This window comes from Vulpes vulpes, chromosome 10 (assembly GCF_048418805.1).
Source record: "Vulpes vulpes isolate BD-2025 chromosome 10, VulVul3, whole genome shotgun sequence".
NCBI classification, from domain to species: Eukaryota; Metazoa; Chordata; class Mammalia; order Carnivora; family Canidae; genus Vulpes; species Vulpes vulpes.
This window is the reverse complement of record NC_132789.1, coordinates 17004774-17111492: the sequence shown is the minus strand read 5'-3', so window position 1 is coordinate 17111492 and position 106719 is coordinate 17004774. Positions and strand designations below refer to the sequence as shown.

The 106719-nt window shown below is 43.1% G+C and overlaps 2 protein-coding genes, 1 long non-coding RNA gene and 1 pseudogene across 5 annotated transcripts; 2 read left to right on the top strand and 2 right to left on the bottom strand.

The window, feature by feature from the left end:
• The first annotated feature begins 3663 nt into the window (after positions 1-3663).
• Positions 3664-78908, top strand: LOC140594279 (small G protein signaling modulator 1-like). Its single transcript, XM_072725188.1, has 7 exons — positions 3664-3909; positions 4014-4057; positions 25070-25145; positions 25728-25787; positions 28186-28348; positions 30208-30360; positions 73469-78908. The coding sequence occupies exons 1-6, from the start codon at positions 3891-3893 to the stop codon at positions 30209-30211; spliced, it is 366 nt and encodes a 121-aa protein (XP_072581289.1). The 5' UTR covers positions 3664-3890; the 3' UTR covers positions 30212-30360; positions 73469-78908.
• On the bottom strand, positions 9857-16690 carry LOC140594283 (uncharacterized). Its single transcript, XR_011995032.1, has 2 exons — positions 14477-16690; positions 9857-12708 (listed from the first exon to the last, which is right to left on the bottom strand). It is a non-coding gene; the product is annotated as an uncharacterized lncRNA (long non-coding RNA).
• LOC140594276 (phosphoglycerate kinase 1 pseudogene) lies at positions 38465-41272 on the bottom strand (annotated as a pseudogene).
• Positions 78909-89001: 10093 nt separating the features above from the next.
• Positions 89002-104966, top strand: LOC112932874 (2'-5'-oligoadenylate synthase-like protein 2). 3 transcript variants are annotated; one of them, XM_072725171.1, is made up of 7 exons: positions 89057-89448; positions 96898-97186; positions 97989-98164; positions 98891-99132; positions 99788-99929; positions 104427-104540; positions 104823-104966. In XM_072725171.1, the coding sequence occupies exons 1-7, from the start codon at positions 89251-89253 to the stop codon at positions 104949-104951; spliced, it is 1290 nt and encodes a 429-aa protein (XP_072581272.1). In that variant the 5' UTR covers positions 89057-89250; the 3' UTR covers positions 104952-104966. The 3 variants fall into 3 exon arrangements, with proteins under 3 accessions (XP_025871624.2, XP_072581272.1, XP_072581271.1); XM_026015839.2 differs by lacking the exons at positions 104427-104540; positions 104823-104966 and adding an exon at positions 102049-103309 and having other exon boundaries at positions 89002-89448; XM_072725170.1 differs by lacking the exons at positions 104427-104540; positions 104823-104966 and adding an exon at positions 102049-103309 and having other exon boundaries at positions 89057-89424.
• Positions 104967-106719: the final 1753 nt, after the last annotated feature.

Genomic DNA, 106719 nt, shown 5'->3' with positions numbered 1-106719 from the left:
TGCCGGGGCCGGGGCTGCCGGGTCGGGGCTGCGGGGCCGAGGCTGCCGGGGCGGGGGCTGCCCGGGCGCCGGCAGCGGCCAGGCGGCGGCGGCGACGGTGAAGATGGCGGTTGGGCTGGGTAAGAGCGCGCTGCCCGCGGCGTGGCGGCGGAGGGGGCGGGGCCGAGGGGCGGGGCCGAGGGTCGGGGCCTCGGAGGGGCGGGTCCCGTGGGCGGGGCCTCGGAGGGGCGGGGCCGCGGGAGGAGCCCGGAGCAGCGGGTGGCCCAGCCCAGGCAGCCTCCCAGGAGCGCTGAGTCAAGGCAGGAGGTCGCCCCACCGGGCCAGTGCGGACGAGGAGCGGGAAGAGCGAGGCGCTGGCGACCCCACCACGGGAGTCGCTCCCTTCCACGCACGGGGCCCGCTTCTGAGATGAGCTCTGCGTGTTATGCCGTATGTTGGCAAATTGAGCTCCAATAAAAGTAAAAGAAATTAGATTCTTTGTACCTGAACCTAGAATATAATATTTCAACCTGTAGCTTCTTTGTTTATTCTTCTTTCCAATCTTCTAGAATTCTCATAAAAAGAACATGGGTCTAGAACACAATGAAGAAAAATGAAACTCGTGTGTGTGTGTGTGTGGAGGGGGTTAATAATTCTGGGGAGTTCTTAAAGTAAGGTAATATTACTCATTTAATATATGTTGATAGCATCAGTCTACACCCTGGTCACTGGTGGACATGTTCCTTAACAAGTGTTGAAATTCCCAAAATGTTTTAACTAGAGTAACCAGTTATTACGTAGCACTTTATAAGTTTTTTTTTTTTACTTTATAAGTATTAATACAAATGAATCATTGAGTTTTAGGGAAAATCAGTAATACCTGAAAATCATCTATATTTACTTTGAATTTCTTTAAAGAAATAGAGTGTGGACTCTACATACTGATTTATTGAAGATGACACTAGTAGGTAAGGAACTAAAAAACATCAGTGGCCAGCACCCTTGAGTTTATTGTTGCTTTGCATTTCTGTGTCAGAGGTAATGCAATCACAGTTGGACTAGGGACTTCAGGGACTCCTGGCTTTCTGAGAGCGATGATCCCATGGTAGTCTCCGGCTTCACTCAAAAGGCAGCCAAAATTAACTAAAGAAAATCTCTTTAGAAAGAAATGTGAAACAGTGTATGTTTTAATCAGTATCTGTTCTAGGGACATTTCAGTGGAGATTTTCTTCCATGTGACTGGAATTTCCAAAGAACAAGACCAATCAAAGCCTCTAGCTCTAGTAACACAGTATATTTTAATGACCTAGAATTTCTAACATATTTATCTAATTCAGCATCTTTACTGATCCAAATTTTCTATTTTTCTTTTTTCTTTCTTTCTTCTTCTTTTTTTTCCCTCCCAGCTAAATATCTTTTCCATTCCCCTTCTTCTTCTGCATTTTGACCAGGTCCTAAGAATTACATCCACAAAATATGGAAATCCTTCCATATAAAACAGATAACTTAGTAACTGGATAACCAATTGATTGAGAACTAAGAAGGAAGATCTTATTGAAAACTTTGGAACTTTTGTTTTGATTCCAGAGATGCTGGCATGAGTACAGAAAGGGAGTCATCTCAGATAAAAATGATTTATAGATTTTTCTTAACAGAAGTTTTTTGAGGTCCTTTCATATGCAAATTTATTCAAATAGCACTTACATTTAGCCATCTACCTCTCTATATTTGACCATTTAATTCTCAGAGAGCATCTATTTTCTTTTCTTTTTTAAGATTTTATTTATTTATTCCTGAGAATACCCAGAGAGGAGAGGGAGAGAGAGAGAGAGAGAGAGAGAGAGAGAGAGGCAGAGACAAAGGCAGAGGGAGAAGCAGGCTCCGTGCAGGGATCCTGACGTCCTCCGGGATCACGCCCTGGGCTGTAGGCGGCGCTAAACCGCTGAGCCACCGGGGCTGCGCGAGAGCATCTATCTTCTGTGAAAGGACCCGGGTGTTGGAATGCAGGAACAGAAGACTAAGTGAGCTATCATTCCAATATTGTGATTATACGATTTGTTAGAAAATAAGAATTTATTTATTTATTAAAGATGTATTTATTTATTTATGATAGACAGAGAGAGAGAGAGAGAGGCAGAGACACAGGAGGAGGGAGAAGCAGGCTCCATGCTGGGAGCCCGACGTGGGACTCAATCCCGGGACTCCAGGATGGGGCCCTGGGCCAAAGGCAGGCGCTAAATCCCTGAGCCACCCAGGGATCCCCAAGAAGAATAATTTAAATATGTATTATTGCCTTCTCTGTATATCTGTACTAAGCAGGTGGTAGGAGTAAGCCTATGCAGCTATCTCTGCATTTACTTGTAGAACCAATTATAGAAATAATTATGAAAGCGAATGCAAATAGGTATTCACTTGGCATAGAAAATTATTTTAGCAATGAAATTCTTGAGTTTCCATAATACCACTGAAATATATACGCGCATATATAATACATACATACCATGTATGTATATGGTATGTATATGGTATGTATACCAAGCACACACACACACACACACACACACACATATACATATATACAAATATATGTTTAAGTGGTCAGAGGGATTCTCCTCTTTTCTAATTTTATCAGCTTTCTTTCTTTTGGCATTTCCTTTTCTTTATTCAAAAACTCCAGCTTTCATTTCAGTCATGAGCAAGTCTAGGAGTTGAGCTAAAGTGGCAGGAGATGAGTGATAGTAATAGGGAGAGAAATCAAGAATGAAAGGGAATTGGTATGACTAAGCCTCACCCATAAACGGCCCCTGCACCAAAGTCCAGAATAGTCTCGTGAGTGTGTGTATGTGTAAAGAAAGAAAGAAAGGATAAACATTAGGTCCAACATTATTAGTACAAACGTGAGATAAACATAAATCAGAGAAATACATTAAGCAAATCTTCAGTGGCCAAAATGAGGGGAAAAAGTGGAGTCACTCATCTTTTGGGTACTCTGGGACACGTAAGAATCTCTGCCAAAAGACTCGGTATTTCAAGGACAAGAGATTGAAGAGCCTAACGTGAAAATCTCTTACGTAGGTCTGGGGGTTGAAGTTAAACTATTGATAAGAACAGAGAAATTCCACAGAAAGAATTTAACCAAACAACCGATTTCTGGTTTCGTACCTTCACATTCAGGGTCCAGAGTTCTCTAGAAAGGCACACCCCCAACAAAAGATTTAGAGAGTCTGAATATAAAGCCTTGCTAAGCAGTTATTCAAATCATACTTATCAAACAAATGAATAAATCTCGAGTGAGAGTCAACAGAAAGCCAAAGAACAAGATTCTCAATAATAACAATAATACTAATGATTAATAATAATAGAGCAGCTATCTCGTAATATCGCAGGGTCACGCCCCCAGCGGAAGGCAGGTGCCAAACCGCCGAGCAACCCGGGCGTCCCATATTCTGTCCATTTTAGAGATGAGAACACTGAGGCCCAGAGAGCGTCAGGAACAGTCCCACCGGCTCCCGCGGCCACCTCCAGCCTGGCACCGAGCGGACGTCCAGGAAGGGACGCAGCCCCGCCCCGCCCCGCCCCGCCCCGCCCCGCCCCGCCCCGCCCCGCAGGGGGTGGGACTGCGGCGCCGCGCGTGGTGGGCGGGGCTGCCCGCGGGGGCGGGGCGGGGCCGGGCGAGGCCTGGGGCGTGCGCGCGGCCCGGAGGACCCTCCCGCTGGGCGCCCGGCCGCGCGGCGGCGGCTCGGGAGGGGCGGGGCGGGGCGGGGCGGGGCGGGGCGGCCGCGCGGGGGGCCCTGACGTCACCGGGCCCTCGGCCCCGCCCCGCCGCGGCTGCTGCAGCCGAGCCCGCGAGCGAGCGCCGCCGCCGCCGCCGCCGCCGCCGCCGCCCGGTCGGGAACGCAGCGCGCGCGGCCATGGCCTCGGGCCCCGCGGGTAAGCGGGTGAGCGGGCGCGGGGCGCGGGGGCGGCGGGAGGGCGGCCCGTGCCCCCGCCCCCAGCGCTCGGCTGACCCGCCGTCCCCCCGTCTCGTCCCACAGAGGCGGACACGCGGCAGAGGCTGCTGCGCACTGTCAAGAAGGAGGTAGGTGCCGGGGGTGGGGTGGCCGGGGGCGCGACCCTGCGGAGGGAGCCGCCGGAGCTCCCCCGGGGGAAGGGTCTCCAAAGGGGTGGGGGCCCGTGGCAGCGGGGCGGCCACCTGAGCTGTGGGGCTCACCTGGTAGGACTGGAGGCGGGTGAGTTGGGGGTGGGGGCCTCAGGTACGGGGTCGATGCTTGGCTGCTGTGTGTAGGGGCGGACGCAGCGGGAGGGCCGCCCCCGATGGGGCACACCCGGGCGTGTCTGGGTAGGACCCCCTCTTGTGGAGGAGCAGGTGGGTGGGTCTCATTAAGGGGAGGCAAGCACCTGGGGGCTGACTGGACTTACTGGGAGGTGAGGGGCTGGGTAGGGCTGCAGAAGGAGGACCAGACTTCGGGAAAAGGGAACGGTTCACTTTGGGTAACACCCCCCATCTCCCCTTCCCCACAAGTCTCAGTCCTTAGAGCCGCCCCCAGGAGCTTGGGGACTCCCTCCCCGAAAGTCCCTGGTCATTGGGTTGCACCATCTGTGGGCCTGTGCCAGGGCGTCTTGGCAGGCGAGTTCCCCTCGCCCACCCCTGCCCACCCCTGCCCACCCCCCCACCCCCGACACGCAGTAGGGTGCGAATCAGGCAGGGTTCACCTGCCCCTCCGCCCCCTTCACTCTCCTTGGGGCCAGCTGGGAGCCCAGTCTAGCCTTTAGCGAATAGCCCTCGACTTCCCGGAGAGGGGCGAACCTGCAGTGGTGGGTTCCTGGGAAGCATGTAGATGCCCGGACTGTGTGTGGAGCACGCTCACTCCTGTGTGGGCGCCGACATGTGCTGTGAGTGTGTGTCTGAGGCTGTCTGTGCATCTGCCTGGAGGTAACCAAGTGTGTCTCCGTATTGCGTGTACATGTGTCTGTGTGTGGATCTGTTTTTGTGAGTATGGTGTGTGACCGTGTGATGCGTAAGTCTCTGCGTGCGTGAGTGAGGCTGCGACCAGGTATGTGTGACTGTATGTGTGTGTGCTGCCCTCCTTATGCTGCCTCACATCCCTCACCTGGGACCCGATCGCTGTTGAGCGGCATCACCTCTGTACCTTGAGTCCTCAGCCCGAGATCACAGAGGGCTGTAGACCTTGGGGCTGGCCTGATTGCGTGTGTGTGTGTGTGTGTGTGTACGCATGCGTGTGCACACACGAGGAGGGTGTCAGCCTGGTGTCAGCACTGAGCACCCAGAAGCCCCTCCCTGCATGGTGGCAGTCAGCCATCAAAGACAGCCTGGAAGAGGGGACCTGTGGCTGCCCCTCCCTCCTCAGAAAGCATGGGCGCATGTTGTGCGTAGGTCTCTGTGTGGCATGTCTCGTGTTGTTCAAAGAATCAGCTCTAGAGCTAGTTGTATATTCTGGCATTTCTGAATAAGGATCCGTAATGAGGGATGTGGAGTTCCTCAGAAAGGCCCAGAACTTTTCAGTTTGGCCCTCTTAGAGGCATTGTGGGACCTGAAGAAAGCTCTATCTAGATAGACCATCTTTCCAACAAAACCTGCACACCTGCAATTTTCTGATGACTGAGTTGGTGGAGGGTGTCTTATAGAAACTCTCTCAAAAGCCTTCAGGTTAAAAGCCTGTAGTCTCTTTGTTCATTGTTTAAACCTAGATGTAATTTGTACTCCCCGGAGATTGTCACATGGAATGGCTGTGTTTTCTTTTCTTTTGAAGCGTTTAGTTATTATTCATGAGAGATACACAGAGAGAAGCAGAGACACAGGCAGAGGGAGAAGCAGGCTCCCTGTGCGGAGCCTGACGCGGGACTCGATCCCAGGACCCCGGGATCAAGCCCTGAGCCAAAGGCAGACACTCAGCCACTGAGCCACCCAGGCATCCCCGGAATGGCTGTTTCTCAGGAAATGGCTTGCTGGTTCAATGGAAGGGGTCTACGGGTAGAAGAGCCTGGGAGCAAGGCGTCAGGGAGGGCAGTGCCTCTCGGTATCTGCTTCTGGGCAGGGCTTCAGCTGGGCCTCTGGCCTGGTTCTGCCAGGAGCTCCCTTGGTGCCCTGGACAAGTCCTTTCCTCTCTCAAGGACTCAGTTTCCACAGCTGGAGAAAGAGGCATTGGTGCAATGCTCCTGGAGGTCCTACCCATGTCAGTCTAGTTTGGAATATCGGCAAGCTGTGGAGGACACGTTGCCTCCAGTGACCAGAGTTGTCAGCTTGCATCCTCTGTCCTGGGAGCAGCCGAGTTTGGGGCTTAGAATGAGCTTTCTGCCTGGCCTAAGGCTGAGGCCATCACTTGATCAGAGGGACCCCTTGGCATCCTGCTTGGTGCCTGAAGGGGTCAGGGACAGAACCTCGCAAGTTTGGGCAAAGGTCCTTGACCCTGGATCTGCAGTCAGAAGGCAGGTTTATAGCCACAAGTTGGTGGCTGATTCTAAATTCTGCATTTCTCAGGGCACATCATTTCAGTAATCAGAGTTTCCATAGAGTGGGTACTATTCTGTGCCATATCCTGTGTACACGGTGACTTTATGAGGTGACTGAGGCTGCCCCCATTTCATGGACAAGGAAACCAAGCCTGGAGACGAGGTGTGGATTGCTCAAGAGAACACAGCCAAGAAGGTGCAAAGCCGGGGACTTAACCCCCCAGATCTGTCTGACATCAGAGCCAGGCTCTTACCTCTGTATCCTAAACGTGCTCATCCGTGTCTCCACGGCACCACAGTCTCAGCTGTGGATGGAATGATTTCCATCTTACAGAGGTGAAAAATGGCCCAGATGGGATAAGTGATTTCTCAAGGGCACAGAAGCAGTCAAGGGAAGACAAGTTCAAGTCTTCTATGAACCCCTTGTTCAGCATGGGTGCCCCTAAGGGCGTGGCGATGAGTCCATGCCCCACCAAAGCAGACCTCCTCTCTCCTTGCCTTCCTCTGCCCACCTCTTGGGAGAGCATCTTGTCCCAGTATCAGAGAGCCAGTCTTCAATGGAATGGTGGAGGCAAACTCTTTGCCTAGAAATCTGGGAGTCAAGTCTGCTCTTCCTTCTCTTCCTCTTTTGGGTTCAGAGAAGTCACATCCCTGCCTGTCACAGCCTCATCCAAAGGTACCTCCCGTCATTCTTCCTGGAAAGGGTGGCTTAACAGTCAGTTTCTTTCGACAAGGTTTGCAAGCTTGGGCTGAGCCACAGAAGCCAGAAAAGCCAGCAGCGGCTATGGGGCTGGAAGCTCTGTCCTGTGCTGACTCTGGGAGCCAGTAGGACTCAGAACCATGAAGCAGGTCAAGAAGGAGCATTGGGCTCACCCAGAGCTGGGTTCAAATTCTGACATGTTTATTTACTGAAGGGTGTCTGTGTGCCAGACACAGGACTGGGCTCTGCGGATGCAGCAGTGAATAAGAGAAGTCCTGCCCTCATAGGGCTGACATTCCCATTTTGGTACACAGATCCTGATAGACATTCTGAGTGTAATTCAGAGGATTATGATAGCCTTTGCACCAAGGTATGAAGGAGAGGTACTCGGCACCACAAGAACATACAACAAGGTTAAGGTGGCCCAGGAAGGCGCCCTGGAGGAAGTGATGTTAAGAAGATACGTGAAGGATGAGCACACCTTTAAGATGAAGGCAGGAGGTGGGAAGACAGAGGGGAACCATTCCTGGCAGAGGGAACTGCATATACAAAGACTTTGTGGCTGGAGGGAGCACGGTGAACTTGAGTGATGAGAGGACTCTGAAGTGGCTGGAGGACAGAGAGGAAGGAGCATGGTGCCAAATGCAGAGGGGCAGAGCAGGAGGTCCTATCCTAAAAGCACAGGGAAAAAGGATGGGGAGGACAGGAGCTAGGTGGAGGAAGAGGGCGGAGCTAAACTTGATGGCTTGTAATTGCACAGCCTTAGAGGGGCATCTGTCTGTACCTTCACAAGGGTCTGAGTTTCAGTTTATTCCCAGTGAGGATGAAGATCACTTGTCAGGATAAGCGATGTGAAAACACCCACCACATTAGCCTGAGCTGCCTCTGGGCAGGCATCTTATTTTTTCTGTCTCCCCAGTGTCGCCCAGGAGATAGGGTGGCCTGGGTGAGATTTCCTGCAGTTAAACCCAATCAGCTCTATTCTGGCTCCACCCTGGCTCGCTTTGCCCTCCCCTCCTTTCTCCTCCCAGCCTCCAACCCTTAATTTTGTTTTGGTTCCCAGAGTGGCAGCTGCGGGGACCGGCTTCTTGTTGCCATGACGACTGCCATTAAAGGAGCCAGCCACTTGAGCCAGGTTGATAACGGAAGCCAAGTGACTAACTGCCTTGTTTTCTTGCCTTGGGCTAGGCCTGGGAGGCCTCTTAATTGGAAGAGACAAAAGCAGGTGCTTGAGGGCAGGAGGACAGACCCCCGGGGGAAGGAGGCAGGGGGATGAGGCCAGTGCTGGAGAGGAGGCTCTTGTGGACCTCTGCAAACTGGAGCTGGTATGAGAGCTGCCATGGGGAGCCCTTGCCACAGCGGCTGAGCTGGGCGCGTTTGGGGAGCTGTGCCTTCCAGCCTTGGGACAGGGTAGGGGTGTGACGGGATGGTGGAGGAGGGTTTCACATCCTAAGAAGATTGGAGGAAGTGAGAGAATCAACTGATGTTTCTACTGAGATCCCTGTGGTGCTTCCACTTGGATCTACTTCTTCTCAATAAAAGAGGGGCAACAGTTTTGCCCCCCAGGTGAGGTTGCTGGACAACGTATAGGTCATCGAGTTAAATTCGAATTCCAGATAAACAGAAGTAAAGTGCCTAGTGCTAAATCTGGCAGCCCTAGCCCAGGGGACATTTGGTAATGTCTGGAGCCATTTCTCGTCAAAAACGAGGGTGTGACTGACATCTAGTGGGTAGAGTCCAGAGATGCTGCTCAACCTCCTGCGATGCAGAGGACAGCCCCCCTCCCCCCCCCCCCCCCCCCCCCCCACCAAGAAGTGTCAGCCCAGACTGGCACTGTGGTTGAGACGGAGAAACCTCTGTGCTGGAAAACTCCTTCACTTCTTCATGACGGCCCAAGGAGGGAGGGTACTTGTCTCCTTCGCTCCATAAAGGAGGAGCTGGAGGCACAGAGGGGTTAAGCAGCTCACTTTAAGGTCACACAGCCAGTCTGTGGAGAAGCCAGGATTCAAATCCTGCTTTGTCAGCTCTGAAGGGTGGCCTCACAGAGGTCCAGCAGAGTCCCCGGAGACATGGCTTGAGGTCAGGCGTATGTAGGGGAAGAGATGGGGCAGCAAAGGCCCGCTAGATGCACCCTGCTTGGGGCTTTGCTCCATTAGATGGCAGGGAGCTGTAGAAAATTTATGAGCAAGGAGGGTCTTGCTTGGACTTGGACTTCAGAAAGTATCAGCTGGTAACAGGTCCAAGATGGAGCTTTTTGCCACTTTTAGAAGAAAGCTTCCTCCTTTCTTTCCTGCCTCCTTCCTTCCTTTCCTTCCTTTCTTCTTTCCTTCCTCTCTATCCCACCTCCTCTCCCTCCTTCCATTCCTGACGTTTTTTGCTGCCTCCTTTCTTCCAGGAATATTTATTGAACATCAACTATGTACCAGGTACAGCTCTAGGAACTGTAGAAAAGGTGCAAAGCGACATCCCTGCTCACATGCTCTCATGAAGCATAGGATCTAGTTGGGGGACAGATAGATAAACAATAAATATATGCAGGCACCCCTTGGAGATATCGTGGGTTCAGTTCCAAGCCACCAGAAGAAAGCAAATATTGTGATAAGTCAAATCAAAGGAATTTTTTGGTTTCCCAGTGCATGTAAAAGTTGTGTTTACACTATAGTGTAGTCTATTAAGTGTGTGAAAGAATTATGTCTAAAAAAATAATATAATTATTATATTTTTAATATAATCATCTTAATCTAGAAATACTGTGTTATGTCACATATTACAATTAATTTTATTTTTATTTTATTGTACATATTGTATACATGTTTTAAGGGGAGTGGGAGGTGAAGGCTTCCAAAAAAAACCATTTTACTGCTAAAAAATGCTGACCATCATGAGTTTTCATAATCACTGATCACAGATCACTATGACAAACATAATAATAATGAGAAGTTTTGCAATATTGTTAGAATTACCAAAGTGTGACACAGAGTCAGGAAGTGAGCAAATGCTATTGGGAAAATGGTGCTGATACAGACTTGCTTGATGCAAGATGGCCACAAACCTTCAATCTGTAAAAAGAAAAAAAAGAAAAGAAAAACAAAAGTAGTGTCTGCAAAGTACAAGAAAGCAAAGTATGCCTGTGTTAGAAGTCACAAATGCTGTGAGGAAAATAAAGCTAGAAAGTGGGTGGAGAGTATCTGGGTAGCTCAGTGTTTGAGCATCTGCCTTTGGCTCAGATCGTGATTGCGGGTTCTGGGATCAAGTCCTGTATCAGGCTTCCCGCAGGGAGCCTGCTTCTCCCCCTGCCTATGTCTCTGCCTCTCTCTGTGTGTCTCTCCTGAATAAATAAATAGAAATCTTAAAAGAAAAGAACGAAAAGAAAAAGAAAGTGAGTGGAGCGGAATGGGCAGTGCTTTCCAGAGGAGGTGGTCAGGCATGGCCTCTGATACTATGACATTTGAGCAGAGACCTAAAGGGAAGGAGGGAACCCTGCTGACCTCTGCAGGAAAGGTGTTCCTGCCAGAGGGAACAGCATAGGCAAAGGCCCTGAGTCAGGAACGATGAATAGCAAAGAGGTCAAGGAGCCTGGAGTGGAGTGAACAGAAGGGAGGAGGAGACAGGTCAGAGAGGGAGCAGGAGGCCATTCCTGCAGGGTCTTTGTGGCCCCCCCGGAAATGAGACGGGACCCGTGGGAGAATTTTGAACAAGGGGAGAAGCATGAATTCATCCACGTTGCGGACTGCTCTGGCCACAGCCGAGCAATAAATGCAGGGCACAAATCGGGGGCACAGAGTCTTTAGGCAAGAGAAGAAACTTCGCTGTTCTCTTCTGAGCTTTCAATTCTTAGGCTAGAAACCACAGCGCCTTACTCTGCCCCACTCCCCCACTGGCCAAATAGGGGTTCCAGAAATACTTGCCAGTCAAGTAGATGCAGGAATACTGGGTGTGGATATTTTGGGGTTCTCTGATGCTTATAGGGTTGACTCAGATCAGTTCACGTGTGTCGTGTTTTCAGGCTTAAGCTGGCAGAAATTCTCCTCGTGAATAATGCAGCCACATCCGTGCGGTGTGTTTTGATGCTTTTTTCAGGTCTCTGGCAATGCGGCTTCCAGGAGCTTTTGCTAGCACAGGGCCTGGTGGGCTTTAGCACCCTGGTTTGATGTGAGGAGGGTGGCAGGTGGGGCCTAGCTTTCCGGCTGGGTTATGTCTCCTGTGCAGTCTGGCTGGGTCTTCCCTGCAGTAACCTCTTGAAGGGCTCCGGGAAATGGTAGTGTAGCATTTGTTGCTGGTCGGCAGGTAGGAAATGGCATTTGTGCACCCCACTTGCTGGCTGCAGACCCCAGGATGGGAAGTGAGGACACCAAAGTCCTTGTCCCAGCGCTGCCCCTAACCACCTGTGGCCGCCCGCAGTTTCCTTCTGCCTATGCCATTCTGCTTTCCAAGTGGACGCAGTTGGACAGCTCCAGGATTCTAAGAACCTCAAACCATCAGATTTGGCCAGCATCCCTCCCCGAGAGCCAGGTCTCTCGCATTTTCTCAACAAGGAATTTGCCAAGTCTGTATTTAAGACCTATTAAAACTCGGTCACTGATAAGACCATCTGGGAATCTTCGTTCTGGTCAGGAAAAGCAAAGGCTCAACTAAAGACATTCTAACAGGATAAAGATTTTTTTATTTCTTAAACAGTATTTACTGAGCATCTTATGGTGATGGCCTCATTTAATTGTCATGAAGCCACACAAAGTGGATAAAACACTGTCCCTTAAAGGTAAGGATAGTGACACACGGAGATGGCAAATAAGTCACCAAAGGTCACCGACAGTGTCAGTGGTACAGCTTGGATTCTGGCTCTGGAACCGGGCTCCGCATCACTCCGGAGCTGAAACCAATGACCTATCACATATGGTGATGAGCTCCTCTGAGCACGTGGAGTTGGCAAAAGGTCCAGGCTTTGGAATCGGACAGCCTTGTGTTCCAAGTTTGAGTCCTGCCATTTAGTGGATGCTTGGACCTTTCCAGCTTTGGTGTCCTCGTGCATCAGGTGGCGAGGGTATCCTGTACCGCGCAGCACTGCTGCGATGCTATCACTGCCAGGTATTCACCAGTATTTATGAAGGGACCAGGCAGAGTGCTTGGCTTACCCATTTAAGAGCAAGATAGAAATCAGTCGCAGAAGGACATTGTGCTGCCCTGTCTGGTCAGTCACATGAACTTGTAGATGTTCTCAGTGTAGGATCTTGCTCTCTTTGGGTAAGCCCCAGGCTGGGGGTGCTGCTGCCACAGGAGCAGTGCCGCAGACTGGGAAGAGGGTATTTCTTGGGGTCCAAAGGAACGAGCCCTTGAGCGGGGGTGGGGAAGGCTGAGTCTTGCCTGGCTGCCTCAACATCCTGAGGTGGGCAGTTGGATCTTCCCTCTGGGTCTGCTTATTCATTGTCCTCCTGGCAATAATCCCTCAGCTGAAGAAATTCTGACGCCCTTGTGAGCTTGCGGGTCTTGTCACTTAGCCACCGCGAGGCCCTGGATGAGCAGCTAAGTGCTGAAGGCCAGGGGGAGGCAGTGTACTTTTCCTTGAGTAGTAGAGGAAGACAAGAAATAAATAGATTCTTGTGCTTTTTCATTGGACAAACTTGAAAGAACTCAGTTTTGTAAAGGACAATAACCGTTCCTTTGGCAGTGAGTCTCCTACTTAAAAATCAGAGAACGGAAGCCTCAAGACTTGAGACTTGATGATACCTGGGACCTTGACTGGATTCTTCTTTAATTTTTAATTTTTATTATTTTTAATTTTTATTATTTAATTTTTATTATTTAGTAAATTACATTTAATTAGAATTATAGCAACTATCATGCATTTGTTTCCTTCTTTTTGAGAACTAGACATCTTTACAACCACCATTTATTAAATGCTGCTCTAACTTGCTTTGTTTGATCTCATTTAGTGCTCAAAGCGAGCTTCCATAGAGCAGGTACAAATAGCGACTCTTCTTTACTGATGAGAGAAACTGAAGCTCAGAGAGGTTAAGAAACTGGACCAAGGTCACACAACTGAGATGTAGCATGGCGCGGTATTTTAGCCGGCTCCACCCATTTCAATTTGGATGATAACTTGCTAACAAAACCAGCTCAAACAATGAATAAATATATGAAGATCAAGCCAAGAGGGAAAGAGAGCCTTAAGAAATCGACGTTATGGTTTCAGGGGTTTGGGAAGTTTGGAGTGAGGCCAGCTTCAGGTACAGCTCTATCCAGGGGGTCCAATGATGTCATCAGGACCCTCTGTGTTTTCTGGTCTCTGCACTGATTTTCTCTGTGCTAGCTTTCTGCTTTGCTGGTCTCTGTGGGGAGGGAGAATGTTGCCCAGCTCTCAGGTTACAACCTGCCAGCTTGGCATCAGCAGACAGAGAGCTTCGCCTTCCCCCCCCAACCCCCCTGCTGTGGTTCTCCTGGAAGATTCAGGATTAGGTTTCATTGGACCTCCGCCCCAGTCACATATGGCTTTTGCGCCAATCACTCTGGGACTCATCGCTTAGATCTGTCAAGCTGGAGGGATGCTGTGGGGTCAGCCCGGTGAGAGGGAGGGAGGGGACCCAGAGGAAGTCCAGGTGACATGACCAGGCAGGGACATGGGAACGAACTAGGCAGACAAGACACAGATGCCTGCCTGGGCAGGGTGAGGGCCCCAGCATCTGGAGCTCAGCCCCGCGGTGCGGAAGTGACCTCCTGGGTGCTAGGTGTCTGTGGGATCTAGGGGCCTGGGCAACCCTGAAGTTATGCAGACACTTTGTACTTGTTGTAGGGAGAGAGTATCCTCAGTACGTCTCTGAGGTCCACAACCCCAAAACCCAAATGCGGTTCAGAACCGCTCAGCAAGATGCTGGAATTTGAAGATGAATACAGTTTCCCCGATCTCGGCTTGCTCAGAAATGAAATGCTCCCTAGTTTGTAACCCAGTGAGCCCTCCAAAAACAACCACCCCTAACAACAATCATAATTAGCATTTACCGGGCACCTACTGTGTTCCAGACCTGCACCATCCAATTGGAGCCACTAGTGTTACATGTTTATATTTAAAGGAAGTAAAACTCAAATAAAAAAATCCTGTTGCTCAGTTGTCCCAAGTTTCAAGTAGCCGCATGTGGCTAGGGATCCCGTTTTGGACATTTTAGGCACAGAGCATTTTCCAGAAAGTTCTGTTGTGTCCTAGACATTGTGCTAAGTGCTCTACATCCATGAACATATTTCAGTCTTAAAACAGCTCAGAGGGGTAGGTCCTATTTATTATCCCTTTTTATAGAGGGGAGTAAATTGAAGCACGAAGGAAGTGAAGTGACTTACCCAAGGCCACACAGCTGGTGAGGGAGCAGAGCCAGGGTACTCACCCAGCCCTTGGATGTGATGCTTGGCTGCTTTTCCTCCCAGTGTAGGCTAGAGGTGGCTAATGTGTTTTCTGGCTCACCCTGTGCTGTTTGAAGCAACCATCTGGAATTCGTGTTCTTATCTCCTGTAGCTGCCCAGACCCCCAGAGAGAATTGAGGCCGCTCCAGCGTCTGTGCGTGCCTTCCTGATCCACGAGGCCCGTGGGTCTGAGGAAGTGGGGCGTGTTGCCAGGGGAGCCGCCTCACACAGCAGCAGAGCACCCAGGAGAGGGCTGGCCGGTCTCCAGGGCGTGGGCTGGGAATGTGAGACACGCAGGCTGTTTTCTCCGGGAATGGAGGGGCGGGGGATTGACTGTCTTCACAGTTCCATCATCTCCCTGAGTGGCTGTGTGCGGGAGGTGTAGCTGGGGGGACCTTTTTGCCAAAATGCCCCCAGGTGAATGCCCCAGAACCAGGCACTTGCGTGACCTTCTCGTCAGGGGGTGTCTGAGCACCTGTGCAGGGCACCTGTGTGAGGGAAACCCAATCTCAGCGCCCAGAACGCCCTGCTTCCAGGTCAGGGCAGGTTGGCCAGTCCCTATACTCTGAGGGAACGATGCGTGGTGCCTATTTATAGCATCCCAGAAAAGGGTTAACTGGGGCTGTCCTAGCAGCAGCCCACTGAGAAACAGGCTTTTGCTTCCCTTGTAAGGCCCACAGCCATGTTTAGGGCAGGTGCTAAGAGGGAAGACTTTGCTAGCACTAGGACTCTGAAGATCCAGGTGCCATGGCTTCATCACCTATGTCCCCGCCCCCCCGCTCTCTCCCACAGGCACAGATGGGGCTGCAGAAGGACCGTCCTGTGTCTCTGCTTTCATTATCCATCTGTGTGGATGTGGAGGGCAGGGTGGAAGTGTGTGGGTGGGAGGGTGGGGCAGGGCTGTTCTGGAACCATGTATGAGAGAGAGCAAGAGTCCAGGAGAGGAAGCTTTGATCCGTTCACCAGCGGCTACTGGGCTCTCGCTGTGTGCCAGACGCCTTCAGACCCCTTCTCTGAGAAGGCCCCAGCCCTGTGCAGGCTGCGATGGGCTGAGGGCAGGGAGGAACCCATCTGGAAGGAGGCCCTTTGCCTATGTGCCGGAGCGTTGGGATCCCTGCTGACATCCTACAGTAGCAGCAGAGCACAGACAAGATATTTCCTTTTTTACTTTCTTCTTTTTTAATAATAGACTTTATTTTTTATAGCACGTTTAGGTTCACAATGAAACTGAACAGAAAGTACTGAGATTTCCTATACATCTCTTTATCTGCCCTAAAAATCCTCTGCGCTCTGCTGTTCATCCCTTTCTGCCCCCAACCCCTGGCAACCACTGATCTTTTTGCCGTCTCCATGGTGTTGCTCTTTCCAGAATGTCCTGCAGCTGCATTTGGACAGCATGTAGCCTTTTCAGATTCTTTGGTTTCAGTAATACGTGTTTCAGGTTGAAGGTTTCCCTCTTGCTACCATGATTCTCCATTGGAGACCTATGTGCAGAGGGGAGAGGGAGCTGGGTGGTATTGGGCACACCTGGGGAGGTCAGTGGTGAAAAGGTTTGGCAGGGCAGAGGTGGACCTGGCTGGTGTTGCAGGGCCAGGACTTCAGGAGCAGGGAGTTGGCCACCTGGGACTCCGAAGCTGGAGATGATTCAGATCCCAGCCTCTTCACGAACCAGATGGTCTCCATCCCTCCTAGCTCAGCTGCCTCATTGGGAAAATAGAGTAGTAGCAATGGCACCCACATGGCATGCTTGTTATGAATCTTTGGGGCTCATGGATGTGAAGCACCCACGTAGCTTGTGGGATGCACCAGTACGTATTGAATGAATAAATGAACCTACTGTGTGCCAGGCTCAGTGCAGGGCAGATGGTCGTGGGTTCGAGTCCCCACTCTGCCACTCAAAAGCCATGTGCACGGGCAGCCCCGGTGGCGCAGCGGTTTAGCGCCGCCTGCAGCCCAGGGCATGATCCTGGAGACCCGGGATCGAGTCCCATATCAGGCTCTCTGTGTGGTGCCTGCTTCTCCCTCTGCCTGTGTCTCTGCCTCACTCTCTCTCTCTCTCTCTGTCTCTATGAATAAATAAAATAAAATCTTTAAAAAATAAAATAAAAAAATAAACTTAAAAAAAAAAAGCCATGTGCAAAAAAAAAAAAACAAAACAAACAAACAAAAAAAGCCATGTGCTCTTGGGCAAGTATTTGACCTCACCAAGACTCAGTTTCCTCATCTGTAAAAATATGCACCCACACCCATCTCACCTAATTACCCTGAGGATTCAATAAAATAATGCCCCAAGCATGGTGCCAGGCTCAGCGAACACCTCATAAATAAGTGTATAAAGCACTTACTGTGCGGCTACCACTGTGTTAAATGCTTTTGATGTATTATCTTATGCCTGTGAGGCAAATACAGATACCCATTTTACTGATGGGAAAGATTTGCCCAAGATTCTGTGCAAGAGCTGGGGTTTGAATTCTGGAAGTTTGACTCTAGAGCCCAGTGCTCATAGCTGACCATTGGAGCTTGGAAGTGGAGGAGGAGGAGGTCCCATCAACTTTGCCTAGGGGGTGGGGGGTGGGGGTGGCTCAGGAATGAGGGCAGAGGACACCTTAGTGAGTCCCAGAAGATGCAGTGGTTTTGCCAGAGCTGGAGATGGAGGTCGGAGTGGGTGAGGATATCAGGTGCAGGGGACTGCACAAAGCACAAAGCAAAGGCAGGGGTGGGAATCCTACAGAAGGAATGGCACAAGTGACCGAGCTGGGCGTGGGAAGGGGCGGGGAGGGGACAGGATGTGGCAGGAAAGGAAGGTAGGGCCCCATGGTAGAAGCAGTCACAGCTGGCAGCCCTGTTCCAGGCCTTCCCAACTCACCTCCTGTGCGCCCCCTCCCCCATAAGAAATTAAAAAATAAAAAGCCGCCAGCTATTTCCATGTCGTGCCTTTCCCTGCCACATTGTCCTTCCATCTGTTCCTTCCTTTGAGCTCTAGGGTGGCTGGGGGGGGCGGGGGCAATTGCAGGGGCAGCATTTTCCTCCTCTGGTTTAGAGTTGGAGAAACCAGAGAGTTCAGTTCTGTTTGTACCTTAGATCTTGAGCATCACCTCCTCCAGGAAGCCCTCCCTGACCGCTAGACCTACCTCATCAGCTCAAGTTCCTTTGTTATTCTCCAAGAACTAAATTCTTTTGCTGCAGGGAACTGGCCTACTTTTTTGTTGTCATGTACCCATTTGTTGTACTTGGTTAGTATCTGTCTCTGTAGACTGCCATGTCCACAAGGGCAGGGATTCTATCTGCTCGTCATCTTGTACCAAACTCCTAGGAGGTGCTCCATAAATGTTAAGTGAATGAGGGACAGCTGTGGTTCTTGTGAAGGGAAGTGCTGGGAAGGCAGGTGTTGGCAGAACATGGAAGAGGTACATTTATCCCTGCTTGGGTATGGAGAGTCCAGGAAGGCTCCCAGAAGGAGGTGACACCTGGGCTGAAGCCTGAGTTGCACTTAGCTAGCTGCAGCATGTCGGGAGGGACCCTTGGCAGAAGGCATATGTGGGCAAAGGCACACCCACGGCTGGGTCTGAGGGCCCGCGGTCCGAGGCGGGGCTGGACATGCTGGCCTGCTAGGGCATGTGCATCTCGCCCTCAGCATCCAGGAGGCCCACCCGGGAGGCAGAGCTGACCTCTGCTCATTCCCCTCTCCTCCTCACTTTGCCCAGATGCTGCGAGCTATTTTTAAAAGTCACCCTGAAGGCGGTCCAGACACCCTAAATGAACCGGCCTTTCCACTGTGAGTTTCTCGCGGCCGGGAGAGGCAGGGGGCCTCCATCTCATTAGCTCCTGCTGGCTCAGCATTACTCACCCAGCTGCACTGCCAGGCGCCAACCACCCAGGACCCCAGCTGGGGTGAGCTGTGCTCTGAGCCAGCACCGAGGCAGCAGGACTTGGAGGAGCAGGTGGCAGCTCGGCTGGTTTTTATTTTGGCCTAATGTGAGCCACAGGCACAGTGCTGGGTGCTTTATGCCAGGGGTCCCTGTGGCCAAATCCAGCCTGTGTGTGCACTGCCCTTAAGCCAAGAATGGTTTTTACATCCTAAAAAGGGGTGTGAAAACGAGAGAGGATGGGACATAGACGGTATGTGGCCTGAAAATAGGTTTGACAGATTTAGCAAATAAAAATTCAGATCGCCTGCTGAAATTTGAATTTCAGAAAAACCAGAGAATCTTTTAGTATAAGCCTGCACAGTATCTGGTACATACTTAGACTAAAAGAAATTCCATATGTATTTGAAGTTTAGATTTCACTGGGCAGCCTGTGTTTTTATCTGGCGGTCCTGCTGTAAAACCTGAAGTGTTTGCTCTCTGACCCTTCACAGAAAACGTTTGCCCACCCTGGCCTTGAACACAGAGCAAATGAGATCAGGTGCCAGAGGGCCTTAAAGACACTGGAACCAAACCTGATGAGCATGAGCTGCTGGCGTGTGTTACTAATATAATCAGAGTGATCGATCACCCAACATAGATTGAGCACCTCCTGTTTGCCCAGCGCTGTCCTAGAGATGGACAGTACACACATAAGCGTGCAGGTGTATAGTGAAAGTCAGGCCGTGATAAATTCTAAGCAAAAGTATACAGCAGCAGAAGGGGGTAGAGAGTGACATGCATGAAGCTTTTACACTGTGTGGTTCTGAGCTCCTGCTCCCATTCTGAGCGCTGTGCATGCTTTTTTCATGAAATCTGCACATAGCAGCCCTGACAGGTGGTATATCATCTCCATTTCACAGATAAGGAAACTGAGGCCTGAGGTCATCCAGCCAATGGCAGAATTGGAATTTGACCTGAGCCTGGTGACTCCTGATCTCCTGTTCTTACTGGCTTTACTAAGGTGCCTCCCTTTATAGGATGCCAGCTGTATTATGCTGGGTCCTGTTAGAGGCCCTCTGCTGATACTTTCCATAATCCTTATGGGAGCCTTGCACGCTGGGCTGTATTATTCCGATCCAGGCATAAAAGCGGTGAGCACGGCACTGTGTGGAGAGGCAGCCGGGAGTAGTGAGTTGATCTGGAACCTAGCAGGGTTCCAGGTGGGCCACGTGAGGCTATCTGGGTATCAGTGGGCAGGTGGCAGGAATGGGGTGGGGAGAAGGCACGGCAGGCCGGGGAGCCCCCAGGAGTGCCGTCTTCCTGCTTTTCGGATTGGCCTCGGTTTCCCTGCCTGCCTTCCTCCTGAGATTGATTACTTCTCCTGTGTGCTATTGAAATATTTGCAGGTGGAGGGTGGGAGGGCGGGGCTGGTTCCTGAATTTGCAGGGTGGGGCTGACAGGGGTTGATGGTCTGAGATCCCACGAGCAGGGGTGGGGCCAGGCCACTGCCCCAGAGGCCAGTGAGGTCCTAAATAGCCCCTGGATGGGAAGCTGGGGTAAGTGCATCGAGCTGAAGGGCCCCATAGCTCACACTCATGAATATCTACTGTGGGCCGGCCCTGAACTAGGCAGTCCCTATCCTCTAAGACTGGCTCCTGTTTGTAGAATCCCTACCATGTGCCAGGCACTGTCTCCACAGGGCTCTTGCAAGGCTCCCGTTACCCAATGAGGCAGGGACACTATGATCATCCACCCTATTTGACAAGTGAGGAAGCTTGTCCAGCATCATGAGTGGTCAAGGATTCGATGTCAGGTCAGTGACTCCACATTCTGGCTCCTAGCCTCTCCACTGCCTCCTAACATCCTGTCGTTAGAGCTAACAAGCTGGTTCTGAAGGAAGTGAGCTCCCCATCACTGGGGGAATGCAAGCAGATGTTGGAGGACTCCTTAGAATGGGTGCTAGACAGGGATGAAAGCTTCCTGACCACTGTGACCTTTGAGGTCTCCCTGCCCTGAAGAGGCCCCCATAGGACATGGGTGGCAGAGTCCGGTCCGGGTGACTCAGGACTCCTGACTTGCAGTTAGTGCTTCTTTGGTCTCCATGTTGGGCGAGACCTAGGAATCCCTTTCTCATAGGTTTCTCAGCACTTTGGGATTTTAGAGGGCCTGACCCCTTTCTGGGCAGGGCTGGAGGCATTGCTGACTGTGAGACCTAAGTTCAAGAGGTCCTGACCATGCCCTTTCCTGGTTTTGTAACCTTAGGGCAAATTGCATAAACTCTTGTGAACCTCAGTTTATGCAGCTTTAAAATGGGGATGATGATGTTCCTGTGAGGATTAAACAAGGTATTCTGTACAGAGACCCCGGCACATAGTAGGTGCTCAGTAAACATACTCTCTCACTCTAAGCTGGGCAATAACAAAAGCATTTTGTTCAAAATGGCCTCCAACTTCTGCTATGAGACAAAGTATTTGTTAGAATAAAGGCCCTGGGTCTGATCGTGCCTCCTCTGCATGACCTGGGGTGGTTATCGAACAGCTCCCTGCCTCAGTTTCCCCATCTGGGAAAAGGGAATAATTCAGTAATCCACTTCATTTGGGTTGTCACGCTGTATACAGTTCCAGGAACACAGTGAGTGCTCAAAAAATAAAAAATGGCAGCAAGCTTTAGCATCATGAAACTTCTACTATGTCCTAGCCAGGCCTGCCCTTTTGCAAACAGCAGCCCATTTAACCGTCGCCCTGGACACGAGGGGTTGAGCCGGGATGCAGATGGAGGTCTGTGGGCCTCGAGTCCCAGCTACCACAGCCACTGCCTCTGTGCTGCCTGAATCACACATGATCCCAGGGCTGAAGATTAGAGAAATCACAGAGGCTGGGGAGGGGCCGGGAGGCCACCTGCCACTGCCACCATGCCCAGACCACCCCAGGTCCCTCACATCTGTCAGCTTTCACAGCCGACTGAGTCCAAGCTCATGCCTGGCGCCTGAGAAGGGAAAGGTGGTTGAACTGAATTTCAGAGGCCTTCTGTGGCCCTCTCCCTCACCCCCCCAGGTCTGGCCAGTTCCCTGGGGATGGGGCCCGCCCTCGAGGGTGTGGGTCACAGCCTCTTCCTGCAGCCCTTGCTCTCTCCTGGGAGGCTCTCAGGGTCCTTCCCAGGGAGACTTCCGCCCCACCCCGCTGCCTTTTTAATTTCCTCTTCTGGCCTCAGGCTGGCAGCCTGTTACTAACTTCTGGAGACGGGTTCTAGCCCACAGCTGGGAGCCAGCAGAAGTGGGGGGCACCTCACTTGTCAGGGCCCCTCCCCAGGCTGAGCACTACCCACTACCCACGGGTGCTGCATTTGCACCTCCACCACCCACCCCACCCCAGATCCATCCCCAGGACAAGAGTCCTGGAGCCAGCCTTCCCTGGGGATTGCCCTTCCTGAGTTTCAGAGTCCACAGCGATAAACGGACAACCTTCTCCACTCTGCAGAGTTTGGACTTGAGACAGCGCGTGTGTCCAGTCTGGGTAACGATAGGAAACAGAGGATTCCCCCAAAGGGAGTACAGTAAGGTGAATTTAATAAAGGCACTACTGACCAAGGCAGGGTGGGGTGCGCCAAGGATGCAGCACCCTGTGGTGGTAATAGTGAGGAAGCCGCAACTGTTACCTCCCCTGGTCTGACATGGGGCCCAGGAGAGGTGGCCAGAAGGGGCTGGCTGTGTGGGGAAGGTCCCAGACAGGAGCCGTGACTGCTGAATCTCTTCCTAAGGATTTTGGGACAGCTTCCTGTTTTCTATCCTCTCGCACCTCCTGCTGCCATCTGAGCTTGCGTGCGATTTCCTTGGAGAGCTTGATAAACATCCTGGAGTTGCTGATTCCATGGGTCGGAGGCCAAGCATTTGTGTCTCTACCAGGTCCCACCTGGTGCTGGTGCTGCTGGCCCTGCTGGGCAATGTCACATTTGCCCTGTGCCTGTCTTAGCTTGTCCTACCTTTTGGCTCATTGGAGTGAAAGGTCGTCCTGGGCAGGACTGTTTGACTCCATCCCTGCTGCTCTGTGCCCTCAGTGCGAGGGCCTCCTGCCGAACTGCATTCATGAGCATTTGAACTGTTTACGACGACGTCTCCCTGTTGACTGTTGCTCACATGTGTGCATGCTTTGGCTTGGCGGTACCTGAGTGGAGGCCATTGTGGAGATGGAGGTCAGCATGCAGGCTTATTTGGGTATGCCTTTGGGATTGACACCCGGGGAGCAGAGTGAAGCAAGCAGGAGAGGGCCAAAGGAGAAGATGGGCCACGGGGCTTTCATGGAAGCGCCACGGCGAGTTCCCAGGGAGCTTTGTGGCCCTTCAAAGCTGTCCCAAGCTGGGGCGAGGATGCCAAATCTTCAGGGCCCGCCTGCTCCAGTCTCTGGGTGAGGGCCACCCTGGGAAGCAGTGAGACCTTGGGGCAGGCTCTCCCTGTGGCTGAAGTAGTCCCCTGTCCTCTAAGGGACTGGCAACCCCTCTAAGGGTTCTCCAGCACCCCCCTAAGCAGCCTCCAGTCCTGAAGGGTTCTGTGGGGCACACTGTGATACCTACCATGTGATCAGCTCTTGTCCAAGGGGCCAAGGAGGGGCCAGTAGCCTTCCCTGGACTCCGTGCCCCAACCTGGAAAGCCCTTTTGCTCTCCCTCAAGCACACAGGAACCCCCCCCTCCCAAGAACTCTGCCCATGGTTTTTGCCAACAGCGGACTTCTGAATCTTAGTTTTGCTGGGCCAGGCCATCATGTAGCAGAGAGAGGCCGAAGCCCCCAGACTCCACCCCGGCTTGAGCTGAGCTGGGAAATAAGAGCACCAGTGTTGCTATGAACCACAGACAGTGGTTAGGGGGTCCTCCCGGCCTTCTGGAGAGAGGGAGAGTAAGAGGAAGGGGTTGTTTCCTCTGTTGTGTCACGGAGGGCGGTGACCCCAGTAAGTGCATCTGACCCCTGTTTCTGGAGTGGAGTGGAGTGGGCAGAGGCTCCCCTTGGAGTCAGATTGCCCAGCGTAGAAACCTCAGCAGGATGACCTTGGATGTTCTGACCTTGGCTAGGTAGTAACCGATACCTCTGCATTTCATAATTTTCTTGTGAATGAAGTGGGTGGTAGGGGCCACCTGGGAACCATGCTGTGGGGATTATGTGGGGCTGGCCGCGTGCCTCTGCTCAGACTGGCGTAGCAGAACACCACAGATAGAGTGGCCTAAACAGACCTTTATTTCTTGCAGTTTGCCAGCTGAGAAGTCCGAGGTCAAGGTGCTAGCAGATTCAGCTCCCGGTGAGGGTTCTCTTCCTGGCTTGCAGGCAACCACCGTCTCACTTTGCTCTGATTTCTTCCTCTTCTTTTAAGGACACTAGGCCCATCCTGAGGCCCTTGCCTTCAGGACTTTGTGTAACCCTGATTACCCCCCCCCCCCGAGGCCCCACCTCCAAATACCATCACACCAGGAGGGGGAGAATAGGGCTTCAGCATGTGACTCCATAATACCATGTGTGCTTACCACAGTGCTGTGCAAGTGTGTGTAAGCTAGAGCAGCATTATTATTTTCAGAGACAAGCCATTGGCTGAAGCTTCTAGAGTAGCATCAAGAGCCTGGGTTTCTGCTCCTGCCTCCTGTACACTGTGTGACCTTGGGCTGGCTGCTTAGGCTCTCTGATCTTCATTCTCATAAAAATAGGCCCACCCCGCACAGGGCTGAGGAGAGGGTACAGTGAGTTAATACAGGTAAGCCTAGAACTCATTCACTCGTTCACTTATTCCTCCTCTGGCAGAGAAGTGCTCCGCTGGGGGGATGAGGACGTGGAGCGTGATGGTGAGGATGCTGACGGTGGGTGTGTCCGTCTGCCCCGGCTGCCATGACAAGCTACCACACCCGGGGGGACCTGAATGCCAGATATTTACGTTCTCACACTTCTGGAGGCTGGAAGTCCAGTATCATGGTGTTGGCAGAATTGACTCCTTCCGACGTCTGTGAGGGAAAGCTCTGTTCTGGGTGTTCTCGTACATGGCCCTCTTCTCCCAGGATGGCGGACTCTTCCCTCTGTAGTGCTCTGTGCTCAGACTTCCTTTTATAAGGACACCAGTCGTACCAGGTGAGCGCCCACCCTAATGACCTCATTTTAACATAATTAGCTCTTGAAGACCTTGTCGACAAATAGATGACATCCTAAGGTACTCGGGGTTAAGGTTTCAGCGTATGAGTGGGGGGCAGGGATACAGTTCAGCCCCTAACATCAGGGAGGCCACAGTTTGCAGGCTCTGAGGCAGATGAGGCCCTGCCCTCAGAGCATTTATATCCCAGAGGAGGGAGACGGTACGCAAAGAAACAGGACAGGAATAGTGTAAGTACCCTGAAGGAACTGTAACGAGGAATGGATGGAGTCACGGGGAGGGCTGTCTCAGATAATGGGGTCAAGGAGGGAGATGACATTTCGTGTGACATCTGAAAAGTGCAGAGCAAGCACCCGAAAAAATGCTTCAGGAGAATGTGAAGTGTGGAGCTCTTCTAGGCCACAGGCCTCAGACTTAACAGAAGACGGGGTGAGGAGGGTATGAAAGGAAAGCAGTTATCAAAACACTGTGGACGGCCTGAGAAGCCCAGGAGGAGCGACACAGCCCTTTGGGGTGACCACACCCGGGTCGCATTTGGGTCTCCCGTCCAGCTGCCTCTGCCTTCCAGGTGAAGCAGATCATGGAGGAGGCCGTCACACGGAAGTTTGTCCACGAGGACAGCAGCCACATCATCTCCTTCTGTGGTGAGCCCGTGGCCTGTGGCCTTGAAAGTGGCTTCTTTCTCTGTGGGCTGACCTGGGGGAGTGGCATCTTTGTGCAAGCAAGGGTTCTTAACTGCTTTTTTGCTTTGTAACTCCAACGTTATTTTCAGATTTCCAAGGGGCCCCATTAGGGAATTTGGAAATACAACAATGTCTCCAGAAGACATTAAGAATGGCCCCCGTGCAACCTATGAAGGGTTAATCACTGTTGATGCCGGAGGGCCTGCTTTCCCCTCTCAGTTCACAGCCACCAACCCACACCCCTAGTGATGTGGGTCTCGCATCTGAGGAATGGCTCCATCTGAGGAATGGCTCCGTGCCCCTTCCCCCGCCCTGCCTATGGCTGTTGCTAAATAATGGGAGGGGATGGATGGGCTTTAAAAATTCAGGGAGTGAGGAACCATCACACCGTCCTGAGGGATCATGTCCAGCTGGCTCAGCACCGGAGGCAGGCCCAGGGCTCAGAGCATGACTCAGACGTCTCTCCTTGAATCAGCTTTGCTTGCAAGGCTCCAGAAATAACCATGCTGCCAGGTTCTTACTATACTTCCACCTCGGTTACAGGCTACAGACGCAGGTTTTGCGTGTCCCCGGAGTCAGGATTCTGTTTCTACGTATCAGTGTGTACGTATAAGTGGGGGAGTTTCTTTCTCCCTAAAAACCTTTATTATTTCATGACTGGCATGTGTTGGGGTGAAGGACGTGCTGTAATCCCCCTCTCGTGGCCTTGGTCTCATAGAGAGGCCCGAGCGAGGAGACCTGACTGGGCCCTCGGCTTCATCCAGATGGCTGGGCGTACCACCTGTGGGAACACACGTCATGACCTGGGAGCCTGCTGACGTCAGTTTGGGCCCTTTGCAGCCAGGCCGACCTGGGTTCACATCCCTTCTCTGCCACTTGTGTGTTGGGTGACCTTGGCAAAATTTTATGTTTTTTGAAGTGAGATCTGTTTAAGCTACATATATATGTATATTTATATACTTGCATATTTATGTATATATAGAGGAGTCTGTATGCACATAATTACATGAACGTGTATGTATATGAAAGGACACATACACACAAATGTAAATATGGGAATGTATTTACCTATATTTTTTTCTCCCGGACATCTTTATTTGCAAAGAAAATAATCGGCATGCCCATTTCAAAATGTGCTACGATACCTACCCATTAAAGACTTAGAGGAATAGAAAGTGATAAAAATCACGATAATCCTCTAACTCCAGCCACAGTTTGGGATGAGGGAAGAAATGTGATGGCACTGAGTAAGGCCTACAGGGTCTCCCTGAGGGGTCTCTGATCCACCGTTCCTTAGGATTCATTGTCAGAAAGAGTCAACCAAGCTGCCAATACCTGGATAGTTACTTAACTTCTTGAAGTATAAATGGATGAAAAGTGTTGTGTGTGTAAGCAAAAATGAAGGTGTTTAATAGATGCTTATCCAGACTATTTTAAGCCCATAAGCAAATTAGGCAATAAGTGGACATTCATTCAAAGCCAAGCAATTACTGGGGCACCTGGCTGGCACAGTTGGTAGAGCACACAACTCTTGATCTCAGGGTTATGAGCTCAAGCTCCATGGTGGATGTGGAGCCTATTTTAAAAAATTAATTAAAAAAATAAAAGCCAAGTAATTGCTAACAACAACAACAACAACCCAAGACAAGAAATTAAACCAGAACTTCTCAGTATTTGTCCTTGCACACAACATGACCTTGGCCGGGCTCTTAACCCTTGGACTGTTGGCGTTCTCCTTCTTTGGAGTGACGGCGACTAGCACACTCACTTCGTGGGCTTTTTCCACCAGGATTGAGTAAGCTAAAACTACACACTGGTCTCACTGTGTGAGATAGAAGGTAGGAAAACACTAATAGAGGCCTGCTGAAAGTACCAGAAATAAGATTGGGGTCATCAGAGTGGCCTCCACAGGGACTGTCTCCCAGCAGGGAACACTAAGTCCCAGAAATGGAAAGTGATTTGCTTGAGGTCACACAGCAAGTTAGAGGTAGAGCCCAGACTACCACCCAGGGCAGACATAGACACGGGAAATGATGAGTGAAGCCTCTCTTCAAATCCTTCATGGAGACACAGGTGTTGTGAGCACACCATGGGCTCAGGTCTGGTTTTTTTTTTTTTAAAGATTTATTTTTATTTGTTTATGATAGACATAGAGAGAGAGAGAGAGGCAGAGACACAGGCAGAGGGAGAAGCAGGCTCTATGCCGGGAGCCCGATGCGGGACTTGACCTCAGGACTCCAGGATCGTGCCCTGGGCCAAAGGCAGGCGCGAAACCACTGAGCCACCCAGGGATCCCCCTCAGGCCCAGTTTTGAATCCCAACTTGGTCACTTTTTTCCAGGTGGCCCTGGGCAATTCGGTTTGCTTCTTAGAGCCTCAGTTTTCACATCTGAAAAATGGGGATGGTTGTCCTTTCTTCCTTGGCTGTGGCAGAGGGAGAATGAGATCTGTAACGCTAGCTGTTACTGGAATCACAGTAGTGACGTTCATGTCACTTTTATCTTGAGCCCAGACAAAGCTCAACAGTCCTGTGGTCTGGTCCCTCCTCTCTCCCTGGCAGGAGCAATAGCTAATGTTCCTAAAGCACTTACTGTGTACTGGGCTCTGTGTGAAGTGCTTTCCATGCATTTTTTCCACCTCATTCTAACAGCAACCTTTTAAGATGCACATTCATGCTCTCCCCACTTCTCAGATGAAGAAACTGAGACACAAGGAGGGGAAGTAGTTGCTGGAGGTCACACGACTGCTTAGTGTCTGGGAAAGGATGTGGGCAGATAGTCTGACCTTGGGCAGCGAGCATAGGTTAACTCCTCAGCTGTCTTGCTCCCTTTCGAGGGAGTGGAAGGGAGAGAGGCATATGCGGTTTTCCCATGTGAGGCTCTCATGAATTCTGAGATGCTGGGCCCGCAGCTCTCCAAGGCGCCTCTGTGTGACTGAAGTCCTGGGCTGGGTGCATGGGAGTGTGGGCAGGGCAGGGCCTACTGACTGTCATGTCCCTACAGCGGCTGTGGAGGCCTGCGTCCTGCATGGGCTGCGGCGGCGGGCGGCTGGCTTTCTGTGCTACAACGAGATTGCAGCTCTCTTCATGAAAGTGGGCAAGAACTTCCCGCCGGCCGAGGAGCTGAGCCACAAGGTGCAGGACCTGGAGCAGCTGATTGAGAGCACGTGAGTATGGAGCATGGGGTATGGGTAGGGCACGCCCTGCAGAGGACAGTCCCCCTGACTCCACGTTCCTCCCTGAGCTCTGCAAGAACCCATGCCTCCTGCCAGTTCCTCTCTCCGGTTTCCTTTCTGCTCCCCAAACCTGCCAGATTGTTTCCTACCCCAGGGCCTTTGCACATGTTCTACCCACCACCCGGTTCCCATACTTCATTTTCTGTGGCTAGTTTCTTGTCATCTCAGGCTTTGCCCCAGTTAAGGATAAATTCCAACCCTCACCCAATTTTTCTTTTAGATCACTTATTTACTTACTTCCCTGTGGTTATCACCACCTCTAATTACTCTTTCATTTGTTTCCTTGATTCTTGTCTATCTTCCCCGCTTAACTCTGAACTCCTGGGAACAGGCAACTAACATCTGTTACTCCCCATCCCAGTGCCTGGACAGTGCCTAGAAATGTTCAAGACACGATTGTTGAATGCATAAAGTGGCTTTTGGGAGCCAGACCCCATTCTGAATGCAGGAAGACCAAAGTTTAATCAAAGCAGTATGGTCTCTGTCTGCATGGACCAGGTGTCACATTGAGGCCACCATTGAAGGGGAGCCTTGACTTCACTCACATGTCTTAAGAGCTGATTATGTTTGCTGGGGGAGGCTCATGGCCTGAGTATGTGTACCTGAGCACCTTCCACCAGAGCCTCGCCAGAGTCCTAATTGTTCAGCCAAAGCCTTGATCTGGAGCCTGGTCAGGGATGCCAAATAGGTTTCAGCTCCAGTTGTTGCTAGAGGCTGCCCAAAGGACCTTGTTGTGAAAGATTCTAGAGCTACTCTTGGGTTTCACAGGAAAGAATGCTCAGATTGATTAGATGGCACGAGACAGGAGAAAGAAGCACGCATGCCATGTTTGCCTTCTCTGCCATGGGTGTTCCTTCCACTTCACTGGATGGGCAATGGCCCTTGCCTTGCCTTTCAGGCCATACCAGCCCAGAGCTGCTGGCCAGAACTGTGTGATGGGCAGGGCTGTGGATTTTACATTGCCAACTCCCATTAGGAATCCCAAGTGACTCCTCAGCCACTTGGTTTTCAGGTGTCTTCCAGTCCATCTGCTAAATTTCCAGGTGTTTGCTGAGAACTTCTTAAAGGGGTGGATGTCCATCGGCCTTCCATGATATTGGGAGTGACTTTCTAATGGAGGAATTAGAGATACCCATGCCAGTTGGTAAGGGAGAGCCATTCCTTCATTCATGCAACCACTTATCCATGACAGGGAGAGGGGAGAGAGGGGGAGGGAAGAGAGAGAGAGAGAGAGAGAGAGAAGAGAAGAGAAGAGAAGAGAAGAGAAGAGGAGAGGAGAGGAGAAGAGAAGAGAAGAGAAGAGAAGAGAAGAGAAGAGAAGAGAAGAGAAGAGAAGAGAGAGAAGGGAAGGGAGGGGTAGGGGAAGGGAAGGGAGGGGGAGGGAAGGGTAGGGTAGGGTAGGGTAGGGTAGGGAAGGGTTTTCCCATGTGAGGCTCTCATGAATTTTGAGATGCTGGGCCCACAGCTCTCCAAGGTGCCTCTGTGTGACTGAAGTCCTGGGCTGGGAAGGGAAGGGAAGGGAAAGGGAAAGGAAGGGAAGGGAAGGGAATCACTATGAGAATCCGGCTTACCCATCAACAGTGTATGAAAGTGTATTTCCCTGCATCTTCATGCTTGTTGGGTATTATGATTCCTCCAACTCTTTGCCCACTTGCCAGGAGCAATAAGGGCTCTTTTGTTGTTTTGGTTGCCATTCCCTTCATTTCCTTGAGAGGTTGCTGTTTGCATATTGGTCCTGTTGGATTTCCTCTTTTGTGAATATTCATCCTTCTTCTTTACTGGTCTTGAAGGTGAAATCAGATCCAGGGCCTCCAGGAGAATGTGCGGAAGCTGCCGAAGCTGCCCAACCTGTCCCCACTAGCCATCAAGCACCTGTGGATCCGCACTGCCTTGTTTGAGAAGGTGCTGGACAAAATTGTGCATTACCTGGTGGAAAACAGCAGGTGAGCCAGAAAGACCAGACGCCTGGGTGTGCTCTGCCGCCACCTGCTGGCCTTCTTGGAAATTGCGCCCTGTTGCACAAAGCACCTTTCGTTTCTCCCCCTTGATATGCACTTGACTTGGAAGAAATTACATGAAGGCCATCTGGATGTTCGTCTCCGAATTAGCCTAGTTTAGGACCTTGGGACAATTCAGGTGCTTACTGGCAACGCCGGATCTCCAGATTAGGAGTGGGGTGTAGGATCCTGCAATCTTAGGCATCTTTCTTCTCCCATGAATTAAGCCTACTGTCTTCTTACTAACCATGGCCCTAGAGGAGTCATTTAGCTTCTCTGTGTCTCTCCTCTCATTTGGTAAGTGGGACAGGGATCGCTGCCATTCTGGAGAAGAGGTGAGAAGGGAAGATAGTGAGTCCACAGCATTTTGGAAATTTATAATGATACTTTCTTACATTTTTTTTTTCTAGCTCAGATCAACTTGGTGTAAATGTTTTGTAGTATGAGCCCTCTTGGCAAGCATTTATCCATCCATTCATTCTTCCAACAAATATTTAATGAGCACCTAGCAAGTGCCAGGCACTAACCTTAGATGTTGGGGATACATTGGTCTTTTTTTTTTTTTTAATTTTTATTTATTTATGATAGTCACACAGAGAGAGAGAGAGAGAGAGAGAGGCAGAGACAGAGGCAGAGGGAGAAGCAGGCTCCATGCACCGGGAGCCCGACGTGGGATTCGATCCCGGGTCTCCAGGATCGCGCCCTGGGCTAAAGGCAGGCGCCAAACTGCTGCGCCACCCAGGGATCCCGATACATTGGTCTTAACTGTCATGTTCAAAGCTTGGATGTTATGCTAAGGGATAGGGAAGCTGGGGAAGAATGTAAAATCTGAGACTCTTCACGACCAGTACTCCTTTCCAGCCAGAAGGAGAGGGAGAGAGAGAATATCAAGGAAATACATGAGAATCTCCTCATCTCTTGGTATATGAAAGTGCCTATTTAACCACATCCTCACATAAAATGGGTATTATGATTATCTTTCATTCTTTGCCTGTTTGCCTGGAAAACATATCTGAAAGTATAGAACAAATCCTTCTCTTCATGAACCTCACATCGTAGCAGGGAAAACAGGTAACTAGTAATTGGGATAATATATGATGAATATTCCAAACTAGGTGGGTGGTGTTTAATTTACTCTGGGTGGTCAGAGAAAGTGTCCTGGAATACATGGCAGTTAAGCTTCCATTTGAAGTGCCTGTAGGCATTAACTGGGTAAAGATGTAGGGGAAAGAGTGTTTCTAGCAGAGGGAAGCAGGTGCAAAGGCCAGGAGACAGGAGAGGAACTGGAAGAAATCCAGGCTCTGGAGTCCAATTACACCTTCTCGTGAATTATGACAAGTCTCTGCTCTGTGCCCTAACGTGGGTTCAGGGCCTCTGTAGTTACTGCCTTTGGTCTATGACCTTGTGTTTTCCGCTGAATAAATCAGTCAAAAGGAATTAGTGATTTATTTCAGCAATAACGCCAACCTCTTTATTTATTAAACTTCTTATTTTTTTTTTTACATTCACACAGAAGTTGTAACATTAGTACAGAGTCTCCCCTACCCTTAGTGATAACATCCTCCATAACCTGCACTGTACCTTCATAACCTATGAAGGTATGTTCTGTGTTATATGGAAGAGGTTTTGGTTCAAGAAAAATTCAGGTCTCCCCACTGGCTGTGGGGTAGGGACACTAGAAACAACACAAGTGTTTCTTTTTCAATTTAAACGTTTTTATTCCAGAGCAGAGGTTGATAAACTATAGCTCGTAGACCTAATCTAGCTTTCTTCACGTTTGGCAAACAAAATCCTATTGGACCCTAGCCTTACTGATTCATTTGCCAGTCATTTATGGCTGCTTTTGTGCTACAGTGACAAACTGAGTACTTGTGACAAAATCTTACGCTCTTCAAAACTGAAAATATTGTCTAGCCCTTTACAGAAAAAGGTTCTTGACCCTTGGTTTAGAGAAAAATCTCTTCATCACTGTCCATCACAGTCCTGGCTCTCTAATCAAGCCAGCAACATGATATACTTGACTCTGTTCTAACTACAATTAACTGTTCTTTGCTCTGATCTTTCTTCAAATAGAACCTATCCTGCCATTGCCTTTGAAGAAACTTCCCCAGATGGCCTTGTGAGTTCTTTGCCTCTCTTAGTTATTGTGGCCCATGCCAGGCATACAAAACTAAGACATTTCTTGTGGTCATGTGGAATGGTGACTACCTCAGACTTTGAACTCTAACCAGTTTAACATTTCTCTTGATTTGAAAACAGGTTTTCTTTTAAAAGAGTATTTGGTCAGAAAATCTCTCTACTAACTCAGAGATTAATATTGTAATGGAGACTAACCAGGGAGCCAGAGCTGCTAAGGTAAAAAAATTGGCTGAAGGTCTGACAGCCATTCCTGCTGCAGTGCCACCGCCTACTTCTGGCCAGTCTGACAGGCTCCTTCAGGCTTCAGAGAATCCTGTGCGTTCACATTTCAGCAGAACCTGGACACTGGCCAGCCGGTGCCACTTGTTCTTGTTCTGCCTGAGATCTATTAACTACAGCATGTGCTCCTTCTTCCCTGTCCACTTCCATATTCTTGGCAATTACCCCGTCCTGTTTATAAACCACTGTAATTCATCTACAAGCTTAGGAAATGTTTGAGAGTGGAAAGTATACTGACGAGAATTGAGTAAATGCAAGTCAAGACACACTGCACTCTATTAACTGGGTGACTTCAAATAATTTGATTTACTTTTCTAGGCCTAAACATCACCACCCTGCATTTAATAGTCATTTAACAATAACGGTTATATCTTGGCTCCATTAATCAGCAGGAAATAGGCAAGTGTTTATTTTTCTTCCTTGCAATGATTCTTTAATACTGCATGACTAAATTTTAGAGAAAAGCAAAGAATAAGTAAATAAGGCCACTCTGCTAATTACCAACAGAGCTGGGATAAATATCCACTCCTCCCAGCTTTAAAATCCCTACTCCACCACCACCACCCCGATCCATCCAGTTTATCTGTAGCAACTGACCCTAAAACAACATGATCAGAGTTCTGATATCTGAGACTGCAGGAAGGCCCCAAGTGTAGCCCTGACTCAGTCTCACTGAGACAGCAGGGAGAGAGCAAGCAAACTGGGCTCTTTACCTCTGGATTAGGTCTTTGTAAACTGAACTCTGTGTCACAAAACAGTTATAATAATTAAACGAGTTGCAAGAATATCAAGTAATAGAAATGGGAAAGGAAAATAATACATCATTTTTAAGCATGAATGTAAGTAAGCCAGTGGCAGTCTATAATTTAATTGACTGGGACTTGGTTTTTCCACTACTGGGAATACATATTTTCATATTCTACATAACCATGGCTAAATGAGGACAAAAATTGTTCCTTGATTTATGACTCCAGGTCATTTGTAGATTCCTGTCTGATTTTCTCTAATGATTAATGCTTTTCACAAGGATGGGTTCCCAGAAAGACTGTTTTTTTATGAAGTCCTAGACCCAAAAAACTAGTTCACCATTTACCTTGGTTTAGAATTTTCATTTACATGTTGTTCTTAGTTTTCCATTTGTCCTGAATTTTAGTCTTACCCAATCTATAACTAAGAGAAATTGCATAGAGAAAATACTGTAGAAAGATTAAAAGAAAGGATGTTTTTTTAATATGATTTTTTTAAAAATCCATCGACCTGTTTTTGCAAGATTGTCAACTTATTGTGCAATGCTTTTCTGACTTCAGTATCCATGAGATTCTAATTCAGTAAGTCTGGGATTGGGCCCAGGAATTTGAGTTTTTAACAAGCATCCAGATGGCAGCAGGCAGATCATTGGACCACACTGTGGAATAACCTTTAATTGATTACTGTATCGTTAATATCCTACAGGGTGGCACGGTGCTAGGTACTTAGTAATAAATTAATTGAATGGATAATCAAAAGGGCTAAGGAGAAATGAAACAATGTGAGGTGTTCCTTTATTCACTCAGTGATTCATTTTTCAGCCCTCAATGAGTGGCTATCATGTACTGAACTTTATAGTATTGTTTGTGTGTGTGCATAGATACAATACATGTATGGACACTATAACTAGAAAAGGCACTTTATGCATACTCTATGCTTCCAAAGAGCATGAGATCTAGTGAAGGTTTTGAGAAACAAAAAATGTCATCTCAAGGTAATATTTAGGTGTTATTAAGGTGATGAGTGTGCAGAGAAGTTACAACAATAAAAATAGAAAAAAATAATGTCTTACCTTTTATATAACTGTTATATTAAATGAGCTATGTGAAAATAAGCTGGTAAGTTGTGAAAGGCCATATATATGGAAATAATAAGATTTATAAATCTCTACCCCCTTTATAGAGATGGCAAGGTCTCCCCATCCCCATTGAGTGTGTTGACCAGATGCCTCAGCTTATCTTCCTTACTCCGCAGGGTAGCGAATTAGATATCTCTGTCTGAATTTCCATCAAACGAAGTATATGTTGCCTGTTTCTGAGGCTTGAAATCTGCAGGACTGAGGCTCTGTGCTAATGATGTGCAACCTGAACTTTAAAATGTTTTACAAACTATAGTAGCTATTAAATAATTACTTGAACTTCTGGAAGTAATAAAAACCCCTGTCTTGAGATTCCTGAACAGAGTTTATCTCTTTACTAAGTATGTAAAATAATACTGTGGTAGGATAATCCTTAAAAATTGCTTCACTGTATCCTTGTTATTTGAGCACTATACATATATTTTTACCAATATTCAGAAAAGAGTGTATGAACTTTTTTCCTAGATTCCTGCAAGATCCAAACTTTACATGACAGTGGACTTCAATAATATTCATGAACTTGCATGAGGTTCATGGAAAGCAGCACATTGAAAATTCTGTGATGAATTACTAGGAGTTTTGGTTGACAAATACTTTCGTACATTTTTCCCTTTGAGATGTAGTATTATTTGGTTTGTGCGATATGTGATTCAAAATAATGAGAAGTGAAAGAAAAAAGGTGAATCCTCTATGTATTAATCAAGGGGTCATCTAGACTATATATCCAACATGACGTTTCCCACACAGTGTGTCTAGTTCTTCAATTGCTACTTGATTTCTTGGTGAGTGTGTCTTCATGTGAGAAAATACAAAAAGCAGAAAAAAAAACTATTTATCTTGGCAGCAAGTACCGTGAACTATGAATTCAGTGAGTCCTAAATATATAGAATCAGAATTGAATACAGCCAACCTAATGGTCTGTTTTGAGAAACATCAGTCCTTTTGTCCCTTATCCTATACGTAAGGCACACTAAATTATTCGGTGTCTCCAAATACTTTCCATGTAGAGTCTGTATTTTGAGACACTTGATGGCTAGGAGATTTTAGGAGCCTTTAACAGGAATATGATGTAAAAATAAAACAAATTCAAGTTAGGAAAATGTTGGGAGTCTGCTCAGAACACCATCAGCATCGCATCCTGTCCTGGCAGTCCGCGTGGAGCTGCAGCTGAGTCCACTGCATGGAAAAGCTCCTCAGTCCAGGCATGCTCCACTTCCAACTTAAACTAAATGTATTAGAACAATATAATGCCTCTAAAAGCAGATTGCACCTTACAGTCTTCGTTCTCAAGGAGTTTAAACATGTCTTAAGAAAGGGTGATGCCTCTTTGGGATTTATGATTATTACTCGTGGGCTTTATTGCTCATTCTGGTTTCCCACTGAACACCCGCATCACATCCACCGCTGAGCATCCAGAGGCAGGCTCGTCGCTTCAAGTTGCTTTGACAATCATTAATCCTAGAGTCTGACTCCATTGTTCTGCATGTATTACATAGAACTTCTATGGAACATCAAACATATTTATTGATAGGAGAAAATTGTGTCTTTATGAGTGTTTCTGTAATGAAACAGGATGAGGGATGTGGAAAGTCACTGGCAGTTTCAGTCCAAGAGGCTCTCTTCAGGAAGAGAAAAATGGAAATGTTTTTATGAACGTGAAATAAAACTCTAAAAATGATGAGATGCTCTTCTAATACCCACTATTCAATAATAGATAGTCATAGTGTCCTTTGTGAATGAAGAGGGCACTGCAGATTCTTTCTGGTTGCCGCAAGTGTTAAGTGTTCACAGTTAGAAGCAATGAACATTACACACCTCTCCCCGTGTTTCCTCACAGCCTGGACAGTGACTACTCTCACAGATGTTAAGACCCTTTCTGTGGTTGTTAGAAGGATACTGATTACTGATTTAGGGAGAAGTTCTTAATCTCTTCCTGCATCCCGGTCCCTTCCCTTGACAGACATCAGTGCAAGTGAAACAGGGTCTTAAGTTTAATACCATTGACAAGATAACCCTCCCTCTCTGGAGCAGTGGCTCACCATAAGGCTATTACCTTGTTGGCCATGTACCATATCTCTTTGCTGCCTGCTAATGCTTTGCTCCTTTCTTTTCTTTTCTCTTTTAATTTGCATTTAGAAGAGCTAGCGACCTCACTTGGCAAAGCTAACTGCTGATGTAGCTAACGATAAAGCACTATGGCATCACTTGAATGTCAAAAATTAGAAGAAAATAAAGAGCTAACATGTATTACCGTATTACTTATTTTTCCAAAAGCCAGAGCCTACTTTAATTTTGCCAAAATTGTGTTGGAGAGTTACCTCAGTGTGGGCTAGGTCCTAGCATTTGAATTATATGGAAAGGTCAAATTAGAAAACTACAGGGGGTCCGAAGGAGTTGATTGAGAATAAAGACTGTCAATGCGAAATATAGGGACACTTGGAATACACCACAGCAAGAGAGGGCTTAATATTTTACTTTGCTTAGTTTAAAATCGGAAGAAATCAGTTTAGATAGACACAGCTTTTCTATAAAGGATGTTACGGAAGCCAAACCTCCCAATATACTAGGTAAGGATGAGTATGGTTATGTAAGTATCCTAATTATGTACCTGCCCAAAGTGAAAGATTAGGTTAGTTAATGGACAACAGAGTGATTTCACATAGTTCTTCCCTTTAAGGGACTTATAGTCTACTTCAATCCTTTTGTGTTCTGAAATATGTACATCCTTCTTTCTCTGCAGTAGGCCTTGCTAGTCTAAACATGTCTATGAATTCAGCAGCTTCTTCTCCCTAGAGGACTGGAGAATATGACACAGAGTAGGAATCTGAAATTCCAAAGATGACTTTATAGCTCCCAGACAAATGGAGCTTTCTACTAGAACTTTAAAATTAAGGAAAACCGGGATCCCTGGGTGGCGCAGCGGTTTGGTGCCTGCCTTTGGCCCAGGGCGCGATCCTGGAGACCCGGGATCGAGTCCCACGTTGGGCTCCCGGTGCATGGAGCCTGCTTCTCCCTCTGCCTGTGTCTCTGCCTCTCTCTCTCTGACTATCATAAATAAATAAATAAATAAAATTATAAAAAAATAAAATAAAATAAAATTAAGGAAAACCATGCAAGGCTGATGATGCTAACTCTATTTGTTGAAAACAAGCTATCTCTTCTCCTCCCCATCCCCCCTTTCTCTATGTGTATGATTCAGGTAAGATTAGTGTCAAAATCAGTGAATGTCAAAGTTGATGTAAAAATCTTTAAAACTAAGAATTATTTTAATTCACCCACCTTATATGCTCTCTATACTTCCTGCCTCCTTGAGGATTTTATCATTCATTTCCCTTCTATATCTTAAACATTAAGTTCTCAGAATGTTGCAACTTCAACATTTTCAAGTCTCTCTCATCTTATGGGAAATAACCCAAAATACCACCTTGGCCCTACATATCTTCACAGAAGTCCTCTTCTTTCCATTGTCAAGTATCTTAAAGAGTTGTTTTACTCAAAGTTTATACTTCTTTACCTTTTGTGCATTCATCTCAGTATAATATGGAATTTAGGCCCACCAATTTCACTCTTCCAACCATTGACCTCTATGTTGCTAAAGCCAAAACACACATTTTTCATCGTCCTTCTTGTTTTCTTTGTGATGTTTCGTTTCTGAAAATCTCTTAGCTTCCAGTACACTATACTTTCTTGCTTTTTTTCTACTGTTTCTTTTCCTCTGTTCTTTATTTTTTTCTCTGTTTCAGTGGATACTTTTATTGATTTAATAGATCACCAACTTTGTCTCCCTACCTGCCTACAATTGGAATTTCATCTTATTTCCATGCTGAGTAGTGAAACAATGACACAGCTGTAGTCAGAATAAGCTACTTCAAAAAGAGAAGCCAACACAGCTCATTTTCTTCTAGCAAGCAAAATATAAATATATGCACTCTAGAATGCACAATGGTTTAGTCACTAAGAAATTCAAATGGGATCCTGAAGAATGTAGGCAAATCCAGGGTGCAGTAAAGAGGAGCTGAGATGCTGTGCGCCTCTTTAAGGGTTCCTGGTACTGCATCTCTTGGCCACTAGCTGAATTTTGACATGAGGGAAGATTTTAGCTAATGCCAAGGAGAGATGCAGCAAGTGCTAGGTTGACTTAGGGGCTGTGCACAGGAACCAAAAGGCAGGAAAGTACTAAACACTGCTAAGAGCATCCACCCCAGGAAGGACTGGACCTTCCAAAAGCTCTAAACTCGCACCACCCCCAGTGCTCACATGGCTGACTTTATCCTCTGTGTTCCATTTGGCACAGCAAGTGGCAGTGTCTCCACCACCTATGATGGTGATGCAGCCCCTGGCGGTGGCTTTCACCACCTCATCCATGAGGGCTTTGGTTCCTCGGGCAAAAGCTTCCCATTCAAATATGCCCACAGGTCCATTCCCCATGGTCTGCTTAGCCTGAGCAACTGCCTCAGCATATTTCTTGCTGCTCTCAGGACCATGGTCCAAGCCCATCCAGCCAGCAGGTATGCCAGAGGCCACAGTGGCTTGGCCAGTGTTGGCATGCTCATCAAACTTTTCAGCAGTGACGAAGTCAACTGGCAAGGTAATTTTCACACCATTCTTCTCAGCTTTGGACATCAGGTCTTTGACGATCTTGGCTCCCTCTTCATCAAACAGAGGAGTCCCAATCTCCATGTTGTTGAGCACCTTCAGGAAGGTAAAAGCCATTCCACCACCAATAATCATCTCATTGACTTTGTCCAGCATATTACTGATCAGCTGGATCTTGTCTGCAACTTTAGCTCCACCCAGGATGGCCAGGATGGGTCGCTCTGGGCATTCCAAGGCCTATTTCAGCTCCTTCTTCATCGAGAAACCTCCGGCCTTCTGTGGCAGACTGACTCCCACCATGGAGCTGGGGGCTCAGTGAGCAGTGCCAAAAGCATCATTGACATAGACATCTCCTAGCTTGGAAAGTGAAGCTTGGAAGGCTTCTATTTTGACTGACTCAGCTTTAATCTTATTCCCAGAAGCATCTTTTCCCTTCCCTTCTTCCTCCACATGAAAGCAAAGGTTCTCCAGCAGGATGACAGACCCAGCAGCTGGGTCAGCACAAGCTTTCTCCACTTCTTGGCCCACACAGTCCTTTAAGAATAAAACATCCTTGCCCAGCACAGACTTAAGTTCTATAGCAGCTGGCCCCAAAGAATACTTGTCTGGCATGGGGACACCATCAGGCCGGCCCAGATGGCTCATAAGAACTGACTTGGCTCCATTGTCCAAGCAGAATTTGATACTTGGGATGGCAGCCTTGATTCTCTGGTTGGTTGTTATCTGGTTGTTCTTCATAGGAACATAGGCTCTTCATAGGTTGAAGTCCACTCTCATGACGACCCACTTGCCCTTCACGTCGAGCTTGTTCAGAGTCAGCCTGTTAGAAAGTGACATCCTGGCAATAGAAGGGCTGCGAGGCTGAGAGCTTAAACAGCGGAGAAGAAAGCAGCCTGCGTGTGCTCCAACCTCGTGCGGAATGCCGAGAGCTCCTCTGTTCTTTATTTTTTTTTTTTTAAACATTTTATTTTTTTATTTTTATTTTTTAATTTTTATTTATTTATGATAGTCACAGAGAGAGAGAGAGAGGCAGAGACACAGGCAGAGAGAGAAGCAGGCTCCATGCACCGGGAGCCCGACGTGGGACTCGATCCCGCGTCTCCAGGATCGCGCCCTGGGCCAAAGGCAGGCGCCAAACCACTGCGCCACCCAGGGATCCCTCCTCTGTTCTTTAAATGTCAGTGTTTTCCCAGGTCTTCTCCAAGCCTGTTAACTTTTTTTTTTCTTTTTTTTTTCTCCATTCTCCTTGGGTGATTCTATTTATATTCATGGCTTCAAGCATAACCTGGAAAGCTATGATATCCAAATATGTATTTTACGTTCTATCTGGATAATAAACCCATAAGATCCTATGTTATCAATCATTCAGAAAAAAATAAGATATTCGTGGACATTTTAGTTGACTTTTATGGTGTTTAGGAGTTAAGATAGTAGTGATAAGCACAATGATAGTATTGAGAGAGGACTCGTTTTAAGTCTTGAGTCAGTCATGACCTTGAGTAAATTGCTTTAATTATAAGCCTTGTATATACTTCATTTGTTTGTTTTTTTAATTTTTATTTATTTATGATAGTCACAGAGAGAGAGAGAGAGAGAGGCAGAGACATAGTCAGAGGGAGAAGCAGGCTCCATGCACTGGGAGCCTGATGTGGGATTCGATCCCGGGTCTCCAGGATCGCGCCCTGGGCCAAATGCAGGCACCAAACCACTGTGCCACCCAGGGATCCCTATATACTTCATTTGTAGAATGAAGTACGCACTTCATAAGATTTCCATGAGGATGAAGTGAGATCATAATTGTGAAGAGCCTGGCACATAGATAGTTCACAATAAGTAGTAGCCCTTATTGTAATAAAATGATCTCTTGAACAAGTTTCACTTCTAATTGTAGAAAGCCAAAGTAGCACTCTGAGCCCAATCAGGAGACAAAAACAAAACAAAACAAAACAAACAAACAAAAAAAAACATGTAGTAGGTTAAAGCAGAACAGTTTAATACAAAGAATTACTGACTCTGACAAACATAACTATAAGATATAAAGAAATTCTGTGTGGTAAAGCAGAGAAAGAGTACCTAAGAAAGGGTAAACTTGAAAAGGGTATTAACAGATACAGAGATAATCCATAAATCACAACACTGTAAAAATGTGTTCAAATACTGGAGAAAATGTAGTTTGGCTCCTAGAGAGCAGAGCTGACCACTGGAATGGCCAGGCCAGAACTGCTGTGCAAACAACAGCCACCTCCGGAGGTATAGACAAAGATAAGAAAATGACATGTGACAAGAAAATGGTTGCTGGATCTGCAGTGGGAATCCAGGTGCCAGTAGGGGTGAAAGGTTGTTAGAACTTACTCTTTGAAGGACTGACTTGGTGTGTGACCTTCTGGACACAAGTAGCTTTATGCAGGCTGTACTAGGCTTGTCAGAGGAGTCCAGGCTGTCTGTAGAAATATCATTGCCAGGATGAGGCTGAAAGGTCAAAGGACCTTCATCCTAGGCTTGTGACTGCTAAGTAGTAGTTCCTTACCAGATGTCCTTATACCCACACTGCCTATCCTCCTGGATAGTGCTGTGAATTGGAGGAAGTCTCTACCTCCTGCAAAATCTCCCCTGCTGCCCTCTACTGAGAAACTTAACAGTGTGCATTTAAAAAGAGAAATGCTTAAGCCAATTCTGTTGTTTACCATATTGGAGGTACATTTGGAAATGAAAGGCAATGAATTGATAACTGACACAACAGATAGGCTTAACAAATACAGAGATAATCTAGAAATCACAACACCATAAAAATGTGTTCAAATACTGTGTTTTGCTCTATAGTTCTTTCAGTTCCAAGCTTTTTGATATGAAAAATTGGTGTATATATGTATAACTTTCGTTCATGATTTAAATATGAATACCCATTAGCATCATGATAGCTATGCATGTGCTAGAAGATAATTTAATGAATTACAATATAGCACATCGAAGAGTTGCTATGGTCTATTGAATCAAAAATCCAGTTCTTGAAAACTGCCTAAACATAATTTACCTATCCAATGTCAGTTTAAAATTTGCATAATAAGCCACAGTGAGTTTTTAAAATCTCATACAAATAACGATCCATTTAATATGTTCCACAAAGAAATATATTTTAAACATCTTTTATACATATATACATATTTTAAACAGTCTTTTATATATCTTTTATATATTCTAAGAGAGGGCTCATTTTCCCCCCATTACCTAAAAATGTTTCTCAGAAAAAATAATATAAAAAATTACTATGTTGATCATAATTCCAGGAGAAAACTAAGAATCCTTGAAAATATAAGCTTAATTGAACTGGTAAGAATTGCTGTTATAGCAAAGTGGCATGGCATTAGAATAACTCCCATCAGTTATCAGGTTATCTTTAATTCACAATTTACAACTAACCATTTTGTAACCTCAAGAGCTGTTCCTTTTCTCTAATTTATCTCTAATCATAATTTTTATTCACAATTGACCATTTATTATACCTCAGTGATGAGTACTTTTTATTTTTTTATCACACTTCATTTTTATATTTAAATTACGTTAGCTAACGTATAGTACATTATTAGTTTCAGCTGTAGTTTTCAATAATTCATCAGTTGCATATGACACTTCTTAATACAGCAACAAGGTCTTATTTTCATCATTGCATCGATGGAGAAAGAGGAGAAATGTTGCATTACCTGTTCAAGAGAATCACTTCAGAAGCAGAAGGGCTGGGATTTGAAGATTTTTTTGTTTGTCTCAAAAGCTCCTACTGATTTTAGGCATGTTTCTAATGCCTAGGTCAAAGTGGAGACTTATATTTTATAATCAGAGGTGTTAGAATTGATGGCACTGCTTCTCAGACTTTCATGTACACATCGATTGCCTGAGGACTTTCATCAAATACAAGCTCTAATTTAGTAGGCCTGGAGTGAGACTTGAGATTCCAAAAAGCTCGTATTTGGTGCCTATGTTACTAGTTCATAAACCATACTTGGCATAGAAAAGGTAAACGGCAATGGGATTGGAACAGACCAAGATATTAGTGACATCTGGATAATCTGAAGATTTCAGTTCCTTGGCATTTATCTGAAGGACCTGAAAACTTATGCTCACACAAAAACCTGCACATAGATGTTTATAGCAGCTTTTGTTCATAGTTGCCAAGACTTGGAAGGAACCAAGAAGTTTTGCAATACGTGTATGTGATAAATACAAACAAATATTATTGAGCACTAAAATAAAAATGAGCCATCAAGCCATAGAAATACATGGAGGAAACTTCAATGCAAATTACTAAGTGAAAGAAGCCAAAGTGAGAAGGTCACATACTATATATAACTTTAACTATATGATGTTCCAGAAAAGAAAAAGAAACTGTGTTAACGATAAAAAGATGAATAGTTGAAGGGAATTTAGGGAGAAGATGAATCATTTTCCTTTGTTTGTGTTAGGGCACTGAAAATATGCTATGATATTATAATAGTGAATAGATGTTATTGTAAATTTGTCCAAACCCATAGAATGTAAATATCGAGTGGACCATAATATAATCTATGGACATTGGGTGATTACGATGTGTCACTGTAGGTTTATCCTTGGCAAAAACTGATAAAAATAATAATTTATATTTATAGTATAAGTATGTAAATAAAAATAAATATATTTTATATCCATATTAATTTAATAACAATTATTATTTTTAAAAATACCTCTTGGTGAATGACTTTGATGATGGGAGAGAAGCTATGCCTGTGTAGAGCATGATGTATATGGAAATCTCAATACTTACCTCTTAATTCTGTTGTGAGCCTAAGACTACTCTAAAACAAAGTCTAAAAGTCAAATAAGAAAAAATGTTGACATGGGCAGCGCAGGTGGCTCAGCGGTTTAGCACCGCCTTCGGCCCAGGGTGTGATCCTGGAGACCCAGGATCGAGTCCCACATCAGGCTCCCTGCATGGAGCCTGCTTCTCCCTCTGCCTGTGTCTCTGCCTCTCTCTCTCTGTCAATTGTGAGTAAATAAATAAAATCTTTTAAAAACATTTTTTTAAAATTCAGCATCAGTCAATAAATATGCACATGTTATCACATAAGGAATATATGAATGTGTCAGTGAATGTACAGTTAATACACATGTATGTGCATATGTGCATGTATTTTGAAATGTTGATTAAGATACAATGAATAATTATATAGCAAAGTCTATAATGTGTCTGTGTTTCTATATATGCTGATTAGAAGAGATCAAATATTATATACATTGGATTTCTGTTAAATTTTTAAACAATAATATTTCCATTTAAAGGTAATTTTATTGACATACACAAAAAATATATAGTGTTAACAGTTGTCAAGTAACTACAAATCAAAACAATTAGATACCATTTATTTTTCCTATAAAATTTTCAAAAATTATAATGATCAATATAAAGACTCAGTTCATGAGTCTGGTATACCAGATATTTATACTAACCAGTTTTATGTGGAAAAAATGCTTGCAGAAGCATTTTGGTGTTAGTGATAATTTGGAAACAACCTAAATATTCAACAATAGAAATTATGGCATATCTAGCCATTTAAAAAACTACATTGTTAGAACACTTAAAGACAAAAATGCTCACAATATGAACTCAAATGAAAAGACACAAAATAAAAAGTACAGGGCAGCCTGGGTGGTATAGCGGTTTAGCTCCTCCTTCAGCCCGGGGTGTGATCCTCAAGACCTGGGATCAAGTCCCACGTCGGACTCCCTGCAAGGAGCCTACTTCTCCCTCTGCCTGTGTGTGTGTGTGTGTGTGTGTGATGAATAAATAAATAAAATCTTTGTAAAAAATAAAAATAAAGCAATAGAACTCTAATTCTGAACACACATGTTCAGTCAATATCCACCAAGTGCCTACCTTTTTTTTTTGTTTTAGTAAGCACTGTGTAGGTATTTGGATATATTAGTGAGCAGAATAGAGGCTCCTGATCCATATACATCTTATGGTTTAGCAGCAAAAAGACAAGAAACAAAAGGATTGAAACTTTTATTTATTTTTTTTAAGATTTTATTTATTTATTCATGATAGACATAGAGAGAGAGAGAGAGAGGCAGAGACACAGGCAGAGGGAGAAGCAGGCTCCATGCCAGGAGCCTGACGTGGGACTTGATACCAGGACCCCAGGATCACGCCCTGGGCCAAAGGCAGGCGCCAAACCGCTGAGCCACCCAGGGATCCCCAGGATTGAAACTTTTAATAGTAAAATATTGATAGTAAGATTATAGGTGAGCTGTATTTTATTTCTTCCATTCCCCCTTTTCTAATCACCTACATGGAGAGTGAGTTACTTTTACTGGAACAAAAATGCAAATATTTAAAAATGCAAAGAATCTATCAGAAAAATTATTATACTACTTAAAATGTTGCTTAACTAGTACTTTAGTACTAGTTAGTACTTGTGCTAACTAATCCTTAGTCCTTTTCGACTATTCAACCATTCCCTCAGGACTCTAGACAATACTCATATCCTTTTTTAAAACTTTTTCTTCTCTATTCCAAAGAAGCATACTGGTCTCTCTAATTTGTTCTTTAAAAAATCAATGAAAATGTAATTAGTTGCAATTAATATATAAATATGAATCTTTGGTCCTGGAATTGGTTTGCCTGACCCAATTTAGCTCTGTAATTCTACGTGATTATCCATCCATTTAGAGTAGTGCCTTGATAGTGCACATCTCGTTTGAATTCTCCTTGTAACATAACTCAATACTAATTTACCTACGACTATATGACCTGTGATTTTGTCATTTAACCAAATCACTTTTACATTTGCATCTGATATTTTTTAAAATATCATGGTTAATGGCTGCATAATGTTATAGTTGTTCAAGTACTAAGTAGGTAATTATTCTCATTTGCACCATGACTATTATTATATTGAAATAAGCTACATTATAAAGCCTATTGATGGATTCCTAACCTACCTTTACCGGGCTTGTCAGATTGTCAGATTTTAGCACATCATCCCTTGACATCTCTACGTCAGTGGTCCCAAGCACAAATGTATATACAAAGACTAGCCCACCAACATGAATGAATGGAGAGGGTTGGGAACAAGGGGAACAAGGTCTTTGGAGAACATGGGCCTTTAGTACAAGGGACAGCCGGTATTCAGCTTCAGCTAATTTTGCCAATCAAGAGTATTAGCCTAAATTTTCTGATTTTTTTAAATGAATTAGAAAACTACTTTTATTATTTTATTTATTTTATTTTTTATTTTTATTTTTTATGGGAGTTCAGTTTGCCAACATATAGCATAACACCCAGTGCTCATCCCACCAAGTGCCCCCCTCAGTGCCCATCACCCAGTCACCCTAACCCCCCGGCCACCTCCCCTTTCATTACCCTTTGTTCGTTTCCCAGAGTTGGTGTCTCTCATGTTTTGTCACCTTCACTGATATTTTCACTCATTTTCTCTCCTTTCCCTTTATTCCCTTTCACTAATTTTTATATTCCCCAAATGAATGAGACCATATAAGGATTGTTCTTTTCCAATTGACTTATTTCACTCAGCATAATACCAGAAAACTACTTTTAAATGTAAAATTTCCCAATTACATAAAACACCAACCAAACACAACAGTCTAGCCAACTGGATTTGGTTTTCAAATTAGAAGAGTTCAAATTTATGAAACTTGTACATTGTCACTTGTTATAACCATCCTGAGATAGACTTTTTTGTTTCTGTTTCTGATTTTTGTTTTTTAAATATAGCATAGGGAAAAACTTTAAAGAAAGACATACAATTTCCTTATAAGTATATAGAAACACCCTCACCCTGAGTTGTCAGATTGTCAGATTTATTGATGTTAAATTAGATGATTCTATTTAAAGTTTATTATTTTAAGTGCATCTTGCTTTTTTAAATTGTTAGGCTTTTTAAACTTTCATTTGATAATAAATCAACATAGGTTCATAAATGCCATGGATAATCATGACAAGAATATACGGAAATTAAGTGTATGTGTACAAATCACACGTCCAGTCTCTTGCTCCTTAAGCATTGTTTACTCTTAGATCTATAATCTAATTTTTTAAAGAAAATGCAATGTATAATAAATCTTGAGTTTCGAATACTATGTGCAATCACGATGCTCTAGCATCTCAAAAGTAGACAGGGAAAATAAAGAATCAGAACAAAGGGAAACTATTTGTTTCCAAATCAAGAACAAACAATAAACCATGTCTTAGTGGCTATAAACTCAAGGCATCAAGCCATAGAACAGGGTAATTTTTACGAAATATAGAATAATCTACCATGCATCAAGCAAACTGTATTGAATCTAATAAATCTAAAACTCTTAATAAAGTGCTTGGCAGGAAATCATCGAGCAGATCCAGTGTTCTGAGCTCATGTGCCACAGCTGTCACCAGAGGACCGGGGTGAAATTCTGAGTAGCTACAAAGGCAAAAACACAGAAAGTAGAGGAAAATTTCATGTCATTAACACTGTGAAGCAGTGTTTGCTCAGCTCAACAGCCTCAATGATTACATTTTGTTTTTCTGCATATCTACATTCTATTCACGTAATACCCATATGGTTCAAGTGGTGTCCCTATTATTAGTCTTCTGACAGGAATGTCCCTTGCAAAAGACCATTGTTTGCTTTATGGGGAAAAGAGATATTTAGAGAGACGTTTGTCTTGAGGATCCACCCAGCTTTAAGAAAGGGTAATGCCCATGACTGGACAACTTTAATTCAAAAACATTAGTACTATATTTTAGGTAAATGTTTAAGGAAGAGGAAGTATTACTAAACTCAGATTCCATTCTCCAGATGCTATAAAATGGCATGTGTTACCAATTTTTGAAAATACATATAAATTATTATTTTAATAGAACAACAATAGTAGTAACTAATTGTTGGTAAGCAATATGCCAAGAAATATATTGTGTATCTCACATGACTTGATTAATTTATCCTCTGTCACTCTGTGAGGTAGCTACTATTGTTACATCTATTTTCAGATATGGAAATAGAGTAAGTGGCAGAGCTGGGATTTCAATCTGATCAGTTTGATTCAGGAGGTAGTTTTACCTCTTTGAGTGTCATTATGGTGAGATATTTGCCTGGTAGGCAGTCAAGTATGATTCTAACCCCATACTTAGTCCAAGTCTTCAAAATGGAAAGTCTATTCATTTTGCCAACCTGCCTTTGATTCAAATGAGGAATCTGCAGGATGCAGCTGATCACTACAAACCCCGAGAACTCCCTCATTCACTTCAAGACTGGCAGGGTTTATATACCCTTATTTAATCAAATTGTAACTGAACCGAGTGAGAGTTTGTCCCCTCAATGCACAGAGAGCCAATAAAAACTGACACTGAGCTTTTGCAGTGAAGAAAGATAAGCTGTTAATGGTGTGGTCTCACCCATGAGAACAGTACCTAATGCTCAAAAGTCCTGTACCCCCTCATGGTTTGCAAGTGAGGATTTTTAAGGTCAAAATTTGGAGCAGGGGGCTCCTGAGAAGGTGGACGCTGTTGATTGGAGGCCCATGATGTCATGCTAGCAGATGCTCCGATGCCATTTCATTAAGTCCCACAGCGGTCTTCTCCGTCTCAAGAGATTTGGAATCTGAAAGACATCTCGATTCCTTATGTTAAAAATTTCACTAAGTACATCTGGTGATCATATCTATTTGTAAGCTAGTGGGGTTGCATTCTTACAGGTTTCTTGGCTAGTTCAGTTATGCCTGGGGATGATATGACCTCTATTGATCATTCTTTCATCTGAACTGATACGATGGAGGCCAGCTTCAAATATGATTGGATTACTTGTGATTTGTTTAATTTATGCTGTAAATCTAAAATCATATTGCTAATTCTTCTTTTTAAAAAAATATTTATTTATTTGTTTGAAAGAGGGAGAGAGTGAAAGAGAGAAAGTGGAAGAGAAGGGAAGAGGGGGAGGGAGAGAGAGCCTGACAAGAGGCTCGGTCTCACGACCTGGAGACCATGACCCTGAGATCATGACCTGAGCCAAAACCAAGAGTCGAGTGCTTAACCAACTGCAGCACCCAGGTGCCCCATATTGCTACTCTTCTAATGTTTGCTTTAGTAGGGAGGGATTTTTTTTTTTTCTTAACTTACTGGATTCTTTTGGCTGGTCTACTAATTAAATTGGTTAACATCTAATTTTGTACTTATGAGAGCCCCACAAAGACATGAAAAGCTTCAAGACAGGCAATTGAGGCTTAATATGCCATTCTGAGTTAAGGAGTTAGGGGTAGGGATCTGGGGCTTCAAAAGGAAGGAACACAATTAACAGAAAGATGATAAGAGCAAATAATTGGAAAACAAATGTTTGTCATGACCTGCAGAGACAGTGGGACACAGAGGAAACTGAACAAACGTATCTTGCTGAGTTCCCCTTAGCTTGGCACACCTAGCCTGTACTTTTTGTAGATATTTCTGGTGGTACCTCTCTTCCAGGACCAGACCTCCTCTGAATTCTCAGAGACAAATAAGGGGGAGGGGAAAGTTTTTGAATCCGTTGGATCTTGATTGCCTTCAGCTCAAAACAGTCCACATGACAAAGTGACACATTTTGTGGCAGCCTATTCTGATTCCCTTTAATTTCAAAGGGATTTAATATGCATAAGTGAATAAACCATTACGTTCAGTCTGTATAAAGGGTGTTATCAGTCATCTGCTTTGCATTGGGGAAGTTTTCCTCTGAGGGTAAATTCCTCTGAATTATGCTGCCCTATGAAAGGCAGCTATGCTTAGCACAACATCACTAGTGCTGCACTCTGCTGCACTATGATATGGCAGAAACACATCCTTGATAGCAGTGCCGAGGAATCAGATCTCCCCACCAAAATGAGCTTTCCAGATAGTTCTGTGTGCCTTAAACATTGAAGAACAGCATTCAAAAGATTTTATTTTAATTTTAATTTTTTTGAAGATTTTATGTACTTATTTGAGAGAGAGCAAGAATGTGTGCGTGAGTGGGGGAGGGGTAGAGAGAGAGGGAAAGAGTGAATCTTAAGCAGACTCAGAGCTGAGAGCAGAGCCTGATTTGGGGCTAATCTCAAGACTCTGAGATTATAACTAAGCTGAAACCACGAGTTGGATGCTAAACCTACTGAGCCACCCTGATCAGAAACTCTTTCACTTAACATACAAGTTCATAGCTTTTCTTTTTTTCTAAAATTGCCAGATATTATCAGGAGCATAGCCTCCCAAATAATGGAGGAACTTCATCCTAGCCTCATGATGTACCAATTTAGTAATGGAGAATATAGAAGCAGGCAGGGATAGAGGGAGGAAATAATTGAAAGCTATTTGGGCAGCCCTGGTGGCACAGCGGTTTAGCACCGCCTGCAGCCCAGGTCGTGATCCTGGAGACCCCAGATCGAGTCCTGAGTCGGGCTTCCTGCATAGAGCCTGCTTCTCCCTCTGCCTGTGTCTCTGCCTCTCTCTCTCTCTCTCTCTCTCTGAATGAATAAATAAATCTTAAAAAAAAAAGTAAAAAATTGAAAGCTATTTGTAGTTTTAAAAAATTCCCAGATTTCACTCTATCATACAATAAGCTTTAAAGAAATTGCTGTTGTATTGAGACCAAACCTATTATAATGAGACAGGTCCAGATAATGATAATGTGCTGTGATTTTAAAATGAAATTCAGGACATAGCTCCAGGGTCTGTTTTTAATGACACCTCCATTGATAAAGGATGTAAAATTTTCCAAGTCTGTTAGCTAGTCATTCAGTAGTAAATTTGACCAAGTGTAATGACACCCACATTTTCTTATTAGAGTGCTTATGGTTATCTACGTAGCAAATGGCAAATTGGAGATTTATATGCCATTTAAACTAGGTTACATCTAGGAAAATTCATTCTGGGTCATTATGGGAAGACTGCTCTTAAAACAGTCTAGTGGAACAGTTTTAGATGGTTTTGTGTAGTACCAAGAGTCATTAATATAACAAGAGATTCCTTTTTAGCAGAAGAGTTATTTGAATAGACAGCTGGGCATTGTAGTGCAAAACAGGCATCAGCTTAGTTTTGCACTTTGGCCTTATAACATAAAACCGTGTCATTACAAGCCCTATTATGGCAGGAAATCTGTCTAATGTAGCTCATTCTTGCTCTTAGTCCAGGGAGGTTTAATTACCAGAAGAATTAATCTCACCAATAATGGGGGATCCCTGCGTGGCCCAGCAGTTTGGCGCCTGCCTTTGACCCAGGGCGCGATCCTGGGGACCCGGGATCGAGTCCCATGTCGGGCCCCCTGCATGGAGCCTGCTTCTCCCTCTGCCTGTGTCTCTGCCTCTGTGTGTGTGTGTGTGTGTGTGTGTGTGTGTGTGTGACTATCATGAATGAATAAATAAAATCTTTTTTAAAAAATCTCACCAATAATAATAAGTAATATTTGTAAGGACTTTGAAGTTTACAAGGATTTTCACATATAGTTCCTGCCCTTGTATCATTGCCCATACTTCCTAACTGTTCTTCCTGACACCAGTTTCAACTCCTTCCAGTACATTCTCTGTATTTATGATCAAAACACAAATTTCATCACATTATTTTCCTGATTATACATTTACAGCATTTTCCTTATTGCCTACATGGTAAAGTCTAGGTCATTAGCAAATCATACAGTGTAGTAATATTGCTTGTGTGGAATCAGATTTTCCGTAACACACGCACACACACAAACACACACAAATATACCAAAATGTATTAAAAAGGTAGTGACAACATAGAGAGGAGTAGATGCTGCAGATCTTTGCTAGTCTTGTTTCCTAACATTTTCCATTGTAAAGAGTTCACAGCTTCCGGTGGCATAGATAATACAGGTCAGGGACCAGATAGATTTCAGACAAAATTTTAATAGCTCATATATATTAAACATTTTATACAACATGGCATAGTACTTAATACATAATAACCGCTCAACAATAATTTTCTAAACTTTATTTCAATGTGGCAAGTACTGCAGTATAATACATCCTCTACTATGGAATTTCCACAGACTGAGGATGTTGTTATGGTAAGGTTCCAGTGTATAAATTATGTGAAAATACTGGGCAAAAGGGAAGGAAATATTTTGCCAGCTGATAATATAATGTTGCAAAACTTCTATTCAAGGAGATTTTTAAAAATCTGAGTTTACTATTGTATATTTCACAGTTGAAAATAAGCTCTGGCCCATGAGATTTTACCTACACATTGGGGACAACATCTTGTTAAAACAAGATTGTGAAGTTTATAAGAAAGTAGTAAAGTCTGCCTTTCGATATAGACTTACATTTTTGTTCTTCCTGTTTCTTTTGGAATCTGCATTTTTCTGTGAATGATGAGTATTTCTTGGTCACCAAATCCTCTCTTAGTCTACATTCATTTGGTAGTACACTGGAAAGCTGAAGAAAAGTGATTAAAGACCAGGAATGTCAATGTTTTTGGCATGGAAATGGATCATATTTGACTTTTTCAAATATATGCTCTTGAAAATTGGCCATTCGTATGTACAGACGTTTAAATTTCTAAATATAATAAGCTGTGTAAAAGGAGATATGATTTGAGGAAATGAGTATAGTAATGGTCATTACGGGAAGCACCAGTGCAAAATTACCAGTTCAAGAACACTTTATGGAACATAATGAATTGTCATAGTTGTTTTTAGAGTTAGAAAGATTCTTTGACTAAATGTTAGAACATCTTTGTTTAACAGCATTCATTCTAAGAAAGACATACAAATACACTGATATAGTGTCACTGATCTCTCTTATTTACAAATCATTTAAATTACAAAGAACAAACATTCCCTTCAAAAAATCTGAATATACCCTTCCTTAGCTTGAACTTTAATTGAACTTGATAAAAGTAATTTGATTTTCAGGGTTGTTCCTATCATATCTTAATGAATTAAAGAAATATAGCAAAGATTCCTTGTGTGTATGTTTTTTGTAATAATGAAAAAAATCACAGTTACACATTACCTATAAAGAAAAAGAAGGAATATGATGTAGGTTGAATTGACTTATATACTACATCATTTAATTCCTACAAGTCTTTTGTTTTGTTTTATTTAAAAATTTTTTTAAATTCCTACAACAGTCTTTTGAAAGAGGAATTACAATCTTCACTTTAGATGTAAAGTACCAGTGCAATACTATCTTATATAGAATAAAGTTACAGTTGTTTATAATGAATTGAAGATTATTGTTTCACTGTGTTTAACATTTTCTGGATGATGCTGTTTTTAAAGAAAAGTAGTGTAAATGTAAAAATTCAATGTATTGGTGGGATCAATAATTGTGATCACATTCAACATTTATAAATTCATTTTCTCTCTAAATTGAAAAGAACTGGAATTTTTTTTAAAGAGTTATTTATTGGGCAGCCCGGGTGGCTCAGCAGTTTAGCGCCACCTTCAGCCCAGGTCGTGATCCTGGAGACCCGGGATCAAGTCCCACGTAGGGCGCCCTGCATGGAGCCTGCTTCTCCCTCTGCCTGTGTCTCTGCCTCTCTCTCTCTCAATCCTCTCTGTGTGTTCTCATGAATAAATAAATAAAATCTTTTAAAAAAAGAGCTACTTATTGATTTATTTATTCATGATGGACATAGAGAGAGAGAGAGAGAGGCAGAGACACAGGCAGAGGGAGAAGCAGGCTCCATGCCGGAAGCCCGACGGGGGACTCGATCCCGGGACTCCAGGATCACACCCTGGGCCAAAAGCAGGCGCTAAACCGCTGAGCCACCCAGGGATCCCCAAAAGGACTGCAATTAAAGAAGAGACCAGAATTATTTATATCATTAACTTTATTTTTTCAGTGTTCAGAATAAAAGTCAATATCAACATGTGTAATAACAACAGTCTTTTCCAAAAAGTCTATCTCTCACAATTATTTTTAATAAACGCAAAGATAATAGGAAAGAAGTGTTATCTAGTTATCTAATTATAGATATCTATGTTATCTAGTTTTGTGAAAACACATAATACTGAGAATGTCAGAATTTTTTGTTTAGGAACATGATCTCTTTAAGAGTGTGATGAAAATAATAGATCATCTTCTCAGAAGAAGAACTACATATGCATACACACTAATCCTCCAATCCTCAAATCAATTAAAATCCCTTTTATGTATGCAGTAGTATGAAATATAGAACCCACAGATTTATGATGACCCAAGATCCTACAATTATTTACTCCCTGCAATCTTCATGCTTACCCCCAAGGATTTCAAACCCCAATTACCCTCCACTGTTTGTTTTCCCTAGCATTTTCACCATCTGACGACACATGATGTAATTTACTCATGCATTGAGTGTCCATTGCCTGTTCCACTTTCCAGAATGCAGCTTCCACCAGGGCAATGACCTTTGTCTATTATGGTCAACAGTTCACCTAGAACAGTTTCTGACACAAAACAGTCCCTCATTATTTCCTGAACCAATAAATAGATTTATAGTGACTGTATATGTCGTATTAAGAATATAAGCCTCAAATTTGAATTCAAGAACCTTTTATTGAATTGTTGATCTGCATATCCCTAACTTCATCCTTTTAAAAGTAATAGACCATGCATGTTGTTGTAGTGTTTTTAGGATGAAATAACAAATATATAATCTTATAATAACCATCTATCACTTATATGACTGCACAGATTGTTCCCTGAATTAGCCATAGAATGTGGAGGCCAAAGCCACCACTTCTTATAGGATTATCAAATGTCCATATTAAGTGTCAGTTTTGATTGAAAGTTTCTTTAAGGGTAAGTTGATAGTTTACAATGTCTTAATGACCAGAAAAATTTTATCAAAAATAATGGTAATTCAAATATTATTATAGCAAGTAAATTATTAAATTCGGAATTACACCCATACTGACACCCCCCACACACACACAATTAGACATTTTTCCCCAGTGTATTTACCTCGGATGATATCTGAGGTACCTCAGATGATGTTTCTTTGATTTGTTGATTGGTTTTCATTATTTTATTTTGTTTTCCAGCATTGTGTCCTTACTCTCATATTTTTGGGCCATTCTTCAAATAGAATATCCAGGTTTCATTACCAATGGTAAGATGAAACCATGAACTTAAAAAGTCACCTTAATAACCAAATGTATCATAAAATGTACAAGTAGAAAAAAAGTCTATGGCATCGCTAGCCAATATATCTTTATCACAGCTACTACTGAGAAGACAGACTGATAAAATGTGGGAAGATAATTTAGATTTTGTGAGGAAGGAAAACATGTTCTTACACTTAGGGACTATTCATTACATTTTAGTACAAAGGAAATTTTTTATATAGCTGAGTTATCAGCCAGTGAATGAAAACAGAAGGATGAACAGTTCTATATAATTGTTGTAGAATACTCGCCAAGTCTTGTGAGATTCAGCCTGAGGATAAGTGGGGAAGAAAGAATAAAGGGAGCTCATCAAACAGTTGATACTCTTTGTAGGGAGGGCCTCTTGGTTGTTGGATAGGAGGAAGCAGGCAGATGTCAAAACTATGTTCATAGCTCCTTCCTCTACAATGACACAGGTTCTGTTAGATACTTCTCACACTGAAATAAACGACTCTGTTCACACACCCGTGTGCAAGATTAGAATATTTATTCTCCGTGATATGACTACTCCTTAAAACCCAGGCCGTCTGGCAAACTATGCGTGAATGAATGGATGAATGAATGAGATCTATGAGTCACCTGCCACAGAGAATGAGAGTTTATTGTGTTTGTCTAGATAAAGAACATACTGGGGTGTAAGTTTTGTTGTTGTTGTTGTTCTTTTACCTAAACTTGTCAATTATACTCCTTCTTACCATTATTCAGTTTTATCCTAAATTTCATTATTATCTTCTTAAATAATTTGTGCTATAAACCAGCAAGTCCCCTTGTTCCTGTGTTTTCTCGTACTGCTGTGATACCATTTTTTTTTGTTGGATTAGTCTGTATGTCACACACATAAGAACACAGCAATTGAGATATTAACAATGTTAAACAATTTTATTAATAGAATATATCTCTCCATTTCTTCAGATCTTCTTTAATATCCCTTCATTGGGTTTCACAATTTGCTACATAAAATCTGTAAATATTCTGCACTTAACAACTATATATTTTGTAGCATTTTCTTTCTTGTGAATGGTAGCATATATTTGGCTATATTTTCTAACTTATTGCTATGTAGAGAAATGTGCTGATTTTACAGAAGGTCTGAAATGCTGATAATAATAACTGGAACTTCAGAAATATGGATTAAAACAGAGAAAAACAAAGAGAAAAATAGTAAACTAGATAATGAATTTGATGAAATCACTCAGAATGAAGTGCAGAGAAATAAAGATAAGAATAGAAGAAGAAGAGAGGTGCCTGGGTGGCTCAGTCAGTTAAGTGTCTGCCTTCAGCTCAGGTCATGATCAGCCCTTCCTTGGGCTCCATGCTCAGAGGAGAGCCTGCTTCTCCCTCTTCTCCCCATTTATGCTCTCTGTTGCTATCTCTCTCTCAAATGAATAAATAAAATCTTTTTAAAAAAGAGGGAGAGAGAATATAAGAAGAAGAGATTGAGATAACTGAAGGAGAAAGTGAGGAGACCCAGTCTATAGTAACAAGTTCTAGAAGGGGATACCGTAGATATTGGAGGGAGAACTGTATCAAAACTTGGCCCAGGAAAGCTCAGGACTGTTCTGGTGGCCTTGGAGAAGCCCACTAGGGCATGATGCATCATGGTTAATGACATGGACTTTAGGTTTAAATTAGTATCAGTTAAAGTCACAGCTCCAACATTTACGAAAAGTGTGAGTGCCCTTGTATATGGGCATCACGTGAGCTCCTACTTTATCATATTGTCAGTGAGACAATACAAGGGCACTGTTCAGTATTGTACCTGACACATAACACCCAGAGAATGTTACCTCTTATAGGATTCTAAAAGTGTAATGCTACTCACATTAATAGAATAAACTGATGAATGATAAATCAATGTATTAATATATTGTATAGAATTATTTAATTATTAATGTATTAATAATAATGTAATGATTTATATATTGCTATATTATATTAATATTAATTATATGGAGGTGTAGAGGTGCTAAATAATATCTTTAAGACCTAGCTATCATGGAATTAAATACATTGTTCCTTAGAGATGAAAACACTTGTCATGCATATCTAGTGCTGCTATCATTCCAATAGTAGTATAATTTTATTCTCATTTTTCAGCTCAAAAGATTCCAGTTTGGCGGGATTAGGAACTAAGAATTGTGGGGAGCTAAATTTTGGGCTAGGGGGCACTTTAGATAAAAAAAAAATACTAAAGCTTGGATCATTTGTCAAAATGACACACCTGAGTAGTGATGAAGCCAGGATTCAAACCCATGGTGCACCCCTGTGCAAATTTCTGTCTAATAAGCCACTATGAGACACACCGAGTCATTGAAATGCAGAGTAAGTGATAGGGGAAGCATTCACATTATGTTTACCAATAATGTAGGGAAGGAAGGAAGGAAGGAAGGAAGGAAGGAAGGAAGGAAGGAAGGAAGGAAGGAAGGAAGGAAGGAAGGAAATACTATGAATACATTTTAAATAGGATACAAATTTGTACAGAGCTTGTAACAAAAAAAAATAAAAGACTTCTTTTAATAGAAGTTTAAAAAGGTCTGGGAAGGAGTTAAACAAAAGATTTGTATTTACCTCTAAAAAAACTCCTTATTGCTTTCCATACTCTTCTACCATGAAAACTTTTACTTTTTAATAATTTTATTTAAAAATGACTTTTTAAAACAAAATATAGTCTCAAGAAAGGCAAGAAACCACATTTGGAGTTAGGAGTTTGAAGGGAAGCAGTAGTTTCTATTTATAATGAATTCAGAATATAAAAAAGTAGTAAAGGACAGGCTTCCACCTCCTCTCCTTCCTCTCCTCCCTCTCATATTGCCCTCACTCATTTTCCCTTTGATTTTTCCTACATTTATGGTAGTTCAGGGTGCATATTGCACAAGAGATCCAGTCTAACAGGATGAAGGAGGGCTTCAGTCCAGTGCTAAGATACCACTGCATCCACCAGAAGAAGAGAGAGCCGTTTCTTACTTGATAACCTTTCCACTCCTATTTTTGTATGTCTGTGCTGTGATCAAAGCACGGGCCTTAGTTGTGAGGCTCTTGATATTGAGGGCAGAGTGGGGGAGTTTGGGGGCATACGCCCGAACAGTCATCTGTTCACCTAAGCCAAGTGGAGCTGAAATCCTGCATATGTGCCAGAATGCCATTTTTTTCTTTCTCCTTTTCTCTGTTGCTTATCATACCCTGGACTATTCAGGACAATCAGCAATTGGACAGAATACTCAAGGAGGGGGATATTAAGCTCTACTTTTTTTTTTTAAGATTTTATTTATTTGAGAGAGAGAGAGAGATCACCAGCATGAGCAGGGGCAGGGGGAGGTCAGAGGAAGAGAGAAACAGACTCTCCCCGCTGAACAGGAGCCCAACTCGGCTCCATCCCAGGACCCCAGGATCATGATCTGAACCGAAGGCAGACACATAAACAACTGAGCCCCCAGGTGCCCCTGAGCTCCACTTTTGAAGGGAAGAGTATCAAATAATTTTTAGACACATTTTAAAATGAAAACTTTTTTTATATTGTTTGCATAAAAATGCCAAGAAGAATTACAGTGTTACGTATACAGAGATAATTTAACAAAGAATCTCACACTCTAGTTTTTGAATACAAGAGAACAACACTATAATTTGTACTGGTTATTACAGAAAAAAATGTATATATGCTAATTTTAAGACAAATTCTCAAATTTAGAATATCTTAACCAACTCTTCCAATTTATAATTTGAGTAAATATTGCTATGCTACATTCAGTATTTAACTCAAAAATATTTCTGTACTCAGAACTCTGTAGAATACCAGATTGTTATAGATTGTGAACAAATCTATATGAAAAAATACATCCCAGGGTTCCTTGGGTGGCTCAGTGTTTAGCGCCTGCCTTCAGCCCAGGGCATGAACCTGGAGTCCCAGGATCAAGTCCCATATTGGGCTTCCTGCATACAGCCTGCTTCTCCCTCTGCCTGTGTCTCTGCCTCTGTGTGTGTGTGTGTGTGTGTGTGTGTGTGTGTGTGTGTGTGTGTCTCATGAATAAATAAAATCTTTAAAAAGAAAGAAAAAGAAAAAATACATCCCAGACTAAGTTCAGGTATCATTACTATTGTAGCAAACCATATTCTATATTTAAATGGTTTCTAATTTGGTAAGCAAATATAGAAAACTTGGAGTGGATTTAATTCAAAAATGAATTATAAAGCAACAAAATACGCTTCTGTAAAATCTGATTTCTAAGGAAGTTAATTGAGATTTTCTTAGAACAGTAAAATCCTGAAGTTCTGAGTATATAATCATTTTCAGGAAAAATATCTTTAATCTTGATACATGGCTTTTGTGCACAAACTTTATATGAATAGGAGGGATGATGTAAAATATAAGATGATGGGATCCCTGGGTGGCTCAGCAGTTTAGTGCCTGCCTTTGGCCCAGGGCATGTTCGGGGAGTCCCAGGATCGAGTCCCACATCAGACTCCGGCGTGGAGCCTGCTTCTCCCTCTGCCTGTGTCTTTGCCTCTCTCTCTCTCTCTCTCTCCTTCTCTCTCTCTCTCTCTGTCTCTCATGAATGAATAAATAAAATCTTTAATAAAAAAATATATATAAGATGCTGACAGGGGTTCCTGAGTGACTCAATCGGTTAAGTGACCAGCTCTTGATTTCAGCTTGGGTCAGGGTCTCTGTCTCAGAGATCTTAACCAAGCCCTGCCTCTCTCCTCAGAGAGTCCGCTGGAAATTCCCTCTCTCTCTCTCTCTCTCTCTCTCTCTCTCTCTCCCCCCACCCCCCTGCTCTGCGTGTCCTCCTGTTCATATGCACTCTCTCTGTCAAATAAATAAATCTTTCTTAAAAAAGAAAAAGATATAAGAATCAATAGATTAAAAATATTAGTTATGCTAACAAGGAAAATTAGAACAAGATTAAAATATAAAGATCAAAATTATTAGTTATGCTAACAAGGAAAATTAGAACAATCTTTTATCAACACTGCAAATTTAGTATTTGGCATATTTTTTTTAAAGATTTATTAATTTATTTATTCATGATAAATAGGCAGGCACTAAACTGCTGAGCCACCCATGATAGACATAGAGAGACAGAGAGAGAGAGAGAGAGAGAGAGAGAGAGGCAGAGACACAGGAAGAGGGAGAAGCAGGATCCATGCCGGAAGCCTCACGCAGGACTCGATCCCAGGACCCCAGGATCGCGCCCTGGGCCAAAGGCAGGCACTAAACCACCGAGCCACCCAGGGATCCCCAGTATTTGGCACATTATATTCTATTTAACATTCTGAAATTTCCCTATTTTGCTGCCAATTTTTTCACATATCTCTTTATCTTCCGATCTATTCCTTTCCACATGCCTCTTCCTGTCCACTTTTACTACTGAACTGAAACTACTTTCTCCATTACCATCTATGACACATCATTCTATTTTCTATTTTTCACAGATCATTGATCTTTTCATTTTTCCTGTTTCTTGACTTTCTGTACTGTTGAATTTCTCTAGTTTTATAAGATTCTTTACACGTTAATTTTTGCACCTCTACAGTATTTTTGTTTTTCAGTAATTCTTTAAGGATGCACATTTCTGTAATTATCAGGTCAAACAATACAAAATATTGTTAAATCAGTACAATTAATATGCCATTATCAACTAGTGATAGCATTTATAGTTTTCTTTAAAGTTATGGTTTTTTTCATTTCTTACTCTAATAGGCTGGAAACCTGCAATGGGGGTGGTTACATGTGTTTGCCTTTGTCCACTTCTTTGCTTTTAACTATGATTTTGATTCTCCTCGTTTTCCTCCCCTCTCCATGTTAGAGTTACAGAGATGTTTAAGGGCCTATTTCCTCTCTCTTATTATTTCCCTTAGTTTCTCAGACACTGGGAGTTTCCCACCTACAGTTTCTTTGACACAAGCCAATGTATCTTCATTCCTGCTCATTACATCTTTCTCAGTCTCAAAGCCTTCTTTCTCTGACCCATCCAGTTTCTTCATCGTGGAATAGTCTTGCCAAAACAAGAGACCCCAATTTTATTAATGATAAAGTTTATATACTTACTTGTGTGATTTGTAAATAAAATCATACATATAATTTGTACTTCTGAAAGACATTTTAAATTGAGGGCAGATTGTCTTTTATATTTCTTTTTTTTAATAAATTTATTTTTTACTGGTGTTCAATTTACCAACATACAGAATAACACCCAGTGCTTATCCCGTCAAGTGTCCCCCTCAGTGCCCGTCACCCATTCACCCCCACCCCCCGCCCTCCTCCCCCTCCACCAACCCTAGTTCATTTCCCAGAGTTAGGAGTCTTTATGTTCTGTCTCCCTTTCTGATATTTCCCACACATTTCTTCTCCCTTCCCTTATATTCCCTTTCACTATTATTTATATTCCCCAAATGAATGAGAACATACACTGTTTGTCCTTCTCCGATTGACTTACTTCACTCAGCATAATACCCTCCAGTTCCATCCACGTTGAAGCAAATGGTGCGTATTTGTCGTTTCTTATGGCTGAGTAATATCCCATTGTATACATAAACCACATCTACTTTATCCATTCATCTTCCAATGGACACCGAGGCTCCTTCCACAGTTTGGCTATTGTGGACATTGCTGCTAGAAACATCGGGGTGCAGGTGTCCCGGCGTTTCATTGGATCTGAATCTTTGGGGTAAATCCCCAACAGTGCAATTGCTGGGTCGTAGGGAAGGTCTATTTTTAACTCTTTGAGGAACCTCCACACAGTTTTCCAGAGTGGCTGCACCAGTTCACATTCCCACCAACAGTGTAAGAGGGTTCCCCTTTGTCCGCATCCTCTCCAACATTTGTGGTTTCCTGCCTTGTTAATTTTCCCCATTCTCACTGGTGTGAGGTGGTATCTCATTGTGGTTTTGATTTGTATTTCCCTGATGGCAAGTGATGCAGAGCATTTTCTCATGTGTATGTTGGCCATGTCCATGTCTTCCTCTGAGATTTCTCTTCATGTCTTTTGCCCATTTCATGATTGGATTGTTTGTTTCTTTGGTGTTGAGTTTAATAAGTTCTTTATAGATTTTGGAAACTAGCCCTTTGAGCGGTCGTTTGCAAATATCTTCTCCCATTCTGTAGGTTGTCTTTTAGTTTTGTTGACTGTATCAAAAAATACAAAAGCTTCTGTGCAAAAGCTTCTTATCTTGATGAAGTCCCAATAGTTCATTTTTGCTTTTGTTTCTTTTGCCTTTGTGGATGTATCTTGCAAGAAGTTACTGTGGCCAAGTTCAAAAAGGGTGTTGCCTGTGTTCTCCTCTAGGATTTTGATGGACTCTTGTCTCACATTTAGATCTCTCATCCATTTTGAGTTTATCTTTGTGTATGGTGAAAGAGAGTGGTCTAGTTTCATTCTTCTGCATGCGGATGTCCAATTTTCCCAGCACCATTTATTGAAGAGACTGTCTTTCTTCCAATGGATAGTCTTTCCTCCTTTATCAAATATTAGTTGACCATAAAGTTCGGGGTCCACTTCTGGGTTCTCTATTCTGTTCCATTGATCTATGTGTCTGTTTTTGTGCCACTACCACACTGTCTTGATGACCACAGCTTTGTAGTACAACCTGAAATCTGGCATTGTGATGCCCCCAGCTATGGTTTTCTTTTTTAAAATTCCCCTGGCTATTCGGGGTCTTTTCTGATTCCACACAAATCTTAAAATAATTTGTTCTAACTCTCTGAAGAAAGTCCATGGTATTTTGATAGGGATTGCATTAAACGTGTAAATTACCCTGGGTAGCATTGACATTTTCACAATATTAATTCTGCCAATTCATGAGCATGGAATATTTTTCCATCTCTTTGTGTCTTCCTCAATTTCTTTCAGAAGTGTTCTATCGTTTTTAGGGTATAGATCCTTTACCTCTTTGATTAGGTTTATTCCTAGGTATCTTATGCTTTTGGGTGCAATTGTAAATGGGATTGACTCCTTAATTTCTCTCTCTTCAGTCTCATTGTTAGTGTATAGAAATGCCATTGATTTCTGGGCATTGATTTTGTATCCTGCCATGCTACCAAATTGCTGTATGAGTTCTAGCAATCTTGGGGTGGAGGCTTTTGGGTTTTCTAGGTAGAGTATCATGTCATCGGTGAAGAGGGAGAGTTTGACTTCTTCTTTGCCAATTTGAATGCCTTTAATGTCTTTTTGTTGTCTGATTGCTGAGGCGAGGACTTCCAATACTATGTTGAATAGCAGTGGTGAGAGTGGACATCCCTGTCTTGTTCCTGATCTTAGGGGAAAGGCTCCCAGTGCTTCCCCATTGAGAATGATATTTGCTGTGGGCTTTTCGTAGAGGCTTTTAAGATGTCGAGGTTAGTTCCCTCTATCCCTACACTCTGAAGAGTTTTGATCAGGAATGGATGCTGTATTTTGTCAAATGCTTTCTCTGCATCTAATAAGAGGATCATATGGTTCTTGGTTTTTCTCTTGCTGATATGATGAATCACATTGATTGTTTTACAAGTGTTGAACCAGCCCTGTGTCCCGGGGATAAATCCTACTTGGTCATGGTGAATAATTTTCTTAATGTGTTGTTGGATCCTATTGGCTAGTATCTTGTTGAGAATTTTTGCATCCATGTTCATCAGGGATATTGGTCTGTAATTCTCCTTTTTGGTGGGGTCTTTGTCTGGTTTTGGAATTAAGCTGATGCTGGCCTCATAGAACGAATTTGGAAGTACTCCATCTCTTTCAATCTTTCCAAACAGCTTTAGTAGAATAGGTATGATTTCTTCTTTAAACGTTTGATAGAATTCCCCTGGGAAGCCATCTGGCCCTGGACTCTTGTGTCTTGGGCGGTTTTTGATGACTGCTTCAATTTCCTCCCTGGTTATTGGCCTGTTCAGGTTTTCTATTTCTTCCTGTTCCAGTTTTGGTAGTTTGTGGCTTTCTAGGAATGCGTCCATTTCTTCTAGATTGCCTAATTGATTGGCGTAGAGCTGTTCATAATATGTTTTTAAAATCGTTTGTATTTCCTTGATGTTGGTAGTGATCTCTCCTTTCTCATTCATGATTGTATTAATTTGAGTCTTCTCTCTCTTCTTTTTAATAAGGCTGGCTAATGGTTTATCTATCTTATTAATTCTTTCAAAGAACCAACTCCTGGTTCTGTTGATCTGTTCCACAGTTCTTCTGGTCTCGATTTCATTTAGTTCTGCTCGAATTTTAATTAACTCTCTTCTTCTGCTGGGCGTAGGGTCCATTTGCTGTTTTTTCTCTAGCTCCTTTATGTGCAAGGTTCGCTTTTGTATTTGAGTTCTTTCCAGTTTTTGAATGGATGCTTGTATTGCAATGTATTTCCCCCTCAGGACTGCTTTTGCTGCATCCCAAAGATTTTGAACGGTTGTATCTTTATTGTCATTAGTTTCCATGAATATTTTTAATTCTTCCTTAATTTCCTGGTTGACCCTTTCATCTTTTAGCAGGATGGTCCTTAACCTCCACGTGTTTGAGGTCCTTCCAAACTTCTTGTTGTGATTTAGTTCTAATTTCAAGGCATTATGGTCTGAGAATATGCAGGGGACGATCCCAGTCTTTTGGTATCGGTTCAGACCCGATTTGTGACCCAGTATGTGGCCTATTCTGGAGAAAGTTCCTTGTGCACTTGAGAAGAATGTGTATTCAGTTGAGTTTGGATGTAAAGTTCTGTAGATATGTGTGAAATCCATCTGGTCCAGGGTATCATTTAAAGCTCTCATTTCTTTGGAGATGTTGTGCTTAGAAGACCTATCGAGGGTAGAAAGAGCTAGATTGAAGTCACCAAGTATAAGTGTATTATTATCTAAGTATTTCTTCACTTTGGTTATTAATCGGTTTAAATATTTGGCAGCTCCCACATTCGGGGCATATATGTTGAGGATTGTTAAGTCCTCTTGTTGGATAGATCCTTTGAGTATGATATAGTGTCCCTCTTCATCTCTCACTACAGTCTTCGGGGTAAATTTTAGTTTATCTGATATAAGGATGGCTACCCCTGCTTTCCTTTGAGGACCATTTGAATGGTAAATGGTTCTCCAACCTTTTATTTTCAGGTTGTAGGTGTCCTTCTGTCTAAAATGAGTCTCTTGTAGACAGCAAATAGATGGGTCCTACTTTTTTATCCAGTCTGAAACCATGCGCCTTTTGATGGGGTCATTAAGCCCGTTCACGTTCAGAGTTACTATTGACAGATATGAGTTTAGTGTCATCATGATATCTATTCAGTCCTTGTTTCTGTGGATTGTTCCACTGGACTTCTTCTTAAAGGGGAATTTTAAGAGTCCCCCTTAAAATTTCTTGCAGAGCTGGTTTGGAGGTCACATATTCTTTCAGTTCCTGCCTGTCTTGGAAGCTCTTTATCTCTCCTTCCATTTTGAATGAGAGCCTTGCTGGATAAAGTATTCTTGGTTGCATGTTCTTCTCATTTAGGACCCTGAATATATCCTGCCAGCCCTTTCTGGCCTGCCAGGTCTCTGTGGAGAGGTCTGCTGTTACCCTCATACTCCTCCCCATAAAAGTCAGGGATTTTTTGTCTCTTGCTGCTTTAAGGATCTTCTCTTTATCTTTGTAATTTGCAAGCTTCACTATTAAATGTCGAGGTGTTGAACGGTTTTTATTGATTTTAGGGGGGGATCTCTCTATTTCCTGGATCTGAATGCCTGTTTCCCTACCCAGATTAGGAAAGTTTTCAGCTAGGATTTGTTCAAATACATATTCTGGCCCTCTGGCCCTTTCAGTGCCCTCGGGAACCCCAATTCAACGTAGGTTTTTCTTCCTCAGGCTGTCGTTTATTTCCCTTAATCTGTCTTCATGGTCTTTTAATTGTCTCTTTTTTCCTCAGTTTCCCTCTTTGCCATCAACTTGTCTTCTATGTCACTCACTCGTTCTTCCACCTCGTTAAGCCTCGTCGTTAGGACTTCTAGCTTGGATTGCATCTCATTCAATTGATTTTTAATTTCTGCCTGATTGGATCTAAATTCTGCAGTCATGAAGTCTCTTGAGTCCTTTATGCTTTTTTCTAGAGCCACCAGTAGCTGTATAATAGTGCTTCTGAATTGGCTTTCTGACATTGAATTGTAATCCAGATTTTGTAACTCTGTGGGAGAGAGAACTGTTTCTGATTCTTTCTTTTGAGGTGAGGTTTTCCTTGTAGTCATTTTGCCCAGTGCAGAGTGGCCAAAAACAAGTTGTATTGGGAAAAGGAGAAAAAGAGAGAGAGAGAAGGAAAGAAAAGAGAAAAAGAAAGAAGAAAAAAAGGAAAAAAGAGAAGAAAAAGAGAAAGAAAAAGAAAGGTGGAAAAAAAGGGGGGGGTGGGGGAAGCAATCAGAAATCAGAAAGAAAAAAAAAAACAAACTCGGGGGAGTATCTTCTGATTCTGTACACTTTAAGTCCCTTGACTTCCCCTGGAACTGGTCCGTGTTGCTGGTCTTCTGGGGGAGGGGCCTGCTGTGCTGATTCTCAAGTGTTAGCACTTGGGGGAGCTGCTCTGCCCCCCGCCTGGTGCAGGGCTCAGTGGGGGCTGTTTACCCCGTGAGGCCCCAGGAGGAACAGCCACAGTGGGGCGGCAGCTCTGGGAACCGGGATTCAGCCCCCGCAGTAGCTCCGGGGCTCTCCGTCTGCAGGGCCTGGAGGCTCCGGGGCGGGGCCGCTGATCTGCTCAGCTCTGGGCAGGAGCGTCCTTGCTGTCCTGGGCCCTCTGGGTCTCTGCCTGTCCCGGGGGAGGCCGGATCCTGGGCTGTGTCCCGGCGCCCTGTGCTCCGGGGCCTGCGCTGTTGGATTCGCTCCCGCCCCGCAGCCCCCTCCGCGGAGCCGCCGCCCGAGCCCCTCCGAGCTGCTCCGGGTCCCGCTGTGCGAGCTGCCGTCTTAGGGAGCTCGGGGCACTCTCCCGGGGCGCAGGTGCCTGTTAGTGTCCCAGGGAGCCCGAGGGCATCCCCGCCCTCCTGGGTCCTGCTCTAACTCCCTGCGAGCCCCTTTCCGCCCGGGAAGGTTGGTGCAGCTCCTGCTCCTCCAGGACGGGGCTCTCCTGCCCAGCTCCTCGCGGGGCCCCTCCCCCTTGGAGGCCTTTTGTTCCTTTATTTCTTTTTCCCCCCGGTCTTCCTACCTTGATGGAAGCGCGAACTCTTCTCACTGTAGCGTTTCAGCTGGTCTCTCTTTAAATCTCAGGCCGAATTCGTCGATTTTCAGGATGATTTGAAGGTTATCTAGGTAATTTGGTGGGGACAGGTGATTTGGGGACCCTACTCTTCCGCCTTCTTGCCCCTCCCCTCCATCAGTTACAATTTTGAAATGAACATTCAGCAACATAAAGATCAAAATTTGACTTTAACTCTTAATGTACTATGATAATTTATTTCCAGCATATATTAAGTGAAGCCTGCAAAATAAATAATCTACAGAATCATTAAAAAAAACTCAGAATTTAGTCTTAGCATTCAAATAAAATTAATAAAATGTACTTAGTTGTCTCCAAAATATCACGTTTCATAAATTGCATAAACACATAACAGCCATGATAAATATAGTTTAAAGGATTAACTACAGAATATTATGTACTACATTGAGATTTTATTTGCCTTGAGATTTATGTATAGACATGTATATGTATAAAGTTTTCCATGACACGGAAGTTCATCGCATACCTGTTTTGTGCTTGATAGGAATAATAGTGTAAAAATCAGTATTAAGTCTTCCTTAAGATTCGGAGTCAATTATGCAAATGTGTATATGCTTGCCACAGACTGTTTTGTTCTATTGTGCATGGTTTGAATTGCATGTGAAGAAGTATTCATCTTGATTTAAATACCTTCAACTGTCTCCAGAATAGTTGAAATACTTAAGAAACGTAATGAGACATAATTGGATAATCACTTAAAATGGAAAGTTCGATAATTTCATATTCACGTACCCAATTTTGACCATTTAAAAAAAAAATCTCTGGGTCCATAATACAAGCCATCATTAACTTTGGAGTAACTCCTAAGCAATGAAAGTATGAAAGAAACCATATATATAATAGGTTGTTTTTAATAATTAGCAATCATTTAAAAATCTTTATAATAGTGAAAAATCTGATGAGAAAAATATAGGGCTTATTGGTTAAAATCCTTAAGGCTAAAAATTGTATTTTATTTACTTTCATATATTTGGAGAGTGTGGTGTTTGTATCTGTTTTTTTTTTTAAAAAAAGAGCTTTTTTTTTCTTCTTTTAGATCTGCTTGTCTATTTTAGATAGCCAAAGATGATGAAATATGGAGTGTGTGCTAATTAAAAGCTAATTAGGTGATTTTTACTTTTACTAAGTTACTGATCTATGTGGGGTAATTAGAGCAGGGGGAGCAGTGGTGAAACCAGAAAGGTATCTTGATGATTGGTACAAAGACTGTATGTAGCATTGATAGGTTTGATCCTCCACTAGCCATTTCAAATAGTTAAATAACAAGTTTATTAATGTTTACCTGTGAAATACAGCATGGTTTACACAAATACTTCAGGATTTGATTTATGAAGCCATCCCTGAAGGTAAATGATAGTTAAAGGGAACAATGCGGTAGAGACATATCACAGATACAAGTAATTGATGCCAGTTAAATACTGGCACTTGACTTGATTTTCACAGAGATTTCAGCGCTTGGGGGCAAAAGAGTTCAAAGACGTGTAATTAACATGCTACATGAAGGAAAGTGGTATAAACTAAAGAATTATACACATGTACATTGTTTTATTATGCATAGTCTGAACTCAAAATTAAAAGATTGAATAATACAATAAAATTATAATCTGAGAGCACGAACACCCTTTAAAAAGACCAAAAAGAGATAAAGTCTGAAAAAATATATAACAAAAAATCTTTGGTACATAAATGAAGAATGAACTTCAGGATAAAATGATTGGACACACGAAATAGTCTATTTTTTCTTTTATTTCTGTTGACCTATTCAATGGTATATTTATTTCACTGAACTCCTAAAGTAACGTTAGAGTTCCCCTATGAAAAACAGAAATATTTTCTAGTTCCTGGCACAACATCTGGCAGTAGCAGATACCCTGTAAATTTTTGCTATCTAGAAAAACAATTGTATGTGAGCTAGACAGATTACCGGGTTTCTTTTGCTAAATCAAACATTTGTTTCTCAAACACATTCCTTTTCCAACCATCTCTCTCTCCATCCTTTCTTTTCTCTCTCTTTCCTTCTTTCCATTAACAAATTTAGGAAGAATTCACTCTGTGCTGAGAAAATGTCTAACTTATCTCACAATGGCAGAGCTGACAAAGTTTTTATCTTACTTATTTCACAGTTTAATGGGGGAAAAAGAATTAAACGTGCAAAATAAATCTCACCTTTGATAAATGTCATGAAGGAAAATATTCTCAAATGTAGAATAATGAATACAGAAATTGATAATTAATAACTTTACTCATGAAAGTAAACTCATGAAAGATGAGCTCACTACATGAAGAAATGGAGATAGAAAGACAGTATAATGGGACTTCTAGATTCTGAATTAAGGAGGAGCTTGGAATGTCCAAAGAAATAAAAGAATGTTAGTGTAGCAGGAGCATAGTACGTAAAAAGGAGAGGGGCTTGAAATGAAGTAAGCTTTGTAGTCCATAACAAGTGTATTGGATTTCATTGTAAATGCCATTGGAAGCCACTGGATGCTTTTAAGCAAAAGTGTGTGGTAATTGCATTTATGTTTTAAGATAAGTGCTTTATGGAGAATGAATTAGTGGGAAGTAAGACTAGAAGTGGAAAGAGCATTTAGGAGGAGACACTTGAAGATTTCCAAGAGAGAAAGATATGATGTCCTAGACCAGGATGGGACCACTGACATGGATTTGCAATCTATTGGAGGCAGAATCAAAAGGACTTAATAACTGATTGAATGTAGAGGGTGAGAGAAAAAGAGACAACAAACATGAGTCCTAGATTAGAGCAATTGATTATATAGCAAAAACATTCACAACTGAGTTGGTCAAGATGAAATTGGGAGACAGGCGCTAGTAAAAGAATCAATAACTCAGGATGCGTGGGTGGCTCAGTAGTTGAATAAATAAATAAATAAATAAATCTTTTAAAAAACATTTTATTTATTTATTTATGAAAAACAGAGAGAGAGAGAGGCAGAGACACAGGCAGAGGGAGAAGCAGGTTCCATGCCGGGCGCCCGACGCGGGACTCGATCCCGGGACTCCAGGATCGCGCCCTGGCCAAAGGCAGGTGCCAAACCGCTGATCCACCCAGGGATCCCCTAAATAAAATATTTTTTAAAAAAGAATCAATAACTGCTTTTGGGATTGAGAATGTATTGTTTTACTTTCTTCTACTCAGAGTATGGATTTGGAGTTATTACTTTAGATAAAAACCAAATTAGAAGTGGGGAAGAAAGATTAAATACTAGACATTCCAGGGATTCATTCAAGCCAATGATCTAGCAACCCAATTGTAGCTAATTGTTCTAGGTTGATATGTGTAAATATATGTATGAATTGACACTGCAAAGACATATGGTAACCATTGAGACCTCTGCATTCTACGGGGTTGAGATTAAATCTATTTTTATACAACAGACTTCAACAGTATTTGGGATTATAAAATGAGTCTACAGTGTGATCAGGGCAGTGACAAATGGAAAGGAGTAGCAATGGCTGGTATTCTTAAATAAACAATTGGGGAAAAATAGGAAAAGTTTATTTTATTGAGCAAAGAATTTCTAACCTTCACATGACCTTTCGCAGTTGAACATAAGCACAAGTAAGAACAATATAGAAGGAGGAATTTACTAGAATAAGTGAAAATTGAAAGAGCTCTATAAACTTCTGTCATTACCATCATCGTCTCTAGAAAACCACATCTCAAAACGAGAGAATCTGATAGAAGAGAAATGAAAATGGACCATTTTTCCTCATTAACTTGCAAGGAAGTTTCTATACATTTGTATCTTCCTTTTTTGGCAAGGTTGAAAACATCGGCAATCAAAAATTTCCTGTCATTCCTCAAATCTGTTTGTGAAGGTGGGACAGCTGATTGCCTTGCAGTTGTGTTTGTAGCATGTCGTCCCTGATGCCTCATTTCATTTATTTAATAGCATAATTATATCATAACTTATATCTATCTGCACTATCATAAACTGACGTGTATTCTCACACATTCTATCTGAAATTTTGCCCATAAGAATTGTTTGCATTTACTTCAGACCATCCCACTCCATTTTTGTCCAGCATATCCCTAGTTATAATCTTGAGAACAGCATATCAGATTAGTCATGATTAATAAATACAGAAAAACTTGGAATTTAATCAAATGGCTTCTCATTCAAAGATCTCCTTTTTTTTTACCCATAATAACCATAATTTATGTCTGCAACAGAAGAATATGGTAATATTAAAACCCTAATTATCTCAGAATTCATTATACGCATATGATACCCTACTTGCAATCGTGTGAACGCTATACACATTGAATAAAAACCATACTTCAGATTTTGAATTTGAATCTTTCCCCAGGCTGATAGTATGTAGCACAGTCCTCTCCCCCAATGCCAGGGAGTAGCAGTGAGCCACAGCTCCTGGCCCGTAATGCCATCACAAGAGTAAACAACTGACACACTGACAACCATTCTTATGCCGCATGGCCAATCTCTTTCACTTTCAGTACAGTATTCAATAAATTACATGAGACAATCAACATTATTAAAGGATTTTATCCAACTATAGACTAACGTAAGTGGTCTGGGCACATTTAAGTTGGGCTAAAACTAAGCTATAGTGGTCAGTAGGTTAGGTGTACAAGTGCGTTTCAACTTACGACATTTTTAATTTATGATGGGTTAATCAGGATATAACCCCATCATAAATCAAGGAAGTCTGTCTCGAAATTTTGATTTCAGAGTCAAATAAATAAGCTAAGCATGCTTATTTGAAATGTATTGTTACTTGTTATAATCATTCACTGATTAGTGAGTTTATTTCAATGTATAATTATTACAAAATTCAAATATACTATATTTAATAGAATGCATTCCAGAATATGAATTCATTTCAACTACGTCATCTTATTCCAATCTGGTGGGCTACAAAGAAAGATAATGTCATTATGAATACCTTGTTATCTCAAAATAAACTTAAGAGTAAGAGGTGCTTTATTTCTTTTGCTGTATTCAAAGAGGTCAATCTATTTTTAAGTTAAATCAATAAGTCTCCATTGTGTGCTTAGAGTAAGACCACGAGCATTTAGCTCATAAGTAAAGTGTTAAAAGAAACCACAATGTTATCATTAAGAATTTGACTTAGAAATTCTTCTGGTTTCCTAACATTCTTGCTAAGTACTCTGGAACGGACAATAATCTGCACTATTGTAAAATGAATGGAACAAGTTGGAGGATGGTGAAAGTCTGAGGAGACTGAGGAAAACCTATTATTATTCCAAAATATATAGCAACTTTAAAAGATACGGTAATTATTATTCTGTTGATACTTCTATTGTGCTGGATATTTATACTTATAGGAGATAATTGTGTGTGTGTGTGTGTGTGTGTTTGTGAGAGAGAGAGAAAGGGGGGGGAGAGAAATTACGAATGCTCTAAATATTTTGAAGCAGCATAAATGAGATCCACCTTCCCGTTACCCTTTCTGCCAACTTGAAAACGCCATTTCATAATATCTGAATCAATGAAAAATCACAAGCTAGGAGCATCTATAATTTAGGGGCAATGCTAATTTTCTTTTTTGAGTGTAGATCTTTAAAATGAGCTTTTTTGCCCCTGCTCTAAAATCTGTAAAATGCATTTACCTAAGGTAGACTATCCCTGAAAGTATTATATGAAAATTTTTAGCTAAGGGGGGCTTTTTATTTTGATAAGTCTCTGAAGCCAAGAAGTTGAGTTTCCTCTGTTATAAGTGATAACATTTATAATCAACTAATACCTAATTCAAACAAAAATCTTTGTGAAGTTTGTTTCTAACCTGAAGAGGTTCTAACGTGTCTCTCTTTTTTTTTTTAATTTTTATTTATTTATGATAGTCACACAGAGACAGAGAGAGAGGCAGAGACACAAGCAGGCTCCATGCACCGGGAGCCCGACGTGGGACTCAATCCCCAGTCTCCAGGATCGCGCGCTGGGCCAAAGGCAGGCGCTAAACCGCTGCGCCACCCAGGGATCCCTCTAATCTGTCTCTTATTAATAGCATTGGGTTCCTGTGTTCATAGGATCTGTATGACTACCCAGATAGAAGTCTGTGATAGAGATGGGTTTCCTACGGCATCATAATTTTACAGTAAGTCTGTAACAGAGTAAACATGTTTATCCTTGTGAATATTGATTTTTTTCACATCATAGATTATTTTCAAAATTGATAATTATAACAGCATGTTTTATTATATTTAAGTATGCGTTTATCTATTAACTGAATCATTAAAGTAAGATTCTTTACTTCAAATTATTCTAAAATAGAATTTTATTCATGAATTTTCATAGTTCCTTAAAGATATCATTAAGTAAGGAAGTCAATTATTCTTCTAATGTAAATTTCAAGCATGACAGGTAAAATGTTCTAGAAAAAGTTTGCCATGCAAAATTGTTTTGAATACTATGGCTAGAGCATTTGCCCACGCATGAAATAGAGATATAACTTCAATACTTTCAGGTCAAATCACAGCATCAGGAAAAGGTTGAATATAAATTAAGGATAAAATCCAATATATTTGGGTGGGACTACATTTTCTTCTTGAGAAATCATAGAAGGACACATTAATTATACTTGGTATGAAATTTCTCAAGTAAAACAGAAAATCCTGACTTTGCTAAGGACACACATAACCAAAGCACTGGCTTATTCTATGTTTTATTTTAAACTTTTGGAAATAATTTTGATTAAGGGATTAAATGGCATTGTGCCTATTCTGAAGGATATATGACAGAGAAAGGATTTTATGAGGGACCAGGCATGTAAGAATATTCATTCTTCAAAAAAACAAACAAAAAAAGCAAAACAAAACAAAACAAAACAAAGATTCATTCTTTAACATGTTCAATGCAGACTTCTTGAGGGTAAAGTGTGCACCACCCAGTGCCAGTCACTGGGCTACTGACCAAATAAGAGCTCATTTTGGAACTCCCCAATTAGTGAAAGGGAAGGACATGTGGATACGTAAATTAGCCTGACAACACTAAGATTTGTTGAGCATGCATGATGTACCAGGAAATGTGCTAAATCCTTTACAATGATTATTTATTTTAATCCTTATAGTATCCCCGAGAGAGGGACTGTTGCTTATTGCAGTAAAATTGAGATTAAGATATGAAACTCGCTCAAGGTTTCACAGCCAGAGAGGTGTACCAGAGATGATAGATCGTATTAGAAGGATATGAAACAAATGTTATAGGAGAGGCCAGGGTAATAATAAGTGCCTGTGGGAGTCAATGAAAGTGTCCTACCTCACAGATAGAAAATTTGAACTAGATCTTAAAGAGAGAATACGAGGTTTGCTAGTAGTGAAGGCAGATAAGGGGAATGTTTCCATCTAGTAAGATTTTCTAGAAGTATAGCCTTCTGGTCTTCATTTTATCATTTATAATATGTGATAGTGGAATAATCTGATTTCTAAGTTTTTTTGAGTTCTGGAATTTTAGGATGATGTTTTGTTTACTCTACATAAAAATAAAAGAGACTTCTGAGTAAATGCTGAAACATCTGAGACTTTTGACAATATATCACTGACCCTCCAGAAAGAAGAAAGATTTCTTTTATCCTGCACATGGATAAAACATCATCTGTTTTCTTCAAAGATAGCTAGTTACATGTGGAACTTCTCCTCCCTTAAAAGAGATGGGAGAAAGTACGATATGACATATGGGGGGACAGCCTAGCCAGTCTGTAGTAGCTGATAATTAGGGTTCTGTATTCCATAAACCCAACTGCTTCTGGTTAGGGCTCTCTTATCTTTTTTTCTAGTTACTTTAGGAAAACTTAATGTTTTAGACCTCAAAGGATTTCCTTTTGTTGTATGAGAAAAGCCAGGATATTCCTGGCCCCTAGAGAGGTGTTGCACAGTGCTGGGGGGTGACAGCCACTTAAACTCCCAGGAAAAGCCAATGGAGATGGGAAGATAGCAAAGGAAACACATACAAAATGGCCTTGATTGTACATAGTTTCTGAGAAGGGGAAACTGGACAGTCAAAATGTAATACTTCTTTTTTTCATAGTCAGCATCAGTGACTTTAACTGAAACAAAAATGATTTTAAAATATTGCTAGCCAAGTGTGTTTCACTCATTCATTTGAAGCCCTATGATCTTCCTAGAGAAAATAATCATGTAACTGAAGACACACACAATATTCTGATATAATTTTTAAAAGTTATCCTATGGAACTATACTCAACATACCCATGTGTTTTCATACACCAATAATTGAATTTGTGGTTTGAAATGACAAACCACATGTCATGCTGTCTTACTTCTACTATATGAAGCAGTTTATTTCATCTATAAAAAACAAGCAGTGAGAAATATTCAGGAAACTCTTTTACAAATTTAAAGAAATAAAAATATTTATTATATTGTCACATTGTCATTTAAATGCTCAAATTTTCAGAGAAGAGTGACAAAATTGTCTTCTTACCCATAAACCCTGTCCTTTATGATTTCTGTACTATATTACGATATTTTTCTTCTAAAATTAGGATATAGGAGGGAAAGAAAAGATGAATAAGCAATACATTTATTAGTATTTAGTAACATGTAATACAAGGAATCCAGAATGACGATCAAAAATCACAAAAGGAAGAGTCAGCCACAGGTTTCTGGTGAGTTATTCAAGTGAGTGCAGTGCTCCCACAATCATCTCCGTCCAGGTTGAACTGTTGCGTAGGGCAATTAATTCCATTTCCCACTTTTAGTTTTTCTTATGTTAAATTTAGAAGGCAGCCTGCCAGCTATGATTAAGATTTTCTCAGAAAATAGTTTCTAGAACCTAATACAAGACTGTTAAACCACTGCGTAAGCATAATGGTTTAGATCAGTTGTATGCAACTTCCATGTGCACATTTCCCAAAGCAAGCTTATGAAAGCACACATTTCCAGGTACCCATACCATCCAAGGTGTCTGATTTGGTAAGATCTAGAGTAAAACCTCGGAAGTGAAATTTTCATCAAGCGTCCCAAGAGGATTCTGACACAGATTTGTGTTTAGAATACCGTTTGGGAAATTGTTTTGGAGCAGAATGAAGAACAAAGTATATTTTTATATGTAAGCACAATGGGAAGGAAACAAGGAATTTAAAACGTGAAGGAGGAAAAGGGGACTCTCGTATTGTACATAGTTAAAAGTCTGTGATTCTCAGATAATCATAACTTTTCCATATGTTACCAGCATGATAGCCTCCAAAGCTTATGCTGTCTTCACTATACCAAATGAAGCTTAAGGAGTGAGTGAGACGGGGAAAAAAGAAATTATTTAAGCAATAGCTCAGGGAGAAGCTAACGAGTTTTTGTTAGCTTCCAAAAAGGCAAGTGCCCATAGTATGGTCAGGAATAAGAAACGGGGGGTGGGGGGGGGCGAAAATAGACAAGAAAAAAGAAAAAGAATGTAATTGTTCGTGTGACCCATTGTGTGCATGTGTACACACACGTACCACAACATGCCACCTACCACAACATACCACTTACCACAGCACACTACAACCCTTCACCACCTGGAAGCTGATGGCTACAGTACAGTCATTATGTGCATTATGTCATGCTCCCAGAGGTTTTCCTAAATCCAGTGTTATGTACTTTCTCTTTAACACTTTGCACACATAATGCCAACAAATCCAGCTCCTTAGGAAGTGCTCACCTTGATATTCTGAATATTTTATACAAAAAATACTTTTATTTATTTTTTTAAGACACTTTTATTTTGACCAAAGTTTCCATTTATATTCACATGGTGAATTACATGTTGAGCTACTTAGCCAATGATCATGAGTCAATTATGGTTTATGGAAATTCACTTGGAATTGTCTATCTGAGAATTATGAAACTTTAAAAATTGTCACTTCCAATTGTCTGAATTTAGAATGGGGAAAACTGAGGCTTCTGCTGTTCTACTTCTCTTCTATTCTTCTTTTGAACTTGTAAACCTCTTCTTTGTAGAAATTTATTAACAAGTACCGTTATATAATGCTTTCTCCAATAAATGAGAAATACACACACATACACTCACATACACCCCTTTTCATTTCTATTATCCATGGCAAAATTTTATCTTGGGTAGTATACTTACTTCCTGGTATCCTCTTTCCCCACATCCTCCTCTCTGCACTCTTATCTAGTAGTAGGTGTTAGAATATTGCTACTTGATGATTAATATTTTCAATGAAAGAGATTAAAGTTGGAAATCTTGCAGAGCTTTTGTATTTATATTTCTATTCTGAGATTTTGGAAATAGACACAAATTCTCAAGTTTCATTTGAAAAACGTTTTAATCATGGAATAAAGACAAGTGTATCTGAGATTATGGTCTTACTATTCAGTAATAAGAATACTCTTAACTATCTGATGGATGAAAACTAGTATTCTAACTCAACATATTTATAGTACAGAGTTTTACTTATTTCTTTACTGATCGCTATGCCAAATCCTGAACTCTGTTCCAGTTGTTTTACTGTGTAATGACTCTTAACCTTTCTACTAATTGGATTGGCTCATATGCTTTTTAGCCTGTCTTCCCTCAGATCCTCATAGCACACTTTTGGAAGCCTGACACTAACAGAGGTCATGTAAAATATGTTAGGTAACTGGTGGTGATATAATCCTGCATAGCCAAACTGAACAATACGTAGAAAAAATGGAATTTAACTTCAATTACCATTTATGAAAATCTGGTTCATTGATGTTTACTAATAAAATACCTCCTCCAAATCCTTTAGTCTGAATATGGACAATCACCTTTTTACACCTTTAAATAGATTCTTCCTATCTGGATAGCTCACACCTAATTCTGATTAAATAAATTATCCATCTGTGAATTCTACAGGTGTAACTTTTAATACTTACCCTTTATTATTTAATACTTACCCCATATTATTTCCAGCAGTCTCCTCCCTGCTCCCAACGTGTCAGACACAAGTAATTTAGTTGCTATGACTTTTCCATTTGCCTAAAGGCAAACCTATCAACCCCTATAAACATGTGTGTTTTATCTTGCTCCCTGTTTGGTATACCATGGATATGTGGGAGAATCAAGATTAGACTTTTGTTGATCTGACTTCTTGATAATAAGGTGTTAGGAAAGCAATAAATGTATTGGAAAAAGAACTTTAAATCATATTTAAGCTTACTAAAGCCTTTCAATAGAACATATTTAATTCTGGTAGTAATAAAATGGATGGGATTTCATTGTAAAGCAGAGCAGAATTCAGCATATACTGTGTCAGCTTTACATGACAGATTATTAATAAACTGCCACTGTTACCACTCGATGCCAGTCTTTGGTGTTGGCATTTTTTTAAACTTGAAACTCAAATGTATTTTTTTAATCTTATTAAAAGATTAGATGTATTTTTTAATCTTATTTTTAAAAGATGTATTTTTTAATCTTATTTTATGAACCAGTTTCTTCTTTTCAATACATTTTTTTCTCTTCTCTGTAGAATTATTGTGTGATTCAATTAATGGTTCCAATTTCATTATACTTATATGTTCTAAAAAACCCTAAGGCATTGTATAACTTCACATAGATCAACTTTAGTTATTTGTTTGTTTGTTTGTTTGTTTGTTTTCATTTGATGAAGGTGAAGACAAGGCAGAGTAAGAATTAAGAAAGAGGATGTACTTTCAACTTGGTACCTAACAAAAATGAGCCATTTGGTAGAATTCATTTTCTCAACTAACTTTCCCCAGTATGTTTGCCTTTTTCTCTCTTTTCTTCTCCTATCCCTGTTCTAGATACACTTTTTTAAAAGATTTTATTCATTTATTCATGAGAGACACAAGAGAGAGAGAGAGGCAGAGACACAGGCAGAGGGAGAAGCAGGCTCCATGCAGGGAGCCCAACTTGGGACTCTATCCCGGGTCTCCAGGATCACGCCCTGGGCTGAAGGCGGCACTAAACCACTGAACCACCCAGGGACCCCCGATACACATTTTATATTGTCCATTAATTCAACAAAACACTTAAATATTTGTATGAAATAGTCATTTTGCTAGTGTTGGAAAAATAATAAGTAGTGGGCAAAGCCTACAGGAAATAGACAGTTCAAGAGAGCTTATAGGGTCTAAGGTTATCCTTTAGATACAAAAGGGCCATTTTGTATCTAAAATTTTTTATGCTTTACAACTCCTTGTCACTCCATCAAAACTTTAGCTATCTATCAGAGAGAAGTTAAGAGTTACTTTAAAATAAGTTGCAATCAGTGGGTTAAAGGACATAGCATCTGATGATGGGGTAAAAAGTGTGTATAATGTCATAGAGAGGGCAAAATGAATAGCAAAACATGCAGGTGATGCGCTGAGTTTTATCTAAGTAGTATATATTATCCTCATTGTCTTAATTGGACGGGTAATGTCAAACCTTTGGACAAAGCTGAAAAAGATTCATACCTAGTAAGGTATGCACTGGTATTTACTGGAAATAAAAGAAATAGAGACTAGAAGAACAATAAAAAATGATCAATCAATGAAACTAAGAGCTGGTTTTTCAAAAAGATAAAACAGGCGTGTCTGGCTGGCTCCATCAGTAAAGCATATGACTATTAATCTTGGGGTCATGAGTTTGAGTCCCACATTGGACATACATATTACATACATAAATAAACATATATATATCAGGGCACCTGGGTAGTATAGTCAGTTAAGCCTTTGACTCTTGGTTTCAGCTCAGGTCATGATCTCAAGGTCATGAGTGCAGAGCCTGCTTGAGATTCTCTCTCTTCCCACCTGTGTGCTCTCTCTCTTTCTCTCTCAAAACAAATCTTTAAAATGTACGTGTATTTTTGAAAGATGAAACTCTCAAACCTTTAGCTACACTAAACGAGACAAAAAGATTTCAATAAATAAAATTAGAAACTAAAGGAGCCATTACAACTGACACTACAGGAATGCATGTGATCAGAAAATAACTGCCATATACAATTATATGCCACCAAATTGGATAACCTAGAAGAAATGAATACATTTCTAGAAGCATAAAACCTACCAAGAATGAATCAAAAAGAATAAATAATATGAATAGGCACCAATGTGTTACACATTAATACTCCATAATGAACAGTGGGCACTGGCTCAAATGTCCCATACTGGTTTTTGCCTTTGAGTCATTCTACATGGTGTTCCTTCTGCCTTATAGGGTTTACCACTTCCCAGCAGTAGGTCCTGGGCAAGTTTCTCAGGCTCATTGACCTCAACTATCTCCCATAGAGAATGGGAAACACATTGGTTGTGATGCTTACCTCATAAGGACATCACAAGGATCAGATGATGTGTGAAAGCATTTTACAAACTGCCAAGTCCTCTGCCCATATGAGCTAATAGAATATAAAACAATGGATGCCAAGGAGTTAAGACAGGGAGGGAACTTAGAAGATAGAAATAACTGCTGTGTGGAAATGGTAGACGTGATTTTTGCTCAACATTCTGGCAAGAGAAACTTTATAAAAGTACAAATTAATTAATAGAGCAAATTGGGGTAAGGGATAGGGAAGAAGGTAATTGAGAAGGGGAGGCCTGGATGTGTTTGGATCCTCTGAAGTCTAGAGAGAGGAAAGTGTGTGTTATCCAGCAGACAATTCCTGCAAGCAACCTGGAGCAATTTTTGCCTGACCCAGACAGATTCAAATCTGGCCTGTGCCATTTTGACATTAAGATTCAGTTTCCTCACCTGTAAAGTGGACATAATAATGGTACCAACCTCAGAGCATTGTGGAGATACTTTAATTCATTTTTTTTGTCACTCAAAAAGATTTCTTAATAATACGGCATTGGACTATAACCAAAATATGAAATAAATATACACAAGTTTATATTGATATAAACAAATGAACAAATAGGGGAGAAAAGGCTAATTTTGCTTTAATAGAATTCCAGATAGGGGCACCTGGCTCAGTGGTTGAATAACTGCCTTTGGCTCAGGTCATGATGCTGGGGTCCTGGGATTGAGTTCTGCATCAGGCTCCCCACGGGGAACTGGCTTCTCCCTCTGCATATGTTTCTGTATCTCTCATGAATGAATAAATAAAATCTTAAAAAAGAAAAAATAAAAGTATTCCTAATAATAGACTCCTCACTTCAGGAGGTGAAGGAAAATCCTCCCCACCCCCTACCCCAAAGGTGGGGTAGATTTAGAGCACACTTCTAAACAACAGAGTGTAGAGAGGGAAACAGTGACTTGGGGCAGCAGACTGGCACACACAACTTTAACTGAGTGACAAAAGTCAGTGATGAAAGTCAGCAGTAATGCTGTGTGAATCTCATGCACCCCCAACTGAGATGGGATGGAAAGGCACAGAAGCACTTCACCACTGTGGTAGTCTTTCCAAAATTCCATATTCCCAGCCTACTCATGACAGAAATATCAGACACACCCAAATTGAGGCTCCTGCAACAAAGTAGCTGACCATGGGATCCCTGGGTGGCGCAGCGGTTTGGCGCCTGCCTTTGGCCCAGGGCGCGATCCTGGAGACCCGGGATCGAATCCCACGTCGGGCTCCCGGTGCATGGAGCCTGCTTCTCCCTCTGCCTGTCTCTGCCTCTCTCTCTCTCTGGGTGTGACTATCATAGATAAATAAAAAAATAATAAAAAAAAAAAAACAAAATAGCTGACCAACACATCCCTTCAAAACTGTCTATCGAGGCCACGGAAAACAAGAATGAGAAGCTGTCCCGCACAAGGCTGGTTCAACACTTGTAAAACAATCGATGTGATTCATCATATCAGCAAGAGAAAAACCAAGAACCATATGATCCTCTCATTAGATGCAGAGAAAGCATTTGACAAAATACAGCATCCATTCCTGATCAAAACTCTTCAGAGTGTAGGGATAGGGGAACATTCCTCGACATCTTAAGCGCCATCTACGAAAAGCCCACAGCAAATATCATTCTCAATGGGGAAGCATTGGGAGCCTTTTCCCTAAGATCAGGAACAAGACAGGGATGTCCACTCTCACCACTGCTATTCAACATAGTACTGGAAGTCCTCGCCTCAGCAATCAGACAACAAAAAGACATTAAAGGCTTTCAAATTGGCAAAGAAGAAGTCAAACTCTCCCTCTTCGCCAATGACATGATACTCTACATAGAAAACCCAAAAGCGGGATCCCTGGGTGGCGCAGCGGTTTGGCGCCTGCCTTTGGCCCAGGGCGTGATCCTGGAGACCCAGGATCGAATCCCACATCAGGCTCCCGGTGCATGGAGCCTGCTTCTCCCTCTGCCTGTGTCTCTGCCTCCCTCTCTTTCTCTCTCTGTGACTATCATAAATGAATAAAAATAAAAAAAAAATAAAAAAAAAAGAAAACCCAAAAGCCTCCACCCCAAGATTGCTAGAACTCATACAGCAATTTGGTAGCGTGGCAGGATACAAAATCAATGCCCAGAAATCAATGGCATTTCTATACACTAACAATGAGACTGAAGAAAGAGAAATTAACGCGTCAATCCCATTTACAATTGCACCCAAAAGCATAAGATACCTAGGAATAAACCTAACCAAAGAGGTAAAGGATCTATACCCTAAAAACGATAGAACACTTCTGAAAGAAATTGAGGAAGACACAAAGAGATGGAAAAATATTCCATGCTCATGGATTGGCAGAACTAATATTGTGAAAATGTCAATGTTACCCAGGGCAATTTACGCGTTTAATGCAATCCCTATCAAAATACCCTGGACTTTCTTCAGAGAGTTAGAACAAATTATTTTAAGATTTGTGTGGAATCAGAAAAGACCCCGAATAGCCAGGGGAATTTTAAAAAAGAAAACCATAGCTGGGGACATAACAATGCCAGATTTCAGGTTGTACTACAAAGCTGTGGTCATCAAGACAGTGTGGTACTGGCACAAAAACAGACACATAGATCAATGGAACAGAACAGAGAACCCAGAAGTGGACCCTGAACTTTATGGTCATCTAATATTCGATAAAGGAGGAAAGACTATCCATTGGAAGAAAGACAGTCTCTTCAATAAATGGTGCTGGGAAAATTGGACATCCACATGCAGAAGAATGAAACTAGACCACTCCCTTTCACCACACACAAAGATAAATTCAAAATGGATGAAAGACCTAAATGTGAGACAAGATTCCATCAAAATCCTAGAGGAGAACACAGGCAACACCCTTTTTGAACTTGGCCACAGTAACTTCTTGCAAGATACATCCACGAAGGCAAAAGAAACAAAAGCAAAAATGAACTATTGGGACTTCATCAAGATAAGAAGCTTTTGCACAGCAAAGGATACAGTCAACCAAACTAAAAGACAACCTACAGAATGGGAGAAGATATTTGCAAATGACGTATCAGATAAAGGGCTAGTTTCCAAAATCTATAAAGAACTTATTAAACTCAACACCAAAGAAACAAACAATCCAATCATGAAATGGGCAAATGACATGAAGAGAAATCTCACAGAGGAAGACATGGACATGGCCAACATGCACATGAGAAAATGCTCTGCATCACTTGCCATCAGGGAAATACAAATCAAAACCACAATGAGATACCACCTCACACCAGTGAGAATGGGGAAAATTAACAAGGCAGGAAACAACAAATGTTGGAGAGGATGTGGAGAAAAGGCGAACCCTCTTACACTGTTGGTGGGAATGTGAACTGGTGCAGCCACTCTGGAAAACTGTGTGGAGGTTCCTCAAAGAGTTAAAAATAGATCTGCCCTACGACCCAGCAATTGCACTGTTGGGGATTTACCCCAAAGATACAGATGCAGTGAAACGCCAGGACACCTGCACCCCGATGTTTATGGCAGCAATGTCCACAATAGCCAAACTGTGAAAGAAGCCTCGGTGTCCATCAAGAGATGAATGGATAAAGAAGCTGTGGTCTATGTATACAATGGAATATTCCTCAGCCATTAGAAACGACAAATACCCACCATTTGCTTCGACGTGGATGGAACTGGAGGGTATTATGCTGAGTGAAGTAAGTCAATCGGAGAAGGACAAACAGTGTATGTTCTCATTCATTTGGGGAATATAAATAATAGTGAAAGGGAATATAAAAGAAGGGAGAAGAAATGTGTGGGAAATATCAGGAAGGGAGATAGAACATAAAGACTCCTAACTCTGGGAAACGAACTAGGGGTGGTGGAGGGGGAGGAGGGCGGGGGGTGGGGGTGAATGGGTGATGGGCACTGAGGGGGACACTTGACGGGATGAGCACTGGGTGTTATTCTGTATGTTGGTAAATTGAACACCAATAAAAATTAATTTATTAAAAAAAAAGAGAGAGAGAAGCTGTCCCAGACGAGAGGACATTGGGTAAGCAGGACAACTAAATGCAACATGGTGTCCTAGGTTGGATCCTGCACAGGGAAAGGACATTAAAGGGGAAACTGGCAAAATCAAGTCTGGGGTTTAGCTAACGGAACTAAAACGACATTGTCTTCTTCATAACCACAGTCACGTGAGGTGATCACAATAGAATCTAGGTAGGGGGTATTACTGGAGCTGCCTGTGCCACCTCTGCAACTCTTCTGCAATTTTAAATTTATTTCAAAACAGTTTATTTGAAAGAAAATAAAAATAATCTTTCTTGGGAGCATCTGTTTATGGCTGTGATGGTACCGGGACTGGGGACCCAACAATGAGACAGATATGGTCCCTCATCTTGAATCTACAATGAGTAATGATCCAGAAACAGAAAAGAAAGTGATATATAAAAAGGAATATTGGGGAGTCTAGGTGGCTCATTCAGTTAAGCACCTGACTTTGGCTCAGGTCATGATCTCAGGGTCCTGGGATCAAGCCCCACATTGGGCTCCCTGCTCAGTGGGGAATCTGCTGCTCCCTCTCCTTCTGCTCCTCCCCCCTACTCGTTCTCTCTCTCTCTCTCTCTCTCTCTCAAATAAATAAATAAATCTTTTTAAAAAATAAAATAGACTATTATTCAGCCATATGAGAAAAGGAAATCCTGCCATTTGGGACAACATGCATCAAGCTCAAAGGCATTATGCTAAGTGACAAAAGTCAGAGAAAGACAAATACCGTGTGATCTCATTTACATGTGGAATCATAAACAAAACAACAACAAAAAAGAACTCCTTGAAACAGAGTGCATTGGTGTACTAGGAGTGGGGGGTGTACCAGGAGTACTAAGGGTGGGGGGAAGGGGGATGGGTGAAGGTAGTCAAAGAGTACAAACTTCTAGTTATAAGATGAATGGACTCTGGAAATCTCAAGTACAGCATGATGACTGTTGTTAACAATACAGCTGACCCTTGAACAACATGGGTTTGGACTGCAAGCATCCACCTATATGCAGGGGTTTTTTTTCTTAATAAATACAGTACAGGACTGTAAGTGTATTTTCTCTTCCTTATGATTTTCTTAGTAACATTTCTTTTCTCTAGCTTACTTTATTGTAAGGATACAGTATGTAATATACAAAATGTGTGTTTGGTTGACAGTTTATGTCATCAGTAAGGCTTCAGATCAATAGTAGATTGTTAGTGGTTTCCAAAGAGTCAAAAGTTTTAACTAACCTTACTAGAATAATCATTCTACAATAAGTAGGTAGATCAAATCGTTGCTTTGTACATCTTAAACTTATGCACTGTTATATGTCAATTATATTTTAATAAAGCTAGGAGAAGATAGACTGGAAGACAACCTCCAAAGAAAAAAAAAATACAGATGGTGAATAAGCATCTGAAAAGAGGCTCACCATCACATCCTGGTGGGAATACAAAAATGGTGCACTTTGAAAGACATTATGGCAGTTTGTTACAAGACTAAACATTCTCTTACTGTATGATTCAGCAATCATGCTCCTTTGTATCTATCCAAGTGAGCTGAAAACTTATGTCCACACCAAACCTGTACAGGAATGTTTACCGCAGCTTTATTCACAATTGCCAAAACATGGAAGCAACCAAGATGTCCTTTAATAGGTGAATGGATAAACAAACCCTGGTATACCCATACAATGGAATATTATTCAGCAAAATATGAAGCCATGAAAAGACATGGGGGGAAACTCAAATACATACTGCTAAGTGAAAGAAGCCAGTGTGAATAGACTTTTTCAACTGTATGATTCCAATCATGGGACATTCTGGAAAAGGAAACCTATGGAGACAGTAGAAGGATCAGTGGTTGCCAGGGGTTTAGGGAGAGGGAGGAAGGGATGAGCAAGTGGAGCACAGGGAATTTTTAAGGCAGAGAGACTATCCCGTCTGACACTGTAATGGTGGATACATGTCACTGTGCCTTCCGCAAAACCCACAGACCGTACAGTGCATTGAGTGAATCCTAATGTAAATTATGAACTTTAGTTAATAATAATGCTTCAATATCAATTCACCAATTATAACAAGTGTGCCACACAAATGAAAAATATTAATTATAGGTCTATCTGTGTGTGGGAAGTGAGGAAGATGAGGTACATGGGAACTCCATTTATTTAACAATTTTTCTATGAGCCTAAACTGCTCTTAAAGAGTCTATTAATTTAAAAAATTCAAAGATGGGGGATCCCTGGGTGGCGCAGCGGTTCGGCGCCTGCCTTTGGCCCAGGGCGCGATCCTGGAGACCCGGGATCGAATCCCATGTCGGGCTCCCGGTGCATGGAGCCTGCTTCTCCCTCTGCCTGTGTCTCTACCTCTCTCTCTCTCTCTCTCTCTCTCTCTGTGACTATCATAAATAAATAATAATAAAAAAAATAAAAATAAAAAAATAAAAAATAAAAAATTCAAAGATGAGAAAAAGATATACCATGAAAACAGAAAAAAAATGAACATAAGAAAGAAAATAACTAGGGAATACTCTGATGCTCTGAGAGAAGCAAGACAGGCAAACACTATTCCTGTCTTCATGTATCATTCATTCATCACCACTGTCTGCTCCAGGAACTGGACCTGAACTTGAGCTTACTGCCTGCAGGGATGAGGAAAGTTTCATGGAGGATCCCAAAGGACAAGTGGGACTCGGCAGATTAGGGGGTAGGTGCATAGTAGTAAATTCATCACAAGAAGGTCTGAAGGCTGGGAAATTTCAGGAAGTGAGAACAGAAAGGAGTATAGTGAGAGATGAGGCCGCTGAAATCAGAGACACCTTGATCTACAACCACATGAAGCCTGAAATTTAACCACAGACAGGAGGAAGGAAGCCACCACAGGATTTCAAAAGAAGAATGATGTGTCCGTGATGAACTTTTTTTTTTTTTTTAAGATTTTATTTCCAAGTAATCTCTATACCCAGTTTGGGGCTCAAACTCACAATCGCAAAATCAAGAGTCTCATGCTCTAAAAGTTGAGCCAGCCAAGTGCCCCCTAAGGTGCTTTTTTTGATCTAGAACTAATTTATATCTTTCCCTAACCCTTTCACAGTTGGCTTTTAATTTATAGGACTGAAATATTGATGAGGATGTGACTTAAGGTCTAAATAACTTTCAACTTGTAAGACTCCATTATGCATAAATTGGACATAGCAAAATTAAAAATTTTTGTGATTCCAAATTGAACACCAATAAAAAATAGATTTATTATTAAAAAAAAATTTGTGATTCAAAGGGCATGATTTAAAAAGTAAAAAAGATAACCCACAATGTAGAGAAAAAATTAGAAAATCATGTATCTGATAAGAAACGTATCTAGAATATATAAAGAACTACTACAACTCAATTATAGAAAAGACTTCAATTTAAAAAAAAAAAAAATCACAATCCAAGCTAGCAAAGATGATGACAACAAAGTGACCTGTAAATAAGAAAAGACATTTCAAGTTCAGACCCAGCATGATGACACAAGGAATGTAGGAAAGTGAGTAAACGGATCGAGGAGGATAAATAAGGGAAATGGGAGGAGTTCTATGTAAAAGGCATCTTTGGAAAACAAATAAAACCCAGTGTTTCTGAAGGGGCAGATGAACTGTTCTATTTTCTCAAAGATGCAATTATAGACCTCAAGGGACACCTGGGTGGCTCAGTGGTTAAGCGTCTGCCTTGGGTCAGGGTGTGATCCCAGGGTTCCAGAATCGAATTCCACATGGCGCTCCCAATGCCAGGAGCCTACTCCTCCCTCTGCCTACGTCTCTGCCTCTCTCTGTGGTGTCTCATGAATAAATAAATTTAAAAAAAGAAAAGAAAGAGCTCAGTTCATCCTGGGCCTGGCCCCAGGACCTCTCAGGGCTCAGCCCAAGCCCCCCCCCCGCCCCCACCCAGGCATCAGCACCTCCTGACCCCCCGGGTAGACACAATCCTGCTCCCGCGGCGGGGGTGAGGGTGAGGGTGGGGGTGGGGGTGGGGGTGGGGGCGAGGTCTCCTCTCCGGGCTGCAGGAGATGGGCGTGGAGGCGGGGAGGCCGGCTCCGGGCCGCCGGGAAACGATCGCCCTGAGATTCCGTGGGTGACCTCCAGAGGGCGCGTGGCTCCACGCTGAGCTGCACCCCCCAACCCCCCTCCCCCCCCAGTCTAAACCCGGAAAGGAGATTACAGTTTCGGTTTCCCAATGACGGCGGCCGCAACGACTCCCTGAAAAAAGCAGATCTGAGACCTAGAAAGTGCGCCCGGCCCCTGGAGGAAGGCGAGTCCAGCCCCCTCTAAAGGCAGGGACAGACGCCGAGAGAACTGCTGCGGGGGGCGGCGGCGGGGGATGGCCCTGCCGCAGAAGTTGTACGAAACCCCCGCGGACCAGCTGCCCGCCTTCGTGGAGCAGAGCCTGCAGCCCGAGGGGGGCTGGAAGGAGGAGGTGAAGGACGCCTGGCAGAGAATCGAGCGCTTCTTCCGGGAACAGTGCTTCCGCGATGAGCTGGTTCTAGAGCGGGAGGTGAGGGTGCTGAAGGTGGTGAAGGTGAGCGGGGGCGGGGCGGGGCGCATCCCAGCCCTGTGGCCAGGGACCATGTGACCCCGGAGGGGAGGCCATTTCATCTCTGGATCCCCCTCTGTCACCCAGACTCGGGGTTTTTTGGTTTATTTTAATTTTTATTTTTTTTTATTGGCGTTCAGTTTGCCAGCATATAGCATAACACCCGGTGCTCATCCCGCCAGTGCCCCCATCAGTGCCCATCACCCGGTCGCCCCAACTACCCACCCACCTCCGCTTCCACTACCCCTTGTTCAGTTCCCAGAGATCGGTGTGTCTCCTGTTTTGTCACCCTCACTGATATATTCCCTCATTTCGCCATTCCCTTTATTGCCTTTCACTAGTTTTTATATTCCCCAAATGAATGAGACCATATCAAGTTTGTCCTTTTCCGATGGACTCATTTCACTCAGCATAAGTCCCTCCAGGTGCGTCCACGTCGGGGCTAATGGTGGGTATTTGTCGTTTCTCACGGCTGAGTAATATTCCATTGTAGCCGTGGACCACATCGTCTTTATCCATTCATCTCTCGATGGACCCCGAGGCTCCTTCCACAGTTTGGCTATTGTGGACATTGCTGCCATAAACATCGGGGTGCAGGTGTCCCCGCATTCCACCGCATCTGTATCTTACCCAGACTCGTTTTAAGGAATAAATGTGGGAAAGTGCTTTTATTTTTTTCTCAAAGATTTTTTTATTTATTTATGCAAGTTAATCTTTTTTTTCTTAAATCTATGATTTTTTTTTTTAAGATTTTACTTATTTATTCATGAGAGAGAGAGAGAGACAGGCAGAGACACAGGCAGAGGGAGAAGCAGCCTCCACGCAGGGAGCCCGACGCGGGACCCATCCCAGGACTCCAGGATCACGCCCCGGGCTGCAGGCAGTGCTAAACCGCTGCGCCACCCAGGCTGCCCGGGAAGGTGCTTTTAAACTGTAAATTATGTCTCTGCCTCTCTCTCTCTCTCTGTGACTATCATAAATAAATAAATAAACATTAAAAAAAATTTTAAACTGTAAATTATCCTACCAATCCGAAGGAGGAGGATGATCTGGATGATGATAATTTGGGATCCAGCTGATTGCCAGGGTGGCAGATGGAATATTTATAACAGGCTTCTCCAAAATGTGTGCTTTTGTTCCTTTTTTTAAGAAAACCTTGGTTAAGCATGGGATGCTTTATTTCCACTCAGGTCATGATCTCAGGGTCGGGAGGTGAAGAGATAGAGCCCTACTGGGCCTCCAGGCTCGGCTCCAAGTCCTCCATCTCCCTACCTCTCTGCCCCTCACTCCACTTGTGCTCTTTCTCATGCCTCTTGCTCTCGCTCTAAAAAAATCTTTAAAAAAGAAAACCTGGGCACCTGAGTGGCTCAGTCAGTTAGGTGTCCGCCTTGGGCTCAGGTCATGATCCCAGGGTCCTGGGATCAAGTCTGGCATCGGACTCCACACTCAGTGGGAAGCCTGTTTCTCCCTCTCCTGCTCCCCCTGCTTGTACTCCCTCTCTGTCAGGTAATTAAAATATTTTTTTTAAGTTTTTTTTTTTTTTAAAGATTTTATTTATTTACTCATGAGAAAGAGAGAGAGAGAGAGAGAGAGGCAGAGGGAGAAGCAGGCTCCATGCACCGGGAGCCCGACGTGGGATTCGATCCCGGGTCTCCAGGATCGCGCCCTGGCCCAAAGGCAGGCGCCAAATCGCTGCGCCACCCAGGGATCCCCAATTAAAATATTTTTTAAAAGAAAAAAGAAAACTGGGACACCTGGGTGGCCCAGCGATTGGGCATTTGCCTTCATCTCAGGGTGTGATCCTTGGGTTCCAGGTTCGAGTTCTGCACCAGGCTCCCTGCATGGAGCCTGCTTCTCCCTCTGTCTGTGTGTCTGCCTTTCTCTCTCTGTGTCTCTTATGAATAAGTAAGTAAAATCTTTAAAAAAAGAAAAAAAAAGAAAGAAAGAAAGAAAAAGAAAAGAAAAAAGAAAACCTACTGTACTCTCATAGTCATAATCTATATTTTTCTTCTAAAATGGCACTATATTTAGTTGTATTAGAATGTACCTAGCAATTATGAGTACTTCATGGGTTAATGGATTTTTAGGGGCTGACCATGTAATTCAACACTCACTTATAGCCTTAGAACTAGGACAGCTAAGGCAAAACCACACTAGCGACCTGTTTTACACCTTAGCACCACAATAGCATCCTGTCTAGCAGTCTCTGTGGGGATTTTTCCTGGAAAGTACTACATTGTAACTCAACTTTTAACACATCACCCTAAATCAGGTGTCTTGATCATCATCGGTCTAGCTTTTGCCAATTTTTGCTAGATGAAAGATATCTGTTAACCTAAAAAAAAAAAAAAAAAAAAAAAAAAAAAAAAAAAAAACCAGCCAGTTATTTTACCAGCAAAATGAGTTTAATAGGAGTAACAAAGAATGGTAACTCAGCACAGGCCAGCTATGGCCAGACCATAGGAAAGTCCAACACACAAAAAAAGAATTTAGGAAGAAGGAAGAGGAAGTTGGAGAGATTATTTTGAAGGAAAGCCTATTCAGAGTGATGAAACTTTCTCATTGGCTGAATTGCTGGGGTAGTCAATTTCTTATAGAAAATGCAATGTACATCTTTTCATGTTAAGGCCTGTATTTTTTTTTTTAAGATTTTATTTATTCATGAGAGACACAGAGAGAGAAGCAGAGACATAGGCAGAGGGAGAAACAAGCTCCACATGGGGAGCCCAATGTGGGACTCCATCCTGGGACCCCTGGATCATGACCTGAGCCAAAGGCAGATGCTCAACCACTAAGCCACCCAGGCACCCTGGAGCCTATAATTGAGGTTTCTTTCCTATTTACAGTTCTGTTGGGGAGTCTGTAATTGATGGTTCCTATATTTGGCATTCAGTTCCACTACTCTTCCTGAGGGCCTCGCCCTCTGGCCTCAGACTCTGTTTTGTGAGGCTTCCCTTAATTTTCATACATCTAATTATTAAGTAAATCAAGCTAATGGAGGGGGGTGGTATTGTTAGGAACTAGTTGGACATTTAGGTAGTCAGCGCCAGGGTACCCCACAAGAAAACAGGGAACCAGGACAGCTAACACAAAACCACACTAGCATCCTGTTTTACATCTTAGCACAATAGCATCCCGTCTAGCAGTCTCTGCAGGAGTGACTTTTACAAAACATCCTGAAACAAAACTACCATAAACCATTGGTCGTTATCACAAGTTGAGACAGTTGGTGTCCAAATGTCCAAAAGACAATCAGCACGTGAACAATAACCCAATAGGTATACAGGTGCATGATCAAAGCCCTGAGTGGCACACCTGAGTGGCCAATCCACAAAGGGCCCACACTCAGGATGCTCAAGATTGTTCTGCAAAAGAGCTTATAAAAATCTGTAGATTTGAATGCCAAAATGGCAACCTCTTGGGTCCCCTCCCTCTCCATGAGCTTTGCACTATTGCTCAATAAACTTTGCTTTGCTGCCCACCATTCTTTGTCTGGTCTACCTCTTCATTCTTCAAAATGGTGTGACCAAGAATCCCTGGCCTGAGGGGATACAAATCCTGTAACATTGTGGCTGCCAAAGAAAGGATATGCAGCTTTAAAGAACTGCAAGAGAAAAAAAGAAAGAATTGCAAGAGAATACCAAGCAAATTCCTTTTTGAGCGCAGAGCCCAACACAGGGCTCGATCCCATGACCCCGAGATCATGCTCTGAACCAAAATCAACAGTAGGTCACCCAACTGACTGAGCCACCCAGGCACCCCAAAGAATCTATAAATAAAAGATTCAGGTGTCATCAGCAAAGCATGAGCTTCCAAATGGAATTTCAAGAAGTACAAACTATTGTAGTTGCTTAAAAAGATACAAACTCTGTGCTTCTGGGCTCTGGCTTTTCCACATATCTGAACTTCCTAGAGTAATTGAAATGTATGCTACTATAGAGCTCCATGAGTATCTTTGCTTTCAGGACCTAAAACCAAATAAGGAAGTCCCCATTAGACTCAGAAATGGGATGCATAGTCTCTACAGGATGAGTTTGAAAGTGTTCAAGTATTTTAACATATGTTCCAAATAAAGCTCTTCTATGGATTTGAAGATGCTGTGTTTCCATTGGAGACCTGCCATTTATGTTACTTCAAATACTCATGTCTTGAAGTTCCCATTCTCACCTTTATGGGTGTATGTCAAGTGGTGACTATTTGGAGAAGGGAAAAAAATCACTTTCCTTTTCCTCTTGTTCTTTCAATGATCTTTATTTCTAGAAGTTTAAATACTCCTACAATAACTATGTCCAACTATTATCAAAAATGCCTAGAGCCAGCACTGGATGTTATACTATGTGCTGGCAGATTGAATTTAAATTTTTAAAAAATGCCTAGAGCCAAATATTTATGGAGTTAAACACCCTATAAACATTGGTAAACCAGCAATAGCAAAAAGGACACATATTTGTAACAAATGTTTGTTTCTATATGAAGAGGAAGGAAGAGGTTACATAATTCAACAGTTCTTTGTCTTTCTGGAACTGGTTGAGCACTAGATTTTCTTAATTGCATCTACTATTTCAGGTTTCATCTCTCTCTGTTGTGGTGAGGGTGCTGTAATTTTCTTGAGTTTGATGTACTGATTTCATTGGATTTCCTACTATGAGTGGCCTGGAGAGTCTTCTAGGACCAGAAGTAACTTTTTCAAAGACATCTCTTGCTGGGCCTGATCACTGCCACCCACTAACATCCATATTCTTCCTTTTTTTTTTTTTTTCTGCTATTTTGTTTCATTGGGTGAAGGAAGCTGGTGCCAAAATTAAGGTTGCATAGGAATCTGAAGTCAAAAATCCCTCATGATTTTCAAAAACTAATGCTAGTAATTTCTGGTGCCAGCCAAGATGAAGTAAGGAGTACAAACGCTCTCACACACAAATTGCAGCTAAAACTCTGGACAGACACCAAAAAGCAAGAATCTGAGAACTCTGAAAAGTAAACAGCAGACAAATTGGGGACTGAAGTCAAAACTTGAGGGACAACCTATAAGAAAGGTGATTACAGTAGAGCAAACTAGTAATATGTGGAACAGCATGGATGTCGAAAGCACTGTACTAGGGGCGCCTGGGTGGCCCAGTCGGTTTAGATAACTGCCTTTTGATCTCAGCTCAGGTCCTAATCTCAGGGTTGTAAGTTCAAGCCCTATATTGGGCTCCACTTAAAAAAGGGGGGGAGGGCTGTGCTAAATGAAAAGAGACAAGCCAGCTTCAAAAAGTCACATACATGGGGATCCCTTGGTGGCTCAGCAGTTTAGTGCCAGCCTTTGACCCAGGACGTGATCCTAGAGTCCCAGGATCGAGTCCTGCATCGGGCTCCCCGCATGAAGCCTGCTTCTCCCTCTGCCTGTGTCTCTGCCTCTGTGTGTGTGTGTTTCTCATGAATAAATAAATAAAATCTTAAAAAAAAAAAAAAACTCACATACACTGTGATTGCATCCGTATCATTCTCGGGATGACAGGATTACCGAAATAGAAAAGAGATTAGTGGTTTCTAGGGTTTGGGGATGGTCCGGGGAGGGAAGTGGGTATGGTTCTAAAGGAGTTAAAGGAGGAAGTAGAGTGGAATTGTTCTGTATCTTGATTTCAGTGGCGATTACAGGAATCTACACATGTGATAAAATGTCTTAGCACTACATGCAGTGTATTGGTGTTGATTTGCTGGCTATATTTACGTAAGACATGACCATTGGGAGGAAACTGGGTGAAGAGCACAGCTGACCTCTCTAAACTATCTTTCTGCAAATCTATAATTATTTCCAAATAAAATCAACTTATTGTATGTGGGACAGAGAAGGGCCACCCCCCTTCTTTGCCTACTGAAGGAGCCCTCCAGGTCTCCTTCCTCAGAGGACATGTTCATTTCAGGTTGTTTAGACAAGGAGCAGAGACCACCCCTCAGAACTGCCGGGATTTAGAGGTTGAAGGTGCCATGGCAGGCATAGCAACAACCACTGAAATGTGGGTGGGAGTCTTTAAAAAAACACTCCCCAGGACATTGGTTGCCTTTATTTTTTTCTTTTAAAGATTTTATGTATTTATTTGAGAGAAAGAGATTGAGAGCACCAGCAGGGGGAGAAAAAGGGGGAGAAGCAGGGTCCCCAGTGAGCAGAGAGCCCGATGTGGAACTCGATCCCAGGACCCCGGGGTCATGTCCTGAGCTGAAGGCAGATGCCCAACCGACTGAGCCACCCAGACACCCCCCGTGGTTGCCTTTCTACACTTCAATCTCTGCTTTTCTTGTTGAGATTTCTTTTGACCAAATACTAGGCACATGTGGTTTTCTGGTTCATTCTCTGCCAAGTGCATCAGCACTAAGTGGCAGAAAGGACCTGGCAAGAGGACAATGGCTTGCAAATGAATTAAGGGCAGGTAGGATTTTCCATCCTCTGTCCCCCTCTGGTGGGGGAACCCCATCATCGCCTTGTGCCTGGATTTGGATGCTTGTCCATAACATTCAGATTCCTTTTCCTGCTTGTTTCTTATCCAAGAGGAAAGATTTATGATGCACCTTTCAAGGCTACACCTGGGCCTCATTCTCTGAACATGCCTGCTGCCGATGCACTAGGGTTTCCAGCATCCCTGCATAAACACACATGCGCACACATGAAGTGTGAAAAATATATTTGTGCATACACACTAAATGTATGTACAAAATTTATATGTAAAAATATGCTTGCCAGAGCTGCCCGGTAGAACTTTCCTAGTGATGGAAATGTTCTATACATGCTCTTCCCATCACTCTCTGTGGGTGGCTGTTGAGCAGTTGAAGTGAGTCTAGTATGGCTGAAAAGCTGAATTTTTATTTTTTTATTTTTTATATAAAGGTTTTTTTGAAGATTTTATTTATTTATTCATGAGAGACACAGAGAGAGAGAGAGAGAGAGAGAGAGGCAGAGACACAGGCAGAGGGAGAAGCAGGCTCCATGCAGGGAGCCTGATGTGGGACTCGATCCCGGGTCTCCAAAATCAGGCCCTGGGTTCAAGGCGGCGCTAAACTGCTGAGCCACCTGGGCTGCCCAAAACTGAATTTTTAAATTTCATTACACCTAAATGGAAATAGCCACATGTGGCTCTTGGCTACCATATTGGATACCATGTGTTTAGGCATCAAGCATCTCTGGGATGATCTATAAGAAGCTGGTAACTATGGGTGCCTGAGGTGCCCATGGCACTTTACATTTCATTTATATCCTTTGAATAGTTTATTATGTACTTAATTTTTCTAACTCAACTAAAAGATGTGGTCAGCAAAGTCCCCACCAGTAGGGAGGAGGAGACCAAAGGCTCCTTTTGGCACCCGTGTAAACAGCTTAACATGGGTGCTGCTGGCTTCACCCCGACCTCAAAGCTCCAGGCCCTGAGGGAAGTGGAGCTTCAACATCAATGTCCTCCACAGGGTGGCTCTTCTGGGAAGGGGACAACGTTGAACTACAGCTCTGATGTGGACTTGGTTTTATTCCTGAGCTGCTTCTCTAGCTTCCAAGACCAAGCAGCACACCGCAGATCAATCATCAGCTTCATCAAGAAAAGACTGATTCAGCATAGCAAGAACCTGGCCTACAGCATCACCATCATCCCTCAGAAAGAGACAACCAGGGTCCCCCGCTCCCTGTCCTTCCAGGTCCAGGCCAGAAAGACCAGTGAAGTCATTGGAGTGGATGTGCTCCCAGCTTATGATGCTCTGGGTAAAGACAATGATGGTTTGAGGCCAGGGAAGCTAGCCAGGGACCCTTCACTGATCTGGCCTTGGGGAGGTTTAGAAAAGTAGAAACCAGCGGGGAGAAAGTAGAGTTTGCTTTTTTTCTAGGGGGCTGCAACTAGAGCTGTACCTGGGAGTTCAGTCCTTCCATAAATGCATGTGCTACCATGTCCCATGTTGGGGAGATAGGGGACATCTGGATTCCCACCCAACCCAAGGAGGAGTCTCTTCTCTGACCCTCTGAGAAACACCAGGACAAGTGAGCACGTCGAGGTCTTTGGAGTTAGATGGCAATCGTTTAAAATCATTTAAAAAACAGGACCCTTAATATTTTTAAATTTTGGCTTGATTTACTAACTGTGATCTTGGATAAGATCTAACACCTCCAAGATTCAATGCACCAACCTGTTAAGTGGGATAATATTAGGCTGAACCATAGGAAATTGACAATATTTGACCGTGTTTGATCTACAAACACTGGCACTCCCTGTGGTTCCTCTTAATTTTACCTACTTCATGGAGCTGTTCTAAGGATTCCATGAGCTTAGCCCAGTGTCTGACACATGGTAAGTCTTTGGCCGCTGTGAATTATTTAAAATCTCTGTGACTTCTGAGGGCGTTCCCAAGCCCTGTAAGCTTCCACTTGTTTTATGGTAAAGTGGGGAAAGAATGCGGTAGTAAGGACTGTGTGAGATAATTTATGAACACTCTATACCTAGCAGTTTTTTTCCCCATATTCCTCTCCTCAAAGGATGGATTTTCTTGAACCAGGTCCTTTTCTCTCCCAGGACATTTTTCCTCCGACTTTAAACCATCACCAGAAATCTATGAAGATTTAATAACCAGTGGTGGCCCCCCAGGGGAGTTCTCACCAAGCTTCACAGAGTTGCAGAGGCACTTTGTGAAAAGTTGCCCTGTTAAGCTGAAGAACCTCCTACGGATGGTGAAGCACTGGTATCTGCAGGTACAGGGCTGGGTGCAGGGGCAAAAGGGAGGGCGTGCACATACTAACATTTTTTTTTTAAGAGAAAAAGATGGGGGGCCCCAGGCGGCTCAAACGATTAAATGTCTGCCTTTGGCTCAGGTCATGATCCTGGGACCCAGTCCCTTGTGGGGCTCCCTGCTGGGTGGGGGGTCTGCTTCTCCCACTGCCCCTCCCCCTCTCCCTGCTTGTGTGCTCTCTCCCTTGCTCTCTCTCTCAAGTAAATAAATCTTTGAAAATAAAAAAACCCCACATAGGTTGATGAGGCCCAGAAGGTCCATGAGAGGCTCCAATTTTCTCTTTCATTGAAATTTTCATGGCTGCAGGATGTAATCCATCTAGAAACCAGGACATAATCTATCTAGAGACCAGGCTGCTGGGCCCATTTCAAATTTCATGGATGTGGTATATAATCCAAATGTAAAATAGAGTTGACAAAGTAGTTCTTTTTATTTTACTATTTTTGTTTGTTTTTATGCAAGCTCTACACCTAACGTGGGGCTTGAACTCACAACCCTGAGATCAAGAGTCCCATGTTCTATCACCTGAGCCAGCCAGATGTTCCTGAAATTGACAAAGTATTACTGGGACCTGGAAATAGAGAGACATGAAAATTCTCAATTCCCAGGGTAGCATCTCATATTCATTCTCTCTCCCTCCCTCCCTCCCTCCTTCTTTTCTTCTCTCCCTCTCTCCCCAACCTTGAAGTGCTTGAAACCTAAATATCGAAACGCAGCATTGCCCCCAAAATATGCATTTGAGCTATTGACTATCTACGCCTGGGAAATAGGTACAGACAAAAGCGACAACTTCAACCTGGATGAAGGGTTTAGAGCTGTGATGGAACTCCTCCTAGATTATGAAGACATCTGCATATATTGGACCAAGTACTATGATTTCCAAAATGAGACTGTCAGAATCTATATCAAACAACAGTTGAAAGAATGCAGGTGAGTGTGTTGGTTGCATTAATTTCAGCTGCCAGGAATGGAAAAACCCAACTCATACAGTTTTTAAATTAAGGAGAATTTATTGGCTTTTGTAACTGAGAAGTCCAAGGATAAATGAAGCTTCAGGTATAGTGTGATACAAATGGTCACTATTTCATCAGGGTCCCATTCTGTGAAATCACTCAGCCTGTCCCTCCCCTGGGTTTTGCCTCTGAATTCAGGCTAACATAACGACATCAGTTCCAGTCTTGTCATCTGGACTCCTCCTTTGCACTCCAAAGGAAGGAAAGCACCTTTGCCCTAGAATTCTTTTTTCTTCTTTTTAAGATTTTATTTATTCATGAGAGACTGTGAGAGAGGCAGAGATACAGGCAGAGGGAGAAGCAGGCTCCCTATAGGGAACCCACAATGTGGGACTCGATCCCAGGACCTGGGGATCAGGACCTGAGCCAAAGACGCTCCACCACTGAGTCACTCAGGCGCCCCTGCCCTAGCATTCTAAGCAGAATCCATGAGATTCACTCTGATTCGGCCAACTTAGCTTACACTTCTAATCATGAACCAAGAGCTTTAGCTGCAGGAAGTCCCACAGACTTGAGTTACAGAGGCCAGAGTCCTAAGTGTGATGGAGATCCACTCCTTTTCTTTCTCCCAGACCAGTTATCTTGGACCCAGCCGATCCTACCAACAACCTGGGAAGTAAAAAGAGATGGGATCTGGTGGCCAAAGAGGCTGCTCGCTGCCTGAGACAGGCCTGCTGCAGGACCGAAGACCCCAGCCAGGGCTGGCACGTACAGGTACCATCACCCCCACCCCTCAGTCATGACTCAGTGGTGACCTCCCTTCAGCTCCTCCCCCCATGAATCCCCTCAACTTCTGCCATAGTGCCTCTAAGACCTCAGGACAGGTCACTCCCCCCGCCCCCCGCCCATGTAGATGTCCCAGCCAACCAGCTGTGCAAGTTTTCCCCTTCTGCTCCAAGTCCCTGGGCCTCAGTTCTTTCATCTGTGAAATGGGCAGCCGGTTTCTGCCCTACTCTGTAGCCATTTGAGAGATAACCAAAAGAATTTATCACATACATACATACCCCTGTGGGGTAACATATTCCCTATTATGGGTTGTTGAAAGCTCAACTTCTTGCTGTCAAAAAAAGAGATTTAAGGGGTGCCAAGCTGGCTCAATCAAAGAGCATGTGACTCTTGATCTGAGAGTTGTGTTCAAGCTCAATGTTGGGTGTAGAGATTACTAAAAAATAAATAAACTTATTTAAAAAGAGAGAGAGATTTGGGGCACCTGGTTTGGGCATCTTCTGCCTTTGGCTCTGGTCATGATCTCAGGATCCTGCTCAGTGGGGATCTGCTTCTCCCTCTGCCCTTCTCCCCTGGTTGTGTGCATTCTCTATCTCTCTCTCCCTCCACCCCCCTCAAATGAATAAATAAAATCTTTATTTAAAAAAAGAGAGAGGAATGCCTGGGTGGCTCTGGTTGAGCGCTCATCTGCCTTCGGCCTAGAGCATCATCATCCCAAGGTCCTGGGATTGAGTTAAGCAACGGCTCCCTGCAGGGAGCCTGCTTCTCCCTCTGCCTGTGTCTCTGCCTCTCTTTGTGTGTCTCTCATGAATAAACAAATAAAACCTTAAAAGAGAGAGAGAGAGAGATTTAATGATGTATCCAGAAGCAATCAGGAAGGAGCATAGGATTCCACTGCAGACAGCAATGCCAGTCCCGCAGCTACCTTGTGCATGGCTTTTCCCACACTGTCACAGCAGTCCCGGGTCTGAACACCACAAAGGAATCCAGGGTTCAGAGACCAGGACATTGCTATCTGCTCAAATCGTTGCCAGTCCCACATTTCATAGCCTGCAGGGAAATTCTGAAGCTGGCTTCAAGGCAAATCAAAGGCAAATCTGTAGCAGCTCCCACATGGTGGATGAGAAGGACCCACCACCCAGCCCAGGCCCATTGGCTGTCATGTCCAACAGACTGGGAGCTCCACTCCCCCCAATCCCACCTCTTTCCCCACTCCGCCCCACTGTGAGGCAAGATTCATGAACAGTCTTCCAACTCTTGCTAAGAACCCTCCCCATAATCTTTTAAATATTATTGTTTTGTGAAAAAGTAGCACACATTTTTAGCAAAGAAAATATCAAACCCTCAAAAAGAACACACAAAGTCAGTTTCTGGGATGCCTGGGTGGCTCAGTCAGTTAAATGTCTGCCTTCGGCTCTGGTCATGATCCCAGGGTCCTGGAATGGAACCCCACATCAGGCTCCCTGCTCAGCAGCAAGGCTGCTTCTCCCTCTTCCTCTACCTCTGTGATATCTCACACTCTCTCTCAAATAAATAAATAAAATCTTTTAAAATAAATCAATGAAGTAAGCAAGTGAGTAAATAAGTTTCCCTCCCATCTCAAGCCTCTCCCCAACATCCATTGATCAATGTCTTACATCTCCTCCGATGGATAGATATGCCACCTGCACACTAGCACATTCTAACTGTAATCTTACTTTTTTTTTTTTGCCTTTTTACTTTTATTTACTTAAACTATTAGGTGATTTGGTTCCTCAATTATCAGAAGGACAATTCTGTATCCACACCTATAGACCTAAAAGGGTATGACCATATAACAGAAAGTCCAAACCAGGATATTTTTGAGCATGAAATGTTGTGATGCTACTTATGCCAGAACAAGGGACACACACCTGGACTGCCCTAGACCAGTGGGAACATCGGGTCACCCTGGATTAATAGCTATATTTTGATCCAATGGAGGAAAGTAGGAAAATACCTTCTCTTTTATGACCATTGCCCCACTGAAAGAATTTTAGACTGCTCCAGACTTTGGATCTTACAATGAATATCCTTGACCATACATCCCAGTGCCTGACATCCTTATCTGCTTCTCCTTCCCTACTAGCCAGCAAGAAATGTCCAGGTGCTGGTGAAAAAGGCAGGAGAGGAGCCCCAGACATTCTCAGTGGACCCTCACAGTCCCATCTGGAAGATGAAAGCAGAGATCAAGAGGACGTTTGGCTTCTACGGGCAGCAGCGTCTCTCTTTCCAGGAGCCAGGAGGGGAACGGCAACTGCTCAGCAGCCAGCAGACACTTGCACATTATGGGATCTTCTCTAAAGTGAACATCCGGGTATTAGAGACCTTCCCTTCTGAGATCCAGGTCTTCGTGAAGGACTCTAGTGGCCAGAGCAAACCTTATGCCATCTACCCTGAGGACTCCATCCGTGACTTGAAAGAGAAGATTGAGGAAGCCGGAGGACCTCACGTGGAGGATCAGATACTAAAGTTCCAGAATCGGAGACTGTGGAATCACCGCAGCCTCTCAGACCTACAGATCAAAGACTGTGACACAATCACACTCATTAGGAGAAGCCACAGGTCCCCAGGACTACCCATGATCAGACTTTTTACATGATGTAGACTTCTATGGTGCTGTTCTCTCACCTACCCCTTTCTACCCAGACGACTGTGATTTTTGGAAGCATAAATATGAATCTATCCTTCCCTGCATGATGTCCTCCAATGGCTCCTATTACCTATAGAATAAAGTTCCAGTTCTTTTGCTGGGCATTCAAGGTCCTTGACAATTTTGCCCTTGCTTTGCTTCTCAATCTCTCCTCTTCACAAAACACACCAGAGGTGCCCATACTCATGCAGCTCCAGAGCACTAAATGCCTGATCATGACACGGTGACCAACTCAACCATCCCTTTCTCTTGGGCTTCTATCTTTCAAAACTCAAAGCTCTAAGTCATCATTCTCCAAGCATGAACCCCAGACCAGCAGAATCAGCGTATCACCTGGGGACATCTTAGAAATGAAAATTCTCAGCAACTATCCCAGATTCACCTGAGTGAATCAGCAATCTGATTCACTGATCAGCAATCTCAACAAGCCTTCCAAGTAATTCTAGTGCATGCTCAAGTTTGAGAACCATTGCTAGAAGCCCCATATAGCCAACTGCATCACTTCCTGCTCCTACACCTGATTTGGACTTCTGTGAAAGCACTTGGGACCCTCATTATGTTCCTTTGTTGGGTCATCAGTCTACCTGGTCTAATGAGACTTGACAAGTACCTTATTCCTGTGTCCCTATAGTCTAGAATGCTGCTTGCTTGGTGCACATATTCAGCACATGCTAGCTGAATAAATGAACGAACCAAAGAATGACTTTGAATTCTTCCCTATTGTCTTTGTGAGGGTCTCAGTCCAATGCCATTTTGGAGACCACATGGTTTGGGATACTCCCTGCTATGTCTCATTCTTTGAAATTGCCCATGTTTGCCGGGGTCCTCCTACCCAATAGCTTCATTCATGTGTCCAAACCTAAATGGACCAAGAGTGATCAGCTGACCTAGCATAGAATCCATCTCCTGGTTTTACTTGGCCTCTCAGATTGTGAGCCCTGGGCGGTGGGATCAAGTACAGCAGTTCCTGGTATAGTTAAATGAGAGTGAATGTCTGAGCAGAAATGCAGTCAGAGCAGAGCAGCCAAAGCTTAAGTCTGCATATGAGTGAAAAGTCCCCCACACAGAGAATGAAGCCATGCATAGCAAGAGAGAATCAAAAGTGCTCACACAGCCCCAGGGCAAAATACTGCCTGGGTGCTGTTAGACCTAACCCCCTTTTTAAAAAAGATTTATTTGAGAGATAGTGAGCGTGAGCAAGAGAAAAGAGAGAGAGAGAGAGGAGGAATAGGGAGAGGAGTAAAAGGAGAGGGAGAAGCAGCTTCCCTGCCTTGGACATGGGGCTTGATCCCAGGACCCTGGGATCACAACCTGAGCTGAAGGCAGACACCTAATGGACTGAGCCACTCAGGCACCCCAACCTGCCTGTTTGTTTTTTTTTTTTTTTTTTTAATTTTATTTATTCATGAGAGACAGAGAGAGAGAGAGAGAGAGAGAGAGGCAGAGACACAGGCAGAGGGAGAAGCAGGCTCCATGCAGGGAGCCTGACCCGGGACTCGGTCCCGGATCTCCAGGATCACACCCTGGGCCAAAGGCAGGGCTAAACCGCTGAGCCACCCGGGCTGCCCTGTTGTTGTTTTCTTTTTAATCAAATTCTTCCATATTCTTTCATCATCCTAAATGGAATGAACAGCTACTCACTGAGTGAATGTGAGTAGGTTGGGTATCCAAAAGCCTTGACTAAGATCTTTTTTCGCAGATCAATAAAATTCTTTTTTTCTATGCCTCAGTAAATTAATAATTCCGTGCATCAACAAGGCGTTGACACCAAGCGTGTCTATTGACATGATGTCATTTGATTCCTATCCTCACAGCCACCCCAGAAGTTAGGTGGAGGAGTAGGATTAATGCTGCCTCCCCTTTTACGGATGAGAATACGAGGCTTAGAGGTTTCTACACTGCGCCCTTCCCAGTCTTTCCTGTCTCAGGTAAGGACAATTCCATCTTTCCAGCTGTCAAGGTCAAAGCCTCTGTGTTGGGATCCCTGGGTGGCGCAGCGGTTTGGCGCCTGCCTTTGGCCCAGGGCACGATCCTGGAGACCCGGAATCGAATCCCACGTCAGGCTCCCGGTGCATGGAGCCTGCTTCTCCCTCTGCCTGTGTCTCTGCCTCTCTCTCTCTCTCTGTGACTATCATAAATAAAAAATAATAATAATAATAATAATAATTTAAAAAAAAATAAATAAAATAATTTTTATTTATTTATGATAGTCACACACACAGAGAGAGAGAGGCAGAGACATAGGCAGAGGGAGAAGCAGGCTCCATGCACCGGGAGCCCGACGTGGGATTCGATCCCGAGTCTCCAGGATCGCGCCCTGGGCCAAAGGCAGGCGCTAAACCGCTGCGCCACCCAGGGATCCCATAAAAATTATTTTAAAAAAAACAAAGCCTCTGTGTTGTCCTTGAATCCAGTCTTTGTCTCACATCACCTTCTAGCCATTAGCAGGACCTGTTTATATTCAAAGTAGACACAGGGAAATGGTGTGAAATCTAGGATTCACATTTAAATTACACAGGAGAGGAGATGTGGATGCGAATTGAAAGATTGTCTGCAGTTCTAGTGCAGGATTGCAGGGATCTTGTCTCACAGAGTCGAAGAATGGACCTCGCGGGCACAGAAGGGGGAGGTGCAGTGAAAGTTTATTAGGGTGAGAACAGAAAGGAAAGAAAAAGCTCTCTAGATTGAGAGGGGTCCCGAATGGGTTGCCACTGAAGGTTTTTAAGGCCAGTCTTTTATTGCAAACTTGGCTAGGAAGCTTATGCCCTCTTGAGATTCTTGTACCCTCTTGGTCTGAGCAAGGACCATGACAAAACCCTTAATGACTTCCTTCTTTAAGGTCTGGTCATTTTCTGTGATTACAATGTAACCTCCAAAGAAAAACAGTCCCTAATATCCGGGGCCAGGTGGTCTGATCTATTCCCTTATCTCTTGTTCACTCTGTCTTAGAGATTTTGCTTGCCAGGAATAGTTTCAGAGCCTAGTCAGGGGCCCCCTACCAATCCCTGCCTATACCTTAACCCTTTCCTTACTCTCCTTACTCAATTGGATGGTTGTTGAAGCTGGTGATGGTACACAGAGGTTCCTTTCGTTACTCCACTTTTGTTTATGTTTGAAATTTTCCGTAATAAAAAAGTTAAATCATACTACTTCTCCCTACCCTCACCACCACCATCCTGATCCAAGCTGCCAGATCTCCTGGTAGGACTTTTTTTTTTTTTAAGATTTTATTTAATTATTTGAGAGAGAGCATGAGCAGGAAGGGGTGGGGGGAGAGGGAGATGCAGACTCCCCGCTGAGCCAGGAGCCCAATGTGGGGCTCCTTCCCAAGACTCCGAGAACATGACCTGAGCCGAAGGCAGACGCCTAATGGACTGAGCACCCAGATGCCCTCCTGTTGGGACTATTGCAGTAGCTTCCTAACTGAGCTCCTGCTTCCCCTCTCACCTCCACCACCACTCTCTGCTTTTTTTTTTTTTTCACTCTCTGCTTTTAATCTAACCTCTCCCCACCGCCACCCCCCCAACCAGCCCACAGCCAGTATGATCTCATTAAAATGAAAGTCAGACCATGTCACTCCTCTGCTTGAAACTCTCCAAGGCTCCCCATTTCATTCAGAGTGAAAGTCAGTCTTAATAGTCTTCAAGATCCTACACTATTTGCTCCCCAGCCCTTTATCACTTAAACCTTATCTCCTTGCAGTCTCTCCCTTTGATCATTCCATTCCAGTCATGCTGTTTTTCCTCAAACCAATGAGGCACACTGACACCACAGGACCTTTGCACTTACTGCTCCTTCTGCAGTGAATTATCCTCTTCCCTTGGGCATACACATGACTCTCTTCGCCTCCTTCATGTCTTTGCTCAAATATCTCTTTTTCAGGCCTTTCCAATCACCTTATTTGAGACTGAACATCTAATCAACCATACACACACATACACACACGCACAGGCACACATATATACATCTTAACCTCTTGCCTTGCTTTATTTCTTCTGCTTAGCACCTTATTTACTATAGTTTGACTTATTTATCCTGTTTATGGTTTGTCTCCACCATCAGAATGTAAGCCCTCTGCAGGCAGGGATTTTTGTCTATTCACTGCTC

Excerpts from the sequence above, each read along its gene's own strand:
- LOC140594279 (XM_072725188.1), top strand. Across the intron at positions 4,058-25,069 it reads TGCGCACTGTCAAGAAGGAG|GTGAAGCAGATCATGGAGGA; the intron begins GTAGGTGCCGGG and ends TCTGCCTTCCAG. Across the intron at positions 25,146-25,727 it reads CCACATCATCTCCTTCTGTG|GCTACAGACGCAGGTTTTGC; the intron begins GTGAGCCCGTGG and ends CCTCGGTTACAG.
- LOC112932874 (XM_026015839.2), top strand. The coding sequence starts at position 89,251 with ATGGCCCTGCCGCAGAAGTTGTACGAAACCCCCGCGGACCAGCTGCCC. Across the intron at positions 99,133-99,787 it reads CAACAGTTGAAAGAATGCAG|ACCAGTTATCTTGGACCCAG; the intron begins GTGAGTGTGTTG and ends TCTTTCTCCCAG. Across the intron at positions 99,930-102,048 it reads GCCAGGGCTGGCACGTACAG|CCAGCAAGAAATGTCCAGGT; the intron begins GTACCATCACCC and ends CTTCCCTACTAG.